General features: G+C 44.6%; 1 protein-coding gene across 1 annotated transcript; it reads left to right on the top strand.

Moving 5' to 3' along the window:
- Nucleotides 1-27,620: 27,620 nt before the first annotated feature.
- On the top strand, nt 27,621-142,794 carry LOC119230040 (cadherin-22). Its single transcript, XM_037490988.2, has 15 exons — nt 27,621-27,715; nt 40,063-40,147; nt 63,797-63,870; nt 90,374-91,238; nt 98,405-98,699; nt 109,829-109,948; nt 111,838-112,005; nt 113,416-113,597; nt 114,172-114,428; nt 116,511-116,647; nt 124,228-124,349; nt 134,177-134,294; nt 137,205-137,354; nt 137,968-138,069; nt 142,251-142,794. Exons 4-15 carry the CDS (start codon nt 91,026-91,028, stop codon nt 142,790-142,792), a joined length of 2,406 nt encoding a protein of 801 aa, XP_037346885.2. The 5' UTR covers nt 27,621-27,715; nt 40,063-40,147; nt 63,797-63,870; nt 90,374-91,025; the 3' UTR covers nt 142,793-142,794.
- The last annotated feature ends 1,385 nt before the right edge of the window (nt 142,795-144,179 follow it).

Genomic DNA, 144,179 nt, shown 5'->3' with positions numbered 1-144,179 from the left:
TTAATAGTTTTGTTCAAACTTTTAAGACTGTTTTTAAAATATATTTATTTGGTCTGTTCTGCTTTGTTGTTTGGGTCTCTTTGGTTGAGCTCAACTTTTGTTTCTTACTTTGTAAATCCCTTTCTTCGTATTCCATATTTTATTAAATCCAGAAGCTTTGCGGCGACCAGTTTGTTCCTTCACAGTCACTTGTGTTGACTGAGTTGAATAAGGAAGAAAAATGAAACATCAGTAGTTCAGTTCATTTTGTCGAAAGCCTAAAGAAAAAAAAACATTTTAGAGCTGTGGGCATGAGGTCAGATGGAATGAAACTCATTGATTGGACTTTGGTTTTGGTAGCTGTCGTCCTGCAGGGTGTCATGACGAGCTCACCGAGAAACTAGTGATTAGGATCATTATCTGTTGAAGCTACTTTTCAACTTCATTTTGATGAATGACAGCCAGTTGAAAGAGGACAAAAAAAGAAGTGTCCAACAGTGTACTATTAGGAGGAAAGTTGTGTGGTCATTATGTGTCATTAAACACACATTCTCTACACATCCCTGCTCGAGCTGCTTTTGTCTTCCGTCTGATTCATCAGAGAAAGTTCCTGCTCTCAAAGGCTGAGAGGCATGTATGTTATTATCGTTACCGAATAATTAGCATGTCTCACTTGCACATGCCACTTATGAGATTGCCTCGCCGACAGTTCACAGACAAAAGATTAGCGTTTGGACTGAAGCTGAAATCACAGAATTAACGCCACAAACTCTTTTTGGCTGTTCTTCTAATAGCAGACCAAGACAATTTTTCATCAGTTCAGATGAACCAAACTAAGCTTCTTGTAGCCAGGTGTGGACGCGCCCTTGTTTGGGACGTGGTTCCACAGTTATACATGGTCAAATCTCTCCGAACAAAGACATGTGCCATTTGTGGTTCGATTATTGATCCCCACACACCGCAATATATCCGACAATATGACCTTGTACTACGTTTCCCATACCTCCGACATGTTCAATATCAATACAATTATTTCACAACCAACTACCGAATCATCCACTCTCATCACATTGTAGAGAGTAAGCTGTTGATTCATGGCAGGATGATTGCATCTGTCCAACTCAATATATTTAGTTTCATTCTTGTAGTTCGCAATAGTAGGTCTACTGTAAAGCAGCCCCTTTTACACTGACAGATGGGATGTGCGCTTTGCTTATATAAAAACGATATTTACCATATACAGTGAGTGCATATGTTGGCCGTCACAGGCGGTTTTGTACACGATTAGACGAACGTGCAAATGAGTCGAACGGGTGTTAATAAGGTCTTTTCTGACCCACCGGTGATTTTTGGCATTGCCACTGACCCAAAGAAGTAGATCACGGAGCTCTTAACGGCCTGAACCGAGTACAAAGGAATTCAGCACAACAACAGATGTGAATAAGTTGTAAATCACCATAATCGTGTTCCAGGCGGCCCCAAGAAATAGATGATGTCATTAGGGGCACAGCCGGTGCCTGGTCCCAGAACAGCCTCTCAGGTGGAATGTACTGCAGTTCCACTATTCCCCTGTCGAAAGGTAATATAGAGCCTAATATCCACTCTCTTCGCGACGGGCGGGGGGGTGCTGCTTTCTCGTTGAATAATTGAGACCCAGATGAAAGACCAAAGATTTTGTGTTAGACAGCAGCGTGGTGGCCTCATTGGCTTTCCCTCTCCTTTCGTACTGTCTGTGTTTTCCTTCTGAGTCTCTGTCTGACCTCTCGTCTACACAAGCTGCTTTCGGGGGGTTAATTGTCTTTGTAAACAATAGGTTGTTGCCGTTTCCCCTGCGGGTGGCCTCCCTGCTGTTTGGGGAGAGGGGGGTCGGACAAATGGAAGTTAGGACTGTGCTGTGAAAGACAAACAGAGGTAATGTCTACGTTAAGGCAATGGAACCTTGTCTGTTCCTCCTAAAGTTGGAGATATGGCCTAACATACTTCCAGTTGCTTTCCAGCAGATGTTATCGCCAAGTGAACTTTCACCCTTGCACTGGCCGGATCTATTTGCTTAATGCTCCACTCGCACTCAATGCTCTGTACCTCTGTATTCCCTGCCAACAGGAGGGTCAGTGCACCTACATCTCATGGAGTGAAGAGATGACAAACGTTAGCCCCGTACCACCAGACCCCCTCGTATCGCAAGACAACCTTTCACCTGTGTGCTTTTTTGTTCTAAAATGTGGACTCACGTTGAAGAGGGGGTTTAAAAACTCACTGGTGAGTCATCATTGCGCCACAAGGTTTTTAGGGCAACTCTAAAGAACTCAAACTAGCGTCACTTCCTGTTCCTGTGCACACCTTTCCCTCACGAACCACTTCACCTTCCGCCCTTCCTTTTCCCGCACCCTAATTCAGTTAACAAGCGCTCCACCTACACTTGACAACCAGCCAGTCACTCTGTCGCTGTCGGGTTGTCAACAGTCCAACCCCAGTTTTGAATGTGTGTCAAGCCAGCATCTATGGTTTACAAGCCCTGTTCTTTTGTGCAGGGCTGTTCTTAGTGTTCCTGTCTTTCGTCGCCAGGCCTTTTGCTTCTGCCCCCTTGGCGTCCAAGTCCGCTCGTGCCTGTGCTGTTTTTCATTTGATTTGTAAGAAGGACTTATGCCAGTACAGATCCAAACCCTGCAGAGAAACCTGTTCCTTGTTGTGTCATTCCTGATCGCTCACAGTTATTGGACAGGCTCGGGAAGGAGAGGTGAAAATTGAAAATTAGACAAGCACAATAATTGCCTCCATCTTTAGTCTGATGAGCACGCACTTTTAAAGGTCACTGGTTTTGAATAGCCGTGATGAACGTGCGCCACGATGAACAGAGCTGGTCTTGAGTGTCTCTTTTCTTTAAAGAAGGCAGTGGACATGTAAGCAGTCGTGTTCAGTCCACTTTGTAAGGCAGGCCCCCCCCGCTCTTTAGGTCCGTCACCAAAATGAATCTGAATGTGAATGATTTACCCCAGAGAGACTAGTCCAGTGTTCGTAATCCCGTCATTTGTTCAGCTCGGGGATTGGCTGAGACCTCGACCGGAACCTCCACACGTCATCAATATGTTCTGCTCAGGGAACATTCCGTGACGCATTCCGTGTTTCCTGCCCGCCACTACTTCCTGCATTATTGCCCAACACATCTTTTAAATAGCTTTAAACATCCTTTAAAGGCAGTTTAAAGCTATTAAGGATGCTTCTAAGGTTTGCGTTTTCTTCACAGACAGCGTCTTCCAGTACAGAGCGCAAGGAAAGGGTGTCACACTTCTAGTCCCTCATTGTTTTGCTTCACAGGTTAAATCACGAATGGCCTGAATGCTCGAATGCGCTTCTGCTGTCGGATAAAAGTAGTTGACCAGTACCACGAGTATCTTGATATTGAACATCAACACCGAAGCAGAGAGAGAGAGAGAGAGAGGGGAGACAGAGTGTAGATATTCACAAGAGGCTATTCATCTTGAACAGGCACAGGTTGTCAGTGAATGCAACAGACTACTTGATCTGTGAATCAGGGGTGATATGCACAGCAGTTTGGGAGTAGTAACTTGCGGAGCAGACAGGTTGAATGCATGAAAAACAGTGGGAAGAAAAGGCCGGCTTTGCCGTGGGGCTGAGCTTAAACCGTGTTGTGGAGGAGCATACGGACAAAGCTGAACTCCATTGGAGAGTACACATCCAACCTGGTGCTGGGATGCGGCTTTGGAGCACATTCGTTTTTAGATTCTGCAGTGATTCATGCCCAGATGTCCCCAGCTGGCGGAGTGTCTGCCAGAACTGTCTGCATGAACAACCATGGACGGTCTTTTGATTTGTAGCTGTTGTTCCAATCCTCGTGGCGTTTTACAGCCCAGCCTGTATTGTAACATATTATTGCTGATCAAATATTAACACATTTATTTGGTTCATGTTCTGGAATATATATATATATATATAAACACAATTTTTATTTTTTTACTATTGGCTCAATAAGTGTATATTTACATGAAATAATTATGGCCAAATTTTCAACAGCCTGATCCCTCGGGCTAAACCTTTTACAATGTCCAAAGCCTATTTTTAACAGCTGTGCGGAATATTTGATATGATTTTTGTAACACATCAAAGACAGGCTTCATCAATATGTATTTATCCTGTGTATTTTATTTTGTATTTATTGTTAGGAAGGCTTTTCATGTGTGATTATTAGGCGTTCCTATACATTTTATACACCTCCGGTTAGTATGAATGTTTAAAACATTTGAAGATTTGCTTCTTGCATCAGTAGTTTCCATTTTGGCTTGACCACCAGGCCATAAACTAACAATATTCTAAATTATGGAAACGTTGTCATGTGTAATTGAATATTTCAAAAAGGTTACTGAACAAAGCTGGAGTTCACAAAGATAACATGTCTTTTTGAATTAAGAGAGATTATCTGAAGCTTTACTGCGGTTAATGAAAGATCCTAGACAACTACCTGACAACTACCGACAACCAAAAGCAAACATTAATGATTATACAACATTGGGTTATCATTGGGTTATATAATTGTACTTGTATTTAGGATTTTTTAGTAATATACTCCATACTGAAATTGTCAAATCAAAACTCTTGAATTAGTTTTTGATTTAACATTCATATGCAGCAAATTGCAATTTCATATACACTAATTGTATCATCTGCAATCTTTATTGTGCAATGGAGATACAGTTTTTTTGCTTTCTTGCTGGGAGTCAGATGAAAAGATCACCCTCATAATTTGTTATGCCAGCCATCAGCGGGATACAGCTAGACTTCCCCTCCTCACTATCCACATAAGATCCGCACCTTTACAGGACACCAATTAACAGATTATGCAACACTTTTGTGTGACTGTGTATTCCTGGAGTGTTGCTTTCACCATGAGGTTGGCACAAAGTCACCGCCACCGGGATGGAAATAGACCGCATGTAAATCCTTTTCCTTTCAGCAACTTGTAATGTCTCACGAAACGCAACGTTACAGTTAACCTTTATTTAAAAGTGTGGGAGGAAAGGGAAAGAATCAAAGCCTTCTAACCAGCTCTCTCGTGACTGTTGTAAATGAGTGTGTGCAAGTCCAAGGGTTAGGGTTAGGGTTTCCAGACTATATTCAACACCACCGGAAAAAAAACTTTTACATTTTTATTGTTTATTTGTAAAAAATTAAACTCTATTCAAAGGAAAGGAGAGCGAAGGAATAAACAGTCAAATTGCGTGTACGCGTAAGCGGATTTAATATAAATAAAGCTGATTCCGATTTGGAAACAGACAGTATTAGATGTTTCACCGATGAAAGACAGCACAACCGTCTGATACACTTAAAATCAACCGAATAATCGACTATGGGATGGTTGACTGATGAAGTGGTACATGGCCTCTAATACGACTTCTAATACAATCAATAGTTCAATGAGAGTCAAAGCTTATCTGCTCCCATTATACGTGTAGATAGGCAGGGCTATTCATGTTTTTTCATTGTTGCTTTTACCAGTATATGTGGTCAATTTTATAGTACATCTAATCTGTTCTTTCTACACATTGTCATCCTTCTTTTGGTTCACCATCCCAAAATAAAAGAAAATACTTTCTAGTACAGAAAATATATACATCTCCTGTATTGAGCCATTTTCGTTCCTTCATATTTTCATGCGACTAAGGATTCATGAGTCATTGTTGCAGCTCACAGAAATGGGCAGGAAACATTCACACGCACAGTACACCTTGACTACCTGGCCTTCTGCATGCATTGTTAAGGGAATGGAATCTAACCAGATAATATGCAGCTCTCAGGCACAATGAGATGGGGAATTCATTGCTGTACAAACCACAAGTCAGGTTGACTTGAAAAGGCAAGGATAGAAAGGGAGGTTCATTTTCAGAGAAAATTGCAATACCGCACATTAATTTTCCGAACAAAGAATACATAACCAACAGTAACAATCACCAAGACAGAAAAGAAATGTCACAAGTTGCCGTGTTGTCAGATCTATAGCGCTTTTTGAAACACAATCCCTGAAATACTTCATATTGCTGAGATAATGGATGCAAAATGGCAAAAGTGGTTTTTTTCTTGGTGTAAAACAAATTGATTTAAATTGATCCATGAGATATAATAAATAATCATAATATAGAGATATTCTCATATTGTTTTCTTTTATAAATAAGGCCAGCCCCTTTATCTTTCACTTTCTTTTTCTCTCTGTGAAGGATGCGGCGCTCCATTTATTTTTATCCGAGAAAGAAAAAGGTCACAGATGCACCATTGACATAACGCATGTCAAAATTCCCCCTGAGAGGATGCTAACTATGCACCTCACTCTTGTCTTTTTTTTCCCGCTCTGAAACACCAGGTCAGCTTTCCAATGTATCACACGTATCGATCACAGTAAGCCTTGGCTCTGGCTCACCGTGGCAGAGGTCACTTGTTGGCCGGTTCGCCACTTCATTCTGTAGTGACTAGGTCAAGTGGGTCTATGGCCAGGTGTTGGGTTGGGCTGCATTAAGATGACCTTCACTCGTTCTAAAAAACGTATTTAAGGTTTAAACGGATTTATACAGTAAGTACTGCATCGGGGGGATTTGCTGTGATTGGCATGTCACAGTAAAGGGGACTTTGAGCATTGCAATATCGGAGCACAAGCACAAACACCACTTACACACCAACCAACCCTGCGACCCAAAAAATGGATTTTTTGAGCTTTAAAAATGCACTTGATGTAAACATTTATATGAACATACACTAGAGGACGGGGGTTACACTTGGTTCTGGGAGTTAATGTAACCGATTTACAGCTTGTATCCTTCAACATGTAATTTCTTGTGGTCTCTGATCTGTTTTCTGTCATTGACTCATTCAATCATCATTGTTCTGGTTGACCGTACCCAGAAGGGTTGGAAGGCGATTTATGTCACTAAAACCGGTTTCCATGGAAGAACCTGGGAAGCTATGTTACATCCACTGAATGTATACACACGCTGCCTTACATAATAATCGTGTCAATTAAGACCTATTGGCTTCACGAGAACAATGTTTCTTCATTTCATTGCCTTGTTTCTGCTTCTGTTCCTGATGTGAAATCACTTTTTCCATAAAATGATATTATATTCATTCAAGCAGTGCAGTAAAGGACACCATGTAGACTCCACGGTTAGCTCTGACAGCCTGACCGAGTAGCAGCAGGTGGGCGGGGCTTTTAAAGCAATTTTGAACACATGCGGTACCTTCGCGTGGATTTAGTGTAGTTTCTTTGAAGCGTAAAAAAAAACACACACACAGTGTGCTAATCTAAGCCTTATACCCTGACCGGGATAATCCTAAACATCCTCGGGCACTTGGAAATACACCTGTTCACCTGAAAATGGCCACTGGAGGAAAAAGCCCAACACGACTACTTGTACTTGGCTCATCCACCTCTGGGCATGCTTAGTCCTGTCTGGTCTTATCACTCCTGTTGGGATGTAGAGCCCTGGCACAAATCTCGCACATGCAGGGAACCGAGAAAAGGAACAATCTCCTTCGCCATCTGGACCTCGAATCAGAGTGTAAAAACTCCAAAAGAAAAAGTATTTTTTCGATCAAAAGGCGATTAGGTTTGCCCAACGTGTCATTCTGACTGACAAAAGAAAAGAGGTAAATATTTCAATAGCTCTGAACCCTGCAGCTAGAATAATTGCCTGCATGGCCTGAGGTTGGAGCGCACATCTGATACTGACCATGGCTTGTTAAGCCACACAAGATACAGCTCAGAAATACGGCCCATGCCCATGTAGTATAAACTAAAAATTCAACCTAAAAGGCATTCAGATGGAACAGAGTGACAGGCCTCAATACGTTATGAAGGAAAATACAGAATCTGCTCTCAGTCAACATGAAATGTTGCAGGAATTACGTGATTATAACCTATGACAGAGAAAGCGTTGTTCAGGCACGACGCTTAACTGCAATGGTGTGTTTTAGATTCCTGCTTGAGATCTAAGAAAAAGAAAGCAAAGAAGACCTTTGATACGAATTTAATGAACAATTAGCAGTTGACCTAAATTAGAAGCGACCCCTTAAAAGCTTTTTAAAGATTCTACACACCGCATCTATGTATATAGAATCTGCTCTTTTATATCATTGATTAAATAATTTCTGTGTGCCACTGCCTTTTATTCAATACTTTTGGTTGTTTTAGCAAAATTCAAGAAATCACAGACCTTTTTGCCTTCACTTTCTCTTTCTTTTGACGTTTTATTATGTGACATAAGCTGCGCTCAGCTGCAAACTGGATACTTTTCAGAACTTCTCAGAGCTGGCGCACCTCACTTGTATTTTCGGAGGCCGTCCTACCAAGGATCTGCAGTGATGTCGATAACATTTTTGGCAGCTCAACTCAACAGCAAATATGGCCTTCGGGAAAAAGCCCATTGATGGGGTATATGCAACAAACGCGCAAGGGCATGCTTCAGTAGGAGCCTAAACATGAGTGACACAAGGTCAAGTTCTCGGCGAGTTTTGTGATCTAAAATCCATTTTCCTTTTCACGTGCCTTTGCCCTTGCTCAGAGGGGCGCCTATGTCCGTTCTCTCTGCCGTCAACACCGAATCTAAGTTTCCATTAAGCGCAGTCGCCGTTGGACAAGTCATCGGCATTCTGCTCCCTGTGCATCAACCACACGCAGACCTCACAACAGCATTTGTGTGCTAACCCCAAACATTTCACATGACGCCAACATGCCCCCCCCCCCCCCCCCTTTTACCGCAAACATCAGATGAAAGATAACAGAGGGATTCTGTCAATGTGTTTTCATTATGGATTAAGGATTCTCTGTGTTGACCGCTAGCCGATCCCAACGCATTCAGGCAGGTGCCCGTCCGTCATTAAGGCTTAATAAGACTCACCACACAGTCCCTCGTTAGTATTTGCCCACCCCCCCCCCCTCCCCCAGGGCAGGACGTTTGCAGAGGAAGGGCAGCGGCAAAGGAGCAGCAGAGAAGACGGGGTGACTTTAAAAGAAGGAGTCGACACTTTCATACGGATCTTCTTACAGAATACTCATAGCGCTGGACACTTGTACTTGTGTGCGTACACAAAACAGATTTATTAGCGCACGCAGTCCTTCACCGGGACGCGCCGCGCTGCTGAGAAATACGCTGCCTGTGAAAACTCAATTTCAAACGCCAGCTAATTACTTCAATTCAAAGGAAAGGCTTTGAGACTCTCTCTCTAAACATTTGAGCTGCGAGAACTAGCGGTGTTTTGGGAGTAAACACATTTGCTACGTTGGCCCGATAATGTCAGGCGTGTGTGTGTGTATGTGTGTGTGGGGGGGGGGGGGGGGGGTGGGCACGCATGCACAAGACTGAGGACGTAGAAAAATAACTCAAATCCTAAATCAAAGGAAAGAGTTGTAAATCTACCCTCTAGATACTCGCTAACTGCCGAATTCTAAAAAACATCAACTGCACAGCTCCCAAAAGCTAGCAGCAAAAAAAAAGCTATTTTTGTTGGTCGTTCACGGGCATAAACAATGACGGGTGTTTTATAATGCTAGAAAAAAAACAAAAAAGAATCGCATTGTTCACCAGATCTTCTGCTTTCTCCATCATTTCAGTGTGAACAATTTCCCTGTTTTTTTTATTACAAAATAAGCTTAGCACTCACCTTATGTGACTTGCAAAGAAATAAAGCTAGACGCTTTATGCTGTATTACTGGAAGCTTCTTGTTGATACGCAGTGAGAAACCTTCTCTGATTGCGGGGTGAAGGCGAGGGAAGAGAGCGTTTTAGGCGAGAACGCGAACACCGCATGGGCATTAGACTTGACAGGTGGAGCACTTAAAAAAAGGCTCTCCTGCTCAGAGTCTGAGATCCGTGAAGGGTAAAAACATGTCAGCCAGCTGGAGTGTAATAAAGACAATTGAAGACGGTGCGCGTGTTCCGTTTGCAGTTTTTGGGGGGGGCACGGGGTCGAGCTAGCCTGTAGGTCGTGTCCTTTTTTTTCAGGTGTAGCTTCCCGTGTGTTTTTTACCTGGCAGCCATCTTTCACAGAGAGTAAGAGGGATCTTTTCCATCCAACAAGTCATCAGGGCTGAGAACAGGTGAAGCGTCCTCTCAGGACAGATGACAGACAGGATGCTAAAAAGTCAAAGGACGCGTTTTGGCAATAACACGTAATTGCTACTTTTGGTCGAGACTAATTGTTTTACAAATTTCACATAGTAGTGGTCTGGTCACTTAAAGTATTTCTGTTTCTGTTGCCAAAAAAAGCTTTGGGTTCATCGTAGTTTTACTATGTGGAAAGTGAAAAAAGGACAATTTTCTGTACCTCACACCAACCAGCCGAGACCTACAGCTACCAAGAGCAAATCTCCTGGTGAAGAAAGAAAGTAGGCGAGGCCACGAGCTAAATACGGGGTGTCCTGGGTGATCGGACACGCGTTTGATTGACACTTCGGTGGGGGGCAAAAATGTCCGGGCCCTTTAAAATCGCAACACAAATAAATTGTCCCTAAAATGCAAAACATGTAAATGCATAATGACTGACAGAGAAGATTGCCGTTATGGAGGGGGGGGGGGGGGAAGACACTGAAGAGGACCGTCAGTAACAGTGTGAGTTGCGTTGGAAGTGCAGGTTAACTTGGTCTGTACCCCCCCCCCCCCCGGACTCTGTAGAAAACTCCAGGAATTGCAGAAGAACTTGACAAGTGGAGAAGCTGCTTTGAAGTCGTCTCCTCCAGCGCATATTACAGGGGCAGCTGCGGGGCAGGCGTGGGGGGGGGGGGGGGGAAGTTAAATCTGCCTTGCCCAGGATGCTCGTTGGCATGTTAAAGCGCGCCGCCCCCCCCCCCCCCCCCCCCCCCCCCCCCCCATCCATCAGACACACCCGAGCAGCTGTCTTGTGAAGCCCCAAACCTGCCCCAAGTGGCTTCGTGAAACACACCTGCCAAGCCAAGGCTGGAAGACATCCACCCCCCCCCCCCCCCGCCAACGCGCTTTGTTTACAGATGGCGCCCGTGGGTGCACACTTTGCACCGCTGAAAGTTAAACCCGGGACCCCGCCGGCTTCCTTCGGGGACCCTGCTGCTCGCTGCAGCTGCTCTCGGCGTGTTTTACATTCACTTCCCTCCAAAGAATCAGGGACGCATTGCTTGTTCGACTGACTGAAGTTTCAGCCGATCACCGCCAGGTTTCCGGCCGCGTCAGCTGTTTTCTCCCCTTGCGAAGCCAAAGAAGAAGAAAGACTTCCTTTCCTTCCAAACCTGTGCGAGGATATATCTCCACTGGCTCAGGCTCTACTACAAGCTTTCGGTATCTCGAAGCAATAATAGCGACATCTGTTGAGGTGGATTTGGTCCTGTGGAACATAAGAGTGCAAACAGGGACACGAGCCCCTGCAGCAGAGGACATCCGGGCACATTCTGGACTAATGCGTCTCCTCCTCGTCTCCAGCAATCCCATCTCCTCCCCTCTACGCCCCCCCCCCCCCCATTTTCTTTTGGCCTAGTAAACAAATAAATAATCTAAAACCAAACCAATTTTGACAGGGGACATATTACGCCCTTTTGAATAAAACAAATAAATGTCTGTTCAGAAATGAATCAACCGCCCCTATACACTTGCTCCACTGCACAGGGGCTTCAGTTGGTTCCAAAGGCAAACAATAGATGAAACGTTGTCAGATGGAGTTGAGACTGGAAGCGAACAGCCGGCGTGGGCGTGTGTGAATGACAAACCAGAAAGTGCTTGTTTTTAAAAATGTCCTCTCCATCTCGCGAACTGAGTAAAATATAGTGCTGCGCCAGATCCGCTGAGAACATATGGACATCACTTTTTGAGCGGGCTTCAGAGAGCAGACGAGATAAATGTCATGCACATAGCTCACTTCAAAAGGCCAACGCTGTTTCATTGCACTTTTCTTCAGATCAGACCCTCATAAGAGCACCATTATTTCAACAGAAGAAAAAAAAAACGACAACATCACTTTGTGTTACTCCACATTTCACATAAAGTACATTCACTGGCGTTTCATGATGACGTGTTATGAGGCTCTATGCCTTGTACGTATCAAATATTCATCTGGTGTTTATTCTTTCATTTAAATGAATAATTTGATTATATTTCCAACTAGATTTGTATAAATAAAACACAAGATCTGAGAGCAAAGTCAAATCTCTCTGTTGAATATGCAGCCGCACTTTGAGGACCTGTAAATCGATAGGTTCTTCTCCTGATCAGTTCCAGGCGAGTGAGCATGGCGGTGGCATACTATTAGGTTATTACAAAAGCAAATCAGTCGGCTGAATTAATTTTCTTGAGAAATGAGTCCGGGGAGAGAGGGTGTCGATGTAGAATTTCCATCACTTTGGCCTGAACCATTTCTACATGTGTGCGGACGTTGCTTTGATTCATTGGAAGGGTCAATTTGAAAAGGCTCACGTTCTCTCAGTCTGTGAAGCATTCATGAAGTATGAAAAGTATTTAAAAATAAAATAATTCCCATGGTACTCCAGAGATCTGCTTCGGCTTGTTGTTGGTGGTGTCCGGTGTTCATGTGAGTAGCATGTGCTCGATCCAGATGAATGTCTTTATCCATCTACAAAGACAAAAGGGGGCGATCGAAGCACGAAGTTGTTATGTGCAAGAGGGATGAAAAGCTCTTCTGGGGGGGGGGGGGGGGGGGGTTGCAGGAGAGACTGGAGACCTGCGGGTTTGAAGGAGCTGCAATGCCACAGACAGATTGTCTGGTTAGGCAATGCCACAGACAGATTGTCTGGTTAGGAAAACATCTTAACCATTCACAGGAGCGGCCTTTTTTCTGTTTGCCATGTTGCAGATGGGCCGAAATGCTCTGGAGTTTGGATTTAAATCTGTATTTATTCAGTCGACGAGCACTGAATAATGAAATTGACTTTTCAAGTTGTTTCTGAGGAGCCGGATGATAATAGTTACTGTAAATAGTGCCTGTGAACAAAGCATTTCATATTTGTTGATAACACGTTTGGAGGAAAAAAAAAATGAAGCTTGTTCCAAAGAAATAGAAAAACAGTCACTGAGAACAAAATCCTCACATTCTTTTTTTTCACATTATTTTGCTCTCGGTACCTAAAATTGGTTTTGGACGTGTCCAGCGTGTGGTTTCTGCTCGTTTAAAAGTGTGTCTTTCAAAGAAAGAATTCCAACCTCTAAATTGGGTTCATGCAACAACAAAAAAAAAAGTATTCAGGCAAGCGTAATTATTAAAGTTAGCTCGACTAACTCAAGACTCACATGACCGACGCGTCGTTTGAATCACGCGACAACCGACGAAAAGCAACCACACCGGTCACACGAAGCGAGCCCCCCACGGCCGCGTATTCATCGCACTTATTTACTGACCTAAAGTGTGCAGAAAGTAGCTGAGGTTCACACAGTGTGGAGCCGTCAACACTCGCTCTTCTGCCAGGGTCCTCGCCCGCTTTCAAACTTCAAACGCTGGCTATGAGAGTGTGAAACACAGAGACGGGAGCACTGTACCTGAGGTCAAACCCATTAACAGAATGGGAATATTAATATGCAGGCTGCATAGTTACAAATGTTTAGGCTTCGGGGATACTACAGGGTTTTCTGATTAAATGTGCTCATGCGTTCTGTCTCTTATTCCATCACACAAATGGGGACAGAGTTAATAAGAATGCAACGCCATGCTCCTGCTGACGCCGTGGATGGCGTGAGTGGCAGCACATTTGCATTTAACAGCAGCAGATGTTCTTAATGTGCTTAATTTCGCGTAACCACCTCTGAAGGGTCACGGATGTCTTTTAAAAAAACCCAAAAGGGACACTTTCTTCATTCCTTTTTAATGTGAATTATTTGTCTCTTGTGTCTATTGGGGATTTCATCAACGACACATGAGTGGGAAAAGATTTAATGACTGCATCTACATACATGCAGTCCGTATCGATTCGGCTCGGGTTTTATGCCAGTCAGCAGATTCGGAATCGCCACCATCAACATTAACGTCATAACATGTCGGTTTTCGAGACAGGCCTGTAATGGCACCACAAACAACTTTAATAGCGCACTTAGCTTTTAGCTACAGTGCATACAAAACAACCTGAAAAGCTGTCATCGTTTCACGTGCCTTCGTGTGTGAATATTGGGATTTTTATTTATCCAGTTAAATTTGTTGTGCTGGACATAATTTACATAATGACGAACTTATTATGGAAGAGAAAATGTCCACTAAAATCAGTCATGATTTTTTTTTTTTCTTTCTTACCCCATAAGAAATTATGGAGCCTTCGATAAAGCTCCAGAAAATCAAATTAATTAGTACTATATGGGAAATATAGTTTACGTCCCAGCTCATAGAGGTGAACTAAGTCTATAATTGCCATATAATATTGCAGCGTGACTCGTTGGGAGTGAAATGTGAAAACTGCCTTGCCATCATTTTCTCCCTCATATGTGATTTCATGCAAATGTTCTAAACCCTTGAAAAAAAAAAAGAGTAATGGCTCAGGTTTGATAATGACTTTTTATGCCACATATTGGAGATAGAAGGTGGACGCTACCCCGGGGGTCCTTATACACACAGCGGCTCATAGGAAGTAAATCCCATATACATAATTTATGAATGCAAATTATTTGATGCTGATGTTCTGCATTTATAACGTTTAGGTTGGCGGTGGTGTAAGGTAACAATACTAGTTGCTGGTAATGAAGTACACACACACCATGAGACACGCCAAGGGCTCAGCCTGTCCGTTTTGACAGATTTTGCCCCAAAACTTTCTACTGTATATCTTACGAGATCAGAGACTTGGACCACATTAACACATACTGCATATTACCCAGCATTGCATACAGAAATAGGAAATTATTATTATTATTTTTAGTAAAATAAACATTTCATTTTGCAATAGATTGAAACTGACTATTTTACAAATGAAGAGAGAAAGACGGAGATGGGTTCAGCTTTCAGACGTTACAAATGCCATTGCTTTGGTCCGACAGGAGTTCCTCTTTGAATACAAGTGTATTTATCTGAAGCTTTCAGCTTTCTATTAAAGTAAAATCCAACCTGATCATTTCAACTTCACAGCCCCGTTGAAGACAAATGCGTTTGGTTTAAGTAGTGAAAGCATCACACACATCAGAGGTTATGTAACATGGATGTGCTCCTTCTATGAGGCATAATCCACAGACCCTCTTGTCAAACAACCTGCCCACTATAAAAGGGACGGCCATTCTTTGGAAAATAATACTGCTGTTGCCACGGAGACCGTCCACATCAAAGGCTGGCGGATTTTACCTAAAGTTCTTTGATTAACAAAACAAAAGGAGGACGTGTCTCGGTACTTTTGATCCCCAAAAAACTAAATTCCATTTCGCATTAGAGATTCAAACTAAATTTCTTTCCTAGATTGCCTCAGGAGTAAGTGGGGGGGGGGGGGGGTTGGGGTGTGAAAAAATGGTCAGTGGCAGAACACTAATATGTTGTTTTTTAGCACTGAATAAATAAATAAACAAAAGCCCATTTTGATTTTTCTTCATTGAGGTCTTGAAGAACAGCAGCATATGCAGAAATGTATCCATCTCGCAGGAAACTGCGTGGCTGTTTGCTCAGGAGCTCGCAGGCTACACTTAAAAAAAAAAATTAAAAAAAAAAGTCCCTCCATCTTTCCAACAGTCAATCTATCCGGCCCGCCCGCTCACGTCAGCCTGTCTCGTAGCGGCGGACTCGTGAATGACTGATCGCCGTCTGAGGTGCCTGCAACGGGGGGTGCTGCCAAGTCGCTAGCAGCGCGTGTCAATCCGAGCCGCCCGTGACCTCGTGTCAAATCAGGCGGCTCCGCGGCTGTAACACAGCTAGAGGACGCGCGGCGAGGCCAGCGACGACACGTTGGAATGGATGAAGCCGGGGATGAAGGGGTCTCTGTTTTTTTTGGTTCCACAAATGCATTAGAATCCGATGAGATGTATTTGATTATTATGGTAGTGCTGTGTAGCAGAGGAAGAAGAGCGGGGCCCTTCGTAGAGCTGCTCCTTGCACGAGTGTCACTACGCAGTCAGAGATGGAGTGAGTTTGAGATGGATGCGTTTTGACTACACAGCAGAATTAACATAACAGACATAACACCAACTGCTTCGGACAAATGATTGATAATCTTAACATTTTGGAGGTATATTAAATGAAAAATTCTTGTTCATTTACCAGATTAACTTGTTAATTTTATTCTCATTTATAGAAAATTCAGTTTACCACCTTCTAAAATATATAACAAAAGAAAAATACGTATATATAAGTTATTGAGGACAATAAATATTGATTTTGTGCCATGAGGATATAATACATTTATTTGGGTATTGTCATTTATAGCTTCTTTTTGGCAGCAGGTAGCAGATTTGTTATCAGAACATGTAACCCATTACCCCTGAGTTTGGTGTTCTCAAGATGACCAGGATACATTATTCAACGCTGTTGTGTTGCCTGGTAACATTCATCCATCCATCTCCCCCCCAAAAGTTAGTTTTTGGGGAATACATGTGAGATCTTGGCCGTGTACAAAAATTGGGATTATCGTATGGCCTCAAATATATTTCATCTGAACTTTTATCTTATTTTCTCTGCTGCCGGATGAATCAAATACATTGGCATCATTGATATTAATTCAGGTCAAAAGTGGCCAGTTGATTATCCAAAGGGTGACGTGGTTTGAGAGACCTAATATGCGGTGACGGATGTCGGAGTAGGAAGCTTCGGTGCAAGCAGGGGTACGGATGGAGAGACGGAGGCTTCCAAGGCTTCTAAATCGCCCGCAAATTGAAAAAAAAAAGAAAAAAAGAGACGAGCCAGAGCTGCTATGAGTGTGGGTTGGGGGGGGGGGGTTGAGGGGGTGGGGTGTCAGGACGTCATGTGGCGAACATGCAGAGACAAATTCAAGACCCTGACGCACAAATGTCACGGGGGGGGACATGTCAGCAGGATACTTGTCACGTGTTTCTCGGGGCTTGTGAGAGCCAGAGGACGAGGCTCCAAGACACACAACGCTGAGCTGTGATTGAGACCCGACGCAACAAGTGGGAAAAGGAAACAACGACGCTCTTGATTATGTTAACAAACCGTGGTGTGATGTAGTCAAAGAACTGATCTGGAACCGTGGCGGCGCCCTGAGGGACGCCACCGTGATTGCGCTTTAAGACAATGGGCCCCGAGGCACAGAAAAGCAAAAGGCCGCGCCGTCTCTCTTACATAAGAGTGAGACACACTCTCGCTCATATGTTAGTAGCCTCTTTTGCTTCTAGTTTTCTTGTCTCTGTGGTTGTTACGTATCTCTTTGTGGTTTTATGTCTGTTTGTGCTCATTTTGTGATTCCTTGTAATCATTTTGTGTCTCTTTATGCTCATTTTGTGATTCCTTGTAATCATTTTGCATTTTTTTAAATTCTTTCTACTCATTCTGCCGGTTAACACATGTCCCTTGAGTTGAACCACATTTTGTCACAGTGGCATACGCACAAACACAGACTCAATATGATCAAGATCAGATGAAGGGGATGTGTCAGAAAGACATCGAGAGTTTCTCCACAATCACAAACGGAGGACGTTATATGCCAATGAAGTTTTTATTTACGTTCTTCCCAAGCCGTAACGTGCAGGTGCTCACAGGTGCAACCGCTCCCACCAGGCGTAGCCCACCAACCTCCCGATTACTCCACTAGGTGAGACATTTATACACCTAGGGTCCCACCTATTCTAAGCACCTAATCACATGGGGATAATAACGACCATGAACATGTGATACTTATGCAGACCCGGTCTTACTAGATTGCCTACCCCATTTCCCTCTGTTAACAGATTTTACAATAACACCGTACACATCCACAAGTCATTTTAACGATGATTAGGAAGCAAACCTCACTAACCCCACACAATTTACCCCCTCCTTTCCCACCACACTTGGTTTCTCCCACTACCCACAATGCAACAGAACAGGTATAAAGCACTGAGAAACAACCCTTTCAATCTTCTATTTGAAGTAAAGATGGCCGCCACCATGTCTGCTGACGTCAGGTGAGAAGGCGGTAACCAGGGGTCACAGAGAACAGAGGGTGGCTCTGTGACAGGATGGAAAGATGGAGCCAGTGGAAAAAGGTTTAACATACGCTGCCTGAAATGACTGCCCAATGTGTAAGAAAGTGGACGTTGTAACATGATTTAGGAGTATTTCATAGCTACATCAGTCACATACAGCATTGCAGAGCTAATGTCGCTCACGTGACAGCCTCACACTTCCAAAAAAGTGAGCCGATTTTCAATGACAGATTCCTTGATGTTTTCATTGGTATGGCCTCGACTCATTTCCACAATGGTTCTTCCTTTTGTTGTGTTATGAGAGAACTTTCTGAAGAGAAAACAGAATGCGTTCGTGTTCATGTGCTTGACCGTTGATTTGTGCTCATCTCAGTGGATTCAAAAGTACAGTTATTGGAAGATTGATGCAACAACTATCTTTCAAAATCAGGCCAACAACCTTGAGCTGTTGCTCTTGATTGACATTGACAAACTGTTGAGAAATGGCGCTGTTTAAACCCAGTAAATTACTGGACTTTTTGAGATGGCATGTCCAAACGTTTTTACTGGTATTCTACACTGTGTGTGTGTGTGTGTGTGTGTGTGTGTGTGTGTGTGTGTGTGCGTGTGCGCGCGCAATATACCTCCTTAAAGTATGCACAAGCTTGCAATAATTCAATACAGAAAGTATGGTGAGATATTGCACTTTCTCTGTGACTGTACAATTGTGTTCTGAACAGAAAATGCCGGTATTTTCCTTCACACACATTCTTCTCAATGAGACTGGTGTGCAATAAATTTCCTCTGCGTTATGAACCCCCCCCCCCACCTCTCCACCTCCCACGCACGCACGCACACACTCACACACTCGCACGTACACGTTGTAATGCAATGCCTTGGTAATATTATACGACTTAAGAAACTCTCTTTGGGAAAATAACTGGATCTTAACTCCCAATAAAATGTCTCTGAGGGGCATAGAGGAAGATTCATGCGGTAAATATGATGGACTATTTTTAAGTCTCCTGGACCACTCAGCGCCGAGTCGGTCTGGTTTGTTTTCCCACAATCTACGGTGACAAACATTTAATCTCATGAGGAAAATAACACTTCACTTCTAGTATCCCGACTGATTTTCAACCTTTGAATAATGACTTCCTGATAGTCTTTGTATTTCCTCACGTTGAAGCAGCATTGATTAGAACTGTGATGTTTTGTTTTTGGCGAATGACTCGACGTGACATCAAATCTGCAGATCCTCTCAAGCGGAAGGGTTTCTTTGAAGGACATCCCACTGCCTGCAAGAAGAGAGGATCAAATCAGCAGATTATCAAGTCATGCTACTTTCCAACACCTGCTGGGGTGGAAGGGGGGGGGGGGGGGGACTGTGATCTAGCTGTGGGCTACGGGAGTCTCAGTGATATCTGCAAGTCTACCCACATGCTCTGGAAGATGTACAGAGAGATTGGAGCTGATATACCGCAGATGTCTGTCAAATAGGCGAGATAACTGGGCTTGCCTGCAGCTCAGGCAAAACTCTGCGAAAGCGCTGCTTTGTGATTTTGTGGACGACCATGTTTCATTAAATTACGAGTAAGGATGTTATGCTGTTTGAAAATCGTGATCAAAAGCCAGATCGTCATGAAATCGGACATAATCGTAATTAATTTGTCACTTTTGAGTGAATATCTCAACTGTGGGCTGTAAAATTATAGCTTGTCTGATTATTTTATAAAAGTTGAAAGCACTTACAGGGTTCATGGATTGTAACTGACCAAAAAAACTGTTGTTGTGCTCAATTATTTTCTTTGTTCATATTGAACTCAGTAATTAAAACATTAAAACACTCAAGTAAGTTTTTTTTATATATAAAAAATACCACTTTTCATGAATTAGCCTCAGGCAGTTTTAAAATCTCCCCGGCGTACAACATCCTTCATCTTTAGACATTCAACTTGCATAAGGTGAACTCCACAAAACATCTCTTTTAAGAGACAGGGAGCCTGTTATGGCATAATACAAAAAACACCTTTTTTCTTTCTTTTTTTTTACCCTTTAGTCATGAAGTTTTAAGTTTTGGTGCTTCCCTAAAAGAGTCAGACTTCCTTGTGTGAGACAGTTATTCCTAATTTTAATTTTAATCATCATCAGTTTAGTGGAAATTATTAAAGAAGAGGTGACATGAAAAGGGACTAAAAAAAAGACACCCTTTATTTTACATGAAAGAGTTTCCATTTAATATTTCTGCAGGAAATCTGTTCTTTTAGATACATACAACACTTTAGCCACGTGAGAGCTATTCCAGGGCCGGCAAATTGATTTTTGGGGTTCAGTCTAGGAGTATAAATATTTATGTTGTCAAAAGGCGCACTAACATCCAGTAATGTAAGCACCGGCCAGGAATCCTAAGCCAGTCCATATGAAGCAGAAAATCATTCACCACGTTTCAGTCGGGTGACTGGCCATGAAAGAAGAATGAAAATCTTCTAAACAATAACTAATAACTAAACACAAAAAGTCAGGATAATAAGAGCAGTCTTAAAACTTATAAAACATAACTTATCAACATTTTGGATTGTATGGCTATGCATCTCTCAAGTCGAGCATTTAGGAGCTCAAAGAGAAAGCTGTTTGCTTAGCAAGCACATAATGTTTCAAGGGAGAGAGTTTCAACCCTTTTAAGAGCAGAAAGTATTTGGGGTTCAACATGTAAGAAACCATCAAGAGTAACAGCTGACATGCAAACATATCACTGCTTTGTAAGTAAGTTTGGAAAGATTGTGTTCATTCTCACTCAGGTAGTGAGGGAAATGTGTTAATGGTTGCAAATCAACCAAATGTTTATTGGATGAGAGAAATCCATCCAATTCCAGTTTGGAGTTACCGCATTTGATCTCCAATCCCCTGCACTTGTGTCACTGGTACAATTTCCACACGGCCTTCCCTCGCAGTGAAGGGAGCCATCAGGACCACAGGCCATTACTCACCATGCACAGTTAAAGTCAATGGTCCAATGTGCTGGGTTGTAAATACTTTACCACCAACATTAAAGGGACATTTCTTAAAAGTAAATCCCACACCATGTGATATGAGACAGCAGATCACGATTACACAGCTTGGCTGAGTCAAGAGTAATATTACCTCGGAGTACTTCAAGAAGTCCTTGAATGAATAGCCTTATTCAAATAAAGATATCTAAATACAAATTCTTCCAAATTCTGATGAAAATTGCGAAAGGTTTTTTTTTAAAGCCAACTCTGTGGTCTTGTCAGGAGTTTCAGTAATAGGATGTTTTGTAGAGATGTCAGTATACGTCATATTAATTGGAAGAAGATGCCATGTAGTATTACATGTAGTAGAACATTATGACAGCCTGAGCACGTCGTGATTACTTTAAAAGAAAGGCCAGTTGTCAACAGAACCAAATCCCTGCTCGCTACAGCATCGAGATCAGCACCAAATCCCTGCTCGCTACAGCATCGAGATCAGCAAAGTGTACAGAACTTATAAATGACTTTTACGGAGAAGTCACCCGGGTGAATTCATCAATGCCAACTCATCTTCCTGGAAAACTCAAATTACGATGACTGGTCGGGGACCAGTCATCGTAATTTGATCTCTGACTGCTTCTTCCTATTGTTGGTGGCAACACGGCGTCACGTTGGGAGTCAGCCATTACTAGCGTGCATTGCTCAACTGTTTCAGCGGGTGTGGAGCGACCACGTATTAAAATCTGCACCCTTCCAGATCCACATGAGATTAGATAAAATAAGATAATGTTTCATGTAAAGTTGATAGGCACCCTTCTTTTGAAGTTCTATGACCTCCAAAAGCACTCTGGCTATCATCTTTTTCTCAGTGTAGTGTTCAAGCTGTGACTAAAGAAATTATTTTTGCAAATTATAACTTTCCCTTTCCTTAAATTAAATACTGAGTAAAATATTTAGTTTACTCTATTTATATTTTATTCATTATTCATTATACATGTACAGTGGCATTGTACAGCAACATCGGATTCCTGCCATAGCACTCGGCTACACTCCAGTCCAGCGGGTGGCAGTGTTGTACGAAATGCTCATCGAAAAGGAAAGAATGGCGCAATTAGCTAACCAGGCAGCCACTAACAGGATGACGGATGTGGATTTAAACAACTTCATTTTTCACGAACGAATTATTGTTACTGCAAGCGTAATAATAATGCATATGAGCGGAAGACTTTTCTGCAACAAACGTAGCATGAAGCCACGCCAGAATTAGCAGGTTACTAAGCTAATGAGTTTAGTTATGCCCCCCTGCTTTGAGTTACACCCACTTTTAAATTACACCTGTGAATTGACCCTGCGTAGACCCACGGAAACAAATTAGCTTCCCACGTCACGGAAAAGGGATAAACCTCCTCCTGTGCTGACGAGGTCACGCTCCAGGGCCGTCGCTAACAGGCCTGATAGCAAGCAGCGTCTGAGTAGCGTCCGTTCATTCTGTAAGAAAAGACTGATTAACAACGTTTGTATTCGGAATGGATGACCTTTCTAAATAGACTGCGGGAAACCAGACACTTGTAAATGAACACACATACAACAATAAAGATGCATTATTCTGAATGCTATTCGACTCCCTGCATAGTAGAGCACAAGGATTTTTCTCTCTTCTAAAACTATATTGACTCCAGCCGTAAAAATAATGACAAGTCCTCTCAGCCCAGAGCTGCCAGTCGCAGAACCCCCACGTTAAAATTCATTGGTGCTTACAAGCTGAAGAGAAGGGCTGTGGCTTGAAATCCACACAGTAAAACACGGATGATGCTCTATTGATTTGGGCCTCTGGTTGCTCTTCTCTGATCTCTCAAAACAGAAGGGGGGAATGTCTGCAAGGTGTGTTGAATTTAACTCAGGCCCCGCAGCTCTCTTTGACATTGCTATGAAAATGCTCGAGTACAACTAAAGATAGATCTGATGAAATCTGATGAAGGGTACGGACAGAGAGAAGGACTGCGTGGACGCTCCTGGTGGCTTTTGCTCCACTTTGTATGAGTATCCAGTGAATTTTCTAATTTTAATCTCAAGATATCAGGGGTATTTACCGATGCTTGATGTGGGCGCTGTTTGTCTTTGTCCTCTGGTGCTATATTGCCTTGGTCGCCTGTGTGTAACCGAACCTTTTATCGATCTCCAAATCTCCGGCGTTCTTTGCTAATCGTGTTTGTGCAGGCTTGAGACATGATTGAATATGATAAAATATAAATTTCTATTTTAGCTTGCATAGGTAAATGTTGGGGATTGAGTCTTTTGTAAACTTTCAACTTATTGAATTAATACTGTGTGTGTTTTTTAATGTATTTTTATCCACCATGAAAACTTCCCTGCAGGGATAAATACAGTTTATTGGATTGGAATGTAATTGAATTAAAATGGCCGTGCAATGGCAAGAGGGAACCTTCAATGAGTCAAAGCCTCCTAATTTGACACACAGCACCGACAAAATATATTACTTTTTTTTTTTAATGTGATGGAGCTTGTGTGCTGTAAGGAAACAATACTGCTCATTTCTGAACCTTGGCAAGCTTTGTTCAAGGGTTTGTTGTAAACGTCGTGAAAATCCTTCTATTATAGCCATGTCATTTTCTTGGAAGAACTTACCATCTCATAAGTTATTGCATTACATCCTCTATGTTATTCTTTCTTTGTTTAGTCCACTGGCTTTAAAAAAAATAAAATGATAATCTGTTACCTTGTTGCTGCATCTTTTTCTTGTGTTTACAAAAAGTTGCATATAGATCAGGTAATTTGTCTTGCTTCTCTGGGTCACACACACATGTGTTCAAATCACTTAATTGTCACTATTGTCCAATGCAACTCCGTGAATAGCTTCCGATGCCATCTTACAATAACCGATGCTATTGGAGTGTGAAGCATGAAGAACATGTGCCTGATGTTTGATCCACATTGAAGCAGCTTTCACTGTTATCTCCGCGGTAAAATAAAATGAGATGACCAATGAACTGATTTGGGATCAGCCTTAAGGCAGCTTATGCCACATTCCTCCAATAGGTAGCTGGATTCAGCTTCTAACTACGGTCAACCCTTTAAAAATGGGGAAGTTGTCCATGATGCTGCTCATCAATCTGCTCTGAAGCCACTCTCTACCACGGTCTACTGTCTACTGAAATAAGGAGGCATTCAACGGGCTGCTCTCTCCTGCAGGCTCCCCGTGTGGAAATGAGGAGCTCTACATGGCGCCGACTCGAGATCAGTTTTGGACGCAGCTCTATATCTCAGACTTCCACGTGGGAAATGAAGACTTTTCCACGGTGCTGACGGTCCTAAACAGCAGCTTAGAGTCCGCTCCAACAACTCGCTGACAGTCCCAGTGCTGCTAGTAGCTGCTCTGTGCTGTCCAGGGTGTGACGCCAAGTTGATTTATGTTGGAGGGTTATGAGCAAGAGGGGTTTTAAAACAGCTGTTTTCAAGTGCAGAAGACATGCAGTAATTGGGTCCCCGTAAAGTGGTTGTAACCCAGTGGGCTGTTGCTTTTAGAAGCGGGCTAAAGTAACATTGAAAATGTGAGCGGGGATAGAATTATTATTAAGAGTAGATGGCTACAATACAAAGTAGCTATTGAGTGGCAGCGAAATATCCCTTTATTTGGAGAAATAGATTGAAACAGTAACCTTTGACTAGTACCTTTCTTCAAAATAATAACACGGGAGATAGAGTACCATACTGGTGAAGTAGGCCGGTATTATTATAATTTCCATCTCTGGACCTTTTACCCCTGATACCTCACCTCTCCCTCTCTCCCCCGTCTCCTCCCCCTCTCTCACACAGCCCTGTATTGATCTTCTGCTGGTTGTGTCCAACAGTAGTATATCCACCGATATTTATGTTTGTAGGTGCTGGTCTCCGGTTCCCATTATGGGCTTGAGCGATTGGGCGCGGGCAGTGTTTTAACACCTCGCTGCTGAGGAAAAATGTAATATTCAGGAGGCATGTCCTTAGTCAGCACTTCCATCCCAGGAGCTGTAAAATGACCGGGGACAGCCAGTCCACTGAAGCATATTGCAAAGGTTGGGCTACACGGGAAAAGATGATTACAAGACAAAAGCTTTTGCTTTAATATATTCAATCAAAGCCATTTGATCCCGCCCTTTCACAGAATTGCAACACGAGTGACAATGTATCCGTAAAATAAACAGATTTCTCAGCGATGGGACAAAATATCATGTTGACTGACTTGACAAATCACCGAATACTACATGGATTGCCAGTACAGTTCCAACACTGTGAGTTCTTAATTCATAACCAGGCGGTGGGGACGTGAAGAAAGACATTGGAAGCATGTTTCGCTCCCCGGACTTGTTGCCGCGTCAGCGTTCTGACCTCCCTCACCTTCTTGATTTGGCCTCTGAGAGACTCCAGCTGGTTGTGACGGCAGGTAATCTCTCGTTGTGTCGGTCTCCCTGTCCCGCTCTTATCTCTCATCCACACTTCGTATTGCTAAGACACGCACACCACGTTACTGGGGATCCACGCTTCAGACAAGAAGGCATCCTTTTCAACTTTCAAAAATCATCTGCATACCACCTCTGGACTTCACCGCAGTCCATTATACTGCAGTTATTTAAGTCCTTGCTACGGTGGCCGAGAAGGTTCAGACAAATACAAAAGCAACAACACAACCGCAAATGCCACAACGCAACACGAACGCCACAACACAAAATACAAAAGGCACATCACAACTGCAAATGCCACAACACAACACGAACGCCGCAACACGAAAATACAAAAGCCACATCACAACCGCAAATGCCACAACGCAACACGAACGCCGCAACGCGAAAGCGAAAACGGAAGTAGCTGCCCACGGGAGCGAGCGTATTTTGGAGGAACGCCCACGGGAGCGAGCGTATTTTGGAGGAACGGAGCTGGAGGATGGCAGATCGTTCAAGAAGTAAGTGATACATGATTCCTTACTTTAACTGTAGCCGCAAGGAATCATGTTTCACTTACTTCTTAAACAATCTGGCATCTTCCAGCTCCGTTGTTACGTGCCTACTGGTTTTTGAACCTACTGGTTTGGCTACGCGTTTAGATGTTATTAAGAGAGTAATCCTACTTGGGCAATGTGCTAGAAAACCTGACAGAACTATGTATTTCACGCTACGCCACCAAAAACCAGTTGTCTTGGCTCACCCTGAACCAAAAGATGTTCTTGCCACTGACGATTTGCAATTTCATGATAAGTAGTGAAATCAGTAGCGGCATTTGACAGCTCGGTTGGCCGACGGCGTAGCGCCGCCGTCTTATAAAGTTTTGCTATTTTGCTCGACTGCGAGTTCGAATCCAGGTTGTGGCGATCTTTTAATAAACGTATGTTCTTTTATTTATTTCTTTATACGTAGCAGTGATGTAGTGCTCACTTATACAATCATAACCGCTGCATTGGATATGGGATACATTTTGAACATTTTCAGAAATATGTTTGCGACTGTGTGACGGATCAGGTGACCGAGGCAGACAACATCTGCCGCTGTCGGGGCAAAACAAACACGCACGCGTAGCCAAACCAGTAGGTTCAAAAACCCAGTCGGCACGTAACACCGGAGCTGGAGGATGCCAGATCGTTTAAGAAGTAAGTGAAACATGATTCCTTGCGGCTACAGTTAAAGTAAGGAATCATGTTTCACTTACTTCTTAAACGATCTGGCATCCTCCAGCTCCGTTCCTCCAAAATACGCTCGCTCCCGTGGGCAGCTACTTCCGTTTTCGCTTTCGCGTTGCGTTGCGGCGTTCGTGTTGCGTAGTGGCATTTGCGGTTGTGATGTGGCTTTTGTATTTTCGTGTTGCGGCGTTCGTGTTGTGTTGTGGCGTTTGCGGTTGTGTTGTTGCTTTTGTATTTGTCTGAACCTTCTCGGCCACCGTACCTTGCACTCTACCAGTGACTTTTGGTTGGACCTTCTATTACCTTATGGTCTTTTGAAGGCCTTTGGCACATTGAGTTGCCTCGAAAATATGACTTATTTTAATGGCAAAAACAAATGAGTAGGATGTATTTACGTACAAAAGCCCTTTTTCTAAAGACTTCACTGAGAAGTAAAATAATGGCAAAGAGGAAATGCAAGTTTAAAACCTGATTTAAAAGCCTGTGCTGAATACACAAACGCATCCGTCCCTTTCAGTCGGTTGAATGTCATTACAACGTTCGTGCCAAAAACCCAAGTCTAGTCCCTGTTGAAGTCCCACATCAATCCGGAGGACGTGCCGAAGTAGCCAGCTCCTAACCAAATGCTTCTCTATTACTTTTTTTTCTTTTCCATTGGTGGCTCCAATGATCCTCTCTCTCTCTCTCTCTCTCCCTCTCTCTCTCTCTGTCTCTCTCCCTCTCTGTCTCCCTCTCTCTGTCCCTCCACCTCTTCATCTGTAGGTTCCTTCCATCACCACCAGGGGCTTTCCACACCACGCCGTTCGGAGAGCGGCTTCGGAAACGTCCATCTCGCTGCGCTTGTCGGCGCGGAGACTCTTCGGTGCGCAGCGCGGAGGTGCTAGACGAGGGCGCGCACAGTGTCTGTCCCTGCTGGGGTTTTCTAATAGGGGATCGTACACCTTTTTTTTAATTCCGGGAGGAAGCGGCGAGTTGAGTGGCCGTCCCTGCATCCATCCCGCCGCAACTTGTCAAGGCACAAGGTATTTGTTCCTGCCGCACGATAGCAAAAGGGGTGCTTTTATTTAATTTTTTTATTTAATTGGAAAGTTCCCGGCGCCGTGGCTTGGTCTCGTAACGTAAAACTCCGCCGGACTTGCGGAAAGCTTTTCGCACTGTTAAGACTTTATCCGTGCACAGAAAAGGGAAATTGCCTGAATGCATTCACAGGGCACTTGGCGTGTGTGTGTGTGTGTGCGTATGCGTGCGCGGATCTGTCTTAAGAGGTGCCCCTTTTTTCTGCATTTCCCTTTTGGAACCTTTTTTTCCCCATCTCCGCTTGAAGCCTGAACATCGCCGCCTAACTTGTTGCTACTTGTAACGCCATTAAAGGAGGGTGAGTGTAGCCGGTAACGACAACTGCGCCCCGATGGTCACATCGAATGGTTTTAAAGACCAGTAAACGGGGCCACTGATGATTTTCCGGTTTCTGCGAAGTAGGAAATGGTTTCCGACTGGTGACACGAGCCGGGAAATGTCTGCTCTGGTACTCGCGTAACGTTGCATGTATTGTGTAAAATGTGTCAGGGGGGAATCTCCACGGTAGGGTTGTGTGCGCATCGATTGCATGTGGCGCCTTTGAACAATTTCAACACTCCTGTTTTCCTCTGTAACCAAAGGGGGGGGAAATAAATAGGCCGGGCATTCTAATTGTCGCCGCAGACTCGCGTGGAATGAATTTAAAAGGGGAGGAGAATGACGGCACGCGTCTCGCGCAATTTGGAACGCGTTTCCGAGGACTGCGGCCACTTGATGCGCCAACTGGATGCGTTTGGGAAAGTTGGACGTGTGCCACCGTGCGCTAAAAAGCCCGGCTGTTGGATGGATGAATGCAGACTTCCAAGCATACACTGCCATCTAAATAGTTTCTTTTCATCGGGAAACAATATGTTGGATTCGTGCTCATCCGGCTTTGTGATAATCCTTCACACAGTGGCTGTGGATTAAAAAGTTACAGACAAGAGTTACAAAAATAACGGTCGGTTTTTGTTTCTTTCTTCAAATCAAATTCATGTGATTTGATCAATTTTGTAGCTCAAATACGTTTTGTATTTTAAACATGTTTAATCTACATGTGGATCTAATCCAAAATAAAATCGAATTATATTTATATGCTGTTTGTTTAAGATATTTTTCTGGACATGATCCAAATTTTGTGGCACGTGCTTTACTGTTAGTGTCTTTGATTTATGCCGCTCTCCTTCTCAATCCTAAACCTTTCACTGTGATTTGTTGCTTTCAATTTATTTCAGACCAACTGCCCAGACTAATTGTAGACACGACATTTAAATTTACTTTTATGTAATTTGTTAAACTCATGAGCCAGTCAGCGATGGGGCAGGCGGATGCTAGCTCCTCAGACAAAAAGCTTAATTGTGCTGTCATTTTGCTTCCTGTAATTTCAAAGACGCTTCGCTGCCATAAATCCATCACATTGATCAAATTCATTCCGTCCCAACAGAATATTATTTTGTCTGCGGGCATACACCCCCGAAAGAAATGCAGCCCATTCTCCAACAACTGCTTATCAGTGAGTGACCTTGGCTCGGATGCTCGAGTGTCCACGTGTCGGCGTTCTTGACCGTGGTTGTCTGTGCAGACATGGACACGTATATGTGTGTGTGTTAACAGGGAGCTGTTTGTTTGTGAGACCCCCCCCCCCCCCCCCTGTTCCTCAGTTTATCACTTATCACAAGCTAATTGGCGTCTGTGAAAGTGAGACGAATGCCCTTTGTCCCCGTAACCGAAGAATTGCTGTGAGTTTCCAATTAGGTGTTGCTCCGTACAGGAATCTCTTCTACAAACACAGGGTCAGGTGAGGTACATAACTGGAGAAAAAAATGTATGTAGAATACTTTAGGGAGGTTTAGGAGTGTACTTCCATCATCTCTTGTTGTATTGTTGTATTACACAAATACATGTGAAATGTATATCTCATAGTGCATTGCCATTTATTTTGTTAAGTCAAAATAAGTAAGCACATACTGTCCAAACACTACCAGAATAAACTACTATAAATTTATTTTTTTACATTATTCAGGGTGCTGAGGAAACATGCTGTGCAAACATGTTCCCTGCGAGGAAAGGAAAAAAAGAAAAAAGAATGTGTTTACCGCCTTACTGCCCATTACAGCCACGTATATACGCTTGGTATCCTAGCCTCAGTTATTCAGCCGGTGGTCCAACCTGGGTGTACATTACAAGGGCCATGTAGCAGTAACCCAGATGGCAGAATGAGCTGATTGTGATTTATGTACCAAAAGTGAATGCATTACTGTGAGCTCCTGGATCCGGTCCCAATTCCAGGCAGGCGTTTTCACACATTCCCAACAAACACACACACACACACACACACACACACACAGACGCAGATAAATCATAGAGATACAAAAATAGATGCTTACAAAACTTTTTTTAAAATACAGATATGTGTCCATACAGTTGAAACTCTCTCTCTGTCTCTCTCTCTCTCTCTCTCTTTCTCTCTCTCTCTCTCTTTCTCTCTCATATACACAAGCCTCCTGGAAAAATCATTTAGATGAAGCAGTCCACCGTTGTGAGACATTGATTAGCGTTTACCAAGCCGGAGCCTAAATGCGGCGCGTGAAGGAAGACCAGACAAAGGGAGAGAGAGCGAGAAAAAAAAAGAAGGGGAGGGAGAGAGTGAGAGAAGGGAGAGAGGGAGGAGAGGCTGATAGATGGTAGTGCTGTGGCAGTAAAGATGACAGATAAAGGGATAAACCAGGGAATGTTTATGGCTGACAGAGGGGACCGATTAGGCCAACTAATTGATCTGGACCTGTGGTTAGGTGCCCAGTTCATTCTCAGCCAGTACACACACTCTCACACTCCCTCTCTCTCTCTCGAACACACACACACACACACACACACACTTTTTCACAGGCACACTCCTGACTGCTCTCACCTGCTGTCTGGTCGCCGGTCAGGGACGGTCAGCCCTTAGTCACTTCATTACCCCCTCAGGGCAGAGAGTGAATCAACCATATTAACTCTTGAGCTCTGTGATGGAACAGCCAGGTAGGAGGTGACAGAGAGCTGAGGGCTGTGGACAGGCTACACGGTGGGGGTTTTCAAGGAAAAGATTACAGGAAACACTTTGAACAAACAATTTTAGAGGATCGGAGGCTTTGGTGTGACTCAGTTATGCTTTTTTTTCTTGTGATGAAACATAACACTCTACTGATCTTGTTATTATTGCATCCGTGTTAGAGCAGGGGTTCCCAACCACCGGGCTGCGGACCGCTACCGGTCCGTGGGCCATCTGGTGCCGGGCCGCACCACAGAAAGAATTCATTTTTCAATTCAATTCTCTTTTTGCCTTTGAAGCTAAAGGCGTGGGTTATAATGCAATGTAAGTCACTTGGGATAAAAAGCATCAGCTAAATGACATGTAATCTAAAGGAGATATCTGCTTTCAATCTACAGTGAATTCAACAAATCAAAGTACTTTGGTTGCTAAGAACGGCTCCTTTCAGCATCACAAATATCCAAGGAAAAATAGACATGTGAACTTTATGTGAAACCGCGCTCTTTTGTCTCCTTTTAACTGTTGCTGCGATTCACACGGCTCAGGATAACAAGACCTGCTAAGCCATCTGGAACACGTTGCACTTGTTGTACTGTTCTCCGCTGATGGTTGAAGAAAGACACTTCTCTGTTCACGCTGTGCTGCTGTTTGTTTCGCTGTCTCACCACCTAATGTGCATGATTTCCTGGAGGCAGGATTCCATTCTGCGGTGATGGATTCCACGTAGTCAATCTGCCTTCTGTAGCTGGTCTGCCGTTGGAGGTCTGTGCCTCTTGCACTGGAGTGGGAAGAACAACTGCTTTGTAAACAGGCAGTTGTTCACCTGGATGTCATGGTTCACAAAGACTCTTCCTCAGAGTCTGGCGTAACCTCACTGGCAGATGCTCACATGCGCTGGTGTATTTCTGCACCACTGTCGGCTTTGGAGGGATGAAAGCTGCCGAGGTAGGGAGAGTCATCAACGCTTTTAGGGTGAGATATTTGATGTGAGTCACACACACACACACACGCACACACATTCCTGCTCCACACTCGCATGCACACAGTTGTTTTGAGACACAAGGGGATTTCTTTGTTTGTAATTTTAATATGAACAAAAGTTGAGAGGTGACGAGAGGAAGAGGACGTTTTTATTGTATTTTGTTGTTTGCTCTCCCCATCTTTATGCATTGAACACAGTGCGAGAGGAAGATTTTAATAAGTTAATCATCGACGCTCAAGAGTAGCTCATTTTAACCTCTGTTTTGTTGCCTGTAAATAGCAGTTTCATACAGTTTGACAGGGAAAGCTCATGTTTTTTTCCAATCTTGTCTTATATCCGATTATCTACCGGCTGAATGAGGTGACATTTTTACAAGCTAAAGATGCTCATCAACAATGAGTGTCCCTGAATTGTATGATGTGCCGTCACTTTCAAAGACAGACACGGTGACTCAAGTACTTTCATAATAGTGGAGACCGCTCTCTCTCAATGACTCGCCAAACTAACCCACGCAACACTTCACTATTGAAGTAATCCATGAGTTAATATCAGGGCTGTCAACAAAAACGCATTCATCTCTGCGATGAATGTGGCCGAGATCAATGCAACGAGATATTTTAACGTAGTTAACGTAGGTTTGTTTAATTCCGGAAGAAACCACGGAAACGGAACGGCCACTAGCTGCCGTCTCAAGATGGAGAAAGCTTTGTGCCTTGGAAATAAAATAAAACAGGCACGACAGACAGCGGATGTGTGCAGAGGAATTACTCCACGTGTCAAACAGAAGGGGACCGAATGGCATACGGATCCACTGCTAGCCGAAGCTAGCTGCTAGGCTAAGCTAGCTGCTAGGCTACTTCCATCTCAACATCTAACGTTACCAGCACTTTGTCCCTAAAAGACTGTGGTTTGAAAACCTCCTGCTAAATGTTGAGAGATTGTTGGCACTCACAGCCGTTAAATGAAGAGTTGAAAAGCAAAGTGGAAGCAGGAAGAGTCACTAGTTTGCATGTTCCACACGGTTCTGCCTCCAAGAGGATAAAATGTGTGAAGTTTTCTGTTTAAAATAATATTAAAATTAACAATTAAAAAACAGTGTCAAATACACGCTTTCTGAAGTGATTATTATTCTTAAGATTTAGTCTTTTGAAGACAACTATTCATTAAAAACAACATGGTAACAACATTCATTAATCGCCATTAATCGAGATGAATTTCAGTTAATATGCTTCATCAATTCTAAGGCTGAATTACTTTCAGAAGATAAAGTGGTAGACAACTGGATATTTCACCTTCATGTTTGAAAATGAAATTGCATGAATGAATGCTGAGTATAATTAAGCATTTGTTTATTGTATCTCCCCCATTTGAGCAACTGTTCAACATGCAGCATTTTGGCTCAGCGTTTAAAAGCGGTGCAAAGAGCAAGTGGAATCAACACTCCTGGGATTCCTCCCGGCTGCCCCAGTTACCTGCCATGGTTCAAACTCATGCGTGTTAGGCTGATTTCCGATGACAGAGTGTCCACAGATGTGTATGTGAGGGTTTATGCGCGTTAGTCCACTCGAACTGGTTTCTCGTCAGGGGCATTTTCCAGCCTTTTTGTACACTCTAGGCCGGGACATGCTGCAGCATCTTGTGACCCTGAGTTGGAATAAACGCATAAGACAACGGGTGAATAAGCATAAAGTCAGTCCTGGATTTTGTAATAATTACACTGGAAAGCTTTTCACTCAGTGTCTTGTAATGCAGCCTAGCAACAGACAGTTTGCTCCTCCAGAGCAGCTTATTCAGGCTCTGGATACTTCTCTTTGTCTTTGTCTTCCTGCGTCTCTTTCCATCGCTCCGGCTCTTTCGCACTCTCATTTCACTCTGGCAGGACTTTAATCTTGTGGCTAATGAATAGTTCTAGTGTAATGAGGTTTTCTGTGTAACATGGGACTGATTGCAATAACATAATCATATTTTCTTTGTGTGGCTTCTCAGAAGTGTCTCAAATGTGACAAATACAAAAATATAATAGAGTGGAGTCCACTCAGCCATTCACAGAATTCAAAATATTGATGTAGAGTAAAATATATTTTGTTCGAATTTCTTATATTATTGTATCGTTTCACATGAACCAGTTGTAATATAAATTGTACATACCAATAGCTTCATAGGCTGCACAGGATGCCAGTTTACTCTGCTTTGTAGCAAAATTGTATTTTTATCATTATAAAAGGTGTTTGCATGATCTACAACTCATATGTAGTTAAATTATTAAACAAACTCTTGCAGTGTAATAATGTATGATACTATCATGGTATCTGGGAGGGATGTGTTGTAAGGGGCAGTCCGGTTAAAGTTGTAACTCTGGTTACAGCCCCTTGAAAAAACTAAGTCCTCTACCAATGTGATGCCAACGTTGCCGCCTTAAAGAATAATAATAGAAAAGACACCCTTAAATTATTGTTGTTAAATTGATTCTGAGCAGTTGGGGCAAATCGCAATCAGTCATAAAACCAAAACTCTTATAAAGTATGAAACAAGAATTACATGTTTAATAGTGAATTTAAATTTTCCTCTTTGGGAAAGAGACGGATGATGAAATGTAGTTTTAGTTCAGTTCTGAAAACATGGGATGGTTTCATGAGATAGTCCTTGATGATCTTTCCACTCGCTGCCACCCACAAGCAAACATACACAAACACCAAAAAGGAGCAAAATTGTAACTGTTTTCATGTTTTTGCTGAATTATGTATCGAGAAAACACTCTTGGGATCGCCAGCATTAGCTCTTGCTGGGCAAAGGATGCTCTCGCAAGCTAAAAAGAAAAGCACACACTCGCAACAACATTTCAGATTACAGATTTGTGCGTGTGCGTAAACAAATACATCACACACACTTAGAGCAATACAGCGCGCCTCCGTGGCCAAAGATTCAAAAGTTTCTTCCCTCGTGAAAACATTTCCGTCTTGGGTAAAGATTTAGGAACTTTAGCGTTGCATTGCCCAACCATTTGGTACCTCAAAACTAACTTTGCTTTAAAAAGAAAAATACGGATTTCTCATTTCGAAGGCATACGTACACATCTCCAAGGCCATCGATGTGCCTTTGTGAACGTTTATAGACGCCTTTGGGACTGGGGTCAGCCGGCTTGAGTTATCACACTACATCAGAGGTTACGGTCAGGAATCCATCAATTTGGCTGTTTGTGCTGGACAACAATGCCTTCAGTTCAGAGTTATATCTCGTTGTTTGCTTTCAATAGGAAAGGCATGATCTACACAACTGACCAGAATTCAATAATATTTAATAATATTCCCCAATAAGGTGAGAAAAAGCTTTGACGTATTTCTCGTGGCTCCCTTAGAAGCAGACAATGAGAAACCGGTATTAAACTGCAAATCACTCATTTAATAGTATCTCAATGCTCTAATTGTACTGTGAACTTTTGCTTTCTGGAGTGATGTGACAGATCAATGCTGCATGAGCTTGCTGAAATGTCACCAAAATTGAATAAAATGAATGGGAATCGATGTGGAGTGTGGAACATTTTGGCAGTCTTTGCATTCAGGGCATCGTAATTGGATATTGGTGTACATTAGTTGTGCCTCGATTCCGTCACGCGCTCCAAGTTTAAATACTCAATAGTCCTATATTTGTAAATTGTGTCCATAGTTACCTTCTCTATGACAACAGGGTGCACGGTGTCAGCCTCTGTATTCTTTGTTTCACTCTCTTTGTTGTCTTTCTCCGTCTCATCTGGCTTCGTAGATCTTTTTAAACTTGATTACATTTAACGTACAATGTCATGTCATTTCACCTTTTTTTTAAGTGTTGTTCACTAAGGTCGTCCTCATTTTCTACTCATTCATTACATGCAGACGCACCGTTGCAGTTAAAAGCCTGTGGTTAACTGTGTTGATTCATACGACTGGTTTTAAGGGGAAAATAATGGTTTGGGTTTAAGGGCCAGTGCGTCGGATTTAGTGGCAGAGCGACGGGTTACAGTGGCATCCCAAAATGCAAATCTGTTTTTTTTTTTTTTCCATTCTGGACAAACTGCTGAAGTATGTAATGTGTAATTATTTTAGCGCTTGGTACACTAAATAAAGTTACGTATATGAGTAAATGGTTCTCGATACAGACTGCCGTGTGTATCTTGTTACTTCAGAATGGCTCCCTACGGGGCGTTATACAACATTAACAGCAACAAACATCATCCTGCTTCTGCAACGACACGGAGGGAAGCTACAGAGCAATATTGTACTTGTATTGGCAACGTCATTCTCTGCTCAAGTAGCTGCTACTCCACTATATCTATTCATTGCAAATCTCTTTTTGCTGTTATAATATTGCTCATTACCTCACAAATAGAAACTTGATGTAGTCGACTTGAAGTAGTCAACATGAATACATCAATTTGATTTTACACTTGACTCAGACAGGGGTCCCCTGGGTGAAAGTCATCTGTTTGTTTTTTCCCCACACAACCACTCCAACCTCCTCCTGACTTTTCACTCTGCTGCTTCGCCTGCACTTCCTCTGAGTGTCTATCGCGGTGTGAAATGAAGTGCAAAACCCAAAGAATGACTATAGATAACACATATAATTAGAGACACAGAGACAAAGGATTTTACCTCAGTCTGTATCTGTTGTTCCGTTTGGTTATTTTTCTTTAGTTGTGCAGTTCATGTCTCCCTTTGTGGGTTTCCTACCATTGCTCTATTTTGTTTTCACTGTCCAAAGACATCCAGGGTAGTTGGAGGAAGGTATGCGTGTTTTTTTCTGTTTTGTCGGCCTAATGCATGCTTGGGTATACTACGTGGGTATAACCTGGATGGAAAAACAGATGGATGGAGGTTGTTTGTGCTTCGTTCTCTTGGTTCTTTTGGTCTTTTGCAACAAGCTGTAAAATTTCTAAGAGCTTCAACTCTGCTCCTAGACCATCATTTGTCTGTTTAATGGCTACAGAGGTGCCATGTGGAGTCACGGCGATGACTTATTAAGGTTTATTCCACTGTCCAATTTAAGCTCTGGTGGAAGCGCCTGGCCCATCACTTCTTCTTCCGCGTAAGCAGTGCAGCTGTTACTCCTTCTTGCATCTCCAACTAAAAATGCATAGTCTTACACGCTTTTTTTTGGTATGTACTTGCAGCCATGCCCCCCCCCCCCGGACAAAGTAAACACGCCCTTCACAGAGAATTTTAAGATAAACTGTTTACACAACTGCAACCATTACCAGTTTCCATATATGTGTATGCATATTAAGCACATCGAGTTAAACTAATTAGTGTTTTCTAAATTTATGTAGACAAATTTATGTAGACATAAATTTATGTAGACATTTGTGATGGTTCAATCATTAGCAGTTAATACAGGAGGAGCTGGTACAAATGACAAATTATTTGAATGCAAACTGGCTTAAACTTGAAGAATTTGCATACGAAGTCACACCATCTCATCAAATAAAGTCGTATATCTGATGTTGTAAATCATCTGTGTCGTTTATTATGCTGCCAAGTGTTCTTTAATATCTGAAGAGTGAAGAACAAAATGTGCTATTCTCTTAATCATGAACATTATCATCTCAAAGGAGATCCCCCAAAACATGCGAGTGGAATAATAAATAAGCATTTATTACGATGGAATATTCATGTTGATAAAGTGGCATAGAATAAACTCATCAGATATGGTCTCTATCTGATTAATTCAGCATAAGTGTACACTTTTCTATGAAAGTGCTCTAGAGCGTTTGTTCTGGAAATCTGAATCACAGTTAGGGTCCTGTTACAGGCCATTAAATTGAGAACATGCTGCTTTTACTTCTGCTAACATCAATATATTGTGTTAAATGCTGGATTAAATGGCGATGAAGTCAACTGCTATCCTCCTTCCCTAGTTAACATTCCTCTCACCAAAAAAAAGTACACAATTTGCAGTTGAATATGAAAGATATCTTGTGGTCATGTGTAGTATTACATTTACTTCTGAATCTGTAGATAATGAATCCCCGTTGTACAGGGAGGTATTTACGAAGAGGAGACAAAGTGTGGTGCAATATGTTTTTTTAAGTATAAGAGGGCATGAAAAAAAGGAAATGGACTGTCGAGAAACCAGTGAACTGAACAATCCTGTTAGTTTAATGGAAAGGTTGCAGAAGAAATGAGGGAGTAAGCGAGGTGATGGAAGAGAAAATAGGAGATGAAGGATAATGTTTTATTTTTGCAAGGTTCTTTTGAATGTTTAATATATTCCTAATTTCCCCGTAAGTACTTGCTTAGGGAAAAAAAGTAAGTTAAGGAACCTTAATTTCTCGTTACATCTCAGAACATTTTAATGTGCAGAATAACACTCAGATGTGCAAACAACATCAGCTCTTGCTACTCAAATTGCTTTTTTACTTTTCTGTTCTTATTCTGACCTTACCTTGTTTAAAAATCTCCTTTAAAAAAACCCCATATACAATTAAATAGTATGAGTGTAAACAGGAAAAGCAAAAAAAACATTTAAGACAAAAAAATTAACCCCAATTGTACTTCAATCCTTAGACGCTATAAAAGCAACCGCGAGAGGAGGGAAAGACCACGAGTGTCCGTCTCAGTTTGTGCTGCATGGCACCAACAACAATACGTTCCTTCCCACGTTTGCAATCCTACAAAAACCTTAAATCTCCCTCTGAGGCTCACACAACGAAGTTAGCGAGGTCTCCGAAGCCGATCGGCCCAGACGGTGTGGAGAAGTTCCCCTCTCCAGTGAGCCGAGGCTCTTTTCGCATGCTGACGAGCCTCTTAAAACATAGATAAGTCGCGCTTTTGAGTGGAGATTCACGGCAGTCTGATTTGAAATGTACCTCTGAGCAGTTGCTGTGGGGGTGTCGTTCTGAGCAGAGATCTACTCCCCTACTGGGAGAGACACAGCCTCAGTAGTTAGTTTTGCTCCGCATTCAGCGCCTTCTAATTCAATTGTTTTTTTTTTTTTTGACTAGGTCATTTGATAGCACCAGTTATCTGCAACAAGCCGCCAAGTCGTCCTCGCCTTTTTGAACCGGGTGTCGAAAAAAACAGAAAAAAAACGAAACGAGCGAGCGGTGCCAGCGACCGGCAGTTAAATCTTAATTGCATAACAGCGGCGGCGGGTTGGGCAATCGCAGGGCGCGGCGCATGTGCTTACGCTGCGACATAAAGGGCTCATTGAGCAAAATGATGGGACACCACGCACGCGACCCAAATGAGCGAGTACATATGCCTCCGACAGCACCAGCGATTAGGCCTCCACCGGCTTAATTCACCCAACATCCACAAGAAATTACAGGCTTCGATGGCTTTTGGGCCGTAGGAGTTGGGGCGTCTTTAATGCATTGTTTACACATTGCTGAATTTGCTGCACTTGCGTTATCTGTCTCAGAGATTTTTCCCGATATGAAGACGTCGCATCGTTTTTTTTTTGTTTTTTTTCCTCAAATGGCGCACAGCTACATGCGCGCGTCTCCGTAATCCTGGGACACGCTGGGATTTGTACCGATGATACATATCTTTGTGAAGATTAAACCCGCTTGGCGCGCATGTGTCTCTGTGTAGCTTCCACACTGGAGTTACAGTTCTGGGCCTGTGTCTCCTCTTTGTTTCCGCAGCATAATGGGCTTTGTAAGATAATACCCCAGAGACATAACAATACTTCTGAGCTAAGGGATTTTGAAGCCGCCCCAGTTCGCAGCACCGCTTTGGCTCCAAGCTTCGTCCGTGATTGGGGAAAAAACTGCGAAAACCCGGATTGCCAGCAAATTATATTAATCGCGGGCGTCGTGGTCCTCTTCACTTTATCATCTCCTCTCCATCACTAAGCTCTCGGTTTCAAAGCCATTTTCTCCCGGTAACTAGTAATTCAGTTCTGAAACACCACTCAATGTCAAAATCAGTTCGTCCTCGGCAATGTTTTACAAATTGCACCAGAATCGAGGGTCCTTGTCAGGACCAAGTTGCCGGGCCACACTACTGATGTTTTCTTCTAAATGCAAAAAGCCTCTCAGTTCTATGGTTTCTGTGTTGAAAACAAGGATAACATTCACATATATAAACAACACTATACTTATTTATATCACGTAAGGTTGGGCGACCGAGTGAGTAGATCTGCAGGCCTCGAGCCGGTTGGACTCAGGCTCGTTTAACTTCTCTCTGTGTGTGTGTGTGTGTGTTTGTAAGCATCAAAGAGAGAGCGCGCGTCAGATAGAGCCTAAAGTGATGGGGGGCATTGTGGAAAATTGCGGACTCCCTCGGTCAGGCACCGATGGCTTTACTGTGTTTCCCTTTTTTCAGCGTGCCGGAGCCGACCGCAGAGCTGAGCCGGCACAGGGTCACGGGATCGGTTTGACAACCAAACGCTGCAGACGGGCGTTGCCAGGTACCACCGTTCAAATGACGCCAAGTGCGTGCAGCAGGACGGGTCCTTCCATTAAACATTGGCGACGCGTGTCCCGCGCAAACTCAGGTTGCAGAATGTACTTCCACGACTGTCGCGCCTTTGCTTGGGTCAAGTGAGCCTCATTGCATCATATCATTTGTGTGAAAACAACGATGGCCTGTCGAAAAATATATATTGTCGAATAAGAGTTTGCACAACTTGGTTAAAATGAAGCCAGCTAACGTTAGCTTATCAAGCACATTTGCGATCAGTGGTAACCAACAGCTGGACAGAAGGTGGCTGCAGCCACAAACCAGCTGATTGAAGGACAAAGGAAAGCAGTGGATCGCTAAGTAAGTTTAAATGTAAAGTAAGAAACGTGAAAATAAGTACACTTGAAATGAAACGCGATTCCATATTATTCAGGGGATGCTATGACAGCCCTCTGTGTATTGGCCCGCTTTATCTCTTATCAGCAGAAAGTAGGCATGGTGTCCTCTGGGAGCTGCATGGTGTGTTCTTTGTTGTTTCCACATTACACTGGAACAGTTTGGATAGTTTCGACTTCTTGTTTGCTGGCAGAGAAATGTTGTTGTAAAGAAAATAAAACCCCTTTAATAGTTTTTATTGGCCATATCTCTAAATCCAAAGGTGTTAGTTTTGCCAATTGGATCGACATGCTGGCAAATATTCAGTAATTAATATCAGTAATCTTTTTTCTTCTGTTACTTATCGTTTTGTAAAATGTTTCATTTCAATTGAGCAACGTTGCCTATATTCATATTATAATCCAATATAACACAGTGAGCCGCAGACTCGAAATAAATCACAATCCGTTTAATTAATGAAGCGATTTTATCACTCCCAAGTGTAGATAAATACCTGTAATTTATAACACAAGAATGTTGGATATTACAGTGAAACTGACCTTAAATAGCTGTGAGGTGTAAATTAGGATTCTGACAGCAGCATGTATCAGGCCTTCCTGCTGGTTGCTTTAAAGAAGACTTCGCAATCAAGGAGGCAACGAAATAGATCGGGTTATTCTTTTTTCCTGAGGGATGCGCTGTTTGTTAGAGATCTATCAAGTAAGATGGGATATTGCACAGTAATGCCACAGTACCTGGGTATTTATTGCCCTCGCTTGATGCCTCTGCAAGGCCTGTAATAGAACTGATAAACCGGGCAATTATGCCTGTAGCTCTTTTAGCTTGTATTGATAAGAACATTTGGCACTTAGACATTCATTGTCTTGCTTTTATTTCTCATGGCAGGTTTTAGTTTAGCCAGCGCCATTATCTTACAGAAGCTAATTTTGCACCTAGCCAATCAATTTCTCAGCCAGACAATAAAGAGGTCTGTGTCCATCGAGTATTTTCTACGTTTCAGTGTGCAGTCCATAAAGCAGATTGTTCACGAATTTGGGCAAAAGTGCTGTAATATCTAGGTGGGATTTATTTGCATAACATGTTGAACGCGTGTTCGCATCTGGCTAACACATATTCCTGCTGAATCTCGTGCCATTGGCGTCTTAACTCCTGGCCCTGCTGATTGGACAAAGCATTTCCCTGTCAAACGGTGCTGTTTGCCATTCATAACTAAAGCACTAAAATGCACATCAAGTTGTGGATTTCATTAGAGGAAATATTTTCTCCATGCATGTGTTGGTTTTTAGCTCGCACCTGCTGTTCCCCTCCATCAGCTTTATACAGGTAGTTACGGTTAGAAAATATGAGGAAAAACCTTTTCATTTTGTTAAAACGCTCGTCTGAAATTAGTAGTAATATCCCCCCTCTTGATTTCATTTGATTCTCTGACTTTAAGAGCCTATTTGTCTGAATTGACCCTTTATTATGGTTTTGCCAATTACCATCAACTAGCGCTAGTACTGCTCAGCAATCCATGATGTTTCGCAGCTTTTGCTTTCTTCGTAACAACCAAAAAAGGCCAATTATCCCCAAACGCTTCCTGTTCCCCGGTACGAGTGGGGAGGAGATTTGACTGACAGGTCGTTTTTGCCCTCCTAGCCCCTCACTTAAGGGGGATTATGTGGCATCGCAGGCTCAAAGTAGAGTCTTAGTAATGGATTCTCCACTCTGTATTTTTTAGTGTTGGTTTGTGAAAACATTTACTTCTAAATCTGTGAAACAGAGTGTCAGTGCTTTGGGTCTTTGTGATGCCTGAAAGGTTTTTGTGTCCACAGCGACTATTTTTTTTTGTCTAAATAATGCATTCACCCGATAGTCATTTTAATATGCTCACAATTACTAGCATGATAGAACTCCAGAGTAATGTGGGGTCATTTTAATAATGCTGATAATAAGCTGGGCTCTGCGACCTGCTCCTTTGTGTATGTGTGTTTTTGAAGGAACGTGCTTCGCCATAATGATACCTTTTTTTCCTCTTGTATCCTAGCTGCCTGGGCGGCACGATTCTGCAAAACCAAGTGCATACTAAAGATGAAAAAATGTTAATTCATCTTAACATTATGGAAATAGGGAAAATATATGTGTTTAGTGTGATCGAGGACCCGTGTCCTAGTTCGTTCTGGTTGGGTTTTAAACATGTGAAAGCAAACCAATGAAAAGATGGGAGGGGAGTTGAGGTGAAAGGACAGGGGGGAGTTGACCTGCAGGAGACTGCATCTGCAGCCGTTTCCAACCATCCGAAACCTTCATGTCAATGAAGGTTGAACGTGTTAGCGAAGTGATTTCAGCGTAATTATAATTGTGGCATTTACATGCCCACATCTCAACAGTGCTTGGATATGGAGCTTTACATTTTTGACAAGCGTATTCATGTATTTTATGTATTTAATGTGTTTTTACGGCAGAGAAGTTGTTTACAGTGTTTCGTCAAATATCACGCCTGCAGCTTTTTAATTTCAAAGCACTGTACTGAATCAAACTGAACGGTATGTTACACATACAAGGAATTTCACCATTTGACTTGGTTTCTAAAATATTGTTAGACCTACACAGACTCACACATACTATATCCTGTATTTTAAGTAAAAAAGAATTTACAACTTTATGGTATTTTTATTCTTGTACACATAAACCTTCAGCAATTCTTTCTGCTGTTTGACATGTCTAAGACGGCTGTAGCATGGCAACATGCTTTTTCCCCCCTATTGCATAAGGAGATGTGAGTAACACTTTAAATTACATCCTTTCATTTGTGCAGATGAAACCCTCCATTGTGAATAAAACTCAAAGATGCACTTACCAAACGACAAGACTTTGAATAACAGTTCCAACAAACTATCATGTAAACAAGCTGCAGGGAGTCGGGACTCTGCATTCTAAGGACCTGAATAACAGAAGCTGGACACCTTTAAATCCTTCATGCAAACGGCAAAAAGACATCTACAGCCAATATTATTAATAACATACTCGGTAAAATAGAACACCAAATGTTTGTATTTCCGTTTGATTAGTCTGTGAAGCCCAGTGGCCCAGATGTGAAACATGAGAGAGAACAAAGTTTTATCATTTGCATCCTTCAACAACATTTCAAATATTTGTCTTCATTCTTTTGTCAACAAACACAATCACATAAGCACAGTGCATCGCTCCGTTATTTTTCTTCCACCTGCAAAATACCTTGAACATTTGGGCATATCTCGTACACTGGCAGTGACAGCCTTTATGAATCATCGGTTGTTAATGGGACATTGACTATTCCAGTCACTGCCAGAGTGAGGGGAAGGGGGCAGCTGGGAGTCCCGGGGGGGGGGGGGGGGACTCAGACCCGTGGCGGATCCATTATTCATGGTTCACCGTGGGCTTGTAGCGAACACTGACACCCGACCTGCCTAAATCAAACAGGGCCAGTGAGTCTAACGCCCCTTGGGAAATGCCAGGCTCGGGTGAAGGTGGGTGGGGGGGGGGGGGCGGCGAAGGTGGAGGGCCGCGGCGGGGATGACGGCGAGGGTCGGATCACAAAGGAAGGGAACGGCCCCTCCTCTTACTCTGCTTTACCTGCTGCAGGGGTCGGTCGTCTTCGCTTCGGTTTGCTTATTCTGCCTTTCGTCCCTTTGTCAAAACTGCTGCTTCTACTGTGTTCTTCTACATACGGATGGCGCTTGGAGTTCAAAACTTGTTTTGCTGGCTGCTGATGAACTTAAGTGTTAGGGTTAGGGTTAATGGGGTTAATTAACTGCGACTCATTAAGTGATCGGGAAAAATCGTTTTGATATTGTAGTCTCGCTTTGCTATACTGTAATGATGAATTCATCCTACCAGCACATGTACCGATTTAAGTTTAATGTTTTCTCACCTTAGTCCAAGTTCGAAATCTCATCCTCAGTCAGACCTGTAAAAAAAAAAGCTGCAGTCAGTAAATAAGGAAACATTCTCTAAATGGTGTGAGAGGTTTTAAATATATTATAAGTTTCAGTGACCATACTGAAGGATCAGCAAGCCTTCAGTGGATGCTAGAATGATGTAAGGGAAATCAGCAAGACCTCCCTGGTGTCCCCTTTTGTGTCATTGCTATGCAAGAGAGTTAGCAGTAAAGCTCCATTCATCCCCAAAGCCAGAAGGGGACGTTGAATTGAAGCCGAGCACTAAATACCCAGCAAGGGATCGATTGCTGTGTGCCAGCATTTGCACGAGTTAACATCACCTTCATGGCTCCCTTGATGTGATCACAGCAAGTCTTGCCTTCACAACTATTTTGCAAACCGTCATCTCATTAAGCTTGTTTGTGCACAATGGCAAACATATCCGCGCGATATCTGTCTCATTGGCTGAAGAAAACAGTCTGTAAATCATAAGAGAGGCCATCTTCTTTGAAATTCATTCTGTGCTGTACTCGTAAACACCCCTTGGATAAACTTCCCTTTGATAACTTGTGCCTCGATGTAACAAGTCATTACCGGCTTTTTTTGGTGCATAGAGTGATTTAATGGAATCGGTGAAAAGCATGGACGCGGCATAACCACATGAATATTGCTTCATTATGCTGTTTAGATACGGAAACTAATGAATCGAGAGACTGTTCTACTCTGTGCGTACATGACAAACTCGTATACAGCAGACAAAAGCCCCTGAAGTCCCTCGTAATTACCCACAGAGATGTTGTAGGTCGTGGGTTTTGTCTTTATCTCCTTCAGCTCAACACATCCCACCGGCTGCCCCTCCTCTTCTTACTCACAACTCTTCAGTTGTGCGATGCATTTCCTTTGATCTTCCGTCATTGCTAATCCGAGCCAAATTTTCTGGATTTGCTCGTTGCAAAAACCCAATAGCTTTTGCCCCCACGTATCTTGACATTGCAATCAATAGTCGAAGCACATTGGAACAGATGAAAAACACAAACAAGTAAGTGTGCTCTGGATGCGACGTGTCTTTTTGCAATACTTTTTCATTCAGAACAATTTGATATAATATGTAAATTTATGTAGAAATTCCGTTCATGCTTTCTACTCCCAGAGGCACCGAGTGAAAACTTGTCCCGATTCATCCGTTTTGTTTCATCAAATGTGTAAGCTGATTTAGCATGCATTTTCTGTAGAATTCTTTTGGGAATTCCATGTTTCATCAAACCTGCAGTGTCACCCCATTGAGCTTGTCACTGCGTTAGCTACGTTGCGTCTGATAAATATGCAAAAGTGTGCAAAATATGCATGCAGCAGTTAACGAAGTTTCAACAAGGCCCGGCCAAGACAAGTGCCTTAATTTAAACTTTCTGCTGCGTTTTCAAAGGCTCTCGTAGTCTGTGCAGCCACAACTGCAACAAAAAAGGCTGTGAGAAAAAAAAAATGAAAAGGCAATCAGTGTGCCAATCAAAGTGGAAAGGATTGGATCCCTTTTCACGCCGATTTAGATAATGATGAGGGAGAGATGATGTCACATTAAAAATCAGAAAGTCATTTTCAGGCGATGGTCTTCGTTGGCTGTAGAGAGACAGAACAAGACAGAACAAGACAAAGCACTTGTGCTCAAATCTCTGCCTTGGCCAAGGATAATCTGCCATGAAAGAAGACAGTAGACTTATTTTTCTTAGTTTATTTCCATCTTTCTTCTCTCCTCTCCCTGTTTCCCCCCCCCCCCCCCCCCCCCCCCCGATCCATCCATTGCAGATTAATGAATTTGACAAACCGCTGAGCAAGAAAGGGCATTAAACAGCTACTCAAAACAGAGAGCTATCATGGGAACCCTCGTTGTGCAAAAGAAATATGCATCTTCAAACCCTGCAAAGGGGTTATGTAGGCATAGCAGAACGCTGCTACGCACTCACGTCTCCTCAACACTCTCTGGGCCAAGCCTGAAAAGAAACTGGCAAGACAAGGCAAAGCAAAGGCCTAATCACAAAATGACATAATGACATAAACGATGCTCCATTCCTTCGAACAATGTGCGTGCACACAAGGGTTTTTTGTTGTTGTTGTGTTTCTTTGTGTGTTTTCACACCTTCGTACATCGGGCTGGATTCAAAATACAAACTGAAGCCTAATTCTCTTGTGGTTAATTTGCAAAAGCTTGAGAATGTTTTTTTTTTTTTTAAATGTTTGATGTTGCTCTCCACTGTTATTCTCATGACAAATGACCACAAAACGCTGCATTGTTTTCTGAAAACATGGTGGGTTTTGACAACTGTGTGACCTTCAGCACATCGTCTAGCACTTTTCAACAAAAATAATCATTAAAAAACAAATATCTGACAGTCAAGGGCACAGACTAATGAGCTTTCAAAATCGCAAGTAGGCAAAACAAATCTCTCTCCCCCATTCCCACATCATGTGATGCAGAGTTTCTCCGTTTATTGTAGTATTTATGCTCATAGAGTATGTTGTGGATATTGTAGGTGCATCTTGATTTTTTTTCTTTGACAAATTCCTGCCAACAAAGGCAATGATCAAATCTGGACTCAGTTTGTTTCCATAAGATTTAGCGGCTCAATCCCCAGCGCATGGGTATTCAAACATAAGGAACGCATTGTCAATCCAGGGTGTCAGGGGTGCTGTCAGAATTCAAAGGAACAGCCCACCACCGAAAAGGAAGAAGAATCAAAAATCCATGTCACTGTTGATGACACTTGCAGTGTGTGTGAATTTGCTGTATAGATTCAAAACATAAACACCCAACGCATGCCTATTTCATTACGTAGTGAATAGGAATCAAGCGGGTCCATTTAGATTCTGCACCACGCAATTTATGACCAACACCAATGCTCCCTGCCAGCAGAGGAAGAAGTGTGCCCTTCATGCAGCCGAGTGAAGCGCGAGGGTGTGAAGGTCGGTGAATGAGCCTTCAGCGTGTCGGAGCGTCATGCTAATGACGGAAGATCGCATCCAACCTCCAACACTTAAGGACGTACCTTCCCCAACCTCTGCTTGGGTTTTATTTACTTAACCACACTGTAACCGCCACGCACACACATTTAGGGATTTTTTCTTTTTTTTAAATGAGGTGAAGTTGCTACTTCAGCTTGCAAAATGAAGGTTTATTCTTGCTTTTGCTTAAAATGTGCTATTTAGAAAAAATGCATTCATCAAAAGAAAAAAATGTATTTAATTTACTAAATGAATTAACAAAAAAGACACAGATTCTAGATAATAATTATTGCAAGATTTTTAAGAGGATCACGTATCTAACATATTCAGTAATAACCAAACGTATCATTTAATGACTATTAGCTTGTAGGTTTTTTGATCTTACTATTACATGAAAACAATCTGATATGATAAATGACATTTTATTTTTATTTGATCCCTGGTTTACTAAAGTTGGACATTAATTGAATAACCGAATGTAAAGCGCATGTTTGTGTTGTCCTTAAACCTGTTACGCCGCCCTGACCTTACTGCAACATATGTTTCTAAATAGCCTAAATTTTCTGTAATTACCTAAAGAATGCGTTATGCTCTGGACGCTGCCGCTAGATCTGGATCGCTTCGCTTTTGCCGCAGAACCCCATATCATCTTTAGACACTGCGTTCAACTACTTACCAGAGTTTCTGCTGCGTCTGAGAAGGTTTTCTTTTTCCATCGTTGTAAAAAGGAAAACCCCGCCGTTTCATTCAGAAGTCGTGGCGTATCACCAACTTGCTTTACCTTCCGTGTCGCGCACAACCGTGTAAACGTCTTTTAACTGCCTGAACAATTCGAGCATAGTGCACGTCCTGACAACACCTCAAATATTCAAGTCCCACTGTAAATACCAATCATGGTCATGATTACACTCTGCTAAACCAGTAGAACAAAAACGTACAGTTAGATGAATACAGAGCCGATTTAAGGCTAGTAGCATTTACATATACTAACTGCTCCTGAGCTACGCCCTGGAAGATAAAGAACATGCAATTTTCTGCTTCTGATTGAATGTTTGAGAGCTAGACTGTCTAAATAACATCGGAGACGCACACACACACACACACACACACACACACACACACACATTCATGCTCAAGCAAATCGATTTAGTTTATTGTCAAGCATACATTATACACCTCAGAGTAGTGACTCAAACTGTGCACTTGCCTCATTCATTACTGCAGTAACTATGGACATAATTGTGCTCTCAAACTGTCTGTGGAGAGGAGTGTGTGTACGCGTGTGTACGTGAATACGTGTCGGTGTGTGTGCTTGTTGCGGGAATGAGGCGGTGGAGAATAGGAAGACAAAAAAATAAAAAATGTGAGACTCATTTGAATGGCTTTGGGCTGTTGACAAAGGTTAAGAAAAATGCTTCTCCTCTTGTATAAAAAGGAAAGAGAAAAGAACGCCTGCGTGTGCACACAAACCACGACACACAAGCGCACACCGGTACGCACCAACGCGTGAGCACACACACACACACACACACACACACTCACAGGCAGTGATCTGACAGGTGAGAATGGCTTACAGCTAGGCTAAAGGGGAAGCACACTACACAAGCAGGTCACCTCTCCGGGGACACAGGCATTTTTCAGTGTGTCTCACGCACAAACAAAAGAATGCAACACAACAACCGGGTGCAACCTGGGGATCTTTTGGGCCGATGGTAAGCACCTCTGTCTTTAGCAATTAAGCCAGTGGCTTCTTCACTAAGTCCAGCTCTCTCCTTCAAACATTTCCGGGCAGCCTTTGGGGAAAATGTCACTGAATAATTTAGTGTTTTGTAAAACAGTGGTAAGTTGTGTGACCTTTTCTCTTTTTTCAACACTTTTTCGAAAGGCAGATGGTGCATTTCTGAGAAATGATTCTCGTTTGAGTTTAGCGGGGCTCGGTGCAGTGTGAGCAAGCCACGTCCTGACCTTGGCCTTTTGGCTTCGCTGTGTACATGAGTGCAGGCGAGAGAGGGAAAGAACAGAAACTACCGTTTCTATTAGTCAAAACCGCCTTTTATCAAGCAGAAACAGATTGTAGCGGTGAATCGGCTGCCGTAAGAACGCTAAAAAGCCTGCGTGTTTTTCAAATCAAAACTACAGGAGTGGATCATTGGCATGACAATAATGTTACTAGAAGGTACGTTGAAAACGGTACGATTTTGAGTATTTTTAGTACTGGTACTTCATTAAAAAAAGCACGCAACCAGAGCGCACTCAGTGTTCCGCTCCCTGTCCGGCTGCCTTGCACGCATTGACTGGGTGGGCGGGGCTTCCAGCTCTCACATGCAACAGGCAGCTGTCACTCAGAGAGCTATCTCGGGGAGACCATGTTGTTGTCGACCGTCCTCGGCTTGTTGAAAGAAAAGATGCCAGAAGTGAGATCTGGAAATACTTTGGTTACGAAGTATTTATTTTACGCATTTTTTTTTGGTCTCAAAAAGGGGAAATGTCCGGGTAGAAGAGGACGTCTGCTTTGTCTCGTGTTGCACTTGCTGATGTTTTGACTACACACTAACAGCTTCAGGGCTGCCATCTCTCACGGTTTCCCCCCCGTGTGACACGCGCGCGTTTGCATGTTTTCACGCTCACGCCACACATCCGATGTCTCGCGCTAAAAAAAACAATCCGCGCCGGTTCATCTCCAACCTCGCCGACGGTAAATGGTGCAAACCGTGAGAGATGGCAGCCTGTGGCTGTGTTTGTTGGCTTGACAGCAACTTTCCTAACAGTCAAACATCAAGCAAGTGCAACACGAGACAAAGCAAGCCTGCAAAAGACTTTCTGAATAGTCCAGCAGAAATATATACATGCAAAATAACCTCATGTGATCATGAGGTCAGAATGCACACAATATTGTACCAAATAATACACACTTGATGCAATTTTCATTGTCGTTTTTCAATAAAGGGGAGAAATTGGCCTTTAATTATATGTCCATCTTTAATGTACATAGCTTAAGTTTTTTCTCCACCTTAAACGCACATCTGTAAAATGATGTGATTCATTCTTATGGAAATAACTATGTAGTCATATAGTCAGATTCGAACAATAGGCCTACATAGCTGTGTATAATCAATAGTATGATTTTACCATGTGGTTTTAATTAATATCTTGCTGTTGGTTAATACAAATATAAATGCCATTTGTTAAGTGTTCAACAAGCTGGGCAGGAACAAGCTGATAAAAAGAGAACCTTACAGATGTTTTATTTATTACTATTCATTGATAAATACTCCAGTATCTTATTTGTGGATACATATCGAAAGTATCGGGTATCGTAATATTGGTATCGTGACAACCCTACATGACAATAAGTTTTGTTTTTTACAATGGTTTCAGATTGTTTGCTAGGGTTAAGTATAATATTTCAGAAGTAGTTCCAACATGTGAACTGTACAAACATAATGTTTAATTCTTTTGAATTGGGATGCACTTGAAACAGTTTCACCAGCACCCTCAGGAGAATAACTCTGAATTCTAATCCAGTTAGTCATCCATTAGACATGAGCCGAATCGCTTGGTTAAATGGCATTTGTTCTATTACAATATTTAAAACATTGTTTTGTTACTTAATCCAATAAGATTAGACTGCGTGTCAAAAAACGGAAGGGATTGTTGACAACGTGCATTAATGTTTACCAATAAGTTAAAGCAGAGTCCCAAAAGCGGCGGAATACTGAGAGACCTTTTTTCAACACACTGCCGTCTTCTTCTTCATAATGTTGCATCCACAGGAGGTCCGGAGGTCCTTTTATGGAGCTTTCTCTGTGAGCAAAGGCTCCATTTGGATGGGTCGATGAATGGTCGTCCATGCATGGTCAACCAGAGCACCTTTTTCGTATTGAATGGTTGGAGGGTTTTAGAAAAATGGTCCCAGGTCTGTCCATCACACGGTGCGGATGAAAACTTAATGACGAAGGTGACACGAATTTTCCTCCCGAAGGTCGACACTTTGACACCGAAGCAGCATCTGCTTCTTCTCTCCAGCGCTTTGCTCCCACTCCGGTGACGTCTGACTGGAGAGACGCACTTCCAATGTTGGCAGACTGCGAGAAGTCCGGCCATCCACATCTCAACACGTGCCAGTTCTGACCAAAGTAATTGGATAATGGAGCGCAGTGACACCAGTAATGAGGTACTTGGTGGTTATCATTGTAATTTAACCATAATCTAATTCTAAAGCCGCTCAAGCACCAATCCACTACATGGGTTCAACACTAACACTTGAATAATGATCACTTCACTGACAGGTCTTTAAAAAGGCTTTACAACTTATTTTTTTTGTTGGATGATGAGGATATTCAAGGACTTTCTTTATAGTTTCGCATTAACCCGTTCATCGTACCAATAAAGCATAGCAATAGAAGGTTCTTACGGTGAAAAACGAGCTCCGGCGCGTGTCATTCCTGCGCATCTTCGAGACAACGCCGTGGAACCGTCGATATCACCTCTGCTGAACTCTCTCATCCGCTCCGTGGACAGTGCAACACTCCGCGCATTAGGGGGCAGTGCTAGAACCGGGGCTGCTGCTGAAGGCGGGTTATTGGCTAACTAGTGGCATTCTTTCATTAAGTAGGAAGACCTGTCCGAGGAGCCGGTTGGTTGGAGGACATTACACAAGGTCAGAGCCTCTGGCTGGCAGGAAAAGAAAAGAGGCCGAGCAGCGAGGCGGATACTTGCCGTGCCGTCTGGAGGTTTCTCCACTCTGTGACTGGCAGGGCTTGATGTGGGAAGAGTTTGAAGTTTTGGGCTTTGGTCACTTCTGCTTTTTCAACGTTGAGCTTTTTCAGTCCTCAGTTGAGGCTCGTGCGCGTGTAGGCGGCGCGCGTGCGTGCGTGCGTGCGTGCGGGTGCAGGTCCACGTGTCTATTGCAGCTGTGCTGTTCTGACCATCTCCAAAGGGAGGGAGAAGCGGGTCCCCCCCATTCCGCAGAGCTGCGAGGTCTTGCAGGCGGCATGGGAAATCAATAACGTCCATGAGCATTAGGGTGGCCAAGTGGTTTTAACAGCCCCATTGTCAATCCAGCGGTTTCATTTAGCCGTCTTTCTTCGCTTCCATTTTTTCAGAAGGCTGAGGGAAGACAGGCCGAGAGACAAAGACACAGGCAGGGAGGCATAACGTGGGGCCTCTGAGACAATCAAACTGGGAAGCCCACATCTGACGCGTCTTCTGTTCGACAGCCGTTCGCAGAAGCTTTCAACGGCGGAGTCTTTTTTTTTTTTTTTTTCCAAACCATCTGGCTGAATTGAACCATCACCGTTTGCACATCAGTGCTGAAGACTGGAGCCGCCCCTCACCGAGCAGGCCGCTCAACGCCAAAAGGTCTCCTACTAGTGTGTTGCACAAAACAAAAAGCTTTTCTTCATATGATCGCATGTATCGTCTGGGATGACCTTTTATTCCAGTGTGACACTAAAAAGATGAACCTTCTGTAGTCCTCTTTGAGTTTGGTCACAAAGAAAACATGGCAAGGCATTTCACACTATTTCTGCCTAGTAATTGTGTAATTATTTCAAAACTGATGATTCCACTGAACTTTAACAATCTACTCGATGGATAATCTGCACCAACTGCCACAAATAACTGGCTTGATAATTGCAAACTTGAACATTTTGATGGAATACTTCTATTTTAACTTGTGCATCTTTTCTATAAAAAGACCAGTTACATGCATAAAAAGAAAAAAAAAATTGCATTCCATGATGCTACTGAGCCAAACAAATATGCGTATTCTCTTCCAGACTCGAGTGAGATCTCCACAAGCAGGGCAGGGACGAAGAAGCGACAGACCGAGTAGTCCGTGCAGAATAGTATCAGACAGGGAAGTCATTTCACAAGGAGCAATGTGGTCAGCGAGGCCAGATTGTTCCCCCGGGCAGTTCAGAACCAGAAGGTCTCATATGTTCAGAGGGCCGCGCAGATTGTTCAAAGCGATAATGTGAAGCTCGACTACAAAGAAACGGAGGGCGAATCTTTTGAGCACATACGGCGTTGAGTATTAAACAAAGGACCACACACACCATTGAACACACATCAAGTCAATGCGCAACAATGGTGGAAAAAAAGTGGTTTCAATAACTCAAGATACAGTCCCCACACATTCTTCTTTTGGGAAGAAGATGAGAGGAATATACATTCTGGGTTCTTTTGGTTGACGTCCCTTTCATGTTTGTATGAACTGACTTTAAAGCTGCAGGCAAAGGGAATTCAGTCATTTGTCTTAAATTAAGTACTTTGGGATAAACTAGTCAAAAACTTGAATGAATTCCTTGTTTTACTTGAAACGGGTGAACAATAATTGACTATTTTTTAGGCTCCTTCAATAAGTATGGCACTGAATTGTGGATCAGGTTATTATTGTTAGGAAATTCTCAGAGTAGAAATTGTACCTCGATACCTGGACAATCATCCAGGTCTATCTGGGTTGGAACTGTGCTGTGAAATCAGATAAAATGGTTGTGGGGCAACCTATTTCTACCCGACTGATTGTGGGAGACAGAAACGGAAGCTCGGTGACACAGACCAGGGCCCGATGTGGCTTATTCAGGCTAAGGTCACATGATCAAGCCAAACGAAATCCTGTCAACTCAAATCCAGCTTATTTGTGCCCTCTTTGAACACATAGCATAGATTTGTTGTCATGCATGAAGTTAAAAACTATTTCAGAAAGGTGTGTTTGGTAAACGATGGCTTCACAGGAACCAATAAACTTGTTTCTAATTTGCTGACGTAAGAAGCGGCTGCAAAGCCTTCTCTTTCAGAGACAATCCCGTCATAATGTCATCGTTAAATGTCACATTTCCAACGGCCTTTTAAAGGTCGGAAACTTTTAGCCGAGTTCACATCTTCCTCCGCAAGAGTTGGTTATCTATAATATTGTGACCATCTCTGCACCCGGTTACATAACCCACATGTGCGGGATCTGACCCCCCCCCTCCGCCCCGCTGCAGCCGGCGTGGGTCCGGTTATTGATTTGAGGTTTGCCCGTCTCCCTCTGGGTCAGAAAAGGAGTCGGGCTGCAGCTCTCACAGGAGGACGATACGTTTCCCCCTCTGGGCCGCCGGTGGCTTTCATCGCGAGATGCGAGGAGCAGTTACTTCCCGCTCTGAATATTCACCTGCCATCGATTCAGTCTGATCCCCCCCCGACAATCAATCAAAGCCGTAAGAATAATGTGGCACACATCAAATGTTTAATAGTGATCCATTCATAAGGATGTTCGCAGCGTTCACTATCAGTAGTTGTTTCCATGTGCTAGAGCAAAAAAAAAAAATAGTTAACTATTGGGAAACTGTTAAACTAGCTGTTGAATGGGATTTAATAGAATACTATTAATCAAATTAAGGCCTCATCAGATGGCTCTGTTTTGTTGTGACATTGCTTCGCACCCAATCTTAAACAGTTAATTGTATAATTTAATCTAATCTCAATCTTGATGTAATCGCTGGTTTTCATTATGCTGCCCCAGTCTGTCTTCATATGCGGCTGTACTTAGGGTTGCTTTACACGACTGTTTAACAAAATCCAATTGTCCTAAAAGGATTGTTATTATGGGATGAAAGTTTGGTTAATTATTGATAAGAAAAAGGGTTATTTGTGTCACACTCCGGCTGGGGCATGCTGCAGTGAGGACTCAGGCGCAGAGGTTTTGATCCAAAGTGCTCTTTATTGTAGACTAACTCAAGACGTGCTCCAACGACGAGGGACATTTGACAATGACGCGACAGGGGACAACAGGCACACAGGGCTTAAATACACAAGGGAGGTGCAGGTGATTGGACACAGGTGGAGACAATCACGCAATCACAAGACAAGGCAGGAAGTGAAGTTAACCCAGGACCACAAGAGACATGAAACTTCAAACTAAAACAGGAAGCGAAGCCAAACCGTGACAGAACCCCCCCCTTAAGGACCGGATTCCAGACGGTCCTAAAGGAGGGTGGAACCTAGAAAAACAGACAAGGGAGGGAGGGCGGGGAACCCAACAACCCCCAGCCGCCCAGGGGACTCCAAGGGTCAGCGGCACGGGGTCGGGTCCCTCCGGCCGGGATGACCGCCGGACCTCAGGGTCTCGGGGGGCCGACCGCTACGGCGGCCGGGCCTCAGGGTCTCGGGGGGTCTGCCGGGTCGGCGACCGGGCCTAGGGGCCTCGGGGGCCCTGCCGGGTCGGCGACCGGGCCTCAGGGCCTCGGGGGGCCGGCCGCTACGGCGACCGGGCTTCAGGGTCTCGGGGGGCCGGCCGCTACGGCGACCGGGCTTCAGGGTCTCGGGGGGGCGGCCGCTACGGCGACCGGGCTTCAGGGTCTCGGGGGGCGCCGGGCGGTGCGGCTCCGGCGTCGTCGTGGCGGGGGGCGCCGGGCGGTGCGGCTCCGGCGTCGTCGTGGCGGGGGGCGCCGGGCGGTGCGGCTCCGGCGTCGTCGTGACGGGGGGCGCCGAGCTGTGCGGCTCCGGCGTCGTCGTGGCGGGGGGCGCCGAGCTGTGCGGCTGCGGCGTCGTCGTGGCGAGGGGCGCCGAGCTGTGCGGCTGCGGCGTCGTCGTGGCGGGGGGCGCCGAGCTGTGCGGCTCCGGCGTCGTCGTGGCGGGGGGCGCCGAGCTGTGCGGCTCCGGCGTCGTCGTGGCGGGGGGCGCCGAGCTGTGCGGCTCCGGCGTCGTCGTCGTCGTGGCAGGGGGCGCCGAGCTGTGCGGCTGCGGCGTCGTCGTGGCGAGGATCACCGGGCTGAGCCCTGACCCCAATCCCCCTCCAAGGACCGGATTCCAGACGGTCCCTAGAGGGTGGGAAGGGGGGGTCATGGTCAGGCGCCGCGGGGCCGCGACCGGGGGCGTGGTTCTCGGGGCAGGAACGGGCGCTGACGGGGTTCTCGGGGCAGGAACGGGCGCTGACGGGCGTCTCGGCGCACGAACGGGCGCTGACGGGCGTCTCGGCGCGGGAACGGGCGCTGACGGGCGTCTCGGCGCGGGAACGGGCGCTGACGGGCGTCTCGGCGCGGGAACGGGCGCTGACGGGCGTCTCGGCGCGGGAACGGGCGCTGACGGGCGTCTCGGCGCGGGAACGGGCGCTGACGGGCGTCTCGGCGCAGGAACGGGCGCTGACGGGCGTCTCGGCGCAGGAACGGGCGGAGACGAGACTCTGGGGCCCGGGACAGGAGCCGGGACCGGGGGGTTCGTGGTCTCCTCCTCTCCCGGGCTCCCTTTCCTCGGATTGAGGAGGTCTCGAAGCTCGAGGCACATCTTCCTGTAGGCTCTGGGCCCGAGAACAACGTCCGTCTTGCGCTGCCAGAATGGACTTCCCACGTCCAAATAGTCGGGGCCCTGACCGCTCCAAAACTCTGCTGAGTCCTCCTTAGGTCGCGTCATTCTGTCACACTCCGGCTGGGGCATGCTGCAGTGAGGACTCAGGCGCAGAGGTTTTGATCCAAAGTGCTCTTTATTGTAGACTAACTCAAGACGTGCTCCAACGACGAGGGACATTTGACAATGACGCGACAGGGGACAACAGGCACACAGGGCTTAAATACACAAGGGAGGTGCAGGTGATTGGACACAGGTGGAGACAATCACGCAATCACAAGACAAGGCAGGAAGTGAAGTTAACCCAGTACCACAAGAGACATGAAACTTCAAACTAAAACAGGAAGCGAAGCCAAACCGTGACAATTTGTCACCAATTATTTCAGTTAGTGAATACACTTCACTACGGCGGCTCAATATTTCATTAAACATGTTTTATCTACATTATTTAAGCTTTAATACAACGTTAAAGACAATCTCAATGGCAATAAAACAAGGGGATGAATGCATGACGACAGGAAAATATACAGAGCTGCTCTTCTACCAACACATCCTTTTTTTTATTTCAACACGTACTGCACAAAAGGTTTCACAAAACCATTGGCACCGCGAGCTTGTTGTTGTTCATGCCGGGAGTCACATTCTTCAAGACAATTGCCTATTGGTAACTGTCTTTAGCAGAAAGCTTACAAGAAAAAAAAAACATACAAAAAGGTGTACAAAAGACAGAGAACCAAAGAATAAGATAAACGGAGGGAGAAAATAGTGCGTGAAATAGATGTATGTCTTTTCAATTCAAAGCAGGTATGAGTGATGTCTGACATGGTGTTTATCTGGTGTGCAGGGCTGTCCCTTACAGCTCATCATGCATCAATGCCATCCCCAAGAAGTTGTATACGGTCTTCAGTGTAGAGTAGTTTTTTGGCAGTAGATTGTTTCCTGGGGACGTTTTTGAAATAAAACTACTACTATAAAGTATGTTCATTTAGGCCAAACTCGATTAAAACAACTCTAATCTTTGATGGTCAAATCATAAACTTCCTGCCTCCTCGTGGCTGTATAATACAATGATGAACTGTTTCCTCTTAAGGTGTTGAAACTTACCATTTTAACTGTAAATACATCGAAAGACGATAAAGATGTTATTCAATTATACCTACAAGTTGAAAAACTTTTGATATTTCTCTGCAGTAAATGAATCGTCTTCCTAATGTGTGAAAACATATCTCCCCAAATTTGGGGGAGGGACTTGACTCACGGATGACACTTAAATATCAAACCTTTTCCGGGCTTCTTGTTGCCTCACTGCATCGGACCATTTTCCAAGGGATTTCCCGTCGGTCCGGCTCTGTACAATAAGAAGGAGATAAGAAGAATAACCCCCCCCCCCCCCCCCCCGAGCAGCTGGGAGAACCTTTTCCTTCTTCTGATCGTGTTATCATGAAGACGTATTCTCCCACTTCTACCGGATACTGTCATGTTCCTTTGCCTGTGTTTTATTTCCCTGCTCTGCTCAGGAGAGCCAACCGCAGAAGGCAAAATAAATTGCCCCCTTTTCTCTGTCTCGGCCTTTTTGACTCACTGTAGAGCTTTCCTATTCCCTTTCTCACTACTAAATAATGCTTTTTCATCGAGTGCATACTTTAGCCCAGCCGTGTTGTGAAAGCACTTAACGAAAATCAAGAGTTGTTTGAAGTTGAAGCTTATTTCAGACTTTAATCTCAGCCCCTCCCCCTTTTCCTCATTCTCTTTGATATGCAGGCGGCGTATCGCAGAAATGATTGAATTTGTGTTCAATATTTTTTTTTCTCCCTCAAAATGTTTCGTCTCTTGAGGACGTTCATCAAATGCATTGGAACTCCTTTTAGTAATTTATTGTGGTTGATGGCCGACGTCCCTGCGAACACGTATTTGCTTGATGAGGGAGGTGAAGGGAGGTGGCTGATTGACTTGGGTACTTGTGTTTTGTGCGGTTTGAAGTGGTTTTCAGGTTCCAGTCTGGATTCATTTGGTGTGACGCCTCATGCCCCCGACTCACTTACAGCGCCCCCCCACCCCCCCCCCCCCCCTAGCACATAGCCTGACATATTGCTGGCAGAACAGCATTCACATCTTCTCACCTGAAACACACGACAAGTCAATGGCACAAAATACTCAGTTGAGGAGGCACACAATGTGCCGACAAAATCACAAAATACCCCTCTGTTGGACTCGTCTCATCTGACAGCGGGTCCACAAAATGCGTAGTTACGGCTAACAGATCGATACACTTCTGCCTTTTTTGGCAGCAAATGCCATCTTTTATTTCTACCAGGCTCAAAAACGCAGACACAAACGCACACACATTCAAGTCATAACTTGCTGTGTTTTTTTTTTTCCTTTTTTTTTTTCGCCATAGGGAAGTCCTTTATCCACATAACCAGATTAACTCACAGTGAGCTCTGATCTGCTTAATTTGGATTCAGCCTACTTACCCCCTCGCTAGTCTCCCTGTCAGTCCGTCTGCATGAAGGGGGAGATGTGTGCCGGCACGTTGTGTGTCACGTCATTTAAGCATCTCTCGTGTGTCTAGTCTTTAACGCCGCAGAATATATTATGTGTTTTGTTTAGCAGTAGGCTTCACTTACTTTAGGTTTTAACTATATGTTGTTGTTTTGGTCAATGCAGTGGATTTACTGAAAAAGGAATCTCTGTGTCTTTGAATTGTGGAATTCTTGGAGTCCCGAGTGACGGACTGACAGTGAAATGTCAGATGGGGGAGATAGTGGATAGTGACTGTCGCTTTCCCCATTCCGAAAAGACAATATTTGTACAAAACAGAAAATTTGATTGAATTTTTCAAGTCGCATCCTCTGACAATTCACAAAACATTAGTTGTGTATTATTTTTACACACACCGATAATTGAGTTCACTCTGAGGCGTTCTTGTTATGGTTTAGTATTTCAATTAAATTCAGTCACCCCTGACGTACAGGGACTCCATGCAAAGCAATGTCCAATAAGAAAATCACCCAATATCGGACATGGCTAAAACCTGCACTGTAGAACCCCACCCCGTTATTAAGCAGATTCAGATAACTTGCCTGAATTTCAAACAATTAAGACATTTTGAGACTATATACTCTACCAAACTGCTTCATCGAATAAAGATGTCTCACTGGCAGGTTTTAATTCATTCTAAATGTAAAAACTGTTAACATCTCTATTCCAGTGGGTATTTTAGACGTTAACCAGTTTCCTCCGATTTTTAATTGAGACATGTTGGATGAGGATTCGGGGGCTTTTGGGAAATAAAGACACTCAGACGAGTGTCCAAGGCTTGATGGGCCCATGAAAGAGCTCCGCCTGGACCTCACAGCACTAAGCTGTCAACACCTAACCATCGGTTCCTTACTCACCAATTGACTAAGGTGTTCCGCACGGTTCGTTCATTGCTGAAGTCGAGAGAAAGAGGGCGAGACGAGGGTTGGAAGATGGGGGGGGGGGGGGGGGGGAGGATGGACACAAAATGGGAGGGGAGTAGGATAAGGAGACGTGGAGAGAGGAGAATTATGTGAACGGCCAGAGGGAAGGAGGGGACAGATAGGACCGAAAGCATTGGGGGGGGGGAGGGATAGAAATAATGAAGGATGGGAGGAAAGTGGGGATAAGCGTGGAAAGGAGGAGGAGGAGGAGGAAGGGGGGGGGGGGGGGGCAGCAAAAAGAGAGCTGAGTGGAGCTGAGGAGGCGCCGGGGCCCCAGGGATTTCGGTGCATTTATCCTCCTCTGCAGCAGGCTTCTGAAGCACTACCTCAGGAAAGAGACTATAAAGCAGGGTGGCTGCTGCTGTGTGCTGATCTGTTAATACCCAACGATACACGAGGCTCGCTCCTTCTCTCTCGGGGGGGGGGCGGGGCGGGGGCGGGGCGGTGTGCACAAGTCTGCATGAGTTTGCGTGTGTGTTTTTTCCTTTGAGAATCATATCATAAATCTGCAGAAGTTATCTACCCCGCCGCCCTACCCCCCCCCCCCCCCCCCCCCCGCCCTACCCCCCCCCCCCCCCCTCCCCCCCAACCCCCATCCCCCTCCCCCCGCTGGCTTCCCCCAACCTCACCCGGAGACATGCAGTTGCCGGAGCGATTAAAAGATTATATTGAGCAACCGTATGGTTGTCTTGTGCGCATTGTCATCTGAAGCTGGTGTTCAGAGTTGGCGGGTCATGACTACACCTTGTTTCAGGTCTCTGTATAAATAGACTCTGCTAAACTGCCTTTGGGGGCCGCAGAGTGCTGCTGAAAGTTCTGGGAGGTGGAGATGCTGCTGCCGCCGCCGCATGGGATCTGTGCCGGTTGCCTCACAGAAGACCACGTCACGCAGTCTCGTGGGGCTTAAATGATTAATTCAACAAAAATGAAGACCTAAGGGGAGGGATAAAGACGTTTGCTCTGAACAGATCAGTTTCTTTGTGCTGGACCCTCTTGCTGGCGTGGTTTTGCAGAGAGAGAGTGTTGAGTCATCGTATCATCAATGATCTGATGAGTTGTTTTAATTGCATTCATCTTGAGTCATTTGAAATGCTCTTTATAATGAATAACAAAAAAGGTACAAATATCCCACTTGGAAAACTGGAGGTAATTTCTTTGCACAACTACATTCATAACCGTTTCATTAAAAAAAAGGACATGTTTTGGTCAACTTCCTTTCCTTGGCTGCCGCCGTCTTTGTTTTTAAAAAACACTCAGAAGTCCTTTTTTTTTACTTGAGGAAGGCCAGCAAAAAAAAAAAATAGTTTGACTAGGAAGAGACGTCAACACCTCGGTAAACTCGGTAAATTTCCATCGCGAAGCACAAGTCGTTCTTCATGGGATCCAGCTACCAAAGGCTCAATTATGGTCTGGACGGTGTTCTGTCACCTGACTCGCCCCTAGAGGGTACATCTCCTAGTTTTGGTTGTTCCGCCGGACTAATGATCAGCAGCAAGAAAGCAAGCAGAAAAGCACCACACCGATGTGCTGTTACAGTCTGAATATACATGTGTGTGTGTGTGTGTGTGTGTGTGTGCTTGTGTAGTTGTATTATTCCCTCTGGGTGGTCAGCAATCTTTGCAGCCACATTGTAGGTACTCGCTGTCCATCAGAGGGCCAAAACGGATGAATGTTGCAGAATGCATTTATTAAGGATATCATTATACTCCAACCAAGGTGCAGGGTAAAGCCTGGGGTTAAACACAATGTAATCAAAAGCCTCCGAGAAATAACTGTCAGTCAATAAGCTCTGAACTGTCCTTAAAAAGTGTATTGTTTGAATGAAATTGCAGACAAAACTATTGCTGTCGATCACAAAAGAAACAGGAAAAAAACAATGAAATAAGAATGTTAGATTGAGTGGGAGTAAAACATGTATAAAACATTGGAACCAAGTGTCAGTATCTTTCCATTTCCTTTCCTTTTTTCATCATATGTTTTTTGTGTCCACCCTCACCCAGTTGATGATGTCATAAGTTAAACGTGGTCTGTCGTTGTTGTTGTTGTTGTTGTTGTGTTTTTTTATTTTGATTTATTGACCAGGGCCACTTATCGTCTCGATCAAAAGCAACCCGTGTTCTCCGATTACACGACAGACTATTTAGAAGCACGCGGTTAACCAGGCGTGTCATATTGCCTACAGTGGTCTTTAATGATGGTGTGAGCAGCAGTGCGACTGGGTCCCTGCCTTGTGTTCTATGCAGTGAGTCTCGTGATGCATAAAAGAAGGTGATCCCACGTGAGAATTTAATCCGATCCGCGGGAATATGGAATTCCATTCACACAAAGTTGTTGCCAGGTTGTTTTTGTGCTGCACTGGTTTCCACTGTTGTACAATGTAGTGTATCATCCTCTTGGGATTGCATTGCTGTTCACGGTGATTCGAAATACATTTTAATTCCATTCTACAGAAAAAAAAAAAAAAAACATTTTTACAAATTTGACAAAAATACTCAAAGGCTAGAAGGACACTGAGTGAGAGTAGAACTCCGCCAAGGCCATGATGTGAATACGAATCTCATTCATATTCACATTCAAGTGTGTAGGCACCACTTGATTTGAATCTGCTCTAAAAATCTAATGGGTTCTTCCTTTGCCAATGCTACATCCTTCCATCAACTTTCACAAAAAATTGGGAAGTAGTTTTTCCACTGACAAACAAACAGACCAAACCCAAAACATGGCCTCCTCGGGCTGAGGTATTACATTTTCATTTGTAATACCCGAATATGCTCATCGTACCTGGGAGCACAGTTTCCTGTGTGGAAAGGTGCAGGGTGGATGTGAAGGTCTGCATGAGCTCCCACCTCAGTGAGCCAAACATCCGCCCCCCGGGTTCAAAAGACCTTCACGGAGCCGGTCAAGAGACATTGTGAGAACGCGTTCCAGTGAGTTAAGACGCCCTAAAATCCTGGAGCTTCATCTCGCTGACGGTAATCCGGCCTCACAGTAACATGGCAACTGGGTTTCCGGGAGAACGCCTGTTTCGTGACGTCATGACGTCGTTCGGGTGATTAGACTCGTTAATTAGCATCGCTAAATAGCTGCACTGCGGTCCCCGCGTTGCCCTTCGTTGGGCAGGAGGTGGTTTGAAGACGTGAAGCAGGTAATTAAATGAAGATTGTAGGCTATTGAATGATCTCCGGGGAAAATGTGGTGCCTCCTCTCCTCTCCTCCTCCCCTCCACCAACCCGCGCTCCATCTACAGCCTTACACCTGAGATGAAGATGACAGTTAATGATGGTGTTTTTTTTTTAAAGCCACTTTACCTCCTGCCCTATAGCTCACTCTCACTCTCTTCAGACAGACTGAGGTTATTTTTCTTTGGCCTCTTCTTTTTTCATTTCCTCAGATCGACACCACACCATTTTTCTCAATGTTCCATTAGTAAATTGCCCGTCCCTCTTTCTCTCCCTCCTTTTTTTTTTCTCTAACTCCCCAACTGCCACCTAATGTATTTACCTAATGAAATGTATTCATTTAAACTGAAAAAAAACAAACAATCAAGTTCACTCCAGGGTGTGTTTTATCTTTCAGAGGTTTGGAGCGGAGAGCTGAAGGGAGACTAATGTGGGATGGCTTAAAGACCACCTGAAGGCCATCAACGGATGGTGAGTCTGATGTTTGCATATGTCGTGTTTTTTTTCGAGGTAATAATGTCTGCTTGAAAAAAAAAAAAGCTTAAAAAAGTGCTAACCGCAAGCCTAGATAAAGTATAACGTAAGTTTTTAAAAAGCCATACATCTAGCACAATTACAGAGGAAGTTAGCCCCAATAATAAAAATAACTCCTCTGCATCACAGATGATAAACTACATTTTCAGCAGAAAAAAATCACAGCTGCATCCTGTATATTTCTGAATAGAAGCACGAATGCACGAATCCATTGGTAGCAATCAATCCATTCAATGTGCACAACACAACAGTTGCGTTACAAGTGGGGTAATCAACACGTTTTATACACTAATACAATAAGTCAGTTAGTTAAGAAAGGGAAAGAAGACAACAACCATGTGTGATTTGTCCTCATTGTGTTTGACTACGATATGTGGAATACCCCCATACCCAAAAAGTGCAGAGTCGGTCCTTTCAGATCCCTCACAGGGTGCTCCTGCTCCTAATGCGCCTAGTCCTGTGTCAGGTCTTTGTAAATCCAGGTTTATATCTAACTGACGGATCCGATCTTCAAGATTATACGTGTTTGATTTGTTTACACCATCTGCCACTGCGTGTGCGTGTGTGTTTGTGTGCTTGGTCCATAGATGCCCTGCAGCAATCAGTAATAGCCAGTGGATGTCATGCAGGAGTCTAGTAGATGCAAAGAGGTTAAAGGCAACTTGCACAATAAATAATAATAAGATGATTTCATTTTTTGACTGATAAATCCTTTTTTTACACAGGATTTCCTAAGAAATAAGTATTTCTAGACTTACTGCACACACACACACTAACTAAAGCTAGGAAAATGACACCCAACACCAGTGACCTTTTATAATCTGGATCACAGTCAGCAGTGGATCGTACCATGTGACCACGGATGCTGCTGTACTGGATTCTCTCTCTTTTAGGCTATTTTTATTCAGTTTGTTCAGTGCAATCTGCAAACTGCATCAATTATGCATCAACAAAAGCCTCACAATGGCGCTTGTCCCCCAACTTCACTGTTTGTTCAGATATCCTTGTACATGACTACTGTAAAGTCATATATAGTATATATATTTTTTTTACTACAATCTGACTTTTACCATTGCAATAAAGATACATTTAGCTCACAAGAATAGTTTTACTACAAAGCACTGGCCTGATGAAGGATGGGTCGTGCTCTTTAGAGTACGTTGCTTCAGCCTCAGAGGTTTAATAAAAATGAAGATTTGGATTAACTTCTTCAAATGAAAGCACGACTCTTAAGTCTACATGTCGGAGATTTTTTTTTTTTTTTTTAGAGGCTTTTCCAAATCTCATATTCTCATAGTCTAGTTTGGTAAAAATGTGTAATGTGAAAGCTTTAAAAACCTCTGTGAACATTTACAGTGTGTCAATCTCTATTGGTTTGTCCCACAGAGTGTTTACACTGTATCTGTAACACTGTGTTTCGACTTTCCGAGTTCATTTGCTCACGCTTGTGTACTCGCATGCCTCCATATGTCTCATAATCCCGGTGACTGGCACGCATCACGGTGACGGAAGCCGGGGATTTCAGAGCTGTTCTGCCACATTCATCACTCAAAAGAAACGGACCCCGGAAGAACTTATGTGGCTGTGTTTAGCGTATTACGCAAAATAAAGAAAGATTGTACACAGTGTGAACAGCTGCATCACTAAATGAGGAATCCGCTGTGGAGACCATTCAAAGGGGCAATTTTACACCAGCTCATGAGCGAGGGGAGTGCATAGAGGGATGCACACTGCCTCGAGACCGCCAGATGTTACACAATGGAATCCGTACACAGCACGCGGCTGACCGAGGGTGGAATGAGTCTAAATTGGCTCTAAAAAATTGGATCCACGCATACAAACAGATGAAGGAAATGTTTAAGGAACAGAAGGTCTCATGGGGATGGTTTCGCCAGCGTCTTTTCCCATTAACTCTGCCAAGAGATGTATGGGATGAGTTATTTGTGTGCTCATTGTTTGTTCGTCAACACTAGATAGCAGATTGGATTCACTTTTGGTTGAGTTTTGCAGCCTTTTGCAGCCGCACAAAACTGTCGTAAATCGACACCTCCAAACAGCAAAGAAACGTCGCATACAAGGCGACAAGAGCACGTATTACTTGTTATTCAAGTATTTATTTCTCAACAAAAAACTGGCTTAGTCGAAAATGTGCAATTTGACAAAAATCACACAGTGCACAGGTAAAAAAAAACAAATAATACAAAGTTCACATGGAAGGGAAGACCCTCTAGCGTATGAATACCCTATGCCATATTTCATTTGTGCAAGATGGGCCGGCCAGTGTCTTACTCAGTTTGAAATGAAAATACAAATGAAGTTACAACGAAATAGCCACACAGATGAACTGCAGGAGTAACAGCGTTACTGTAGTCTATATCGCTGCTAAATCCTTCTTTTTTTTTTTTCTTCTGGCAAACGGCATCAGTTCGTGGTGTAATTCAAAGACGCTTCGGACGGCTAATCCCATGAACGCAATAAAAACCCACGGGCCCAGTGCGGCGCTGCTGCTCGTCCAAACCCTGTTACCCATCCCGCAGAGACGCTGTGATTTCATGGCAGATGGGGGGTGAGAGGGCAGCATCATTGTGCACACTTATCATTACATCGGCCACAACTGTGTGTGTGTGTGTGTGTGTGTGTGTGTGTGTTTGGTCCAATCATTCAGCGTGTTAGCCGTGACAGCTGGCTGGCAGTCGGGGCTCCGTGTTGAATCCAGCTCCTGTTGCGCTCATTGATCTTTTATCTTTTAAGGAGCAACAGACAGGGATTTTTTTGCATCTGTAAACACTGACGATGGTTGAAGACTGTAGATTTGATTATTACTGACTGAAGGGCTGCGTGTGCTGCGCGGCAAGAGATATGAAGGAGTTGCTGCTTATTTCCTTTTTTTCCCCCCAATATACATGCATGGTTTAATGAGATAATTAGGATAGAGGCCTGGCTGTTGATCCTTCAGTACTCTGTGATGCTTTGTTTTTTTTTCGCTTGTCTTGCAGTGCAGGTTGTTTCCTCTCGTTAACCACACTGTAATTATGTGCCTCTGAAAGATAAATAGCCAAGAGACTGTGATTCTTACATGCCACCTAATAAGCTCCCCTAAGCCTTCCCCCCCCCCCCGGTTTGAACTGGGTCTCCTTCCATTCCGCGTGCTTTCGGTGGCCGCTTTGACTTGCCTTTCCCATCTCGCGCCGGCTGGAATGAAAAGGACAACATGAAACCGGAAGGGGAGTTGCGCCTCCTCCTCCTCCGGCGCGGCGCGGGACTCTTTGAGGGGGATCCCTGAGACGGCGGAGGGACGTTTTAATGAACAGGCCCTCCATTGATCCGCGGACACAACAGCGGTTGATTATGTGCGGGCGGGCATTTAATTGAGCGAGTGGAGCGAGGTTCCTGCTCTCTAAGCTAATTTGGGGTTCGAGAATGAGGAGGATTTGATTGATACCCCATCGGGGTAAAGGATGAGACGGAAACCATCGCTCAGACAACGTCTCCCCCCCCCCCCCCCCCCCCACGAGGACCTTCCTCCCTCTCAACTTCTGTCCGTCTCCACGCCTTGCGCGGTGTTTGTCTTCTAAAGTGACACTCGCTGTGTTATCCTGCTCACTTCCCCCATCTCCGTATTTCCTCAACACCGGGTGCTCCTTTGTCTCCTCTCCATCCCAGCCCGCCCCGGGGCATCTTTGATTATCCGAGTTGTTAATGGCAAACACAGTGAGGAAATGTCTGAAGCAATGGACAATCTAGAAAGTGAGCATATTGACTCAAGTGTGCGTGTTTGGTTTTCTCGGCACACGTGTTTGTGCGACCTTGTGTAAATCTTTGATTTGTAGCTGTCAGTCATGGCGGAAGTCTTGTGGGTCGGCTGAATGAGTTTCTCCATCTCTGTTGCCTGTGACATTTTCCTCGATAACCTTCTGAAACTGATTTTTATTTAATAGGTTGTTGTCAGTTTGAATCAACATTTCTTAATGTAATTCACCCAATTAAAATAGTTCATATGTGCTCTTCTCAGGGTTGAGATATAAAGTTAAAAAGAAGGCCGAATGGAAGATTACACAAACAAATGTTTATGACAACTTACATTAAGAATGAAGATACGACTTTAACATGTAAAGCTAAAAGATAAAGTCATCATAAAGTATTGATAACGTATTGATAACAATGCTGTTTGGGAAAGAGACACATTCAGATGTGAAATCATACCAAATGAAGACATACAAACACACACACACTAACTAAAGCTAGGAAAATGACACCAACAACACTGACCTTTTTGATCTGGATCACAGTCAGCAGTGGATTGTACCATGTGACCATGGATGCTGCTGTACTGGATTCTCTCTCTTTTAGGATCTTTTTATTCAGTTTGTTCAGTGCAGTCTGCAAACTGCATCAATTATGCATCAACAAAAGCCTCACAATGGCGCTTGTCCCCCGACCTCACTGTTCGTCCAGATATCCTTGTACATGACTACTGTAAAATCATATACTGTTTCATATTTGACCTTTTTTTTTATATTACAATCTGACTTTTACCACTGCAATAAAGATACATTTAGCTCACAGTAATCTGTAAACCCTGGGGAAGTTTGGGTCTCATGTGTCGGGGCAATCAGATGAAGCTCAGGTAACCAATCCCTTGTGTGGTGTGTCCTGTCGACCTGTCACTCACCTCCCAGAGCGACACATCTGGAAGGTGATCGGCGGCGTTTTCACTGAAGAACGGCGCGAGGCGTAATCCCTACAGGGGATGAGTTGCGTTGCGTGAATGAGCTCAGCGTGAGTTAGATTCTCATTAAAAGAGGCTTATTTATCGCTGCGCCTCCTAAAGAATCGTGGCTTGGCGTCTTCAAGTCTTTGGGCTGGCAGCAATTACCATACCTATCAAGTAGCTCTTATAACGACTCCTCGGCGCCCTGAGAAAGATGTGCCTCGCTATTACTCAAGCCGCCGGCACTTTTCACAAGGTGTAAAGTGCTGAATGCACTCTCAAGGCAGCTTTCTGTAAAGGGATCACTTTCGGTGCACGCCAAAGAAAAACTCTGTTTTTAGAAGTTAAAAATATAGATTTGCCTGTCTGGAAAAAGGGAAAAGTATAGCAGTAAGCTGTTAAAACCTCTGCAGCTGTGCTTTACGTTTAGAAAATCAAATTGTAGCTTGATATTCATTTAGTTAACTTCATGCTGAGAGTGATTGTTGGCTGCCTTCTCAATAACTCGTGGAATACTGGTAGCATTTCTAGGGTTGGTTTAGCTTTCTGCGCTTTTTTCCCCGGAGACATAAAAGCAATAATCAGGTGTGATGAAACTCTTTGGACTCCGACGTTAATTTAGCAGGTGAAAAAAATGAGTCCATTTTTTTTAGCCCAGGTTGAGCTCTACCTCTTTAATACCAACGTCTCGTAGGAGACTACACTGTGTGACTCGCCCATGATATCCCACCGCTATCGCTGTCATCTCGTCCCAACAGGGTGTCATTAAATGGCTCGCACCTGCATCTTTTTTTTTTCTTCTTTTTTTTCTCTGCGTGAGCACAAAGGGGAATGCGTACACGCATGCGTGGGGGAGGAGGGGGGTGTTTAACATTCAGCAAACATCAAAAGTTGTGTGTGGTTGTGGGTGATCTACAATGCTCTTTTCTCCCCAGGTCCCCTGACCTCCCACGGCTCCAGGACGGATGTGTGTGTGTGTGTGTGTGTGTGTGTGCGGCTTCGCAGCGAAGCGCTCGGCTGGCCGCTGTGTTCAGACACATCATTACCTCTATGGATCTATCGATTGTATGTTGGTGTTTGTTCTTTTTCTCTCCTCGCGTTGTTCGTTTTTTTTCTCTTGTTTTTTTTTCGATTAGCGGAACTTTGCCAGACATTAAACACGCATGTTTAATGATTCGCACCGACTTAAGTACAGTTTGATGCTCGGCTATTAGAGACGGCCCTCGCGACAGCGATGACGACGCGAATGCTTGAAATGACATGTGTTCAGAGCTCTTTTCTAATAAGAAATCCTTCTGTGGATGCATGAACAATGATTCTTCTGCCCCCCCCGTAGAAGCCATTATTAAATGGATATTTAATTATCCTGAAATGGGGTGTGAATGAACGGACAAAGGCCCGACTGTGACTACAGAGAGTGGGGTTTGACAAACAATATTAAACTCCGTCCACATTAAGGAAAACATTTGGTTTTGCTGAACTTGATATCGAGGCCTAACAGCAAATCATGAAAATGTAATAAACTTCCTTCTGGCGCAGATTAGATCAAATATCTCTCATTTTTCATTTAGCAGCACACATCTTGTATAATGTTAGGCCACATGCATTCTGCATATGTACAGCTGTCCTCAATGGACATTTAAGAGATTGTCCCACAGTAAGCAAAACCCCCTTAAAGCTGATGTGCTGTGAAAACATTCAACACAAACTTGACATTACCATGTTACGCACTATTGGTTCTACTGACTAGTGGTTTCATGTCAGTAAAGAGATCAGGGCATTGGTGAAAATCATGAAGGGTGCCGAAGTGTGGGGGCGAGTATTTGTCACTCTAATGGTGTGTGACGCAGTCATCCGTTATCAGTTATCTTATGACCATCATGAATTGATCACAGGGATTCTGTGGGCGTTTCATGACGCAAACGTATCTGTGTGTGTGATGTGCAGCACGTGAGGTCAGAGGTTACTTGCTCCACACCTTACGCAACTGGTCCATGTCTCTCCAGCAAATCACTCCGTATCTATATGTTTTTTTTCACCTAGTTATAGCGCGGATGTCACATCTTTAACTTCATTCTTTGAATGGTTCACATCATCTGAGGCGAAGGGAATGCTGTCGCTGACCTCCAGGCAGATCCTTTCTGATTTGAATAAGAACACAGATTACATTTTTTCCTTTGATGCCTGAAACCAATCAGTCTTCACTCATCGCAGCAGTCACACCATCCCGCCCTCTCTCCCCTCCTTCCCCAATACGCCCTCCCCGAAACCCCGACAGCAGCGGCCCCGGTGCTAGCGTCCGTAGCCTAGCGGGCGCTACGGTGGCCTTCCCCATCCACAGGGACACACTTGAGAAAAGGCAGAGCACACGTCTCTTCAGACTAACAGCAAACGCACGATCTTATCGGCTTGTGTTAAATCAACATCATGCTCTGTTTAATTCTTCTTTTTTTTTCTGTTTGCATCCTCCGTCTCCTCTGAAGCGGGATCAGACGAGCGCTTAATGCTCTGTTTTGGCAACGCGGCACGGCGAACTTAGAGGACACTGATTGCGTGTGTCCTCGACTCTAATGCTCCTGTTAATTCTCCAATGAAGCTGATTGGCACATTCAGATGTTGAGGCGGATTGAGGAGGAGGGAGGGGGGGGGGGGGGGGGGGTGGTAGTGAAGGAAACTGTTCCCGCCTCTGATTCAACCACTGGGTTGGTTTTCACCCCTTTTTGTCTTTCCCCTCCCGGTCCCTGGCTCCCCTCTCCTCCTCCTCCTCCTCCCCCCCCCCCGCACCTGTCTTCCTCTTTTCCATCCGCCACGCCGTTCCAGGAATTAAATTAGAGCTCGCAAAGTCTCCAGACATGCTTATTACCGGGCAGGCATTGTTGTAATGTGTCTGACCTTGACCTGTTAGGGATTAATCCGAGTAGACGGGGCTGAGCAGGCACCCTGGCGTACTTCACATTCACATTCACAGCACAGACACCTCATCTCAGATAGAGGGAGAGAACAAACAACAAACAACAAGCACTGGGTCCTTAGTCGGGGGGGGGGGGGGGTCGTTGGGACTGGACTCACTTCAGACAGACAAACCGGGGAGATGGAACTCATGTGTGTGTGAGTGTGTGTGTGTGTGTGTGTTTGCACACTCCTGTGTTAGTATGAATTTCAATATCCACTGTGTTTATTTGGGATGGTTAAAACTGAAAGATAACGTCCAGGTCCATTTCAGCCACAGGTAAGAGAGTGAAGGGGGGGGGGGCTGGGATTTGACCCCTTGGACGACTGAATAGTGCTCCATGCAGTGTGCCAGCACGGATTGCGCAATGGGTCAAAGTGGGTTTCAATTGGGGGGGGGGGCAACATTTACAGAAGGAATTATTGATATGTCTTCTTCAGGAAGAATCAAAAACATGATTAATAATAATAAGTCTATGATTTAGAAGCATATCAAGATTAAAAAAGACTTAAATGTAGACTTGTATCAAATAATTACGGTACGTATTGTATAACACACTAACTATACATAACAACTCAGTGTGCTTGTGAAGAAAAGGTGTTAAGACAAAAACAACATAATGAAACAACAGCGAAACGAGAAGAACAAACTGTCAAGAAAAAAAAATGTGATGATGTTTCTGTTGATGTCTCATTATCATCAGAAGTGTGTTAGACATACAAGGAAACGTCATGGCAGGTGGTGCATACATTGGACTTTAAAATATATATCAAATAAGACTCATTAGATTAAAAACACTAATCAACAAATATTTTAGCCGCAATTTAAAAGCGGAAGCGTTTTGCAACAAGTTTGAAACATGAAAACAGGCTAAAAGCCTGAAGTTCAAGGATTTAAGGTGATCAACACAACTCCGTCCTGAGGAGGCTGCAGCCGCCTCACAGATATTACACAGACGTGTGAAAAGCTCAATACAATTTTACAAACTAGAGGAAGAATTAGAAGCTAGAGAACGTAGCGGTTACATTGTGCAGCATTGTGTTAGTATGCTATAGGAGCATTACGTGAGCTACTATTTACAAAACAACAAATATAAGGCAGTAAATGGGTGCACATCGTGTTTTTTCACAGGAAATTGAAATGCAGAGAAATATTTTGTTAGAGTTGTTACAATAAACACTCTGGAATCTATCATTTCTTCAGGTCTTTGTGTCTCTGTTATCAGTTGGTCCTTAAGGCCCCCCCCCCCCCCCCCCCCCTAAACTACAACAACATGCAAATTATAATCTTAACTGGGGAGGTTACGCTATTTCAAAATAGGACAATATATACTCTGCTTCTATGTAGGTCATTAGTTCTCAGAATCCTCTTCTCTTCCACGTTGCTAATCGGTTGCCTAAATTTAGTAATCCTGTTGGCGGTGAGGGCAGAGAATTTCAGAGTTTGGCTTCTTCATCACTTCCGAGGAGCCTGCAGAGATGTTGCCTCGCCAGTTTGGCTAGTTGTCGCTTTCAAACGAAGAAATAGCTCAACGAGTTATACAATTCTTTTATTTTTATTTCATTTTTTTATTGTCATCATGCCGTGATTGTCTCTTTCCCAATAACCCATGTTCACCCAGGCTGCAGTTACTCCAGCACGTGCCACATCTCATCTGCCGCAGAAATATGCAAAAACACAATGGGACCGAAGTCATCTCTACTTGCAGTTTTGTTCCATAGTTGCGACCTTGAGTCTGTCTGACCCCTCATTTGGATCTAAACCCTTCTTCCTCTCCTCTGTCCACTTGCCACTTGTCTTGTTTCGCTAACTGCCGACACTTCTCGTATCTGTCTCACTTTTTCAAACCAAATGTTTGTGTCCCTGCGTCTCTCTCTCTCTCTCTCTCTCTTTTTTTCTTCCCCCTCTCCTGTGTCTTTGTCTCTATTCCTCTTTTCTCCTCCAGCACATTCTTTGTGATTGGCAGCTGAAGCTTGACTGCAGTAGAGTTAATAGAGAATGGAGAGGAATACCTAGAGGATTTACAGCTGAGTGGAGACGCACAAATAAGATAATGACTTGGGAATAACAATTTTGCTGCACTGTTTGAGAAGGCACAGGAGAGAGGGAGAGAGAGAGAGAGAGAGAGAGAGCGAGAGAGAGAGAGAGAGAGAGAGAGAGTCCCAGAGGGAGGAGAGAGAGTGGAGGACGGGATGAAAAAGAAAGAGGCAGATGCGGGTTAACAGACTGCAGGGGCGGCCCACTTTGTGTCCAATTGGAGATAACAGTAAGAACCATTTTCCTATTTTATTTTTACGCAAGTGTCACTGATGAACTAAACATTTATTTTCCCTCCTGATTAATTTATTTTCAATACAAGTCCGCTGGATGGCTGACTATATCTTTTGTTTCCTAATGGGATACAATAGATATTTTGAATAATAATACTCGCAAGTCACATTGTGTGTGTGTGTGTGTGTGTGTGTGTGTGGGGGGGGGGGGGGGGCGGGGGGTCTGCATTTGCGTCATGTCTCGTACGTCTGCGCGTCCCTCATCTGAAAAATGGCTAAGTACCGATATGAAGACATTTTTCCCACGAGCGAGGCGCCTGGCGAGGAGAGATAACCCACTAAAATTGATAATGCCCGAGCATCCCTTTAACTTGCCCCCCCCCCCCCGCCCCCCCTCCCCATCAAAAGCATCATCTGTAGCCATTTGGTTGTCAGAGTTGTTGGTTGAGTTATGGACTCAGCGGGGACTTCTTAAGGGACCTAATCGGGGGACGAGAGACGAGGGCCCCTTGGTGATATGGCTTCCTCTGTCCCTCCATCATCTCTTCTGACATCACTCACCGCTCGACACAGTCTCCAATGAAGCAGAAGAGGAGAGAATATTTTCCCGGGTAATTAAGAAAAATGAAAGGGAGTGGAGTCTGAAAGCTGACACGGGTTCACGCTATAATTGTCCTCAACTTGACGTGGGAGTGCGGCGCAGGCTGTACTTTTCCACTGGCCTCTTCTTAATTCCAGGCTCATTAGCGTCTCACTCTTTGCCGCCCTAAAGCTGTCTGTCTGTCTCACAGCCCTCTGTGTCTCAGTCAAGTTTTTGTCAAGTTATTCATACGATTTTTCCAACAAAATGAGGATCTATGGGAAGGAATATAAATATATAAAGGCAACATTTTCTGATCAATCTTTTTTTCCTTTTAGACTGTCAATCAAGTTATAATCAGTTTCTTTTCAAGAGACGATCTGCGCCCGGACTAAATCACGTATGAAAGGTCACGATGTTTCAGACGCGCACACAAATCTTCAAAAATATTCAACAACAAACAACAACGAGTTCAAAGCTTTCTCAAAATCCACGTAAAAAAAAGGCTGAGACGCCGACCTCAGATTATTATGAAAGCATCCAGCACTGAACGCAAAGGTTTGGAACTGCTTGTAAACATCAAAGTAAATGCTACTGGTCCTATTGAGGACACAGATAGAAGTCCACCATAAGAAGACCAAGAAGTAGAAGGTACAGGATCCCTATCAATTTCTCCATTAGAATAACTCTTAATTGGCCTTAAGTTGGAAGATAATTGTAGCAAATCTTTTTCAGACTTTCAATCGGACCAGCGAAAACACACGTTACACGTTGCACCTTTTTAAGAAGCCAGTGAGGTGCATCACAATCATCACCTAGCTGAACTAAAAGCATTGGAGTCATTGGAGATCTCATTATTATTAAGAGCCATCAAGATGAAACAGACTTTGTGTTCTTAATCCTGCTGGGGAGGGGGGGGGACACCCAGGTCCCACGTAGTGTTTCCTGTGACGGGCTCGCCAGCGCCGGGGGACTAACGTCCGTCCTGGAATTGACGTAGTAAGTAAATCTGCAACCAAATCACTCTTTTATCAGGCATTGTGGGTTGAAACCCCCCCCCCCCCTAAAACAGCTTGTAGATCTTCACCAATGAGCTTGTTAAGGTGGCCACAGGGTCATCGGGTTCAGCTTGCTAGCTTTGCATAGCTCTGTGTGTCCAAAGGTTTGACTGGTTTACAAGGGTTGCCACAGATAGAAAGCACCATTCGTGGTTGGAATATCAAAGCAATTAAAAGTTAAATAAGCACAACATTACATACCGAAGGGAATAGTTTTTTACGGAGGACTAATTCAGTGCCAAGAGTATAATTTGACCTTTAGATTTTACACTGATTAACATTCATTTCTTATCTTAATTGAGTTATATTTAGCCTATTTCAGGGTATAATTGTTCAACTTGCTATTTGCAAGATCATCATTACATGCTAAATATACATAATTATTCAATTAATACTACTGTGTTATTTTGTCTCCGTTCATGTTTCTCCTTGAAGGAGCCGGTCATGCATCCATTCTTCATATCTGTTCATGCTACTACTTCTACAGTAGAGCTCACTACTTGGCTGGTAGTCCAGACTCAAATGTGCACATTTCAAGCCTTGCAGCTCAAGGTAAACAGCATTGCAAACATTTGCAATCTATGGAGCAATGCTCCTGTTGCATCATATTGTGCTCAGCAGCAAAATGAGATATTTTCTATTTTGCAAAAGTCCAAAGAGTCAAGCTAACTTGGAATTAATACCCCCCCTCCCCCCCTCCCCCTTAGGAACAGCGTCCTCCTGCCGGTCCACTTCATGCCGCACGCTGGGATTCTGATTGACTCCTGATGGACGGTGTTATTTTTTTACGACGGCAATAACAACTTCATCGCCGTCCTAATGATAGCGATCATAATGCCGGGGAACCCAATCTCCTGATAGTCGGGTGATAGCCGCGCGGCAAAAAGCCAGCGGGGGGGGGGAGTGAAGGTGTGATTTACTTCACAGCGGAGTGCGGGGCCGGTGCAGCAACCGTGGCCGCCTGTCATTTTCTCGTTGAACTTTTCCTTCTTTTGATTCATCAGCTCCACGTCTGTGCTGTTCGATGGCCGCGTGGCCCCGAGGACTGAGTGAAAAGGGTCCGAAGATCACACCTTCCCCTCCGTGACCTCTCACAGGATTTTGCAGTTTGGAGTAGACGGTGAAGAGAAGTTCCACAGATCGCTCTTTGGCATGAATTCGGATCAGTTTGCTTTGGATAGGGCAATGAGCCTGTCAGTCATACAGCTGACTACCGCCTGGTACAGCAACACACGCCCATTCAGCAAGTTGGGGATTGAGTCAAAAGTGTCACTCTTTGGGTGAGCGAAGAAAATGACTTACATTCTACGACGTAGGTGCAGGGCTTTGCGCTTGAAGCTTTTATTAATTTATAATGAATAATATTGTTTTTTTTGTTGAGGGTAAAAAGGAAAGCCAATACAGAAGTAACAAGGTACGAAACACACGCTATGAAAGTCACTCTCCGATATGACTCTGCAACTGACCAGAACGGCACAAAAATGCACGTATACTTTAGCAGTGTTTTACCCCTTAAATTGTATCGGATCAGCCAGTAAATTCATTCCAGCAGTGTTTTTTTTGTATGTGTCCCCTACAGTGAGTTGTGCTATTTTCATTATTTTTTAATAAGATAAAGTATATGTAATAAGGATGATTTAGACATTTTGATTAAAAAAATACTATGAACAATTCTAGTTCCTAATCTTGTGCTGTTTACGTCCTGACTGATGAGGCCAAATTGTGGAATGCAGAAAGTCTATTTCCTTTGAGGTCTATTGTGGACTGGTTCCTTACTGGAATTGAATGTATGAATGAATGAGTTGGGTACAACGGATGGGCTTTGCTGTGTAGTGTTGATGACAACTAAGTACCTCTCCACGTCAACGCATGGAGCTGCTGCTGGTGGGCTGTAATTCTCCGGCTTCCAGCAGTGAGCATCCACGTCCCTTTTTACTGACAAAGGACTGACGAGTAGGACATGAATCATCAGTTCATTTGCATTACATGTTCCTCCGCCTCTGTCTCGTGTCCGGGATATGAACCGCCCCCGGGGGGGTCGAGGGTCCCGATGGCGTTGACGCGATTTGTTTTATTTGACTCAACTCTGGTTCTCCTGACGGCCGCCGTAATGACCCTCTCCAGCAGAGTTCACTTTCAAGGTGTAAACTATGCATTTATCCAAGAACCTAAGCTCAGTTTATCAACTACAACCCGAGTTTTCCTCCCCGTGCGCCTCGCTGCGTTTCATTCCATTGTTTTATGGATTTCATCCCTCCCTCGGAGGGCTGTTAAAGATCGGGGGGGGACAATCTAAAATATTTATAGGGTTACAGAAACGCCTTTATGAAATTCAGGACAATTCTTCATGTTGTGTTTGTGACAAACACACATACCTTTAACACGTTCTGGACCCTGGTATTGTTTTCTTTGCATACGCCTACGTGCGGACTCTGCATAGAGGGAGAGAGATAAACATTTGTGTGAAACTACCAAGAAGCCAGTGTTCAGCCAGCTATTGATTTTGGAAAAGGCTCTCTCTGAGATGATGAGGAGGTTTGGCCCGCCAAGTGCCTATTATGGGAAATCAGTCGCCGTAGCCTGATTCGGCGTGCTCTATATTCATTGCTTCCATTTCGCTAAAAACGGCTCGGGCCGCATCTGCCGAGGATGCGCCGATTGCATTCAAATTGGCCGTAGTTCGGAGAACACGACAGTGCCTAAACATGCTCTAAAAAAATGAAGGAAAAAAAACATGCTTTGAACACTTGGCAGTGGATGGAGAAACGGCTAAAACACGGAAGCATGTTGAAACGACACTACTGTATCACTGAAAATGTGAGAAGTGTAGAAAAAAAACCGCGCTCCGCAGCGACCAGCTTGACTAAGCCGTCTGTCAATGCACTTAGGGCATGAAGCGCGGGGGCCAAAGAGCCACGAGATGCACAGATTCAGATATCAGGCGAGTGCGAAGCACAGGCTAAAATCCATTCTGCAGATGGTGAAATGCAGGGACGCGTAGTGGAGCGAATGCTGCTCGATACAGTCCTTTCAGAACAAGATGTGAGCGGCGAGCAAAGGCTGTTCCTGGCTTTTAGAAAGTGAATAACACCAGGAACTGAGTGAAGAACGTTGTGTTTCATCAATTTCCTTTTCTCGGCTCTCCTCGACTCTGGCATTTGCTATAAAACCCGTAGGTGAGGATTCAAACGTCATGTATCCAAACCGTTGGCATTTGACATGAGGTTTCCTCCGATACCTGTGAAGCTACGTAATAATTACTGCAGTTATTCAACCCATCACCGGGAGAGGAGGCCTGACCTTTCCCCATCTAATGTGAAACAAAGATGCCATTTCCTATTGTCTACTCGGATCTACTCGCACTACATATTTTAATAACATTTCCTATTTGATCATCCATCCTTGGCTATAGTGCTGCACACAGGGCTTGAGGAGAGAGGCAATCGGTGAAGGCGTCACACACAATTTCACAAACACACACACACACACACACACACACGCTCAACCATCACAGGATTGTGGAGAGCGAGAAGAAACACACAGCCAGGTTGGGTCCTTTCTGACCACACAACCTGGCCTCTAATGGGAATCTCATGGCTCAGTGCGCCACACAGCACACAGAGAGTCGGGATGCATGGCCACCTATTAAAAGCATTCCAGCAGGAAAAAGGAACTCCACCGAGAGGAAAAGGGAGGGCGGTGTAGGCGGAGAAAACAGGAGGACAGGATGTGTCTCGCTTGTCTTTCTCTAACACAGGAGTTTAAGTTCTCAAATTGTCTTTTCAGCCATATTTTTTTCATGTATACGCATGCATACATTTGTTATTTTTACTTTGCAGCTACACATTTGGTACTGGGTCTCGGGTTTGAGATTGGATCTTGTCACCATACATTCCAACTCCACCTGACGGTGTCTATAACTCTGAATATATTAAAGGAATAGAGTTTTTCCGTAACATGATTATGAACAAAGCAGCTGAAGTGTGATCAAAGTGAGGCAGAGACTAAACACACACACACACACACACACACACACAGCCGTAAACACAGGAGGCGGAAAAGGTAAGGGATAAACAGAAATGATGGAACGGATTAAGAGATTATTTCAAAACAGGATTTCATTTTTCATTAATCAAAAAAACAGAACATTATTAACAGAAGAAGAAAAAATCCTGGGAAAAAAAAAAACGCTTTTAAAGTGTTACCTGTGATTTTATGAAAACTCTGCTCAGTCTGTGACTGATATGCTTCTGATGGTTCAGTGCAAAGAGAAAGCATTCGTTAAAGTATCAAAACATCACAATCCAAGTGTCCTGTGTGTGAATGCTAGAGCAATGTAAGGACTCAAAGCTCAGCCAACAATAGTCATTTCTTTTTTACTTTATTCCCAGCTACATTATACGCCATTGGGAGCAAACATGAAGGTGCAAATAGTCAGCTGGTTGAAACACGATGGAGAGAAAGCAGCCAGTCGCCACTCGATAAGTCTTTATAATTCACAGGGTGCATTTAGTCCACTTAAAAGTGAAGGCTGGACATGAATGTCTCTTACTAGTTCCTATTATCTTATTATAGTTTTCCCGAAAGGCACGCTACTCCAATCATCTCATGGTTGTGTTCTTTCTCTTCGTCTTTTAGCTGCGGGAAATAACGTCGACCTCTTGGAAAAAGACATCTAAAGAAAAAAATCCTCCTCTTTTTAGTTTGCTGTTTTTGACCTTCAATACATATTATCAATCCAAACCCGTTGGTTAATGGATTTTGTGTAAGTACATTTTAAAAATGATGTTTTTCAGCAAGGGAATGAGGGATGGCAATTTGTGAAAAATAGAAAAATTGGATGACACAATGTTCATTGCTAAATTTACCCTCTACATGTCTATTTTTAAGTTTCTATGAAAGGGAATAGAGTTATAAACGCTCGCTGAAATAATTGCCTTCCCCATGTTTGTTGCAGAGTTTCCAACATTAAAAGCGCCGGAACAGGCTTGCACAGGAAACTGGTGCCCACAGCGTGGTGCACCCATTTATAGGGAGATGCTGTCAGGACTCGACGCCAAGGGGACCTTAGGCTAGTGTGCAGTAGCATAGCATTCCGTGGCTTTAAAATACTCCCGTGTAGGAAGCGTGTTGCTCTGCTCCAGACTAACTCTCCTTCTCCGAGATGAATGAGTCCTCCCCTGGCTGCTCGACTCGGTGACGTCCCGGCAGCCCATCCAGGCCCGCTCAGTTTTCCATTCGAATTGGCTGGAAGAGGTTCTGACAGGCACCGGTGGTCCTCTGGTTGTCCTCAGGGGGGGTGGGGGGGGTCCTTAGCACCGTCGGCCTTGGAGCTCAGGGGCGGTGAGAGGCAGCGCGTTGACAGAAACCTTCCGCCATCCCGAGCACATGTGCACTGACACCTGTCAACTACCTGGGCCATCACCTGTCTTTCAACGAGACACACACGCACACACGCGGACCCTACTGTACATGGAGCCATGAACACACACGGTGTCCACAGAACACAAGACTTCCTTTGCGCGAATGCATGCACAGGAGCGTAAGCAGTAACGCATACCCAGAGTCAAGCCCCCCCCCTCCCCCCTGGGCCCCACTGCCCTGTCCTTCTTATTTCTTATTCCATTCATATGCTGCCTTTCTTTTTCTCCTCCACACACACACACACACACACTCTTGCCTCTCCAACCCCCCCCCCCCCCCCCAACCCGCAGCCAGATCTGGGGATTCAGAGCGCCAGCCACCCGTGAGATGAGCGATTTAGTAATTGTGCAGCTGGCAGCCTAGGCATGGGAGGGGAGGGGGGGGCGTGTGCAGCAGTAGTGGACGCTGTGGCATGTATGGGGTTGTACAAAGGCTAGCCCAATGGGGAAAGGCGAGAAAAAAGTAAGTGGGCACAAGGCAGCGATGGACGTCCATGAAACGCTTCCTTCCTCACCGCAAAGCGAAACGGGCGCCAAGAGAAAGCGAGGAAATGGATGCAGGCTCATCTCGTTATGTGGGTGGGAGCTTTTGACTTTTGAAGAGAAGCAGCATTATTGGCATGGGCACAAGGGTGGAGGATAGGGAGGTGATGGAGGAGGGGCGGGGGCGGGCGGGGGGGGCAGAGATTTGAAGAGGGAGGGAGGGAGGTGGGTGGAAAAAGCAGCAATTAGTGTAATTAGGAGACCAGCTTTAGCAAGGCACTGACAATATGTCAGCTCTCATTATGAGCCATAAGCAAACACAGCAGCCTAATGCAAGGCAGCACCCATTCTCCAGACAGCTCCCCGTGTCAATGCAGATTTTGTTCTCCCCAGTCATGCTCAGCTGAATATCATTGACTTGCCAATAGAACCTGGGGTTTGGGATTCAGAATAAAAGGGTCCGGTTGGGAGATTGGGTCCTTTTTAAGCTGCAGTCCATTGGAACTGATTAATTCAATGAATGAAATGTGTTTAAATGACAGCATGTATACTGTGGTCTTTCTGAATCGATGTTTGGACAATTATTGGATTAGAGATCAATTTTATAGCCTTTGTTATTATTTAATTGGACAATTCTTTGTATATTTCTATATAACAAATACTAATTCAATGAACAGTAAACAATGCAACTTTAAAGTTACATTTAATTTTGCAGATATGTTTCTGACGAACAGTACACACATTTACTTCTATGAGGCTTTCAGATGCACCTTTTAAAAAAAAACATCTTGTCAGACCCGCGGAACACAGCCCATTAAAACGTTACCATTGCGAGACGCACTGCTTAAACAGACATGTTTTTACTGTTCCGCCTCTTTTTTTTTCTCACTCCTCTGTGACAAGGCACATGGCTGCTGATCCAAGCGACTGTGACAAATTGGGATTGGAAATGACGAAATAGGCTATTTAATAAGCATGGCAGAGGGGATTGGACACTGGTGTCGGGTTCACTCAAATAAGCAGACCGTCTGAACTCCTCCTGGGCCCGGCTTTGATGGCAGCTTTCATTTATCTGATGAGAGAGACTCTGCCAATGGAAGATGGAGCCGATGGAGTCTCGCTATCTCTGGCGTGAGTGTGTTGAGCCTTGCATGTGTGTGTGTGTGTGTGTGTGTGTGTGTGCGCACACGGGTGTTTTTGAGTAAATGCAAAAATCAGCGCACACATCAATCCGAAGCAAAGATATACTGTGGCTATGGAGCAGGCTCGGGGGGGGGGGGGGGGGGGGGGGGAGTGAGCGTGGCCTCAGGCTGTTAACTTCCAAATATAAACCTTCCCTCAGATAGTAATCACTGCCTTTATTTGACACAGTGGCCCTTGAAATGAGAAGTTGTTATTAGAGGGAATTGCAGCAATATTCCCTAATGATTGTAGGCTCAACTGCGTTGCCACATTCTATGTTTGTGTGTCTGAGGATGCAAAGAGAAGCGTTAGCATGACGGCGTGCAGAAAACCCAGGGGGAGGTAAATGAAATGATACAACATCGACCCTGAAGAAACGTGTTTCTAAGTAACGTGGGATCGAACTGGATAACAAAGAGCAGAACAACACATGAACTTGCAGAGGGAGCCCGCTGTGAATGTCAGGCGTACAATGGGTAAGAAAGGCAATGCAAAAACAAATAAAGGTGGATTTAAAGTGCGAAGGAGGCAGACAGCACGAGGGACGATAGAAAAGGTGGAAGGTGGAAGTAAGCGAAGCCAAAGCAAACTACAACCAAACAAAGTGACACAGAAAGATCGCAAGGCTGAAAGGCAATAGGCTTTATAACCTGTTTACTGTGGGTCGGATGCAGAGACAAAGACAGAGAAGGCAGGATTGAATAAAGAATACAATGGTGAAGGGAGGTTAAGAAATGAAGAGGGAAATAGAGAAGTGGCCGTGAGATGTTGATGGAGAAAGTGTGGCTCTGTGTGAACATTTGCATATATTAATAAATTCAAATGTTGATACTAGTTTGCATATGTTTGCGTCCAAAAAGTCTGCACGCATTTCTTTCCGAGTGAGAGAGTGTCTGCATAGATGAATCATATGAATCATAAATTACAATACGGCATTTCATGCTCATGCGGAAATTCATGATTCATTTCAAATTCCCCCACCTCAGAACATAGCATGGGGGCAAAAATGTGTCCCTCGGCGATACCTCGCAGCTGCAAGTCACTCCCGACGAGTTCGGCTCAGCCCGCAGGTGGTTGTCGTCTTCGAGCTCGGACCCCGTGGACGGATGGGAGGAGCTGACTCCAGACTCAATGGTCGATTCAGGATTTATTCAAATGGGATCTGATTGCAAATGAAACTCAGTAGACTTTGAACATCCCTACAGTCCATTGATTGGCTGACACTTTCAAAAAGACAATGCTAACACAAGGTCGAGCAGGTTTAGCATCGGCACGTCTCCATTTTGGGTGTCAGCGTGCAAAAAGGCGTTGCATTTGTTCTGCAGGTATGTGATGACAAATCACAGTACTGGACAATAAAGAATAATAATAGTTTAACCTAATAATGGCGCTAGATGACATGTCAACAGGATGGTCTGTGCCATACGGCATGGCAATTCATTCAATGTTTTTTGAGACATTGCACTCTCCTGACAGTACATTAGGGGTCTGAGGAGGTATTATTTGACCATCTTTTGTTGCCTGCGTTGCAATAACTGTCAGTGCCTTAGAAATAAGAGGTGATGAGCGTGATCTGCTTTAAATGAAAATCACTGACTAATGGTCCAAACCATTGCAGAGACGGATTCTCCATTTTCCACCCGAGTTAAACAGTGTTTCCGCTAAAAAAGAATAAGCCTTTTTTTTCACACAGTAATTCACCGTACTCATATGCATTCCACACAGCTCTCTGAAGTGCCACCTAATCTGATTGGTCGAGGAATGCACACTACGGAGGAGAGCTGGCTAATGGCAGTGCAGAGAGGCAAGGATTACAATAATGGCAAAGTTTGAAAAAAGGAATTAAAAACTTGTGCTTGGGACAAACTACTGACCAGTCGGCTGGGGTTTCATTCAACAACCAATCCTTAGCCTTCATCTTTAGAAACGCTCCAAGAAAAGCAAAACAATGTATGTACGGAGGAGGTAGCTACATTTGACTTTGATGCGGCCATTCCTATGTATTTATATACTACCTGTCAAAGGTTTTTCAATTGAATTGATTGGTAACGTTTTATTTTCTTATTACAAACTCTGTAACTAAGCTACCGGTCTACTTCCTGTTCACACTGGCCTCTCCATTCCCAGTGTGCATCAATAGTGAATAGTATGGATATGGCCTCACACACTCATCCCCTCTTGGCTCAAGAGCATAAATGAACAGACTTTTGGCATGATTTAGAGACAAAATATCCTCAGATGCAAAAAAAAACGCCTGCATTGCATAATGACACACTTGTGGATATGTGCGCGTGTTTGAGAGTGTGTGTCAGATACACACACACACACTATCCGTTGGCCCCGTGCCTATCGGACCACAGTGATCGGTGCCTGGCTGCCTGACTGTTGTCTGTCCACTGCCAGCTGTCAAAGGGCACGCTCTGGGCGTGCCCAATGATGACAGGCTGCAGCCCTGCTCTACAATCAATCCAGCCCCCCTAATAGGTCACGTATGGGTGCACAATGCTCGCCAGCAGCTTTGAATTGGAGAGTGAGTAGATGAGGTGGTGTAAAGACAGATACAAGAAAGATAACGCAGGCACGGGAGACAGGTATGTCAGCCACATTTTCATCTTCAACAACAGGTTTTTGCCAACTACCTCTGGAGAAGAAATTGCAGAAATTGACTCTAATTTGCTTCTCCCAGTGACGGCTTGGAAGTCAACTGCAGCGACGGCCAAGTTTGAGTGAAATACGATCACACTGACTTTTTTTTTTTTCTTAGTCTTCCCCTCTTGCTCATTAGACTTCCTTACATTTAGCCCTAGATGTAATGATGAGTAAATGTGTACACACTTAATGAAATTCCCCAAATGGGGAGGAAGAACAGAAGGAGAAGCAGATCTATTGGAGGAGTGCGGATTCTGTTTTTTACATCAAACAGTTGGTGCTCAGCAAATGTTTCATTTTCCAAGGCAACTTCTGGGATGTTGCTGCACGTAGAAAAATATAGTTGATAGAACCACTCTCTAATTAAACATTTTCAAATTGCCTGCCGCACTGTGAAGTCATCCACTATAAGAGAACGGGGGAAAGTATAGATAGGCAGGAAACACATTAATTTTTATCTTCCCAACGCTGTTTGCCTTTGAGACACAGATGAATAAACATTATATAAATATTTATGTCATGTATACATGTGTATGTCTTCAGAAAAAAATTAATTGTCATTCAAAATGAACCACTAAATTAACGCACTTAAGTAGCAGTTGATGAAATATTCATGGTGGAATACTATTTTTCATTTAGCTATGAACAAAGGCAAGTGTGTCTTATATTGTACTGGCTTGCAAGACGTAATGTAATGGATGTAATTTGAAGCAATATTAACAATATAATAATAGTGCATCTCAATGTGTTTTCCGGTCCACAGTGACCAGCACTGGGCAAATGACCTGGCACCTACCTGGCGGTTATTGCCGATCAGCGCTGACAGGGCATTGTGTTGATAACCCACGTGGTGCTGCACTGGTCACTGGAACACATTTGCGACAGGCGGTGGAATTGTGAAGCGGAATAAGATCCAGGAATTCCAGTTCCTAGAATCCCATGATACAACATTTTATACCTCGTCGAGGTTGCCATGGTTGCAGAAGTTTTACAAATGTATCAATGTTACATTTCTAAGACAAAGGGTAACCTGAAATCTGAACGTAGTTATTTGGCAATTACAGTGAGATGTCCAAGTGTTTGGAATTTTGAACAAAGTCTCCTGACTCTCAAGAGCATTTAGAGTGTTACTATGAGTAGTCGTTCTTCCCAAGCAGGTGGTGGAGGAACAGGACAGTGTTCATACATGCAAGAGATTACTAACCCCAGGGTTCTTTACATCTCCCAGAGACATGCACTGATATGACACTAGCACGGTCTGTCTGGGGAAAAACCTTGAGTCACAGCCACTGTGGAACTGGAGACTCACGGCTGCTGGCGCTTCCCTTTTGACGACACGATAGTGGTGAGCAGGCTGTAGTGCGACGCAGCTCCGCCTCGACGGAGAACGCTAATCGTGATGTCATCATCACATAGCCAGGACAGCGTACACAGGATCACACAGGGCGGAGCCAAAAGACACCGGTTGCATTCTGCTTCAGCCAAGCTGGGCATTGCTGGAAAAAAAGGCCTATACCATGGACAAGAAGCACACTCCTATACTTTCAGTGGAAGCAGGCGGCGGCACGCTCGGTGTCAGCACGATGGGAAAAGAACAGTAGCGGTTTCAGAGAGCATTTTGTCCATGCTGGATCTCTGGATTTTATTGTTGTCATGTCATGTAGTTTATTAAGTCAGCTTCCATCCTTCCTCTTCATTCCAAATCTGGTTGGTGCCGACCACGCAGAGAGTGGTGCTCCGCCTGCTGAACACTGCCTTCCATTTGGGCTTCATTGGACACGTATGCTTATGCATTAATAGAATTCTGCTCCGGTTTCTACCTCGTTCTCCGGATACATGCTCCGTATCCGATGCTTTGATGAGATTCTTTGCTCAGAGTGACCTTGAGCTCAAGATCGACACCATCGTGGTCCCCTCTCCTGCCGGCAACACGTCTCTGCTGCCTCCAGTCGTCGCTGCTGACACGATGGCTTTTTCTGCACATGATGAAGAAAAGATCATCAGCGTGGGAATTCTTCACCAACATCCAGCCAATGAGCGCAGAGTCAAACCCTCTTCGCCAGCCTATCAGCTGTTTCCGTCTCCTTTAAATGTGCTGTACCCCGCCTCTAGCGTCCTGCTGGCGTCTCATGCGATCCCGAGGATCCCTCAGCGCCATCCACCTCCTCAGGAGATGCAGCCCAACTGCATTTCCAGCCAACTCATGCCGAACCTCTAGCCACCACCACCACCACCTGGGGGGATTCATATAAGGCTGCCGCTCAGGGCAGACACAGCTCGATCTCAAATCCCCCCGTTGAGTTCAAGCGCCAAATAATTGATGTGTAACTCGCATAATAAATGCTAATTACAAATCATTCATTTGTCTCTCCTGAAGGAAATGCCATCAAAGGAATCAGCTGCATGAGGAGAAGCAGGGCCTCGAATCCGTGGACCTGCTCAGCAACTGACACAACACCCGCTGCCCGCTATGGTTCTCATCGGCAGAGAAGGACGATCCACCACCTGCAGCGAGAACCACCTGCAGGTGGTGGATCGTCCTTCTCTGCCGATGGAGAACCATCGAGAACCACCTGCAGGTGGTGGATCGTCCTTCTCTGCCGATGGAGAACCATCGAGAACCACCTGCAGGTGGTGGATCGACCTTCTCTGCCGATGGAGAACCATCGAGAACCACCTGCAGGTGGTGGATCGTCCTTCTCTGCCGATGGAGAACCATCGAGAACCACCTGCAGGTGGTGGATCGTCCTTCTCTGCCGATGGAGAACCATCGAGAACCACCTGCAGGTGGTGGATCGTCCTTCTCTGGCGATGGAGAACCATTGAGAACCACCTGCAGGTGGTGGATCGTCCTTCTCTGGCGATGGAGAACCATTGAGAACCACCTGCAGGTGGTGGATCGTCACTTGAACATGGGCACAGGCCATTGAAAGCCTGCTTTTGCCGCCTTCGCGCCGCTCCGCCTGGTCCTTCCCCCCCGCCGCGGCCTCAAGGCCATTGTGGCCGTAGCAAAGACCCCTTCAGAACAGGTCCCCTCCTCCGTCCACCATGACATCATTAGTTTTGCAGCTTGATACATTTTGCATCTTCCGTCACACGCAAACTGAAGGCAAAGTTGCATCTTCGCTGCCCAGTTTGTGTGCTGGATTGTTATGTTGAACAGCTATCGGCGCGAAGCCCCATCCAAGGAACGCCTGATGAGGTGGCCTGCGAGCGCGTCTCCGAAGCTTCTTGACAATTTGAACGCAGCGGGGCATCGTTGGTAGTCTTGTTGGATGGCGTCGAGCACTTATGCATGGCGGCGCCCGGGTTGAGTATTCAGTGTCTGTGCACACTGGAATACAAAAGGAGCTGCAGGTGAATTGTGGATGAATGTTCACGAGTTTCAGAATAATGCAGGATTATTACATGATCAATAGCGCAAACCCTTTTTTTGTCTTATTGGTCTTCTGTTTACTGTGGAAGACGTTGTATATTGCCTTTCCTATGACAACTGATAGTTATATTATAACTATGGTTTTCTCTTTGTTTTTCATGGAAAGCTTGGCGGCTTGAATGAAAGAAATTGAGAGAAAGAAATTGCTTTTTTGTGAGCTTGACCCACATTAGCTTCTGAAAGTCAAGATGTCTCAGCCTCCGGTGAAATTATTTGATTGGCCGCCCGCTGAGCTGTTGATGGTCGATTCACAAGTTTGGTTCTCCCTGAAACATCAAACTAACTGGCTGTAGTGCAATAGGAAAAAAATAAAGGATTAAGCCTACTCACCTGCTGATGCTTTGAAGGTAGCTATTTTGAAGTTGACATTATTTGGAAGTATCTCAATTTGATAACGTGAGCTGCTGTACACATATTTGTGGCTCTTTCGGTGGTATAACAAAACTATAATTATTACAATACTCTGTTTTATTTGAACGAACGATATTCCAAACAACCTCATTTGTATTTTAGATGAATTGACAGCGTTATTGTGGCAAACATTTCAACGTCTTTACCCCACATCTACGTCTCCGCTTGGTCACGCTTTTGCATGTAGCTCAAAGACTTATCGCCAAACGATCCCCTGGATCACTTCACTGAATACGCTGTATGTTTGACATCATCAACAACATGTTACATGCGAACACCCCCCCCCCCCCTCCTCCCCATAGTTCCTTCATCAACAACACTGAGTGAACAAAGAGGTAGAAGCTGTTACATTGCTCCTGGACTGGTTGCTCCGGAGATTGGAAACCCACAGAGAAGTTGCTTTTTCCAATACCACGGACATTGCCTTGGCCGAAAGTCTGAGAAGGAATTATTTCCGCAAGCTCCGAGCGCGCTAGCGGGCAGGAGGAGAGCGAGATTAGAAGTCTTCTCCCAGCCGGCAGAAATACAATAGGTTAAACCACCTGCTGGCCCCGGGAGCTTTCCTTTGACTGGTGTTGCGATCTTCCTTTTTTCGAGGTTCCAAGGCTAGAGACGTTCTAAATGTTATTTTTTCTCCTTTACTCTCATCTGCTTTTTCGTTCTGGACGTTTCAAAGGGACCATTAATTGCATCCCCAGCCACACTGCCTGTTGTTCTCTTTATTTTTAACTCATTATTATCCTTTTTCAGTTCTCTTACACAACCGTGAAGGACCATATTCTGCTCTCCCCTACCACTCTCCAATGTTTGTCTCAAGCGTTAAGGTGTTTCGTCACCTTATTTGATGGAATGAATTGATTAATACTTTGATCCAATTAGTGTTCCCTCATGCAATTTAATCAGCGGGCTGATGTGAGGGCCGCTCCATCAGTCGGACGAAAGACAGATGCTTTGGATCTGCTGTGTGTTGAACATTGACCTTTCCCTTTCTCACCTTCTCTCTCTTTGTGTCCTTCATACTTACCAGACACCTGGTTCTTTCTCTTCTTCGTGCTGTTCTGGAATACTGTTTCCTTTCATTATGCCTGAAAAAATATATATTTTATGGGTCAAAAAGAAAGGTAAAATAAATATGAGCAGAAAAGTGGTGTTCAGGATTTATTTTCTTAATGTAATATTCATGAATAGCAACCCGTTTTGTGTTTTCAGTGCTTAAAACAGTTTTTACATATTGACCAATTCACACAGAATTGCAGTTAAAATACATGTTCTTTTTCTATTTTACAGGTTTATCCCCCGCTGTTGCTTTTTCAAAGACTGATGGAGTAGTCATGATGCTCAAAGAAATATCAGCGGACCTTTGAAGAATGAATTTTCCGACCCACTGGATTGTTCTGGAGGGAAAAGGCGTCCAAGGTCAAAGGAAAGTCATCAACAGCGGAATCAGTTGGCCTTTTCTCAGATCAAGGATTCTTCGAGAGAGACAAAATTATTCATGACTTTTCAAGGAGATGAACTTTAGAAGAGTTGTCATCACACAATAAGTTCAATATAGTAATATTAAGATAGTTAGTAGATCTTAGTTTTAGATGGCTTGCTTAGAGACAATGCAATAAAATCAGTTATTTTTGTTGCGAGGTAAAATTAAGCGTGCTGTGAAAGATGCTCGTCTCAAAATGACTGTTCATGCAAAAGCATGTTATAACAAAAGCAGGTACTCTGCAGGTGGTATGATTCCAAAGTGCCCTATATTCAGCAGATAACCTCCTATATATTTGTGATCTTATGGATTAACTTTTAACATCTTACACAAAGGCCTTTTTTATTTATTTGAAAATACATCTGAAAACTCTACCAGTTCTTCTTTAACTCTACCAGATCTTTTATATTACACATAGAACCAGGCAGAGTTTTATTTCCTACTTTGTTTTTCGTCATAATGGCTCTCTCGTGGACATTGGCTGCATTGGCTTTTCTTAGCTGCTGTAATTTCGGCTGGTGTGACGCCTCGAGGACTATTGGTTCGAAATCAGGAGGAAGTACACCGGAGCAAGAACCCTCGTCGTTGGAGCGAGTGAAGAGAGGATGGGTGTGGAACCAGTTTTTTGTGGTAGAGGAGTACACAGGCACGGAGCCCCTCTATGTAGGAAAGGTAAGAACATTTCATTTTCTAATGTAATAATGACTTTGTGTTTAATCCTTAAAGTACTTTACCTTAAAGAAAACGGGATTTAGATGACCATTTTTTTTATTTGGAGTTAAATGAGTGCAAATCTGTGAGTTATTTTTTAGATATAAGCAGGCTGATTTCATCCAACATTAAAAGCTACGTGCCATTATTCAAAGAATCACTGTAAGACTTTTTCCCGTGACATATTTTGACCTCCTGTATTTTGCCTTTTCAATTACATTTTTGACAACAAAGTAAAGAATGAGGTCAAAATATTTCATCGATTTTCTTTTTTTATGTTAAAGTCAGAGAATTTTAGGTCGAAGAATGACATTTTTTTTTTTTTTTTAAGTGCCAAAATATTACTTTTTTCATTACAATTTTTTTTTTTAAATAAATATGTATGGTTGAAGTCATGGAAAAAAAGTCTAAATATATTTAATATATAAAAAACATTCTAACATTAAAAAAATGTTTAAAAAAAAGAATCAGAGTTATCTGTAATCACCTGCAATAGAGGCGGAGTCGACTCAAAGGTTTTTAAGTACCTTCAGCTGTCGCCAGCATAGCTCTTCTCTGACGTAGGCGATGACGTGGTTTTGAGTTTTTGTTTTTTATTCCCACGCCGTTGTTCTCCTCTTTATCGTCAGGCTCTGCTTCGTTGTGCCGTTAGAATCTCCGAAAGCCGCTGACGTCCTCTCGCTTCCTGCATCACAAACTGAGCACTTCCTGCTGAAAAGCTTTTCACGGGTGAATCACTGGAACCGGGTTTCTGCTACTCAATTTGACTTTAAGATGATTCGAGCTTCAAAGCACATCTTGAGTAGACACAAACTGAATACTATAGCGAACATTACATATACATTTTGACATCCTTTGGTATCAACTTCAAATAGTATTTGAAGTCACACTGATGTAAAGGCGAGGCAATAATCACTTGTTGTGAGCGTCTAACCTCCCCTCTTGTCATCAAAGGAGCATTATTTAACATTTTAAAGAGAACAACCATTTGCGTGATGATATAGTGGAGCAACGTGTAAACTGAGCAGGAAATGGAGCCACTATCTCTCTGTGTTTGTATTTTCTTTTTTCTGGCATCTCCTTCCTTTGTTGACACAACCAGGTCGGCCGGATACACTTTTGGTGCATGTTTGCGCGCGTGGGGGCCTGCCCCAATAATTAGCTCACGACCTCCGCTATGCTCAGCAAAACAAACAATATAACCTTCAGGCAAATTACCCTTTAACAGGCAACGAGCTCTCCGCTCTCATACAAGAGTAACACTTTGTGAACATGTAGTAAAACCTTCCATTCAGTGATAGAGTGTGCAGTTACAATGGCACGTCCACCCGTAGCGCGTTACCGCCCCCCCCCCCCCCCCGGGTTGCCTCCCGCAGTGAGTCCACAGCTTTAGTGTCCGCCTGTGTGAAGTAAAGACGTTGAGGTGGATGTTGGTGGAATCCTCTGCTAAAAAAAGCTTTTATTTGGTAACTATTTTATTTGGTTGCTCCGCCAGTAATTACAATAATGAACCGTCCGCTGCGTTCAGGGGCGTTGATAAGAAACGGACATCTCGCTGTTGCAGAATCATAACCCTTGAGAATTGAGTTGTTAAATATCTGATTAATCGTTAAAGAGAAAAAAACCCGATGCATTTAAGAACATATTGGTGCCAACCAACAAGTGCCATTTCCAGTACACACGAAGAGTCGAAATCACATGTTCTAATTATACAGAATAATTACAGCAGATGCCTTCCCACGAGAGGAACCAGAGGATGGATGCTGATTGTCAGGCAGATCATACAGCTGCACAAACACAATTCCAAGTGTACAACTCAATTCAAACTGTCGGCAACGACTAGTGAACCCGCCTCAAAATTGTACTTTATTTTTCAATCTGACAAGGGAGACCTTTTCTCCTTTTTATTTCTAAACCACTTGGTCAGCTACAGCAATGTTACTCAGCGTGCTGTTAACGATTCGGTTTTGCGATGTTGTAATTTAACGTGATTTCAGCTAATGTAGAACACGTTGAATGAAATATCTTTGTGTCAATTTGCTCGTGTTTTGCCCACTCGTTTCACTCGTCTTGTTCAAATCCCATTGATGAGCCGCTCTTCAATCTAACTTCACTGAGGCGATGAAAGCCGACGGCGCGCTCGATTCGATTGCCTTCCACGCGGCGTCATTCGGGGAGACGCGACACCCGACTCGGACAGCGTGAGACTCGCCGATGAGTCACACGCATCAATCGTGTGAAACCCCCCGCCCCCCCCCCCGGGTTTCTAATCACTTAGACAAGACCGGCTAATATGTCATCTGCATATATATTGATCTCTCTGCTCCGTCACATTAATGGAGATGTTTTTTTTTCCGCAGAAGGGTCAGTTGTTAATGAATCATTTTGGCCACTATTTGTTAGCCATTGTGAATGGGATGCAACAACACACAGCACCACGGAGAGTAATGAAGTGGTACCCGTGGAAAGGAGCAGAGGAAGAGGGAAGGTTGCAAAAGGAAGATGGTGAAGAAGGGACTTGTGATTCATTAGAGGACGGGCCGCTGTAAGGCAGTGGAGTGTAGGGGGGGGGGGGGTGGTTGCAGCTGGAGGGAGTGACACAGCGGGAGGGATCATTTTATTGATATCATTATTTAAAGTTATTGGACTCCCCGCGACTCGGGCAAAGGCCGGCGCTGGTAATATTAATGGTTTGTTTGAGCACGGATGTCTCCGTGTAACTCTCCCGCACCGAAGGACTCTTCTGGGGTTTTCTTTTTTTTTTCTTTTTTTAGTATCAAACACTTTAGTATGAGCAGTAGAGGATTAAAGCCAGGCAGCGAACCTATGTGCTGGATAATTACAACAAGCCTTTTTTCTTTTTTTTTTACTTACCTCACCCCAACTCAGCAAACTCTCTCTCTCTCTCTCTCTCTCTCTCTCCCACTTTGGCTGCCACCACTCTGCTAATGAAATCAGATTTCGCAATAAAATGGTCACTCACGCGGCGTTACACTGGCAGCTTCGAACAGTACGTTTAAATTAATAGATACTTGCAGATATAAATGATGTAGCTGCGATTGGAGTGAATGAAACGGAGTGGGGAACTTACAGAAAGAGTCCTTTTGTAAGAGCCGCCGTGGAGCCCAGATGATCGTGAATGGCGTTTCAAGGGAGCAGAGGAGGCACAAATGGCATGATCTTCTTCTCCGAGGACTTTCTCTATTTGGACGAAAGCTGTCAGACATAAATCCATTTGGGAGGCGTGTGTGATACAGAGAAAGCGAGAGAGATGGACTCTCTATATGAGCGGCATGTGCGTACAAAGAGTATTGTTCAAGGCTTTTATGTACAGATTCCCAGTCTCTTTTGTATCCACCTCTTTAATTGGGATGAATCTATCTGGAGTAGATTTCCTCATCCTGTTTCCCCGTGAACTGATTTCTTGTTGCTTCTTCAAAAGAATTTGTTTTAGATTTTATTTATAGCCTAAGTCTCAAAAAAAGCCAATGTATGTTGTATTCTATTTGCTGTTGTTTCTCCCTTAAATGCAACAACACAATGTCACTAAAGACCCACTGGGGATAGTCTTGGGGAAGTGTTTGGAATTGTTAATTTTTCCACATTAAAGTGGTACCTGCATTGTCTTGGTTGGCATACTGTTTACTCATTTTGTTTCCCATATACATGACAGATAATAGTGTTTAGCCATGGACCCAATCCACCGGACAAAAACATCAATGAAATCCATGCACTGCCTGTTGATGGTAATTCTCACCGTGGTAAAGACACAACTATAATTAGTCAAATCTAGGTCTAAACAATCCGAGGCATCTCATCAAAGAGAAACAAACAAGCCTACGCAGGGAAAACTGGAAAGAATTCATTTAAATAAAAGCAACCAGAAAATGGGGTGCTGTGGGACAGTTTTAGGGAGCCCACATTTCCCATTTTGTAAGATAAAAGGGACTTTTGTTCACTCTGCGTTGCCATCTCAAGTGATGTCATTATCATTCCCGTATCTGCGTGTTTGCCCTCGGCGGGTCTCCCATGCCGCCTCGTCCCAGCCCCGTTGCCTCTTTCGTTTTTGTGAGTGCAGCTTCTTGTCTCTCTTCTTCCCGTGCACCGCGCTGCCCATTAGCCTCTGGCTCCCGTCTCCCATCGCCTGTACCCTCCCCCCTCTCCCCCCCCCCGGAGCTGTCTCCGCCTACGTTGTCTCTGATACCGTCACCTTGTTAACGCGTTGAAGCTATTAAGATCAGAGAGCTTGACAAGCTGCGGTGAGAAGTGGCGGGCCGACTCCTGATTACACGGACTTAAATATAAGACAGCCAATTTGCTGGCTGCTTTGAAACCCTCCATAAACCGGAGGCCTCGGGTTCGGCCCGTGTTCTGATGTCTCCACTGGAAATGTGAGGGCGTGCTTCGTGTCTTCTATCGCATTCTTTGCTTCTGTCGTGTGATTTTGAAGGACATTTACGTTGTAAACATTTTAAATTCCCGATAGAACAACCGGCAGGTGCTGCGCATGTTTTTAGTTTGTAAAAAACCAACGATGGATACCTCTGCTCGAGCTGATTGTTTGCTTATAAAATACTTTTAGCGACTCAACTCAAAAGAGCTGACCACCGGAGAAAAGAAGGAACAACTCTGACGGTGCATCATGTGTGCGTCACTTGTCACCCCCGCTCAGCAGGTTGGCCCGCAGTGACAGCTCGACACTTTGTGATGACCCAAAGGTGAACGTGACGAGGCCTCAGCAACCTCCATCCTCCCTGAGTCACCCCGCCGCGCTTCAGCTGTGAACCCCAATGCCTTCCTAACTACTCCATGAACAAAAGTTCACCTTCTAGCCACAACATTCCTGCTATGCTCAGGTTACAAAGGCACACTCAGTTATTTTTCATGGCTTTTGATCCCCAGTAAGGATTACATATATTCAGTTGAATATATATATGTCGACTTTGGTACCATTGGTCCATTGGAGGCCACGCCCCCCCCGCCCACTCCCTTACAATCCTTGTCTCGCAGTTTGAGGTCGACGTGATGACACACGAGGTGAGCGGAGCCAAAAGATGACTCTTAATGTCACACGTACGTTTTTTCTTCTCTGGAGATGGAGCGCTTTGCCTGGTTGGATCTCTGCATGGATCAGTGTGGACGCTTTCATCGTCCTGATGGGCCGGCGCCAGGATGTACAGTGGCCCCGTGCTAGCGGTGTACGAATACGTGTGTGATGTAAAGGCAGAATAAAGGCACCATGCAGGTCCATTTACCCTTATGACTTAGGTAAGAATTTAATAAATTGCTTGCCCTTTGCGTATTTGTAAAATCTGTTATACTTCTACCTTAAAAATAAGATTTCATTATGTCCTCAAGAAAAGAGAATTCAGTGGCTTTTTTAGTTTTTCAAATTGCAAACTCTCAATGTCATGTGACATACCACACCTCCTGTGGTCATTGTATCAAACACAGCGAGCTGCATGAATTGTGTCCTTACTGAGTATTTGATCATCAAGAGGTAGGCTTTGTAATGTTTAGGGCGAGGAAAGGGTTTCTTTATGGTCTTTATACCTTTCTCACTACTAATGCAACTGTTATGTTTACTGTATTTAAGAAGGGACTATTCACATGAATTAACAAGAGCACTTTAGTCAATCGTGTAAATTGTTTCACAGACCCATAGGTACATGAGCACAACAGGATGCACAGTAACACAATGACACGCACAGTAATCGCTGCTCGAACCGATGAAGCGACGCCGTTAGAGCCAGACTTGCAGTTTTTTGCTCGCTGACCTTTAGTGTGCTTCGAACAACTTAGCTAAGCGCGCTGTGTTTTTTTTTTTTTTTTTCAAGCTGACAACTCGAATCACTCCGGTGAGGATGGACTGACAGGCGGGGGGGGGGGGGTGGATAGCATCATCCCCAGCAGAAAGATGAAGCCTCTGTGCATGTTTGCTTGTCCACATGTTGTAGCGAGCGCACACCAAGGGTGCCTTGCTGGGTGGAAACATGTACAGTAGGCAGGGGGCTCATGGGGCCCGTGTTTGTGCAATCGAATTAGCCGCCGATGACGACATTTCAACACATGTTCATGTCTGCCGAATCTAATTTAGAAATACAGGGAGCGGGTGAGGGAGACATGACCAGCGGCGCGCGACTACAGGAACTTTTATTGGATAACTGGAGCTTGGACCAATGAATTCATTTTATTAGGGCTGAAATATTGATACCACCCAAGTATCCAGCAGTATATTTCCTCTGACTGTTGGTGCGTTTGTCTTCGGGATGATTGAGAATACGGAGAAAAGGCAAAAACAGAGAGATAAAACGGGGAGGGGGAAAATGGACGAGGAAGGCAATATCAAGGCGCAGGCTTGCATTATTCTGCAGTTTTTACGACAAATACTTAATGAAACCCCCGCAAGGGTGATAGAAGCCTGTATTTAATTAAGCCTTTATAAAATATTAACCGTGGAGGCCAGGGTAATTCCCCCTCTCTCCTGGTCTTCTCAGTAGATTGAACCACAGTTACACTGCATAGACAGCACTGAATAATAATTTCAGATGGAAGGTGAAAGGGAGAGAGAGAGAGAGAGAGCAGATCTACTGCTTACTAAAGAGCCAAAGGGGAGGTTGAGATGGGGGGGCCAATGCCGCTCCTATTGCTGCCCCTGGAATGTCTTCTAATCACATTAGGGGGGGAACTATAGCTCTGATTTATAAGGGCTCTTTTAAGTTCACTTTTCAGCCCCGGCACCTCTATGTCTCTACCTTTAACAATCTTTGAAATGACTTTGATCTCCTAATTTGGGCATCACATCCTGTGAAGGGCACCGTGTGCAGGAAAGGTGTAAATCATCTCCAGAACTGTGGCGATGACGGCTGCCCCACGGGGGAGCAATGAGGGGGCCTTTAGCTGCAATTGCTATCGGGAGTAAGATCTCGGGAATGATCAGAAGAAATGTTCATTCTTTTTTTTGGTCACTGCTGATTAGAACGCCAGCATTGCACCTGCCGCTGCTTCACCCCTTCTCCGTAGTGGGACCACGGATGGACGATTAGTCCACAGTGAGGAAAAGTGTCGGCTAAAGGGTTTTGACGGGTGGAGTGTGTGCGCTATAAATATTTTGCCTCAATTTACAGATCCATACGGACTCTGACGAAGGAGAGGGGAACATCAAGTACACCATCTCCGGAGAAGGTGCGGGCTCCATATTCATCATCGATGAGCAAACGGGGGACATCCATGCTACGGAGAGGCTGGACCGAGAGGAGAAAGCCTTCTACACGCTACGGGCCCGGGCCCGGGACCAGCTTTCCAATGACCCCCTGGAACCGGAGTCGGAGTTTGTCATCAAGGTCCAGGACATCAACGACAGCGAGCCCAAGTTCTTGGAGGGCCCCTACATCGGCAGCGTGGCAGAGCTGTCCCCCATAGGTGAGGCAAGAAAATGCTGAAGGAGATGTTACCATAGATGAAAATACATCTGGAGTCAGTGAATCCGTTGTGGATGAGAGAGTAGTAGAACGGTGTCAAGGACATTTGAGGAGCATCTATATCAGAGCTACGCCTCTGAGGTGGGGAAAATATGGGGAAACGACTGAAAAGTCACAGGGAGGAAGGAGAGGCAAATTGCATTACTCCCAGATGAGCTTTGTGGCTTTTGTTCTCTGACACACTGTTACGAGGTAAATCACGAACGGGGGAGGGGGGGAATAAAGGGGGGGGGCTCCAGAAGAGAGCAAAGTGGCGAGGGTTTATCTTATTTACATAGTGTCTTCTGACAATGAATCCACGACAATGAATCCTGACATACGTGTCGTCATTTTGAGCAACAGCTTAAAGTTCTCATGACGAATGGAAAAGACGGGTGAACGAGGGTGTCGGGGGCTTCATCGCCGTGGTATTAATGTCACGCCCCTCCCCCGCTGAAGTCCAATAAACATGATTCTGTTTGGCTACCAAACGATATCACAAAAACCGCGCGTGCTCACAACGGGATACCGATTTATTCCGCATGCGTGTGCCTGTGTGTGTGTGTGTGTGTGTGTGTGTCACGCGTGTGCCGTAGCGGCGGGGTTGTTTCTTGGGTGAGTGACTCCGGGAGTGATGCAGAATAGAATGGCTCTTCCCTGTTCGAGCCTGATTGGAATTAATTTCTGCCTCCTCAGCATGATCCAAACCGTGGGCATTTCTGCCTACAGTGCTCTCTAAAGCTGAATGGAGTGTGTGTCTGTGTGTGTGTGTGTGTGTGTGTGTGTGTAGGAGAGAGCGACAGAGTGAGAGTCCCTGCATCGGAAGGGTACCACAAATAAGTGGAGAGATGAATAGCGTAGAAATCACCCGGAGATTTGGACCAAAAAAAAAAAAGAAAAAAAAAAGAGGCAATTACCTGGGAAGCAAGAGAGCTGTTTTCTTCCCAGAGTCACTCAGATGAATGCTTGTTAAAGTAATCTTTAATGATCACGACCCTTACGCTGGGGCTGCCCCCCCCCCCTTGTTCGACCCGGTTGCACCTCAGTCATGTGACGCACCGAATAAGTGTGCAGTTCATGTTTTAAACATCGTTGCGGAGCACTAACGAGGTAGCGGCTGTTTCTTTTCGTCGCGCCGTTCACATATTTCATTGGTCCTTTCAGTGCAAAGGTCACAGGCAACCAGTAATATAAATGAAGGGATTAAAAGGAAAACAACAACAAAAAAAGTTTGGCACAGACCACCTCGACCGCCACCATTAACTCACATTGTCCTCCCTCCTTCCACCCAACTGCAGCTTAAAATAGCCGGAGAACATTGGCACTTTTTATACTCTGAAAGAAACTATAATCCAAACCAACCAAGTGCCACCTTACTAACAAGTATTAACGCTGTAGCCAAGGCATGCGCTTGGCTTTAGCTTGATGAATCCCTCTTTGCCGTAAAAGTACTAAACGGCTGAACTCTTAAGTGATTGTTTCTGACGCTGAACAATCACACTCAGCACCAAATGTGTATTAATCCACAGCTAAAAATAGGCCCCAACCAATCTAGTGTTTCAAAAGTTGGAGTAAAAATAGCTATACAAAAAAACCTGTACTGCCCAGCTTTGTTGGTAACTTGCTTGGCCTACTCTGAAAATCAAACTATATTTGTGTAACCAGCAGTTGAATTTATAATCATAATTAAAAATGGATTTGTGGCTGGTTGCTATATGCAGAAGGTTAGTCCTAATTCCTTGAGGCCCAGACAAATGCATCGCTGCTTTTTTGTCTGAACACCAAAACCAAAAACCAAAGAAACCATTTGCAATTCATCATTTGAGTTCAGAAACATCGGAAATTGTTGTAATTTTTCCCAACTGTAGGCAGCTGATTTTTACGCCGCATCATCAGAAGCAGATTGCGAGCGTGGGCCGCAACCAGCACAGCAAACTGCTTTGGAAAAACGTGAGGGCATCGTAATAGTCGGAAAGGCTTGTGGCATATTTATTTTTAGCCATCACTCCTGTTGTGTCCCCCAGTGCCGGCCTCCGTCATAGCGTCTAACGCCTCAAACCCCCCCCCTTTATGCTTTATGGCTGTCTCTCTGTGTGCTATAGCTCAGCATCTGCTACAGAAAAAATATATAATAAGAATTTGTCTGTTTGTGGCTTTCAAAGGTTGGTTAACTCTGAAAAGGAGAAGAGAGGGCAAATAACATACGAGCAGCGAAGATGATGATGAAATGTGAGGGGCCGGAGCTCTGTGTTGTCCTTTGAAAAATTTGCGGCTAATGAAATTGCAGTCCTAAATCAAATTTGTACTGCATGGATGATTGAATATTGCTTGGAGAACTGTGCATGACTTTATGTTGGGGAAAAAAACAGAAGGAACATGGATGGAGTCTCTCTAGTACACTTTCTGTGTCCTCTGACTCATGATGATAAAGACTGTGAAGAATTGATTTAATACAATTCATTGGTAGAGGACATCCTGCACTGAACACTACAGAGTGACTAGAAGATGGGGCTTGTGGAATACTTGTAATAATTGAAGCTCTATATTCTATCTATTTGGATTCTAAATATGCCATAAGTTGTTAAGTAGAAACAAGAGTCAAACAAGGTAGGTTTAATTTGTTCATTATTGACTTTTAACTGCTTTGTGACATACATTACTCCCATTTTCACCACAACACACAAAGGCATAGTTTATTTTTTTCCACCCTTCTTTTAAAACATACATAAAATGTGAAATATTTTACACATTTTATTCACTTACAGAGAATTTCTAATTCATGATGGAAATGTCTTTTTTTGGAACAGAATAGAAAAAACACCCTTTATGTCGAGGTGACAATTAAAAGTATATATTTCTATTGCTTTTAAATTCTTATTCTCTCACACATATTCTCTTCAAATGTACTGATATACAGTATCTGCTAAATCCTGTGCAATAATCCACCTTCCCATCACAATGTAATCTAATCAAAATCTTAAATTCACACACACAAAAAAGTCTAATTAAAAAGTGAGTAATGTTTTGTTTCTACAGAGTATTGGTTTACCCCTCTAGGAGCTGCCACCATTCGGTTAATCGCACATGCACAGTGGCTGCTATGTTTTTCGCGCCCTTGCCTGCTTCTCATATCCTACACATGACGAGACGTGACGTCCAAAACCAACATTTCATCCTCCAGGCAAAGGAGCAGCGAGGGGAGCCCACAGTTGATGTGGTGCTGTGCCTCTACTCACGTTGTCATGGAACTTTTAGTAGTGCCTTCTGCCCTCTAAGAGCGGTGTCTATTGGGCTCATGGGTCAATCTGATACAGCGTAAGACCCACTGTGATACAGGAAACTAGTTTCCAACCTCTACACGCCACGCATAATCAAGCAGGGAGGCAAAACGGGAATTTAATACAGCGCTGTGGATGAAAAGGATTCATGGCGTTAATTCTGCTAAACGGTGAGGATCGGATTAGAGGGACACCCGCTGGTGTGTGTGTGTGTGTGTGTGTGTAAGCGCCAGATCTGCAGCTGCACGTTCAACGGCGAATGAATCCGGGAAAGATTGAGATACATCTCGCGGATGTGAAACGGATGAAACGGCGCTGTGGTCTGTCTCTGGGTGAACCCCGGATGAGGGTAAGGTCCCCCACCCCCCTGCTGGGGCTGTACCCCCACCGACCGGCAGGCCTGTGTGACGTCGCCACGCAATCAGTGAGACCAGGTCTGCTGCTCTCACTGATTTTGCAATGCAACTCGTTGTTGGTGTCCTGCAACAGAGGGTCCTCTGTAGCAAAAGATAAATTAAAACCCATGTTAAACCTCGCTCGAGACGGTGCAACATGTGTTCTTCCGCATCGCAGGAAGTAAAAAATCAGATCAGGTCAATGCTCGTCGACAAAGAAGTCCATTTGCAGGCGAGACCGACGTGGCGCACTCACAGCGCGGAAGCGGCGTCTTGAGAGAAGGTGTTTTGAGAGATATTTGCCCTATTGCCTCAAAAGGCAGACCCCAAAGAGCATGCGGGACCAGGTCGACTCAACTCTAGTGCTGAGGAGTGTGCGCCTCTGTGACATCAGTCAAGGGGATCGTTGAATGGCACGTGGCGCGCCTCGCTGCGGCAGCGAGAGGGACGGTCGGCATTCAGCCCGTGCGTGCTGCACTGGACGGAGGCTGAGGCGAAACGGAGCACCTTCGTGGTCCCGCAGGCCGCACAATCCACAGACTAAAAGCATAAAAAGCTGAATTACCCAGACAAGGATTACCTGGGAGGTTTTGTGCTTGTCGGCCTTTGGTATCTACTGTATCCAATTGCAAGTCGCAAGGTTTCTAAATGCTCATGAGATTGGAAATCTTTTCTACCTCAACCCAAAGTGGGCCGTGACCTTCAATGTAAGTCACAGCCGGGGGGGGGGGGGGGGGGGGGGGGGGGGGTTGCTGCTGAAAGTCCACGTGGCCTATCATTTGTACGGGTGGTAAATGACCATGGTGTGAGTGTGATAAGGCCCTCGTAGGTGTTGATAATCGGGGATGAGGACCCCTCGTGGGCGTTGCATACGTACACGTTTAGCTTCTGAAGCCCTTTCATCCCTGTGAGGTTGCAACCACCGGAGAGGCTTTCTAGCGCTGCCAGAGACCCATATTTAATCTGCATGAAGGCTCATTTAGCGTGAGGGGTTAGGTTGGTGTGGACAACCTTTACGTCTATGCCGTTACCCTCTGAAAGAAATCCAAAAGAGATGAAAAGTGAATGAATATAGAGTTCGATTTCGTGTGGAAGTTGATGGTTCTGGTTTTGTCAAGGCAGGCTAATGAATGCAACTGAGAGTTAATGTGAAGGTTTTGGGAGGTGCAAAAAAGTCAATGCTTTCTTAATTTGGGGTTAGCTTTGTGATTCAACATGATTATTTATTCCCCAAAATATGATGGATAACCCTATTTTGGGGCTAAGATAAACAGATGAAAATATTTGCTATTTGAATTGCCTTTGTTTTCTACCAGCAATGGTAAGTGTTTAAATATGAATGTAGCTTTGAGCTACGCCTCAGTAGCTTTAAAAACCCAGAGGCTAATGTGCTGTCAAACTAGTATAATACCCGACATTACTTCACACTGTCGTTTGGCATTTTGTTCAGTTGAGCATTGGATGGGTGGAGTTTGAAGACACAGCGTCGGTGACACAGTGGCACCTCAATCTAATCCTTACGCTCTACGCGCTCAGCCGATGCTGAAGTAACAAAGACAAGCGATTTCAGTTTAAAATCAGCATTCCGCCGCGTTCCAACATGCACGCTGAGACATCCGTCGAGTGGGCGCAGGTTTGCCGCGTCTGAAAACCATTTAGTCACCGACGACGGCATCCTCACCTGCCGCTCAAAAGTCGGAGACGGCAGCGAGGGAATCCGGCGGGAACGTGAGCCCCTCGATGGCGGGATCCCGACGAGGGCGAGACGTCTCCACGTAGCTAATCCTGTGACCGATGCGGATTTCCATCAGAGAGGACCCCGGGACCTTTGAGTGGCATCCGTCCCTTTAGCTTCTGACCTCAAGGTGACGCTGACTGACAAGTCCCTGAATGCAAAAAAAACAACAACAACACGCGGATGAAAAAGCAGATTAGAAAAAACAGACATTAAGATGACCGGCATCCTCACGTGATTTAGGAGATAATAGCTGAGATGATTCAGTGTAGAATTACCGAGCCCTTTATTAGCCATGTTGTGAAGTAGGAGATATTGACAAACAGGCCATCAGGCTTTCTTGCATAACTCAATATTATCTCAGTAAGAGATAAATCTATGTCATGAAATAAAAGGATTATTTGTGTGTGACTATTTTGTAGGTCTATGGACAAAATGTTCATTCCACTGGAAACTGTGAGGATTTGAAGAACCAAGCACACCTTTTTTTGAGGGCAACATGGCTGGTGCACGGGTCATCAGCAGTGTCTTCACAGGACAAAGGACATCTACTGGCAGACTACTGGTGCTTCAGTTTCAAAACATGTGAAATGAGTTATGGAGATTGAAATAAAAGAAAGGCAGCAGCAGCAGCAGCACAGGAGAAGCCTTGTGAAATGTATGTTTCGAGAGTCCTCACCAAGGTCATTGCCCCAGCTGTAATACACAAAACAACCGAATTTTTGAAGGACTTTTGTGGTGACACAGAAAATAACACGAGGCAGAACAAAGCAGTAGAAGAGAAAGCTCGGTCAATAAGGGTTATTGACCGAGCTTTCTCTCCTCAACAATATTAAACAATTATTTGGTGTCCCTGAAAATGAATTTTTCCTCTTTTGTTTTGGCATGTTTGACCTGTACAGATGCAGCAAATCCAGAACAAAGAGCCCTTTGTGTGAATGACGTTGTGAGTCAACAGAAACCACAAAGCATTCCGTTAGGTGTACATTGGTGATCAAAGAACGCGACCCATGTATTATTTCATTGATTTATCACTTTTTGACCTTTTTCTCTTTCTCTCTCTCTCTCTCTCACTCTGTCCTTCTCTTTCTCGCTCAGCATGAGACACAAGTCCCCCACTTTCTTTTGCACATAGCGCAAGGTCTCCCACAAGTGGGTTGAAGTCATAATTGCCCTTCCTGTTGATGTGGTCCAGAAAGGTTGCCCAGGAGGCTGCCAATTCCTTTCAGAACCCCCCCCCCCCACCCCCACCACCCTGTGCCCTGTCCTGCTAACTGAAGATGAAACATTAAGAGCAGCAAAATATCTGAGGAGTGATCAATGCAACACGCCATGAGACACTTACAATCAATATTCTCCGCCACCTGCTTCATGCAACATCCGCCGTTATGCGCTTGATGTGATTGATCTACGCTGATGTGTGTGTGGTCATGTGTATGAATTAGGGCGGATGTGGCAGCAGGAGGGATGGAGAGAGGGTGTTAATTCAGTGGATGAGGAGCAATTGATTTGCAACTGTGACCTTAATTAATGCTTGAATTACCTAATTGTTGTGGAGATGTGATGTAGTATTGACATTATCTTTATTGTGCGTTAGACATTTTGACATCTCCAAGGGATATGTTGTGTCTAAAAAAAACAACGTTATTCCCGACTTCTGGAGAAAAATGCTTAAAACTAATAAGATATGCATTTTTTTTTAAATGAGATGCCTTGCTGGCCCACAATTTGCTCTCCAAAACAAATGATAGTCATGATCACCAATCATAAAAACATGGCTCACAACATTATAAAAGGTCCCTTAGCTGACATCAGTCAGCCCTTGATGTCAAAACTGACCCGGCCATACGGCGTGGGGCATTAAATACGAAAAGTATGTAAGGATTAAAAGACAACTGTTGCCACGCTAACAAAGATTAGATTCACAATCTGTCAGACGAGATGAAAAACATCCCAAATCCTTGTAGAGATCTGGAAGAGGATCAATGTAAGCAAGCATTGGCTTTCATGACATGGCGTCATTTTCTCCCTTTCCTGCCTCATTCTCTCTCAGCCTTCTCTTCTGTCCTTTTTCCCCCCTCTCTCTCTCTCTCCCTCTCTCCCTCCCTCCTGTGGCATTTACGTGGACGAGAGAGGCATGAATCACAGCGGAAGTAGTGAAGAAATAACTTTTCATGTGAAAACACCTCAGCTTTTATGGCTTTACTAAATGATCCATAATGCGGGCGGGGAGCACTCAGTCCTCCAGATTAAGGCGGGCCGTAGCAGGCAGAGAGGCTCAGCGCTGCGGCCGTTAGACGACCCCCCCCCTTCCCCTCTCCCCCTCCCCCCTCCCCCCCCCCCCCTCCTCCTCCCCCCCCTCCTCCCCAGCTCCGCACCCAGCGCGGCACCAGCTGAGACGGGCACAAATCTCTTTTATGAGGCTGCCTCTTAAATAGCTGTCAGTCTAGTGTCTCGCGCTCCTCCAGCTCCCTCCCCGCAGTAATTGAACCATCTCTCCCAGAGTGCTGAAATGGTGTGGTGAAGCCTATGTTGACGCCATTAAGCCCAACTTGTGCATTAATCTAACTATAAGAGCTATCGCCGTCCGTGGGATCCTCGAAGCCACAAAAAAACAACCCTATTTCTTACTCCATTTAACCACAGATGCAACCCCGGGTTCGTTTTGCATCAGAATGTTGTTTGCGTTACCCTTTCCACAGAGACGGTGTGGAACCCACGCTGCATGTGCAATTCTGTGATTTTCTTCCCACCTTGAACACATTAAAGCATTGTCAGAAGTACCGTTGGGTACCAGGGAGAAACCGACTAACTCATCGAAATGACTGCAAAGCCTAAAATATAAAATAATAATACAAATATTGTGCTTCCTTGGCTGTTAAACTGACATACTGGCATTGTTTAGTGAATTAAAGAGACGTTAAGCGGAGTGGTAAATGAGTGTTAAATAAACATCTGGAGTACAGCCTCAATTACTGTATGTCTGGAGCGTTTTTTGCTCCGCTGGAGGGTTAATTGATTAAACCGAACCCACATCCTCGTTAAAGCTGCACGGCCACTTGAAACCGCGCAGAACGCCCGTCCTCGTGAGTGCAGGGAACATGTCAACAATTGAAGTGGCTGTCATGTCAGTTATTAAACTGAGAGTCACTTGTGTTACATTGGAAAACATTTGCATATGAAAATTGAAACGTTGCTGACTTTTTCTATTTTAATATTGTTTTGATGGTGTAAATATCTCCAGGCTCAGAATGTATAAGTAAGTGAGGGGAATAAACATCTGTTTTTTTTCACCAAACAATTCTGAATAACGCACGTCGCATTTGTAAAAAGTACATATACAGATATACAGAGCTGAAAAGCATCGTTTCCGAGGCCCTCTGCCTGCTGGTTGCCATGTCGACCTCATCTGACCGTGGTCACCCAACAGTAATGTGCGATAGTAAATACACACACACACACACACACACCCCTTCAGCCAGAGGAGAATATTAACCCAGGATTGACAACAGAAATGGCATAAGGTATAGTTGATAGGGGCATTCAATTGCTGTTTTTGCATAGAAATGTTGAGACAAATATGGGTTTGTTGTAAAACTAAACCTCAGAACTCATCCAGAACAGTGGTGTCCATCGGGGGGGGAATACAGGGAAGCAACCCTTTATATTTTGATAAGTAAAATGACTACTGCTGCGGTTTGTACTGTCTCACCTGAGAGCAATTTGTGATTGAAGTTTTAGGCAGCGAGAGAAAAAGAGAACTCTTCACTCTCCATTAGACCCACTTCTCCCATTCCAGTATGCATTACATTTGACTCTGGGAAAGTCAATAATTTTCATTGAATTCCCACGACTCCATTAACAGTCAAATCTGTGTGAGAAAAAAAAAAAAAAAAAAACGCCAACAAATACTGTACGTAATGACTTCTCCCACTAGAAACAGAGATTCAGGTTGGAGCTTTGATAAGAACCCAGAGAGCAAAACTCCCTGGTTCACTTCTCTTTTTAATATAAACACAATAAAGAAACATTTGCATTTATATAGTCCTTCCAAGCCATCTAACGCTGCTGCAAGCCAGTACCCATGAAACAGCTGAGCATCAAACTGATTGTTACCTGGGGAAAATTAAGATACGGGAGTAATCCATGGACAAAAATGCCTTGGTTGGACCCACAGCGGCAGGTAAGACCTAGAATTTGAATTAATGGCTCATTCCATCCGAGTTAATATGCAGCGCTTTGAATCCACCGTGAGCTGCAATATATCAGGACACAGGGCCGGCGAAAGTGCCAGAATGAATGATTCTCAGGATTTTTGTGCCCGCTGAAGTAACGCTGATCCATCTGTCCCTCCATTTCTCTCCGATTGTTTCTCAGGATAATTCACCTTTTGTCGCGTTCCCATGTCGATCATTTGTTTCCCTCTCATCACTGACCGGGTAGAATACATGCAAACGGAATAGTTCCTATTTACCTACAAGGAGGAAAAGAAGAAAAAAAAAAGAGCTCTATAGGTGTTTAACGGCCCGCTGACTTTAATGATAATCCACCGGGCCTTTTCCCCCCCCTTCCCTCGACGGCGCCTTAAGAGCTCCACTGGATGACAGGAAACAAACAGTGCTCTTGACACTTCCCGCTAATTAGCAACATTAGCATACGGCCATTATGTGGCCGGACAGTAGCATGACAGGGCTCTGAGAAAGGCTACAAGCGGCGACCTTTGGCAGACAACACCAGCTGTCAGTAATTACCCGTCGGGCCAGAGGCGTCGAGACAAAGACCGACTTCTCGTCCTTGAGGACCTGTGGAAACCAGCAACGTCCCCCTTTTTCTTATTTCATTTTTTCCCCTAGTTAAATTATTTACAGAACGGGGGGGGGGGGGGGGGGGGGGGGAGTGCTTACTTGCTGAGAGGCAGGTAAACAGTTTTGTTTCTTAAGGTAAAAAAAAGGACGTTTTAATGTCTTCAGCATTTTGACTAAAAGGTGTGACTAAATGGAGGGATGTGCCGAGTCTCGTCACTGCCGGAGGCTCGTAGATATGAACACTGTTGACAAATGTACTGCACTGGAAATAATTAATTTAACACCTGCTCCACAAATTCATAATTTTGAGGCTTGGTGTTGAAATACTATTCTCTGCCTAAGCGCGGTAATCACAAATAATTGTTTGTTGTCGATTTATTTTATTTTATTTTTGGTGCTTCCCTACAGTCTTTGAAGATAAATGTTGACTTTATGCCACCATGTTTCCTTTCATCTGGGAAACGCACAACTTCCTCGCCAACGAGAGGCAAAACAACTCGGCGAGCGGCGGCGTAGTGAAAAAGGTTATTTTTAACATTAAAAACTAGTTTAGAAACCGAGATAAAAGCGCTATCTGGTGTGACTTTTCCTCTAATCACAGAAACAAACTCATAACTCCATTACTGTCACTGTGCTGCATCCCGTCGCTCACAAGCTGAACCGTGACGGTCACCTAGCAACCGCCTCTCATGACACCACCACACGACCACTAAACTAACATTTTAGAAAAACCGTAACGAACGTGTTCCCCTCGGGCCCCTCTTGAAAAGCCGGTTACAGATCTCCTCACTCTCAATAGCACACTGGTTTCAAAAAGTTCCCCCAGTGGCGCTTATTTTTATTCATCCCTCTGACACAATTTGGCCTCTTTTCAACAGGAACATCTGTCATGAAGGTGACTGCATCGGATGCTGACGACCCCACCTACGGCAGCAGCGCCAGGGTTGTGTACAGCGTACTGGATGGAGAAAAGATTTTCACAGTTGACAGGCACACGGGTAAGAATGATAACAGAGAGGGACCATTCGGACCCCTGCCTTTTCTTTTCTTTTCTTTTTTTGTGCCGCAAAAGATGAATCAATGTCAATCCAAGGGACCACAGAGAACCGAGATCAATCAAAATCGATTGGCGAATCATGTAAACGCTTCAACCAGTAGATGCTAGCTACTTTTAGCAAACACCCAAAAAGCCTTATGGCACACAGAGCCACGGTCGGCAGTGTTTAGTAGAACCTGGACTTACCCCACTGGTATATTACATTTCCACCAGATCCTGATCCGAGGAAAACTCTCCCTTTCAGGTCCATGAGACTGACCAAAAATCTTCCCCCCCCCCCCCCCCCCCCCTCCCCCCTCCCCCAGCAGGGAACAGCCCTAACGTTTTAATGACTTCTTTTCTTTTTGGTCTCTCCACCACTTGGACTTGGTCAGCCTGTGTGCGTGGATGATAAATGGCTCTGCCTCAGTGGGACTGGACGGTTCATCACAGCTTCTGTCTCAGGACCCCCCCCCCCGGTTCCACCCACTCCCCCACCCCCCCCCACGTTTGCAGGGAGACGGCCGGGGCCTAATGGGTGCAAGTCAAAGAGGGCAAATGGAAGAACAGACAAAACAGCTCTGAAATTTGCCTCATTAATATCCATCTGTCTCACCTTGACAACAAGGCTACGCAGCAAATCACTGTGTTCCTTTTGGCGTTTTGGCAGGTTTTTTTAAAAGATTGTTGGTTGTTTTCAGGCGTCTTAGGCCCCATTACTGTGTTATATCTGTGACATTCATTCAGTCCAAGTAGACCCATCTCCATACAGTCACACTAGCTGCCTTGATTGGCGCTCTACTTGTGACAATCCTAATTTCGACGCCTCCCCTCGGGGTCTTGGGTGGGCGAAAGAGGAGCACGTCATCCGTCGCCCTCCTTATCTCCGGTGTGCTGTACTGTATTTTGGCTGCTCATAGGACATGGCCCTGGGCTAAACGTGAATCAGCTAAGTTGTGTACCCAACACAATGCAAACCTTTGGGAGAGAGACAGCACACCGGGCCCAGAAAATGCATCAATAGATTCTGATGTGGAAAATCCCAAGGGGTAAAGTGGAATTATATTACAGCACAGTAAACCAGCCAGCGACTGATGCTGCTGCTGCTGCTGCTGCTGGGACCAGAATGAGAATGTCTCCTTTAAACCAAGAAGGAATATGTGCTGGTTTGTGAGGGAGACAGCTTTCGAACATGAAGAGAGGCCACAGTGCTGGCTATTTGAGTAAACAAATACATAGTCTCTACGGAAACGTCAGGAGGAACATTTTTGGTATTTTCTTTTGTACTGACAACAGGAAGCCGTTATGGAATCCAAAGATACTAAAATTTGAAAAAAACAAAATCGGGTCCCGTTGCCTCCAACGGCACTAAAATACAACAGGGTTCATGTGCGTGAACAATGCTTTTGCATTTTGCTCTCTCTCTGTGTGCCTTACAACTCACTCACTATGATACTAAGCATTTTATATTATTTATTCCATGCCACCCGATGCTCTCTGGAGATCCACTTTTTAAGTTTCAGTGCAGTCTTACCAGCCGTGGGTGCGTTTTGATGCCGCATAGGGTTGGCTGGGGAACGCTTTCATTCCTCCCCCTTATATATTATTCCTATACAGCTCAGCCATGAAATGCTGTTTGTTGTGCCACAACCTCTCCCGTACAGTCAGCCAGCCCTGCGGAGGTCAAGTGGAATGTGTCCCCATCACGCAGCACTTAGCACAAGTTGATGTTGCGATACAGTCGGTTATTCTAAGTGCTAACCGCTAATGCAACGTTTCAAGTAACCTCACTCATTACTCGTACTTTTCCTCTCTCCCCGTCTCCCTCTCCTCCATTCCTCAATTTATTAGGAATCATCATGACAGCAGTGGCAGATTTGGACCGCGAGACACAGGATCGGTACGAGTTGGTCGTCAAGGCAACAGACATGGCCGGACAAATGGGCGGCCTCTCGGGCTCCACCACAGTGACCATAGTGATCACAGATGTTAATGACAACCCGCCGCGCTTCCCGCAGAGTAAGTGTCTCACGCACATGGTCTCACTGCAGGGCGGTGGGGGGGGGAGAGAAACGGCCGAGACGGGAGAGGGAAGAAATATCTTGAGAATGTGAAACGCAGAAGTGAGGGTTGAGAGAGAGAGAGAGAGAGAGAGAGAGGAACGAGAGTAATGAGGCGACGCGGGAGCCCCGCGAGGATGATGAAAGAAGCGCGGAGGGAGTTGGCGATACACCGATTCTGCAATGGAAGCGCCGGGGGCCCCGCGGTGAACGGCCTCCGAGGTGATCAACTCCACTCCGATCCATGAGCTCATCAAACCTGCAGCTCCTAAAACGAAAAGTGCAGGATTGCTACGTTTGATCAGTGCTTTTAAGTGAGGCCCAAGAAGAGCCCTGAATCAATGCGGTTTATCGCTCCCACGTCGTCACGTTGCGGGGTTCACGATGGTCAAGTTGTTTTTTCGGCGCTATCTGCCTTTAACTCCACTGATACGAAGTATTTAAAACTTAAAACGTTTACAGAGAGTTGAGTAAGTGTCCATAGAGCAAACGGCATCAGGGGTTGTGTCATTGTAAATAAAACACTAAAATGTAGGCTACTTCCTTTCATTTTAACTCTTTATTTCCCCCCCCCTTTTGGAGTAAAGTCAGACCACTATTACTTTTGTTACAGCTGGGGGAACAGCATCTGACAGCCTGCTGGATCGCATTAGATATGTCTCCACACCTTTTCTTATTTCTGTACAAATCCTTTTTTTTCTCCATCTCGGTAAATCATATTTACCCAGTCAGAGGGATAAACCCTGCAGGATTATAGTATCTTCAGGGTACGGTGTGGGGAATAGATAGAGTTTGGAAAGCAGCTTCATAAATAAGATGCAAGCGGAGATGGCGTCGCGTCTGTGATTAAGGACTTTGATGTGATCACATCAAGCTTCGTCTTCTTACGTTTATCTTTATGTATTTTTAATGAAATCTGGGAGATTTTTTTTTTTTTTTTTTACTTCAGTCTTTTTATTCATTTAGGATAGAACTTCAGATTTAGGATTGACGACATGTTTGAGTCAGTCACAATTGTATTCATGTAATTATGTGTTCACAGTGATCAGAGTTGGGCCGCTGTGAGATTGATGTGTTCGGATTGAAGACATCGTTGTGTATGAACAAAATGTTATGTCACATTCTCCCTTTTCTATGAACTCAGTAGTGACCGCCTGAAGTTTACTTCCCGCTGTTCATTCATTATAATCCCAACCCACTTCCTTTTTTCACTACCCGTCTCTCTTCCTGTCTCTAGCTTCTTTATCTCTGTTACTCATCTTCCTACTTTTCCTCCTCTACTCCCATCCATCTCTTCTCACTCTTCACCCCTCTACCGTCCTCTCCACTTTTTTTTGCTTTGCTAAACCAAACTCTCCACAACCCCCAGAGATGTACCAGTTTTCCGTGTCCGAGGGGGCGGCCGTGGGCACGCCGGTTGGACGCGTCATCGCAACGGACGCCGACATGGGGGAGAACACCGACATGAGCTACCTGATCAAAGAGGAAGGGGAGCTCTTCAAGGTCACCACCGACGTAGAGACGCAGGAGGCCGTCGTCTCCATCAAGAAGGTACGGTTCGACTCAAAAAAAGAGGGCTGCGCTGCCGTCTCCGCGGGTTGTTTTTTTGAGTTGATCTATAGATATTAGATCAAGCTCCTTTGTCACACACACAAATCAATCCTTACCAGACCTCATACTATTTTTTACAGTCTTACAGAAAGTGATTAGGAGTTTGTTTGGCTGTAAATCAGCAGGTGACTCGGCATCTGCTGCTTAATAATCATTAAAAACTGTTTGGGGGCTCCCATCAGCTAAAGGGTTCTAGTCAATAAGCCGTACAGCTTAAAGTGTCATTTTTCTTGTGAATTATGCCCCGTAGCGGACATGAGACCACTCAGCCAGCAGGAGATTTTGCCTCACTGGAACCATCAACATCATCTTTTTCTCTTTAGCTACCAGTGGTGTTGACTTAGTGGTCAGCTGCAGTCACAACAACAACAACAACAACAAGGGTCACTTGGACACTACAGCCTTTGGCTTAGCGCTGCTATCATCCATTTGCGCTGTTGTCAGTGCTTCACACGAAGCCCCTTTGAAATGAAAGCATGTGAAACAGAGTCTCTTTTTTTTTTTTCTCTCTCAGCCGCTGGACTTCGAGGCCAAGCGCACGCACAACGTCGTCGTGGAGGCCGTGAACAAGCACGTGGACCCCCGCTTCGCGGAGCTGGGTTCCTTCGGGGACCAGACCATCGTCTGCGTCAGCGTGTCGGACGTGGACGAGCCGCCCGTCTTCCAGCCGGCGGAGGGCGCCGTCATGGAGGTGCAGGAGGACGCCAAAGTCGGGGCGCTGGTCGGCGTCGTCGCCGCCAGGGATCCGGACGTGAAGAACAAGCCTGTCAGGTGCGGCCCGGGTCGACTTTTAGTGTGTTGGGGGGGGGGGGGGGGTAATTTACCTGTCGTGAGCTACTTGTCGCGATAGAACAATGTACAATTTTTACTCGCATGAGTCACATGACCTGCACTTCTCACACCCTCTCATTTTAACCCACCCTGCGTCTTGGCTGCGTCAATTATTTGGCCAGAAACATGAACTATTGTGTGATTGATGCCCTACAAAAGCCAAAGAATAGCTGTGAGAGTTGATCAGCCTCTCACTCACTGATGCATGGGTGCAAGCAATTGCAGGAATTTCCTTTTGTAGAAAATACTTCCAATATAATAATGCATACAAAAGAATGGAGCTTTTAAAGGAGACATCGTTTCTGACCCAATATTAGTGAGGTTTAAACTCATTGGTTCTCTTTGGTAACAATATAATAAATCCGCTTTTGTTTTTTGGGGAGGGATGAAGATATAATATTGAATGGCACACAGCTGCTTTTTGCAACAGTAGGTAGCCTGATAAAATATATCAACCAAAACATTGGCCCTAAACTGCTGCTGCTGTGGAAAGATTACTGCTAAAAAAAAAGGAATAATGCTATTAAAGAGCAATGCTTTGCATGACAACACTTAACAATTCCTCTTGAAGACGGAATGAAACACAAGGAAAGGATGAATAGTGGGTTGCGTCAGATGGATGAAGCCGAGCTGTACGTCTTTTTTTTTTGTTGCTTTCGGCTCACTGTGTGTGATAAAAAAACAACAACATATCGCCCCGTAATCTTGCGTACCAATGTCTGCTCGGATGAGCCATCGGGGTGTGAGAGGGGAGTGTAGATAAGGACAGTCGCACCGACACAGAGACACGCGGCGCCTTCTGCAAATTACCTCCATTAAAAATGCATGAGGTCCAGAGTTTCAGGTGTACTAAAGTGCGACACAATGGCAGATCTGTCGTTCACCGGTGTCCTGGCAGCCTGGAGCTGAAAGTGCGCCCGTGACACGCGTGTGTGTGTGTGTGTTTGATGTTAGTGGAATAGTGAGCGAAGAGGTGAGAGATTGGCTCGGAGCCACCTACTGAGAAAGGTTAGCGAGCTCTGGCATTAAGCAGAAAGTGATGAGGTTTTACTGCGGATCTTATCAGCAAGACCGGCCCTCTATTGCAGAGAGAGGTTCTGTCACTAAAAACAAGGTTCTCCAGATGGAACCAACCCCTCCACCTCACAGACATACATCGTTGCATGCAGATGCACCTGTCAAAAGCTAGTTCACGCCATACGAACACGATCAAAGAACGATTCACTAGTTTAAAGGTCACAGGTACTACTTTGCTGATGGTGGAGAAGTGGGAAACCGCCAAGTCTTCTCTTTGATGGAGGCGTCTGTCTTTTTTTTTATTCCATGAGAGACTCCGTGTTTATGTACAAAAGGTTTGTAAAGAGACTAAAAAGGGGATGAGGTCCTCCTACTGCTGTCCTACAAAATGAAGTCAAATGAAGTCGTGTACTGGAATCCAAAGGATTATTTTCTCCTTTTGAACCACAGTGAAGGAATCGTTTTAGGGAGAAAAGGAATTGCCTGAACCAATTAAGAGTTGGATTCAAAAGTTAAAGTCAGCTTTATTGTCAATTTCTCAACAAAAAAAACCCTGTTTCTCTCCAGTCCAACATATATAGAATACAGATACGTGAATGAAGTAGAACAAAGATAAAACGACGGCGGCCATTTACAGCACACATCATCAAAGACCGGGGTCTACAGAACTTGCTCTTGTTGGTTTAATTACTCCATATAATGAGGTGCTGATATGAATCAAACACCAATACGAATGCGATTCCATTTGGAAAATATGACCAGATACGTTTTTGGTCCATTCAGTACCTAATTTGTTTTTTACGACACGTGACCAACATTCTCACGATACTGGAGGAACAGCCTCTTCTCGCAGGCCGCTCCTCTGATGGACTCTTGACCAGTCAGACGGCACCTGAGTCTGACCTCTGGCTGGGTCGTGGTACTTAAAAATGGACGTTCCTGTATAATGATTGACAGCTTCTCATCTTCACCATTTATATCGCCTCCCGTGCTTTATCGTTAAAGGTTCTCCATCGATCGGACCACGGACGAGGACATGATCTTCCACATCGACCCCGATTCGGGTGCCATCACGCTGGAGAAGATTTTGGACCGTGAGACGGCAGGATGGCACAACATCACAGTGAGGGCTGTGGAAGCAGGTACGTCGCACAGATGGGGAGTACGATAATGTGGGATTACTTACTTGTTGCTGACCTTTTCAAAGACGAATAGTGAAAGTTTGTAAAACTACAAATTACGGTTTCACATTTGGACTGAAGTGCAGATTTTAAGATGCCAAAACAAAGCCTCGGTGAAATGGGCCATTAACATAATACAAATTAATGAGGAATATAATGTAAGAATAATAACATTTCAACTTCATGGGTAATTATAGGTAATAGCAGCTGTTTACTCCATCTCATAATGCAGGTAAAAATGATTAGAGTGACAAGGGGGCCACTATAACTGCTCTAATGAAGAATATTTGTATTTATTTTAATAGCTCGTGGCCAAGTTGTTTAAAAGTGAAGGAAATATAGAAACTGTGTGATGACTGGCAGGTTTTGACTACACCCAGTGCCTGCCAGTGATGAAGACTGCGCATGTTGAAATAGCTCTTCCAATGTCTTCTCCCAGCAGGGAGACAGACATCCTCAAACGGCTGTGATCATTAGCTACTTAAGCTTCTGGCATATTTACAGCAGATGAGCGTTGCAACAGCAGCAGAGCAGCACTTCGATGGGAAAAAAAACTAGATTCATCATCCGAGAAAATGTAATAACTTTCACGAAAAAAAAAAATACTTTTTGGTTTCCTGTTTGTCAAACAAAAGTTGTCTTTTTGCAGACAACTTTTGTTGTTGAGCTACCATTTCTGTACCATCCTGTGAAAAGGGGCCTCGACATACCACCTTTCATTGTAACGTGCAATGATGAACCCCCGCTCCTGCTGCCTGGATGGTCTGCACAACCTGGAAAAGACCCGGAGCCTCCTGAGCCCGCCCCCAGCCAAGCCTGGAGAGGATGGCCTCTCATTGCACACGCCTCCTGAAACAGAACGCTCCACCACTTTGGGGGCGCCAGAAGGACTTAGAACTGCGCCTGCCTGTAGAAAAAAGCACCTCTCCGCTTTTTCCCCAGCAATTCCTCATGAACAAACGTATCCGCCGCCAGGGATGGAAGGTCCCACTGTGTCGGTGAGAAGCTTTGTGGGCAAAGTGGCCGTTGCAGGCAGATCCGCTTCCTCTCATCCACCTCTTTTTTTTTTCTCTCGACATGAACACAACATGCGCGGAGCTTTCCGAGAGAGTAGGTGCTCTGAGACAACAAGCCCCTCAACATGAAAGCACGCATTCAGTCGATTGATGGCGAAGACGAGACGTTGTCATCGCGATCGACCTCTTGATGCATCGATGGCTGCAGGAAGCGGGTGGGCCCCTGTCGGCACGGCGACCGCATCAATCCGAAGCTCCTGTCCAAAGCGCAGGAGGTTACGCTAGCTGTCGTTACACTACGGGTTGCCATGACGTCGCGTCGTTCAACTTCACAACTCGTGCTGGTTTTCGTATGTTCTGCCAGCTCATCGAGGGCGGCACAGTCCTCAGAAGAAGCAACTCAATGCCACCTCTCTGATGTCTCATTTATTTCGTCTCTTGAACCTGAAAAAGAAGGAAGCCCTCACATTGGGTGTCTCTTAGCGTAGTAAAAAAAAGAAAGAAAAAAGAAAGTAATAACTTTGGGGAGCTGAGAAGTTATTACTAAGCTATTAGAGGTAAACTTGAGAAAATGAGGCTTGGTACCCCTCACTTTTTCAATTTCATACAGGTGAAGTGATTTTGGGATCGCGGTGAAAGCAGAGGAGATTGCATTCAGAATCTTAACTTTTTTGCTTTCACCTAAAAGAAGGAAACAATTCACATAAAAAAAAAAAACGTCTTCATATTTGCGCCTCTCTCATTTAGAGATAACCAATAACCAATACTGAACACTAAGCAGAAACCCCAACACAAACATAAAGGCTGTCTTATTTTTTTTTTTTTCAGGCTGAATTCCCAGTGCAATTTGGCAGCTTTTGTTCTCCTCGTCTTTGTGCTTTGGCATTATGTCAGAGGCACATTTTAATGTTAATTGAACATTTAAAGCGGCCTTAACCCCGCCAAACATCAGACCTGAACACACGCCTGCACTCCATAGATAAAGCCTCTCGCATCGCCGTCCGAGGGAATGCGCCCCGACGGACGGAGTCAGCGGTCAACGGCGTCTGAACCCCCCCCGCCCCCCCTGTTCAGAGTGTTCCTTCATCAACAGTGAGCTCACAGAGTCCTGAGAGCTGCACACCAGCAGACAGGAGACAGAGAAAAGACAGAGACGTGGAAAGCAAACAAAAAAAAGGGCCACAAGAGAGAGATGGGAATAGAGGGGGGGGGGGGGGGGGGGGGGGCAGGACTTGGGAGGCTGTTAGGACTTCATTTAACAAAATCATTATTTTGTTCTTGCCTTGTTTTGGCTCGTTCAGACGCAAGGTCACACGTGTACGAGGACTTTGTTAAAACTACAGTTATGAGGCACAGCTGTTAATCATCCCTCCGCCTTCTCATTGACCTTTGAGATCCTGCATGACCCCCGTATCAGGCTTCGACGAGCGGCGGCAACGTAACGACGATGCACTAGTCCGCGTGCCACCATGATCGAGCCCCCCCCCCCCCCGTGAAAAAACCCCACAAGAACCAAAGTGAACGCCAATGACTGCACGCGAGTCCACGGGAAGAAGTTGAAACCCAAGTGTGAGCCGACCGCACTGCTGTGACAGGCGAGTGACACACAATCAGCCACAAAGACACACTCGGCACGGCAGGTCCTCATAAATTCACCTGCGTCTGCTAACTTCTATTTGTCCATTTGGCTGAGCAGTTTAGGTGCATCGCTGCTGCTACTTCCTGACAGTATTCTCCATAGAAACGTACCAGGGATAAGTCAGATTGACATATAATTTTGGAGAACTGATAGAGAATATGATTTTTTTTTTTTTTTTTTTTTTACCCTCCAGACAGGCAGGTGAAAAAAAATAAAAAGTGCATCACCCCGGGGGCAGGAAGATACCGAGCTGGAAAAGTCTTTATCTCTTGCACTGCTGCAGGGGAAGAGACGATGTTTACAGCACAACTTTTCCCACCTACTGTCTCTGGTAAACAAATGCTACACGGTTTGATTTGTTTTACCATTAGAACATCTACTCTCCCCGATTCCAAATGAATCGCACACACTTGTTGCAGCAGTGTGGGGAGAAAAAAAAAAAAAAACGAAATAACTTAAACCTACTTGTCGAGTACAAAATGTGCTTTGCATGAATTTGTGGCGTCAAAACAAGCCTCAATTTGGAGCCGCGAGAGAGTCTAAAGTGCTCTGCTTGGATTAAAGAATTAGACGCTATCGCGTTGCAACGCTCGCCTGTCAGCGAGGGGGCGAGGAGAGATGTGTAATCGGGCTCAACGGGCTGTGACCTGGTTGATGTGCGCCGTGCGTCCCGTTATATAACGACCCGCGTGTCCTCACTGGCTGCTGCACACCAGCTCCTGAATACACAAGCAGGTGAACGATGGGTTTGGTTTTCCTGGGTGGACCCCATTCATCTGATCGAGGTTATGCTCTTGGTAAAGTCTCTGAAGGATGTGAGGGATGAATGGTTAACACGGACGTGATAGCCATTAATGGTTTTACCTGCTGTCTAACAATAGGCTTTATAGTGAGAGATGAATATGAAGTGAACATTTTGTGTCTGGTTGCTTCGTCGTCTGTGCATTGATGATTAAGGCGTGCAGAATGTTAATAATCCCATCATTGCTTTGATTACCATTAGTTATTTGTCCCTCACAGAAACAGCATGCGGTTCTGGAGGGAGGTAAAATAACTTCACCTCAGGGAGTTTAAACTCAAATTGTCCTTTATTGTCAAAGAACAAAGAGCAGCTCACTAAACACCAGTAGAGGCGTCACCACCGCCGCCGGTTTAAATCCAACGTATTGGATGTTGAGTAGTTCCTTTCTGGAAAGTTCCACTCTATGAAGAAATAATAATCTTGAATAAAAGCAACACAGTTTAAAAATGACAAATGCAGAAACAACAGCTGGGAGAAAGAATGAAAAAAAAGAACAGACAGTGTTTATATTTAAATTACCAGGCCTCACTGCCTCCCTTATTCTTTCATCCACTACCCCAGTGGTGTTAAAGCTGATGGACGGAGCAGATCAATAAACACGCTACACCTCATAGCGGGAAGTAGGATGAGAAGAAGCGATTAGCCAAATTGTCAAAAGCTTCATTTGCCTTCAGATGTGATAAAGATCAAGCCTTTTAGTATCATTCCATTTGAAGAATTAAATTACAGTCCTAGCTGTGTAGGCTTAATTCATCCATAAAAATAGAGACGAGATTACCTGCAGAATTCATAGCAATGATTTATTTTTATTTAACTAAATGTATTTTTTTTTCTCCAAAAAGACTTTATTCATTTGTTAAATCTGTGGTTCTTTTAACAGTTGACAGAACTTGAGAAATGTTTTTATGGCCCAATTGAAAAACACCCGGTTACCTTACTTTGTGGTACTTATAAAAGTAAAATTAAAACAACAGTTGCGTATTACTAATATAGATGTTGGGATTTATTTAATTTAAACGTTACAAACTTGGAATTTGGATGGAAAGTCCCATTTAGGGAGTAGATTGGTGCTATAGGTTATTATTTCCACTGATTTTGTCCCTGAGTTTTTTTTTTTTTTTCATTCTTTTGTCAAGGAAATGATTGAAAAGCAGCACAAAGCAAACATGTGCATTTAGAAGCATGTTTTGATTCTCCTTGTATCAGACTTGTGTGAACTCCAGTCGCTGAAGTGATGAAATGATTGTAACAGCCCCTGTTGTCCTTTTGTTAAAGCAAATATTATTATTATTCAGTGTGGTGAAATGGTTGTTACTTACAAAGCATTAACGCACAAACCTCCATGAAGATATTGTGGCAGTGCATTTGAATTCTAAATTTCCCTTCCAGACAAAAGTGACATTTTAAACCAAACCGTTTCCTCCAGCAAAGCAGATGAGCCATTTGGTCCCCCCCCCCCCACACCCCCCACACACAAACACTCTCTTCCCCTCACACATGCAAGCACGCACGTGTCTTCCAAAGACACCCACCCACACGCGTCCCTCTGTCCTCCCTGAAGTTGCGTCAGTTTAATGCATCTTCTGTCGTGCAGGAGGATCTGCAGCAGCTGGGCAGCGCCGCACAGATGCAGATGATGCCAATAATCTGTTGAAGTTCTTTTCTTCTCCCTCGGTAGCTAAAGACTGATTTAAAGCGACGCCACTTGGTCCCCATGAATGAACCCGTCTCACTGAATACCCTCTTCTTTCCCCATGAAGGGAGATTGGGGGGGGGAGGGGGGGAGGGGTTGGAGGCGGTGCATACTCTAGGTTTTCCATGATTGCTGGGTTTTTTTCTGAAGATGGATTTAGAGGAAGGGGAGAACATGTGCAGCCCTGCTGGAGCATTGATGTAAGGATTATGCTGCTTGTTGGGACCAGCGTTCCCGTCAGCTGCTGTTCTGTTGGGCCGAATTTTGCGCTGAGATCGATGGAGAGAGCTCGAGATTGTCCAAAAAACAAAGTGTGTTGATAACCGGTTCATAGGACGGTTATTGGCAGGTAAATCTATTTTGTCTAAATCCATTTTCCCCTACTGTACGTCATTTGTCGCAAGTTAGGATCTTTGTTTTTGTCGTTGTTGTTTTTCCGTTACTGTTTAAAGCCTGAATTTTACCCTTAAAATCACCTCGTGACAAGCTGCTGGAGCGTGAAAGTGCGAGAAGCTGAGAGGAAACTGGGTGGAGCTGAGATGGGGCCATTACCACGGCTGGTGTGAGGGAGATTTGTTAATTAAAGCAAACACGCCCACAAACATGTCGTGCGTTGAGCATTAATGTCGTTATTTCAATAATTGCTGTAAAAACACAGACTAAGAGGAGTGACTATTAAGACCAAGTTAATAAAAGAAAATGACTTGGTAAAGGAGTTCAGGTTCCTTTTAAAGGACATCAGACCAGTCTCCAGTGGCTCATCAGAGACAAGATGTTTCATCAGTCAAACTACCTGTATGCAGTTGTTTCTCAAAAGGCAAAAAAAACGAAAATTTTCATTTTTTTAAGTTTCAGTGACAAAACCCGCAGTATTACATGGTTTAACAACAGTTTACACATGTGTATTTTAATTGTTTATTCAACTTTAACAACATTATCTGAGAGGAGTTTTATTCGGATGATTTCGTAGCATTTTGTGAAACACTCAAAGATCCTGAGGAAAATGTATTAACTTTTTCTTTCAAAGGGAAAAATTCAGCATGCAATGTATGGTTTGCCTAATTTAGTATTTTATGACTGCGCAACTTACTTTTTAAATGTAGTCATTGGAATTCAATGTAGTACTAAACTCTGAAAATCAGTAAACGTACTTTTGGGTGCAAACAAACAAAACATTTACAAAATGTAGCTTTGCATTAAGCCACTGACAACAAGTGTTGTGAGACTTATTCATTTTTCTTCATTTACCTTATTCCAGTACTGATTTGTTACTACTTAACTGGCTATTGAAATAGCCAGCACCAAGCTGGAGCACTTCTAAGTGTTCATTTAGCTTATTAGTACATGCGTCAGTCCTTTCACAAAGTGAAATATTTACATAATTGCAACTATTTTAAATTGGTTCACTGGAACTCTTTTTTTACTGCAGAGATTTATGTGTTTTTCTCATCATTGTATAATTGTCAGTAGCTGCATTTTCTGTAGCATTTTCTGTAGGGTGCACCCAACTCTGTGGTGGCAGCCTTGTGTGATGATTTATTCATAAAGTATGTACTCGTAATTTAGCAGAATATCCAACGCTGGAAGTCCACAGATCACTCATTTGACACAGAAATGATGTTTTTCTCTCTTCCCCCTGTTACTCACACACACACACACACACACACACACACACACACGCAGATGTACACACGCGGACGCCGGGGGCCTCCTGTACTCGACAAAGTGTTTGATGAATAAAAGGGAAACTCCATCACGCATTATCATATGATTAAGAACGGGGGAAATCGGGAAGCAGAGAGCGTCTGAAGAGTGTTTTGCTGGTGCTAATTATATAATCGTCTCCGCCCCCACACTTTTACGCCGGCCCCATTAGGAATCATTTCTTCAGAGAGAGCATTGTGGTGTTTTTCAATGTGTTCCATCAAGTCGGAAATGTCATGATTAAATGAAACTAAGCAGTGCATTTGCAATATTGTTAAAAAAAATGTGCTGAGGTGTGCGTCTTGCACTCATTGACCATTGAGCAGCTCCCTTCTGTACCTTCCTCGTTGCATAGATGGCACTTAGAAATGTTCACCACACTCACTGGTGCCACACAGTGTTAATGTCAATTACTCCAATTTGAGAGGAGGCATTTGATTTAATACCAGTCGTCTGCTTCCCTGTGGGAGGCCGCGTCAGTCGGAGTTGTGTCTTGTTCATGACGAAGGCAGACGAGGCGAGCATTGAGGGTCCTGCCCATGGACTCTCACACCTTTTGTCTGCGCCAGCGACGCGTGACAATCCTCCCAAAAGCACAACCTCCCGCGGCTCTTTGCGCTGTTAAACTGGCTCTAAACGGACACCCGTTGATGGTTTTTTTTCTTCTCCGTTCCGTGTCCCCTATAGATAATCACACCATGGCGTCCCACTCGGCACTGAGCATCCGCATTCTGGACGTGAACGACAATCCTCCTGAACTGGCCACGCCGTACGAGGCCTCCATATGCGAAGATGCCAAACCGGGACAGGTACCGTTTTCACATATCGTGTGTTTGCGCTGCGTTAGAGCTGAATGTTGTGATGTCATTGTGGCGTCACAAATCGATCCTCCTTTTCATTGAGATGTTGAGGACAGTTTTTGAAGAACTCGTGGTGCGCTATAAAGAAGACCTTAAACAACAGCATAACGAACAAATACTTGTAACAAAGCCACAAGGAAACCTATTAGCTGTGAGTAGTTCAGTTTGAAAAGCAGCAGCTGAGACATTTAACTCGTTCATGGATGTGGAGCGAGCGGAAGTGTCCAGTAGAACATCAGTGATGGATCAATCACAAAGGGACCGTGTGAATAAGAAGATGAGCCAGTAAGCAATTCATACATTAAATAATTACATTGCTTATTTTTAAAAATTCATCATGACATCAAACAGTGTGAAAGTTAAAATAGAGAAGCAATTATTATTATTGTTTTTGATTTGAACTGGTCTCTGTTCCACAAAGACACAGTGTTGAACAATTCTCAATTCTGACCTCTTCACTGAAGATATGAAAGGAAACAGCAACATTTTTGATATACTCGATGGTGTCTGATACTGAGATGACTTCTGTGAGCTTATTTTATTTAGACTAAATTGGTTGGTCATTGATGACCACCGGCTCACCTCAAGAAAAGCACCTTCCTTCCACCTTTATCTTGATTTAGATATCAGGTCCCCCCCCCACACCTTTACATGCACCATGACAATACGGCTCTTCTATGTGTGACATCTTGCAAGAGACTAAAAGCGTATGAAAGACTGAAATGTGATATTTAAGTGGTTTGCGACAGCAAAAACACTGTTTTATAAGTTAAGTCTAAGCATTTATAACACAATAGAAGGAAAGAATACATATGTTTTTTTATTTAAATGTAAAAACCAATGAACTGCCAGAACCATTAGAAAGGAAAAGCGTGTGAAGATAAAGTGTAAGGAGTGTTGAAAAGTGACATTTTCCATTTTTGAGTCTGATTCGCTTCCCAAAAAGATTTCTTTGGGCCATTATTTTATCAAGCATTTTCTCGAAAAGAATTGCTCAAGTCGCTTCACGATGGAAGCGACTTGGTGAGAACTCGGTGAAAAGGTGATGCAGCAGTTAGCTCGGACAAACAGGAATTCCTAAATGTCAAACAGGTGAGACAATTATAAACACAGACTGAGCCCCAATCAATATGTAAACAGACAAAAAGCTAATCCAACCGACCTTTTTTTTCAACGACTATGTCACCATTAAATAAGGACAGAGTCATTAGGGTGTTTCATTCTCCTTACGCAGTCAACAGGCCCGGGGCTAAGTTGAACCCAATTATCATGTGCGGAGCAAATTTATAATTAAAAAAAAAAAAAGCAAGGCTTTAAAGCGGGACCTCCATGCTGGAAGCTGCATTTACATGTGTAATGAGACTCAGGCCTCCCCCTCCCCTTGATCCGCAGACTGTTAACCACTTATAGCCCCCCTGTGCCTTCCTAGAAGCTCGCCTGCTCTGATCTCCCTTGGTCTCTCTCTCTCTCTCTCTCTCTCTCTCTCTCTCTCTCTCCCTCTCCCTCCCTCTCTCTCCCTCTCTCTCCCATCAGCGAGAGCCCACATTAACCTTCAGCTCCCAATCACACCGAGGTGATTAGTCTTCCAGCAAAAAGATCAGTGCCGACTCTCAGCATTGTTAAATAAAAAATAAATAAATAAATAAAAAGAGGTGTTTAATGGATTCATTAGAGAGAAACGCAGTAGAAATATTCCACGGCGTGATCTCAACGCAAAAAACGGAGGAGAGTTTGACATTCAGCTTCCTTGCTGTGTGAGCCGATTCAACGGTTTCTCGGCCCTCCTACGAAAAAAGAAACATTGGGAAATATCTGTTCATTTTTATCCCAGTTTATTTTTGGTCTCTCTTCGGTAGATTCTCTACTTTTTACGTCGTGGGGAGCGCCGTGGCTGAGATTGAGTGAAAACGTGTTGCCTTTCGGTCAAAGGCTTTCTAATGCTCATTTCACCCCCAGTGGTAACCACTGCAGGGCATGGGGGGGGGGGGAGAAACAATTTTCTCCCCTATGTTATTTTCCAAATAATAAGAAAGAAAAAAAGGAGAAAAACTTTCCCATAGTTGTTGGCAGTATTTTTACCTTTATTTCTTCTCTGTGGCAAAATCCCTCTAACGACATGCTTGTAAAACAACAATTCCCACCGAAGTGAGACAAACACACACAATTTAACGTAATGACGGGATGAACTGTGTTGAGACCACGAAAAATAAATCACCTCGTAAAAACAGAAGTTGATTTACAGCTGCGGCGGATTTCTCCCTCGTCGATAAGTGAGATTTCCACCCTCGCTGCGCTCTTAAGAACGACAGAGACACGGAGACACAGACACAGAGACACAGAGACACAGACACGGAGACACAGACACAGAGACACAGACACAGAGACACAGACACTGAGACACAGAGACACTGAGACACGGAGACAGAGACACTGAGACACGGAGACAGAGACACTGAGACACAGACACAGAGACACGGAGACACAGACACTGAGACACAGAGACACAGAGACACAGAGACACAGACACGGAGACACGGAGACACTGAGACACTGAGACACGGAGACACTGAGACACGGAGACACTGAGACACTGAGACACAGAGACACAGACACTGAGACACAAACACGGAGACACAGGGACACTGAGACACAGACACGGAAACACAGACACGGAAACACAGACACTGAGACACAGACACGGAAACACAGACACGGAAACACAGACACTGAGACACTGAGACACAGACACTGAGACACAGACACTGAGACACAAACACGGAGACACAGGGACACTGAGACACAAACACGGAGACACAGGGACACTGAGACACAGACACGGAAACACAGACACGGAAACACAGACACTGAGACACAGACACGGAAACACAGACACGGAAACACAGACACTGAGACACAGACACGGAAACACAGACACGGAAACACAGACACTGAGACACAGAGACACGGAGACACAGACACTGAGACACAGAGACACAGACACAGAGACACAGATACTGAGACACAGACACGGAGACACAAACACACAGAGACACAGAGACACCGAGACACAGAGACACACGGAGACACGGAAACACAGAGACACAGACACACGGAGACACAGACACTGAGACACTGAGACACGGAGACACAGACACTGAGACACAGAGACACCGAGACACAGACACAGAGACACAGACACACGGAGACACAGAGACACGGAGACACGGAGACACACAGAGACACGGAAACACAGAGACACAGACACAGAGACACAGACACGGAGACACAGAGACACAGAGACACTGAGACACAGACACGGAGACAGAGACACAGACACAGAGACACAGACACACGGAGACACAGAGAAACGGAGACACAGACACAGAGACACGGAGACACAGAGACACAGACACTGAGACACAGAGAAACGGAGACACAGACACAGAGACACGGAGACACAGACACAGAGACACGGAGACACAGACACGGAGACACGGAAACACAGAGACACTGAGACAGAGACACAGAGACACAGAGACACGGAGACACGCGCCGAAACGTCCAAATCAAGTTGATTGGCGACTGTTCAATCGGAGCGATTTGGTCTGATATTGAAGGCAGCTCAGGGATTTGCAGCAGACGACATGTTGTCACCCAGCCCGTTATGAATCTGAGCCACTGATATAATATTATGTTCCCTCAGTGTGGATCTGCGACTTAAGAGGAGCTCGATGCCACTTTCTGAAAATATCCGCCACCAACTTACACCCCTGCGTTTTCTATTACCAGAATCACATGTCAAGTTGACGCTTACTTAGTTCATTATGTGTCATAGCTTCTCTTGTCATTAATTATTGTACTTTATATTTTAAAGTTAACTAGGTGTCAGCTTGACATCCAACTAATTCTAATCAAGGATGACACATTGAACCTCATTTAATTGTTTTCTCAAAGTCGTTCTGTTGCTACACTAGAAATATTCAACCTTTAGCAGGTTCTGATGATTTTGTACCTAAACAGAATAAAAAAACATCAACTAAGAAGTCATTCAATTATCTACACTTGTAACTAATTCAACGTATTAAGAAGTGAGGAAGGATGCGCTTATTTATTTATTCAGCAAAACAAGCTGCCCAAAGATATAAGCATCAGCCAACAAAAAAATGTATTTCAGTTTAGTTTCAGCTCCCTAGAATGATGTTGATGGTGGGTTTTTTTTTCCTCTGGAATAGACGTCAGATAACGACCAGCTGCCCTCGCCGCTATTCTTACAATTAAATGAACTGTCAATTTGCTTGGTTCAAGAGTCACAACTTCTCCAGTGAAAGTGAGTCACGATGAGCATCACGTGATTGAAAGCAAGACTCGATTGTGGCAAATTAAAAGCAAACACTCATTCATTTTGTGCATAAAATCGATCCTTCAAGCCGTCAGCGGGGCAAGACATTTACCACAATGTCCTCAGCGCGTTTGGTCGGTTGTGGTGTTTCTTTACCACGGTGAAACATTTCATAATGTTTTGTGTGCGTACATTGTGTTTAAGGATCATATCATATCTCTTTTCACAGTGATGTTTCGGGGACTCACCTCCCACCACGAGACCTTTTTGGCCTCAGAACTGTACAAATGGCCTCCCTCGTCTCTCCCCTGCGTCCGTCTCAGCCCTAATTCACCGTGATTCCTTCCGTTTGCCACAGACGACGTCGCGAAGACACTTACCGAGGCCCGTCTCTCCACAGGAAGACGTGCACACACAGACACACACACACACACACAGCCTTTCACTGTCGCACTCTTAATACGTCCGATCAACCCCCCCGGTTTAGGGAGCTAATGAGGAGCGTCCCTTTTGTCTCCCGCCGCGACGCGGCGTGTCATCAGCCGGCCCCTCGCTGCCGGCTCCCTGGCTCGGGTCGAGCTTTTCGGAGAGAAATTAAGAGATTAAGCCGAGCCTTTTAACCGCGGTTGGGTTCGATCCTACTCGAGAGTTGGCAGCGCGACCTATTTTTTTGGTTTGTGTTTTAGAGGAAGAACACATGTGGCGCGAGGGGAAAGAGGGGGGGGGGGGGTAGGGGAGTAAATGCCCCCCCAAAATAAGAAGAAAAAAAAAATGGATGACACGGGGTCGGAAGCTTTTGCTCAGGGACTCGGTTCAAGCCGAGTGCCGGGACTCGCTCTTTGAGTCGATGTTCAGATAAGAGGCTGGAAAATAAGTGACTCACAGAATTACAGTGAGACAGGATGAGGAAAGAAAAAGCAAGGAAAAAGGCGCTGGGTAATTAAAGATCGGATTAGCACCTCTACGATGACAGTCCCTTCATAAAAAACATTTTTGAGTTTTTTTTTTTCACCAGACGAGAAATTTAGTTCCATACACTTCACTCTGCTCAAAACCACCAATGTCTAAATGTGACTCCCTTTAACTACTGCGACCGTCCAACCATGTGTTGGATCCGCCAAAAATAACAAAAAGAGTGTAGTGAGACTTAAATTCCCACTTTTTGTGGATTCATTTTCCGGATTTAGCCGTTTTCCCAAAGCGCTGCACTTCACTGAAGCGCACGTGAGCGCAATCTTTGCCGCTCAGCCCGTTCCTCGCCCACCTCGTGGTATTTATCTGACTGAATGCAGAGGGACAGATATCACATTGCGCCGTGTGCGCAGTAAAAAATAAAAAATAGAATTAAAAAAAAAGGCTGGGTGGAAAAGCCGAATAGGAAGTATGGCCCGAGGTGAGGGAGGCCTGTCAGCTCTGCCGTGCCGCCTCACAGCTGGCTGAGGGAGGGGGGGGGGGGGGTGAGGGGGGGGTCACCGCGTCAGATCACCTCGGTTTGGCCACGTCACCGCCAACATCCAACCCCCCCCCACCCCCCACCCCCCTCCCGGGACAGTCGGTTCAAAATCGCTGAATGTTAAAGCCTGTCTGAAACACACACATCGTGAGCGCAACGATTACTCACCTCCTACACACACACACACACACACACGCAGCAGAGTCGAGTACGGGAAGTAGCAAACACACTGATGAGGAAAGAAGCCAGACCGACTCAGTTTTTGCCAGACAATGTTTCGTGAGTAGGAGACTAAATGAGTCATCGTGGCTTCTAACCAAATGCCTCTTCCTTTTGTCTCACAAGTAAACGTTGAATCAGACAACCCAAGAGAGAGCGCAATATTCACTGTTTCCTGCAAGGTTTTTTTTATTTTATTATTTTTTTAGGCTTCTTGTCAATACAGCAGAAGTATATGTGATGCATTCTAGTGTTTTCTTCTTTGGGATTCAACATAAACTTGTGTTGTTTCAAACAATCGCCATGCCTGTCTTTTCTGAGTCATTTTAAGCAATGCTGCTTTGCACTGGCTTCTTAAACAACACAAAAAGTTGTTGTTTTTTACATTATATAACCTAGTGTATACTGGCTATCTTGTGATTATGCTAAATCTGAAAATCCCCAAACATGTCATGTGATTGCATCGTTCCAGCTTGCTGAAATGTACCTCAAATCGGGCATTCCAGCTTTTATACTTTCATAACATACCACATATTATTACTTTGAAAAAAAAAAATTCTCGGCTTTTATTCCCATTTTAGCTTTTTTCTTTTGATGGCGATGTAAAAAAAAACGTTCTTCTCTCTGAAACTGAATCTATTTCAGACCATTGAGACATTTAATGCCGCACTGGACACAATGAGGATGCTTTTTAACGGCATGTGTTTAAAAACACACCTCTCATAGTGCATTCCAGTAAGTAGACGTGTGCTTTATTTATTCATTACCTTCCCGCTTGATTTCCGCTGTGAGTGAGCGAGCCACCTGCTTCTCACAACCTTGACCCCTCGCACACCTCTCGCACACATGATACGGGATGATGCCCTTTTGGGAAAGTCTCCCTTCTCGCTTTCCGGGGGATGCGAGAGATTTAAAGGGGTCACGAAAGGGGACCGCTAGATAGAAACCTAATTAGGTGATTGTGCTTGAGGGAGCTTTGCTATTTGCTCGATAAACTCCCACGCGCTTTGCTACTGCCTCTCTCCCAGTTTGCGTTCCCCCCCCCCTCCCCCCAGCAGCTTGCACTCACCCTGAGACGTTGCCTGAGAGGTCCCGCTGCAAAGGGCACAGCCGAAGGACGCGGATCATGGCTCACTTACTATGTGTCTAATGTTAAGAGTTTCGTCCCTCAGCTGATGAAGCTTTTTCTTCTTGTCTTATTCTTCCTTAAAACTCAAATAAACCTGAAAGGGCTGCAAAAAGAGATGAGAAAATGGGACCAGGCTGCTTCGGCATCCAACCAACTCGGTTGGATCCTTCATAGGTCTCTGTGCATTGACACCTGGTGGTCTTTCAAATACTTCATTTGAGTTGTGCGGTAGTGTGGCAGCGTTGATACAAAGGGTGACGTAGTGTAATGTTTAATCAACCCTTATCACAAGGGGGTGAAAATGATGTCATGTTAAATATACCCAACTTTGAATATAAATGATACTGTAATCTTGTTTTTGTTGCCAATCATCCTTCAGAACAAAACTAGGTCTATGATCTACAGATACACGCACCACAGTATGAACATTAGGTCTGATGAAATGCAATCGGAAGATTTTGCTATGAATAGCTAGTACAGAGGCTATAGTAGTCTTGGAGATGCGTCAGGATTTAAGATGGCATGTAATGATGCCTCCTCTCACAAACACCTTTGTTGGAAAAAAACAGGCGGAAATTCCTGGTTCCTCTCCAAGCGTTTGTGTGTTTCACGAGTGCAGATTCTGGAAGAGGCGTGTGATTTACCCTGAAATCACGCCGAAGCATTTTTGTAATTACAAAAGTAAGCCACATTATCCCGAGCAACCTCCCCTGAGCTGCGGGTATGACTAAGCCTGTTCTCTGTCTGCGCCGAGGCGGCGTTTACTGCGAGCGGCACCACCGCGGCCCGGAAGTGCGCTCGGCAGCAGCTTAGTCACAGTGAGGCACCGGCTCATAAATAAAAAGAGTTTGCATGCAGCACCGTGAATGAATGAATGAGGACGTCTCTCTCAGGCGGGCTACATCAGCGTAAAAGTTACACAATTAATGTCTTTACGTGCCAGAAGAGTGTGTGTGTGTGTGTGTGAGAATATTCACAATTTATAGGAGGATGATTAACAAGGTTTACGTGTCTCTGGAGGCGACCAGCATGATATACTTTGGAGCAAAATGAATGCAAAGGGGAAACCACAGTGATGAATATACAGGTGGAGCAAAAAGATGGACAGAAGAAGAACTATGTTGAGTTTATACAAGACTATGTGTAAGATTCGATGAGGGCTGTTTCCCCTGCCGCGAGGCGTTGCTTTTTCTCTTCATCTAATCTGATCCCATAAGGTTTTGTCACATGATACGAGGGAATTGTAGCGTCTTTAATCATTTGGCCTCACCTAAAAATACTTGCGGGATTTGTTTGTGGTGTGCATCTCTGCGGGTCGCTATGTGAGGGAGGGGTGAGGCGGAAGGAAAAATCTGTCAGAAAGAAAATATTTCAGAAAGGTCTGAAAACAATATCCAGGGTGTCACAAAGATGATTAATAAGTAGCCACTCACATGTTGTGGTTTGCGTCCCGTATGTCCAAAATGTCATCACTTCATTCCATTAGATATTACAGCGTCACAATTAGCATACTCATTGAGCTATATTGGTGGGGTCACAGTAACGTAACGTGACCGCTATAATCGGATCATCCTTCACTCCGAGTGGACATTGGCGCCGTTGACATTTGTGTTGTTTGATCAAATTTCATTCCAGGTTTCTTATGATCCTGCTTCACGCCAAGGGCCCGCAGTTATGTGCAGAAGAGTCACGTTGAAACATTCTCTCCATCGGCTTCTTGTTCTGATTGGTTCCTGGTGGAGATGTCGGTTGTTTAAGTTGATTATTAAGGAATTCTGCACATTCGGAGAAAAGGCCTTTTTGCAATGCGATTTGGCAAACGTTTGTTGGAAAAGCCTTGTTTTGACTTGTTCGTTGGGGTCATTATATTCAGCAGCGCCGAACAGCAGATCGGATTGTTTGTCTCTTATTCTTTTAGGGAGAATGCGCATTGCACCAAAAGGTGAGGGGAAGTTAAATGGTAGTAACGGGGCGGACGGGAGGAGGAAACCCAGCAGACTGGATTCAACGGGAGAATGTCGCTGCTCGGCTTGTGGCGGCAGATTCTCGGGACGAGAGGAGGAGGAACCGCCCCCCCCCCCAAGAGGCCCGTGTTCGGGGGGGGAAACGATCTCCGGGGGGGCTGTTTGATATCTGTTCAGCTCACGGTGAATCATATCTCACCTTATTGTGCTCACACAGAGTTCTCAAAATTGAATCACGGTTGGGCTTTATCTTTGAATGTAGATCACTGTTATTTTGTAGCATCAGACGGGGGAGGGTGGGGGGGGGGGGGGGGGGGACTGCATCGTCACAGAGTCTCTGCATTCTCTCTTTCTGTTCCTCTTCACATGTGCATCTTTCCTTTATCCTCCCTTGGAGCCAATAGGGCAGCCGTGCAGAATAACCATAGTTTAGCATTTCTGACATTCAGGGACGTATTTTATCTTTTCATCTCTCCTTTGAACTGCACTTCGACAGCAATCCATCGCAGCCTGTTACACCCAAGTACCCTCGCTCCACCCCCCCCCCCCTCCCCCTCATAAAAGTCACATTTGAAATGTACACTCTAAAGTGTTTTTCTCATTTACGTTCATCCCGGAAGATCTAAACAACGCTTCTTTTCTTTTCTTTCTCTGCATCTTTCCCTCCCTCAGCTGATTCACACCATCAGCGTGGTGGATCGAGACGAGCCACAATCGGGTCACCGCTTCTACTTCACCCTGGCCCCCGAGGCCGCCGGCAATCGACACTTCACCCTGTGGGACGTCAAAGGTGAGCACGCCAAAGGTCTTACATCGGTGAGGTCAAAAATGTGTGCTTGGCTGCTAATGGCCACATCAAATGAAGGAGCATAACAAGCCGCTCAGCAGGAATCCGCCAGGCTGGTTTTCATTTTTTTTTTTTTTTTTTTAAGTAGGCACGTAAGGATCCGTTTTTTAAAACGTGCACAGTTTCAGCAACATTGTGCTTGACTGGAATATCGTGATGCAGAGGAGTTTCAGAGTTCTCTCGTGAGTTTGGTGGAATGCTTCGAGGCATCCTGGGAATGCAGACCGGAGGCGACATCCAGTTTAGAATACTGCAGCTTATTTCTCAGAGTATTTAGACAAACGTCCTAGTTATCTAATTCAGCTGCCAGATGGTTGAGGTTTTCAAACAAAGATAATTTGTTGCGTGCACTACCAGAGGATTTTGACAAATCGCAGGGAGGCTTTTAAAAAAGTAAAAGGACAATGCTTTATTTATTTTTTTCCATTGCTTTGCATCCACGTGATTATGAGACACATTTCTTTGAATAAATAACACATGTTCCTGTTTTCTTACCAGAGTTATCCATTAGAAAGTATCACTGCCTGGGTCTGACAACCATTTAGAATGCCTGTTGGTACACTACAGCGTTTTGAATTATATTATAAGACAGAATCTTTCCTTTAATTCTTCTCGAAGAGAACGTCGGCAGCCACCGTCGTTTTCTGGGGCGTCATCTTGAAAAATTGCCTTTTGAATTAAAAAACACAGACGTGCTGTACCCGCACAATGTAAGGAAACATTAAAATCACCACGCTCCCCCCGTTGACGACTTTGCTTTGTCAGGAAGATTTCGTCCGGGCTTTTGCGAAGGCGCTCGCGGATCCCTCGTTTGGGGGAGTTCTCCTAACTCAATGTGACATCTGGTTAAATCAAGATTGATCTGACACCAGGAAAATGTCAGGGTAGCACAGCCCTAGCGAGGGGAATGTCACCACACGAATGCGGCTCCAGCCCCCCCACCTCCACCCCCCTCTTCACATGCATGTGAATGGACGACGCACGGCGAACGTGGGACTGGTCCACAGTGCATGCACGCACATTCTGTACACTAATGTGCATGGACCGGCACAGAGAAATAGGAAACCAGTGTCCCTCTGGCTTCTTACGTATACACACAAATTACACACGTACACACTTCCCCTCCCCCCCTCCCCCCCCCAGCCAGTCGGCTTTTCTTTACGTTTGGGTTGAGTTCGTCCTTGGCTTGTTTGTGTGTAGATGAGGGAGAACGATTAATAATTCCTTGGATATCAAAATGTTCCCATTCACCACATTTACCCCACATGCAAATACACACATTTGTATGCGTGTACTAAAACACTAACACTAATATGTCTTTCTGAAAAGACAAACAAAAGCCTTTTTCTCCCCCTTCTCCTTTTCACCATGGTGTCTCTTCTCATTGACACATTTGTCAACCTGTCACTTTCAATCTGTCACTTCTTTTCGCCATCATGGCCTCACATTGCGTTCTTTCTCCAGGTCTTGACAGAAAGTGATGGAAACCACCCCCCCCCCCCCTACAACTTACAGCTAAATGTGTCTGCAGCAGACCGTAGAGCCAAACCTCATCTTTGGTTGTGTTACAATGTCCCATATCGTGCTTAAAGATACATCTCATGGATGTGGGTCTGAATGTTCAACTTTAAATAGTTGGTTTTAGTGCATTACCATGTAAGTTATTGACAACAGTTTAAAGTAATGCAACTTTCAGTCAGGCAACGTTGGTAAAGTCATTCCTCACAGCATCTTTGTCGAAGAGACAATATAACGACACCTTTTTGGACATTGTGACTGGAGACCGAGAGACTTCTGCCTCCATTTGTTTTTCATTTTCTTTTTAGCGGTCAACATCGCGTTTGTGTAACTATGAACACAATACGGTCCGGCTGTAGACAACTCAGTATCTGTTGGTCAGTCAGTCAGTCTGCCTCTTTATTAACTACATCATTCCAGTATTCAGTTTCTTTGTTTTTTGAATAAAAACTACCGGAGATGCCGCAGCCTATGATTATTCATGCGGAAGGTTCCAGAGGGAACCTTCTGTGTGGAGCAGACAGCCGTGGAGCAATGCGTTGTGTTAAAGTCAAAAAGGACAAACTCAGGGGCGTAACGTTCATGCACATGAGACGGCAATATGAAGATTGTTTCTACGTGTACCAGAGGAGCTCCGGGGGCGACGTGGATAACGGGGATATGTACTCCCGGAGATGGATGGCTCGGTTTCCACAAGTCTACTCACAAAGCTTCCCCGACACTATTTATCAGAGTCTCCCCCCGTATTCTTTGTTACATTTATCTACGTCTCCGGGAGATGGCTCGTACACACACACACACACACACACACGCTGGTGAAGTTTCATTTCAAACAGTGGTTCTCTCTCACTCCTTTTTCTCAAAGACAAATGATGGATGTTAATAGCACTGAGGCAGTTGTCTTTCCGGGGAAAATCATTCAAACGTGATAATCCTGGACAGAGACCTTGAACTATGCATCATGTCCAATTATTTAAACAGACTGCGTAACAAGGACGCTACATTTCTTTGTCTCAAGGGAGTCATCTTCCTCTTTATTTAATCAAAAGGGTAAATATATTACATTATTAAGCCTGGAGTCTTTAAAATACATGATTTTTTCCTGACATTTTAGTAATGTCTAAGAAGTATGCCACCCCCACCCGTTTTCTACTTGCAACAGTACAGAGTTGAGTGGAAGAAAAGAGTGAAAACACTCTCTGGATCCACTCCCGTGATACAAAAAGGAGACATGAGTGAGCATAAAAGAAGGTTTTCTTAAGTCTCTAATGTGTTTTTCCTCCACTTTACCTCGTCTCTCCCCCCCCGACACACTCACACACACCGCCTGCCTAGACAACACAGCTGGCATCCGGACCCAGCGGTCAGGCTTTAACCGCCACGAGCAGAACGTGTACTTCCTGCCTATCCTGGTGGTGGACAGCGGGCCCCCCTCCCTCAGCTCCACAGGCACCCTGACCATCCACGTCTGTGGCTGCGACACAGGTGAGACCCGCGGAAGGCGCCGCCGAGGTGGCTCATCAGGCAGCGCCGCTCTAGAGGTCACCCGCGTGCCGTCAGTAAGCAGTCTGCGGAGGGGATTAAAATCAGACAGAGGGCCTTCGACAGGGATGAAATGTAAAATTTACACTATGAAAACAAAAAGAAAACCTGTTTTTTCCTTGTAATAAACAGGGCTTGATCATTATCCACCCAACCAGCGTCACAAGGTGTGCTGCTGGTGCAGGGCGGAGGGAGGCAGGCAGGGAGGGAGGGAGGGAGGGAGAACTCAGACGCAGGGTCTTCAGGTTTTCACAAAAAAAAAGTGCTCTTTAATCCAAAAACAAGACGTGCTCCAACAACAGGTAGACTAACAATGACGCGACAGGGGACATCAGGCCCACAGGGCTTAAAAACACTAGGGAGGTGCAGGTGATTGGACACAGGTGGAGACAATCAGGTTATCACAGGACAAGGCGGGAAGTGAAGCTAACCCAGGGACACAAGAGACATAAAACTACAAAATAAAACAGGAAGCAGAGCCAAACCGTGACAACCAGCTTCCTATTCGGTACAGTGAATGAACCGTTTCTCCTGTTTGTTTGTTTTTGCAACACAGAGGGAGCCATCCAGTCGTGCAGCGCCACGGCCTACGTGATGAGTGGCGCCCTCAGCCCGGGAGCGCTCATAGCGCTGCTGGTCTGCATGCTCATCCTCATAGGTAAGCACGGCGAGAGAGGTTGTGTAACGGATGACTAGAAGGTGAAGCGCAGTTCTTCGTGAGTAGTTCTGGTTTCGGTGGAGTTCACCTGCTGTAGTACGTTCACGTACTAGAAAAAAGGCCACGCAGGTCACGCAACCAAGAATGCCGCATTAAATGCATAGAAATCATCTATATTTCATAAAGGATATTGCACATGCAGTGGCAGAAAAGTTTTTTTTTTTTTTAAACGATCCATTTTTGATTTGCCTTTCATGAGCGGACTTAAAATTGGAGCTTTTTGTTGCTGCCTTTCTGAGCAGAGGGCTTGTTGTTCAAACAGGAGCACACGGGATGCCTGGGCTTATGAATGACTTCAAGGCTCTTTCACCACCACGCGGACTGAGACAGAATGGAGTGGAGATGAAGTGGAGCGGGGTTAGGCCAGAGAGCGCAAAACAGGCAAAAGAGCCGTCTCGGCACTTTTGTACCTCTGGAACGGCGGGGCTTTAAATAAACGAAGACGTTGCAGACATTCGGGAAACATACACACGCGTGCTCAGAGCCCAGAGAGGTTTAATATTGTCATAACTGAAATTTTTATGAGTTCGCTTTGAGTCCTTCCCCGCCTGCATGTGTCTCAGCGCCCCCCCCCCGTGTGACAGACAGAGACGACAGCGCTGTCAGATAGTTTTGTTTCCCACCACCTCGCGCCTGCTCTGCTCTGTGCGTGAATGACGGATGATGCGACACCCGGCAGCTTTAACAGTGACTTACCTCGCTGTCTGTTTCTCTTAAGAGCTTCTTTTTCTAATGAGAGAGCCGCTGAAGCTCAGTCGACGTCAAGCAAAAGACTTCTTCTGAGGACCGACGTGAAAAGGAGAGCAATCATTTATTCATCAGGGATTTAAAAGCCTCAACAACAACAACAAAAAAAATGTTATGTACAAATCTGAGGCAATCCCTGCTGGCTATAAAAACATTTTTTTTTTTTTGTTACATAGATGGCACCCCCTCAGAGGCTGTTCTTAAAACATGTGGAAAGGTAGACACTGCGTGGGGGGGTGGTGAGGGGGGGGGGGAATAGTGGTAGTAAGTCGCGTGGTGTGAATAACAGATTCGGGTGAAAACATTATGCACAGCGATGTGCTAACGGCCTCTCGCCACGTTGAGTCTCTCCAAACGGTATCAGTGACTCTAATCATTCGCAAGTCCACACCACTGTGAGTGAGTGATGGGCAGAGTGGACGGCCTCGCCAGAGCGATGAAGGACAGGCAAAGTCGAAAGGGCCCGGCCCCCCGCCAGTCAGCCGGTGGGCAGTGTGAACTCAGGGCGGCGAGGGGGGGGCCGGGGGGGGGCTCCGAGGGGGGGGGCTCCGACATCCCCGGGACGTGCCGTGTTTTCACAACTATTATGTGGTGCGAATAACAGACGGGGCTGAGGCACGAGGCGGCAGTCTTATTGCTCCACCTTACGCTTTCCTGTTCCTGCTTAGCCACACACACACACACACACACACACACACACACACACACACACACAGGGTACAGCTGATTGTGCGTGCTGGGCACACATCCACTCTTGGACAAATCACTCCTCACCTATAAACTGCAAAGCAATCCGTTCTCTCAATGTGTCATTACTGTGTGCGTCATGTCTTCTCTCTCACACACACACACACACACACACACACACCGACTCACAGGCAGCGTCTACCTTAGCAGCCAGCCAGCCTGCACTTCCTCCCCCTCTCTCTCTCTCTCTCTCTCTCTCTCTCTCTCTCTCTCTCTCCGGAGGCTGGGCGGCCTCCATTACATCAATTTCGGGATGATGAGAAAAATGAAAACAAATTTCTGCCTAATTACCTTACAAACAAACAGTCCCTCCATCAGTTTGTTTACGGGCCTGATGTGATGAATCCATCCCACTGCGTCGCAGCATCTGCATGCATCCATTCCAATTACCTCCCATCTGCTCGGGATGAACTCCTGGGTGGGGGGCACCCAGCGTCGCCCAGGGTATATTAAGCGTCTTGTCGGGAACGCTTATCGCAACATCTGTACGCCCGGGACACGCTTTGTATGTATGAGAGGCAGGTGTACACACAGGGACACGTTCTTTCTACTGAAAGGTAAACTTTGTGTTAACGTTGCCCGGAGGCGTGTTGAATCTCTAATAGAATCAATATGTTTCCAATTCCTGACAGTGTAAGCATCTGCGTAGCTAATAGGCGGTGACACACTCGCGTTGTTAATAGCGGAAGGAAGGCGCTTTTTTTTTCGGAGCGACGTTATCTGATTCAGACTAAACGGGCCACCTACTGCCTTACCTTCAGTGCCATTTAGTATTTAAAAAAAAGCAGCTGATATGAGGGAGCAAGATCAAGTTTCCTACCTCCCGTTCCTCTCCTCGTTAGTCTGGATGTGGTGTAATTGTCTCACGGCCTGATTAGCGCACGGCGGCGTACACACAACAATTTACCGCGAAAAACCATGAGCGCTTTCAACCCAAGTGGCAATTAATTCACCCTATTCATGGAGCCTCGAAGAATAAACACAATGGTTTGCAGCCAACGCGCTCCCAATGGAGCCCAGCAAACAATGTGAGGGGGGGGGGGACGAGTGTACATTATCAGACAGAGATGCCGCATTAAGTCTCCATTCGAGATCAGCAAGGCTCTTTAAGGCTGGCACAGCTTGTGCCTTTTCACTCCCCCGAGTTGTTCTCTGAGACATTCCAAGGCAGATCGAGACAATTACCTGGAGCAGCGGGTCGTTTGTACAGATTATCAGTGTCTGAAACTGATGGGGTTTTTTTTTGTTTTTGAGAGAATAAATAAATAAACAGCGAAAGACATTAAAAAAAGCTAAAGTGTGAAACATGTTTTATAGTCGCATCCGGACGTCCAAGGTCCCTCTGAAAGAGCGCATTCGTCTGTGGGCTTCTTCTTTTTTTTTTTTTTCATGCAAATGTGCTTCCCCCCCCCCAAAGTCACGACATTGATCCACTGTGGGGCAACACGCGCACATGTCTCATCCTCGCAATGCACGGACGGGCGTCCCAGACAGCGCACGCTCCTTTTTTTTTCCTTCAAATTGATGGTCTTTTTAGCTCTTAGGGCTTGTAGGCATTTGTTTAGGCAACAGGCGATCTGTTTTAGAAGATGCATGGAGCCCACTGGTTAATAATCCATCTTAATGTCCCTTCCCCAGCCTCCCTTCAGAGCAGTTGCTCATTGTCCCGGCAAAAAAAAAAAAAAAGGTTCAACTGTTACTGGCCACAGGAAATACATCCCGCTGCTAATCAAAATACTTTCTGATCTTTTGTCGCAGAAATTCGTGACCAATAATGTGTTTTATGGCCATTGTCTTTTTTTCCTCAGCAGGTATGACATTTTCTGAAAGGCCACTCGTAGCTCACTTAATAATTCAGTTGCTTCTGCGATGTGGAAGAGCCGGAAAAAAAATTGGACTTTCTGTAAAAGAAATTCACATTACTTTAGTTTTTAGTTAAAGTGTCAGTGTCTGAGCTAACGGAGACTTGTCTAATTCCAAAATTTAGGCAGTAATTAAAATAAGTAAAGTGAAATTAAAAGCCTCTTTGATTTAGCCCTGCATACAGCCTTTGTTTTCCCTCAAGTCTCATTAGTCTGCAACGTGATCAATCGCAATTGCTTTCCTTTCTTTTATGCAGACTTCATTTTTCGGAGTCATTTCTTTTTCTTTGTAGGCGCTTGCTTCTGGTTTTAAGAAGCACGAGTTCTGAGTTTTGCTCGATTTGGATGAATCCATTTGAGTCATATTTCTGGCCAAGGCAGTCAGGATTGTGAAAAATCCATGTTCATGCATTTAAAATGGAAATCTTGATAATGTATCATCTTCCTTTGCTTCACCTTTAACCACAAAGGTGACTTTAAAATTGCAACGGGGCGTGGTTAGAAACTTTTGCATGAATAAGGTACTGGTAGATCCATCAGATCCATGTCTGAGAACACCGGCAGCACATTTCTGCTCTTACACTCGTGCAGAATATGAGGTTGGTTTTTGCATTTTTTGTTGTTTTGTTTTTTAAAGAGTGTTAAGTTACCATTTTGTGCAAAAAACGCAAGGCAAACTAAAGCTTCTCTTTGCAAACTGGCTTAATTAACAGGAAATGACTCCCCCTCTCTCCGTCTCGTTGTGTCTCTGTCCCCCCTCATCAGTCCTCGTCTTGCTGATCCTGACCCTGAAACGCCACAGGAAAGGCCAGAGGATGACGGAGGACGAGGAGGACATGAGGGATAACGTCATCAAGTACAACGACGAGGGCGGAGGGGAGCAGGACACCCAGGCGTACGACATGAGCGCCCTGAGGAACCTCTACGACTTCCCGGAGCCAAAGAGCGGCGACTCTGGGCCGGACCTCCGCTCGCTGCCGCAGTGGATACAGGCCAACCGGGCGGGCGGCGCCGGCGCGGAGGGGGCGGCGGCGGCGGCAGCGGCGGCGGCAGACTTCTCGCTGTTCAAAGGCTACATCCGAAAGAAGGTGGAGCAGGCCGACGCCGACCTGACGGTGCCGCCGTACGACTCCTTCCAGACGTACGCCTTCGAGGGCGCCGGCTCCCCGGCGCTGTCGCTGAGCTCCATCCACACGCTGTCCACCACCTCCGAGCAGGACTTCTCCTACCTCAGCGGCTGGGGGCCGCGCTTCCGGCAACTGGCGGGCTACTATGCGCCGGGAAACCCCGAGGAGGAAGGGTCCTAGCACACGCGTCTCCTGTGGAGCGAGACGTTCGGACCGCTTCCTCCTCTCTCCGAGCACCACCGTGTTTATCTCCCGGTGTCTAACTCTGAAAATAAAGGTTGTTTTTTTTTCAGGCATTGAAGCTCTAACTGATAGGAGAAAGGGAAAAGAAAAGTATATCGACACGCCAACACTGGTTCCTACGCTAAATGCGTGATTTTCTCTCTCCAAAATCACACATTACAAACCTTTTTATTTTAAGCTGTGAGACTGTTCTCAAAGTAACATTTTGTGGGTCAGGGTCAAACTATGCCAAGGCAAGCTGTCAAACAGGTATTTATTGAGGAGAAAGTATTTATGTATTTATTTGTTTTGGGTTTTTTTAAGTATTTATTTATTTATCTATCAACACCATGATTACTACGGTAACCGAATCAGTGAACTCTGCTGAAGTGCTAAAGACGAATCGAGGGGGGGGGGGGGGGGAGGACATTATCGTAAAAAAAAAAAAAAGGACAACGCGGACGAAGGACAGACTGCAGTTGCAGACGACAGACAAGTCATAAGCGGTGACATCCAGGACATACAAAGCCACATTCTGGAAAATATTTGTATTTATTTTCTACGACCACTTTTGTAAAATAACCAACGTGAGTCTTTGTTAAAAGGCCCGAGGCGAGTACAAAAAGATTGAAAAGACATGAGTGAAAGAACTTTTGAGACTGACTCAACTTTTGCTGTATTTTAAGTGATTTGTAAAGTTTGTTTTGAAAGTTCCGAACAGAGGACAATTGTGTGTTAACGGTTTCTTTTCTTATTCTTTCCCTCAGCCAATTGTAAGGCAATAAGGCACAAAACCACAACAATGATTTAACACTTAACAAAATTACTGTCCAATGGAATCGGTCGGTTGCCAACATTGACCCCGCAGAAGCCAGCTTTCATTCCTGATTTTCGTGGCTGTGTGTACAAAATGTTTTATTCATTTCATATCCTGAGCCATTTGATTTTCTTTTTTTTGGGGCATTTTGTTTCCTTTAGCGGATGGAGGTGTCTAATTAAAGGGGCAACGCTTTAAGGGTAACGCGTGACGACTGGACTGGTCACAGCCCGCTTGATACCCACAACCTGTTAGATGTTGACCTGAACTTGCAAATGTATTGAAAAAAAAAAAAAAAGAGAAATAAATATTTAATTTTTTTGGTTAAAAACCCTACATCTCACTTAAATGACTGAATACATGACTCGGCGAATGAGATCGCGGCTAGGTACGCACAATGCTTATTTTTGCCACTTGTTTGCTTTCAGGTGTCACCTGAATTAGGAGTAATTGTGGAGCTAGCGTGCATCTACACCATTTTGGAAGATCCAGAGCCCTAGATGGAAACGAAAGGAACCGTGTGACAGG

Source organism: Pungitius pungitius, chromosome 8 (genome assembly GCF_949316345.1).
Source record: "Pungitius pungitius chromosome 8, fPunPun2.1, whole genome shotgun sequence".
Classification (NCBI taxonomy): domain Eukaryota; kingdom Metazoa; phylum Chordata; class Actinopteri; order Perciformes; family Gasterosteidae; genus Pungitius; species Pungitius pungitius.
The sequence above is the reverse complement of the archived record's forward strand: the minus strand, read 5'-3'. Positions and strand labels throughout refer to the sequence as shown.

Excerpts from the sequence above, each read along its gene's own strand:
- LOC119230040 (XM_037490988.2), top strand. The coding sequence starts at position 91,026 with ATGGCTCTCTCGTGGACATTGGCTGCATTGGCTTTTCTTAGCTGCTGT. Across the intron at positions 124,350-134,176 it reads AAGATGCCAAACCGGGACAG|CTGATTCACACCATCAGCGT; the intron begins GTACCGTTTTCA and ends TCCCTCCCTCAG. Across the intron at positions 134,295-137,204 it reads CACCCTGTGGGACGTCAAAG|ACAACACAGCTGGCATCCGG; the intron begins GTGAGCACGCCA and ends CCGCCTGCCTAG.